This window comes from Prionailurus viverrinus, unplaced genomic scaffold, assembly GCF_022837055.1.
Source record: "Prionailurus viverrinus isolate Anna unplaced genomic scaffold, UM_Priviv_1.0 scaffold_61, whole genome shotgun sequence".
Lineage (NCBI taxonomy): Eukaryota > Metazoa > Chordata > Mammalia > Carnivora > Felidae > Prionailurus > Prionailurus viverrinus.
Genome location: NW_025927623.1, coordinates 780,255 through 923,747, shown reverse-complemented (window position 1 = coordinate 923,747; position 143,493 = coordinate 780,255). Strand labels below are relative to the sequence as shown.

General features: G+C 47.3%; 1 protein-coding gene, 1 long non-coding RNA gene and 1 pseudogene across 3 annotated transcripts; 1 reads left to right on the top strand and 2 right to left on the bottom strand.

Moving 5' to 3' along the window:
* Nucleotides 1-665: 665 nt before the first annotated feature.
* LOC125159785 (ankyrin repeat domain-containing protein 26-like) lies at nt 666-10,718 on the bottom strand. The gene is made up of 4 exons (XM_047848408.1): nt 10,284-10,718; nt 8,809-9,037; nt 2,147-2,192; nt 666-841 (listed from the first exon to the last, which is right to left on the bottom strand). The coding sequence occupies exons 1-4, from the start codon at nt 10,439-10,441 to the stop codon at nt 822-824; spliced, it is 453 nt and encodes a 150-aa protein (XP_047704364.1). The 5' UTR covers nt 10,442-10,718; the 3' UTR covers nt 666-821.
* A 43,189-nt stretch (nt 10,719-53,907) lies between these two features.
* LOC125159767 (IQ motif and SEC7 domain-containing protein 1-like) lies at nt 53,908-80,837 on the top strand (annotated as a pseudogene).
* Nucleotides 80,838-83,918: 3,081 nt separating this feature from the next.
* On the bottom strand, nt 83,919-111,682 carry LOC125159775 (uncharacterized). 2 transcript variants are annotated; one of them, XR_007149908.1, is made up of 3 exons: nt 111,641-111,682; nt 96,634-96,739; nt 83,919-84,136 (listed from the first exon to the last, which is right to left on the bottom strand). It is a non-coding gene; the product is annotated as an uncharacterized LOC125159775 (long non-coding RNA). The 2 variants fall into 2 exon arrangements; XR_007149907.1 differs by lacking the exon at nt 83,919-84,136 and adding an exon at nt 89,389-89,723.
* Nucleotides 111,683-143,493: the final 31,811 nt, after the last annotated feature.

Sequence of the window (143,493 nt, the reverse complement as noted above, 5' to 3'; positions counted from 1 at the left end):
GTTCTTATTGTGAAGGTTGTATGGTAGTTATGTGGAATGTACTGACTTGTAGGATTTAAATGCTACAGGAATCAGGCATCCCATTAGCAATTTACTTGCAAATGGCTCTGGGTGGGGGGGGGGAGTTCTTTTTTTTCTCTCTCTAATTTTTCTTCTCTCTTTGTTTCTAAAAAGCAAATCAAAATAAATAAATAGAAAAGGTGAAAAGCCTTAGGCAAATCTTATTTCTCCATGTGGAAAGAGCTAGGAGTCAGTGTTAACAATTAAAATTGTAGATAGGTTTTATGGCACTATAAAAAAATGTAATATGTACAAACATTGGCAATAGCCATAGCAGGAATACATCAAAATAATGTCTAAATCTTTAGGCCCACATATAGTCATAAAAATTGGAAAATACAAAAAGCCATCCATGAACAGTACTGAAGTATTAATGACAACTTGGTTGTTTGGGTGCTGTTCAAACTGCTGGTAGTGGAGCAGTCTGATGTATGTAAAACCCTCTAGTGCTGGTTTCCACGTACAAAATGTGCTTAAAAGTTAATGAGATGCCAAGAAACATAGTTTAAAATATTATAAAGATTTTCATTACACACATATGATACAGAAACATTTTCCTTTAATCAAGACTTTGCCGTATAGTGTGTTCAATTGGGAAACAATGAAAATGTTTGGTAAGCATCCAGTAAATTTTTTCTATTTATTTTTCAAATCATATAATTTTTGTTCAAAATCTGTACATATTCTCGTGACACTTTCCATACTGGATCTTGATTTAGAATTGAATCATCAGTAGATACTAAAGGCGTTCTACAGGATCCTCATTCAAATTCGGTAGCACCTGAAAAGGAAAAGAAAGAATTATCTTCTTTCTCCAAAATAATTTTCACTACAAGTGATTAAAAAAAAGAAGAAAAGAAAAGAAAAGAAAAGAAAGAAAAAAAAAGAAAGTTGGGGCCTTTATGAGTGTTAAGAAAAATGAAAAATACCTACGTACAACTGCAATATGAAACCCAAGGTTAGTATTAAATATATTTTGCTCAGGGTTGCACACTGAACTAATTGCTATTGTGGATAAATGTCAGAGTTTCTGGTTTCTTCATTACAAGGTGAAATTACAAGATGAGGACACAGTCCACCCTGAACAATCATAAACTATAAACGGAAAAATCAAACAGGCATTTCCAAACAGAGCCAATTATACAGATGTAAGTGACAGGTATAAAACACAGCAATACTGTGTCCTGAAGGACAAGGAAAAAGTATGCTAGGTTGAGGGAAGAAGCACATACAAAGAGCTAGAAGTGAGGAAGAACACTTGTGCAATTATGAGTAGTTTAGTTTGACAAGGTGCTAGAGCAAAGCAGCAGAGTAGGGCAAAGAGTGAGAGACAAGGCTGAATCATCTGGCAAGAAGCAAACTGATTTGCGTGTTTTCATTCCATGCTAAGGAATTTGAAGTTTTACCCAAGGGCAAAAGCAATGACAAAATCAATGAGTGAAGATTGAAACCCGTTACCTGTCAATGGCAGCTATATGACCTCTAATTATTTAACCAAGCATTACTAAGATGACTTTGGCTTTTTGGGTCTTCTATCACTAGCAGAAACAACAATTTGATAAAGCACACCTTTTCTGAGACTTGTGCAGGTTGACAGTTCCATAGAGATGGCACCAGTGAAGGAAGATTGTCGCCAGAAATAATAACAGATATATAGACTTAGGGAGATTGAAAAAACTTCTTTAACGTTTATTTATTTTTGAGAGAGAGACAAACCACAAGCAGGCAGGGGCACAGAGAGAGGGAGACACAGAATCTGAAGCAGGCTCCAGGCTCCGAGCTTTCAGCACAGAGCCCTCTGTGGGGCCTGAACCCACCTGAGCTGAAATCAGTCGCCCAACCGACTGAGCCACCCGCTTGCCCCTAGACTTGTGGGAGATTTTAAAAGAGCTATGACACATGAGGACTAAATGAGGAAGAAGTGTGTTCTTCATTATACTCATGCTTTTACATTTTTTATTAGATATGTACAAAAAAATGTGAATGTAGTATCTATTATCCAAACAATGGAAAGGGATGCCATTTACTATTTATAGTTTATTTCAGAAATCAATGGTATCTAACTTCATACATTTTGGCAACATACCTTCTTCTAGTGCTCTGGTTATTCTTTCCTCCAACTCCCGCTGCATCTGAAATAAGCCAAAAATTATTTAGAATGTGTAAGGTAAACATAAGACATGGTAGGAATTATATATAGCTTAGGACATGTGGTCTTGAAATAATACTTGTAGAGATTAAACCAAAGTTAGGGTTTGCTTAAACAGAAAACCTATCACATGAATAAAATAAATTCCTACCTATTTTATTTATTTTTAGATAACAGAGAACAGATACATATATACATGCACAACACACACACACACACACACACACGTGTATATATATACATTTATACGTGTGTGTATACGTGTATATATGTGTATATTATATATATAATATGTGTATTATATTAATATATATAATATGTGTATATTATATATATAATGCTATTTAAGTGAATCTGATAAAAAGCACAATTAATATTGATCTATTGAATGTGTATAATCTCTGAAAGGTGATGTTTGATCTTTGTGGTACAAAAAAGTTTAAACAAGAATCATATTGCATACTGAATTATTACTTGGAAATGATTAGAAAAACTGCCATTTATGAAAGTTTAATCAGTTTTTTACCTTAATGAATTGTTCCTTAAAATGGGCTTTCCATTTTTTTCACTTTTAGAAAAACAAAATTTGAAGGAATACTTTTGGTATTAATTTTTCAGGACTGACTCTTAAACACATATAAAATGAAGAAAGTGGGACTGTCTTACTGTCATGTGGAAATTCTACTGGCAAAAGATTGATTGAGTAAAAATATTTTGCTATCTGTGTTAGGACTAAAACACTTATTTCTTTTCATATGCACACAAAGATTTCAGAAAATCTCTGAAGAAAGGAAAAATAGAGGGTTACAACAGTTTTCAAACTTAGCTTCTGATTTATAACTTTCTCCATTAGAGATAAGGAAAACAATATACAATTTTCAATTGTAACTTTGTTTCCTTTCTCCAAATTAGGACCAAGTTTTGAAACACTTGACTTATTAAAGTTATGGTTATCCACTTACTTATGAAATGTGTACGAATATTTCCAACTACAGGTGACCCTTGAATAACACAGGGGTGGGGTACAGTCAAAAACCTGTATATAATTTTTCATCCCCCCAAAACTTAATTACTAATAGCCTACTGTTGACCGGAAGCCTTACTGGTAAAATAAACAGTCGATTCATACATGTTTTGTACAGTAGAATAAGCTAGGGCAAAAAATGACATTGAGAAAAACGGAAGGAAGAGGAAATACACTTAGAGTACTGTAGAGTATCCAAAAATAATCCATGTGTAAGTAAAGTAGACCCACACAGTTCAAAACCATGTTGGTCAAAGGTCAACTGTATATTACAACTGTTCCTGTCTAGAATGTACTTATTTAGATCTTTCTTAGACAAGGTAGCCTCTCCCTGAATGCCCCAAACAGGCTCCAAAATAGTGTACAGGACATAATCAACACTGTGGTGATAAGGATTCCAATGTCTTTACAAATTTAGGTGTGAGGACAAATGTTTTGGCTGACATGTTTCCCAATATTTTCAGAGACTGTTTTCCCTAATACCTTTTTTTTAATTGAAGTATAGTTGACATACAATGTTACACTAGTTTTTCAGTATACAAATTCAGATTGGACAATTGTATACACTATGCTATGCTTGCTACCGTACGTGTAATTACCCTCTGTCACCATACAACATTAATACAATATTATTGACGATATTCCATATGCTGTATTCTTCATTCCTGTGACTTATTTACTTTATAACTGGAATTTGTACCTCTTACTCCCCTTCATCTATTTTGCCCATACCTCTCTACCCACTGCCCCTCTAGCAACCACCAATTTGTGCTCTGTAGTTATGATTCTGTTTGTGCACTTGTTTTGTTTTTTTTTATATTCCACATGTAAGTGAAATCAGATGGTATTTATTTGTCTTTCTGCGATTTATTTCACCTCGCATAATACCCTCTACGTCTATCAATGTTGTCACAAATGGCAAGATCTCATTCTTTTTGATAGCTGAGCTATATTTCATTGTATACATATTACACATTGTCTTTATCCATTCATCTCTCCATGGACACTTAGGTTGCTTCCCTATTTTGGTTGTCACAAACAATGTTTCCATAAACATAGGGATGCATATAGCTTTTCAAATTAGTGTTTTCATTTTCTTTGGGTAAATACACAGCAGTGGAATTAATGAATATCTATTTTTAAGTTTTTGAGGAACCATAACACTTTTTTGACAATAGCATTATATTCAGGCCTTATAAAATGAATGGGACAACATGACTATACCAGACTTATAAAACTAATTACTCAATGCCAGATGATGGGGGAAGGCTGTATTCAAACGATTTTATGTTACCATTAATAAATACAATATAAGATATAAACCACGTTTTTTATATGACATGACTTAAGGAGCTACCAAGGTAATGTTGCATCTTTTCCCCAAAAGCTCTTTTCCTAAATATTTACCTCTGTGACCTTTATGTTTATATCTAGGTAAAAACTGTGTTTAGATGGTGAAAATAGCTTTTAAATCCATGAATAAGAACACATGTGTACTTTTATGTATTCCTTTCCATTGATCAGAAATATAAGAGGGTGAGAAAATTATACACAGAAAAACTATATATCAGCAAATTTTAATTCAAAGAACATTTTTAAAGGATTTTTAATTAGAAGGATTTTCTCATTAACTGTTAGCATTCAAATATGGCCCATAGAAATCTAGGGTTCGGTTGGGGACACTGCAGGATTGAGGGACAAGGAAGTCACAGCCATAGTCTCCATCTCTCCTTTAGTTAGACAGCTCTACTTCTCTCTGTTTTACACAATACAGTTTAATGCAAAAAAAAAAAACTACGTTCTATGCTTTGAAAAGTATTATTTTGAAGGTATAAAAGTCACTAATTTAGTCAAAATCCCGAATTTGCCTAATAGACAAAACGGGCTCAGAGAGAGTGTACTTTGCCTGAGGTCATGAAACCAACTAGATGCAGACCAGGAATACACTTGTGGTCTTACCAAGCCTAGAGTTCTATGCCAGTTACTTCCTCATAGTCAGGAAAAATACGTGTATTTTAAGTATAACTCAGAGAAAATGAATACATAAAACTTTGTCATATGGCTCAGTAATGCTTAGGTATGAGGCACACAATAGTAGCTCTCTAACTAAATTACAAATTTTAAAGTCATGAATGAAAATGAAGGAACAGAAATTATGTTAACTCCGTTTAGTAGCAGTCAATTTTTAAGCACAACTTTTTTATTTTTATTTTTTTAAATTTTTAACGTTTATTTATTTTTGAGACAGAGAGAGACAGAGCATGAACGGGGGAGGGTCAGAGAGAGGGAGACACAGAATCTGAAACAAGCTCCAGGCTCTGAGCTGTCAGCACAGAACCCGATGCGGGGCTGGAACTCACGGACTGCGAGATCATGACCTGAGCCGAAGTTGGCCGCTTAACCAACTGAGCCACCCAGGCACCGCAAGCACAATTTTTTTAAACCACAGGACAGACAACTTGAGAGAGAAAATCTTTAGGTGAAACAAGTAAGCTGAAACTGAGGAAATTCTTCCTGAAAGCATTATTTATTCCTTCCAAAGAAAATTTGTTTTATCAAAATCAATCAACAAATGAGTGAACCCATGGTGTGGTTATTTATAGCAAAATTTAAAACCCAACACAGATTTCTCTTTCACTTCTAGAATGCTTCTGCCTAACCTCTCATCATTTGTTGGTATGTACAAAAGACACAATTCACTTTATTTATAATTTAAATCCAGTTGGAAATTATAGGTGAACCTTCACTTCTCACATGTGGACTTATCTCTGACTCCCTCCCAATGGGAAGGGAGACTTACCTAACGGGTGAATTTGGGAGAAGGAGCTAAGCAGTGCTTACGTGTTTCTGAATCTCCTCTTTGAAAAGATGTGCCTGCCCACAGTAACATGAATTTGGGTCTGCTCTCAGCTCTGTGGTAAGCACCCGGCCCCCGGGGTGGGGGTCAAGCATTTGTTTTCTCAATTTACAACTGTGTGGGGAAGTGCCCAATTTGGGAGGAAGCCCAATGTGGCTAACATAACCTAAATCATATCCTCCAATTTGTTAGTGTGTATTAGTAATAAAGCTACTAAGTTTCTCTCCATCTCCTTGTCTCCTGTGTTCTGAATTTAGAAAGAGAAGAGCAGGGTTACTTGCCGCCTACCCAGTGTCACTTGTCACAGCTCCACCAAGAAAAATGACTATACAACACTTACAGAAACATTCTCTTCTTCCTTGACTTCATAATTAATGTACATTGTTCAAAAGCATCGCTCACTCGAAAGAGAGAAAAAGTTTAAAGGAACCATTTTAGGAACAAACATAGAAAGTCAGACAAACTGAGGACACAGAGGAGTACATTCCAAATGAAAGAACATGACAAAACCTAAGAAAAAAAGCTAAGTGAAACAGAGATAAGTAATGTACCTCATAAAGAGTTCAAGGTAACGGTCATAAAGATGCTCAGTGAACTCGGGAGAAGAATGAATGGATCCAGTGATAACATCAACAAAGAGATGGAAAATATAAAAAAGAACCAATCAGAGCTGAAGGATACAATAACAGAAATGACAAATACACTAGAGGGAATCAACAGCAGATAAGAAGATGCAGAAGAACAGATCAACAATTTGCAAGACAGGGTAGTAGAAATCATTCAAGCCAAAAAACAAAAAGAAAAAAGAATTTTAAAAATGAGGCTAGGTTAAGGGACCTGTGGGACAACATTCAGTGTAATAATACTTGCATTCAAGGGGTTCCAGAAAAAGAAAAGACAAAGGGGCAAAGAACTCATTTGAAGAAATAAAAGCTTCATTTTAAAAATTCAAATATTTGCTTGATTTAGCTATTTATAAAACGCTCTACAATCACTCATCAAGATATTTTATAAAAATAGAAACAAAGGTGGTATAAGTCAAAAAAAAGGAAAAAGAAAAAGAGTGCCATAAATAAGAAAGCAATTAAAGATGTATTCTCGTGTAAGAAAATAGCAAAACTTTTAACTTAAAGGAGAAATTAACCTTTTTAGTGTTACAAGTTGATTTAATTCATAAAAAGGACTTACCATGGATTCTTTTTTTTTTAGAGTAGCCTCCATGCTTAGTGTAGAGCCCAATGAGGACTTGAACTCATGACCCTGAGATCAAAACCTGAGCTGAGATCAAGAGTTAGATGATGAACTGACTGAGCCACCCAGGCACCCCCCTGGATTCTTTTAAATAGTAAACATTCATATGTCGTTAAGTGTTCAGAGGACGATCATTCACTGACATACAGGGGTGCAAAAACTGGATTATAGCAAAACTTTCAAATGTTTATGAACCACTGCCAACTGAAAATAAGTCCAAGCATCTAAGTGTTCCTGTGGTTACCAGGCAATAACATTTACTTTCTAAAATCAAATTTAAATGAAAGCTTTCAAGAAATTTAACATGGGTAAGTTTACTTATATTTACAGAATACAGTTAATGCTAGGTGTCTCTTGTGGCACACCTGGGTGGCTCAGTTGTTTTTAGTGTCCAAATCTTGATTTTGACTCAGGTCATGATCTCATGGTTTTGAGACTGAGCCCCACATTTGGCTCTGTGCTGAGCATGCAACCTGCTTGGGATTCCTTTTCTCCCTCTCCTTTTGCCCCTCCCCTGCATGCACTCACTCATTCTCTCGCTAAAATAAAATAAAAATAAGTATCTCTCAGAAATGAGAGATCCATAATTTGGCTATTGTTGAGAGTGCTGCTATGAACATTGGGGTACAAGTGCCCCTATGCATCAGTACTCCTGTATCCCTTGGATAAATTCTTAGCAGTGCTATTGCTGGGTCATAGGGTAGAGCCTAAATGTCCATCAACTGATGAATGGATAAAGAAATTGTGGTTTATATACACAATGGAGTACTACGTGGCAATGAGAAAAAATGAAATATGGCCTTTTGTAGCAATGTGGATAGAACTGGAGAGTGTGATGCTAAGTGAAATAAGCCATACAGAGAAAGACAGATACCATATGGTTTCACTCTTATGTGGATCCTGAGAAACTTAACAGGAACCCATGGGGGAGGGGAAGGAAAAAAAATAGGTTAGAGTGGGAGACAGACAAGCATAAGAGACTGTTAAAAACTGAGAACAAACTGAGGGTTGATGGGGGGTGGGAGGGAGGAAAGGGTGGGTGATGGGTATTGAGGAGGGCACCTTTTGGGATGAGTACTGGGTGTTGTATGGAAACCAATTTGACAATAAATTTCATATATAAAAAAAAATGAGAGATCAAGGGACTAATATATATATTCTATATATTCTATATATTAATATATTAATAATATATAATTAATATTAATATTATATTAAATATTATATATTATATATTATATTATAATATATTATATTTTATTATATTAATATTATATATATAATATTATATATTATATAATATTATATATATATGTATAATTTACCTCAGTTATTTCTTAGCACATATAATGCTGACTTTTACTTCTTATGTGTTAGTTCCTTAAACAACTCAGAATTTCACCAAATTAAAAGCAACAACTATATCCGATATCTGAAACCCAAACTAAAACAGATAATATACCTAACCTCCCACAAGGAAGTCTCCCTGTCGTCATATGATGGCAGTGGGTTTAAGGTAGGAATCACTAAGTTTCCTCTTGGAGTAAGGTTTCCATTGAGCACTAAATTATTTTCAAAATCTCCACAATTAGGTGGTTCCAGGCCTGGACTCATAGTAAGGGTCCTGAGTAAAGTTTGGTGCTGCTGTCTCTCCACAAGAAGTTTTGTATTGCTCTCTGACAGTCTCTCATTAGTCCTGTGAAGAGTAAAAAACACAAATACATTTACTTTTTCCCTAAATCATTCCTAAATGACATACATTTTTTTAAGTGTCCATAATAGTAAATAGCATTTGCCATTGAACAGTGTTTTAACACTGAACACGTGACAGAGCACACCTACTATCTAAAATTATACTTTTAAAATTGTTCTAAAGAAATACTTATGTTTCCAGGGGGATTCCTAACTAACAATTCAAATTAGGGAAGGGACAGAAGTGGCTATCAGTGAGGTACATGGGTTAACAAATAATACTTGCTGTCTTCTGGAATGGCTGTACTGACAGGATCCTTCAAGATGCCATTATATATACATACTTATATTTAGTAAACCTGTTTACAGATGTAAAACTAAACCATCCCTCAAAGACATTTTCAAGCGTTTGCTTTCACCACTCTTGTACATTTCACTTATTATCTCAAAGAAACTGAGCATTTGACACTGAGGAATCATTGAGACCAACAATCTCTAGGGGAGATAGCAGATGACAGACGTGTGATCAGAAAGAACTAAAACAGCTACAGAGGCAATTAGCTCATAACAGTTACCAAGGCACTGGAGGCAGAATCTGCCCTTTCTGTCTTCAGTCTTCCACATGCCTCCCTCCCACCATGGTGCTCTTTTAGCCACTTTGGGAATTATACTACCCTTCAGCCCTGTGTGAGTCTTTCTGTATTTCACCTGGATGCCTTTATGTAAAGTAGAAAAAAGCATAAAGGATAGTTTTTCTCAAGGCCCACTCTAGTAATCATACCAAAGGTCACAATCAAGAGAATAAATGTACCAAGCTGCCAGGATGAGTAGTAGTAGTACTTGATCTTTTCGGTTAAAGATGTAATCTTCCAAAAAGGAACTCACCGACATTTCTATTTAGGGTAATTCTGACAAGCAATTTTATAATAATACGCTTCTAAATGAGAAAGCTTTGAACAATGGACTTAAAGACTAGCAGATCTGATCAATGGAAAATATACGGGGGGGGGGGTGCGGGGGTGGGGTGGGGGGAAGAGGTCCTGTAAAACCGAAAAAAAAGAAGAGGGATGCAAACTGTCCTGGACTAACATTTCAAAGGTAAGTTCACTTAGAAACCTCATTTTCCAAAATAACACGATCTAGTTGGCTTTCACTTCCTACTCATCTCATGATCTTGGCTCCACAGAAATTATGCTTTAGAGGCAAATTAATGAGCTAAATTTCTTGTCTATGATTCTGTTTTGACTTACCTGTTCAGCATATTTCTCAAGGACTTTATAAGTTTTAATTCTTCTAGGTAGAGTTGCCTGTAGGTTTCCAACTCTGTTTTAGTAGAATCTTGAGAAGTCTTCATTGTAGAGACCTGAGATTCCAGATCTTTAATTCTAAGTTCCATTTGATTTCTCATTGAAGCATGGTCATTTTCTCTTAACTGGTCCAAGTTTTGTCGAGCTGCTGCTTGTGCCTAATGAAAAAAAAATTAACACGATAGTTTCAAAATAGGTATAATCTGAATAATTAATTATACCTGTTTCCTTTAGTTCTGAGTCAATGTTTCAGAGAGAAATTTTAAATGAAAAAAAGCTCAAGTGTACAATATCTATCATCAATGTCAACTGAATTAAACATGATTTATAAAATTAAAGTTCAAACATTCCTGTATTAGTATTCACGCAATCTGATAATTCAAATAATAGAATCAATGAGAAAATTTTAAAGGTCAACAATAAACTTAAGCATAATCCAAGTACAGTGCAATTTTGAAATCATAATTTTTCTTTTCCTCTTCATAGTGAGACTAGTTGTTTAAATCATCATTTTTTCTTATCCTCTCGATTTAGTAGGAATAATGATGAAAACTGAAATCTTTAAAGGGAGGAACAAATGCCTCCAGAAATCTACAAATTACCATAAAGCAAGTAGAGGAAACCCCTACAATACATCTATCCAAAATGTAATTTGCAGTAAAATGAATTAAAGCACATTACAGATCAATCAATTAACCTGTTAAAACAGGTTGACTTCATGTAACTTTTCTACTATCTCCAGTCGTGCTCTTTCTTCAATCTCCCGTTTATACTTTCCATGTGACTGTGTTCTACCATATTCATTTCCATAAATTGTTTCAATTTTACTACTTCTTGCTGTAACTTGTTGTTGCTCTCTAGTTTTACACGTTCTTCTTCGAAAGCTTTCATTGATAATAACTCTTGAAGAACTTGATTTTTTGCATCCAGGTGTAGACATTTTGAAGATGTAGTTTCCAGTTCTGTTGTAAGGACATCAGCCTGCATGAATAAAACACTATAGTTTGGAAGGGAGTGAAAAGAGTCTAACTCAAAACTACTATGAAATTCTTTTTTTTTTTTTTTTTCAGATTTTAAGTAATCTCTACACCCAGTGTGAGGCTTGAACTCACAATCTCAAGATCAAGAGTAACTGAGCCAGCCAGGCACTCAAATTTTTAAATAAACTGATTTGCAATAAAATGTTACCTGTCTTAGAATGTGGAACCTTGGGGCGCCTGGGTGGCGCAGTCGGTTAAGCGTCCGACTTCAGCCAGGTCACGATCTCGCGGCCCGTGAGTTCGAGCCCCGCGTCAGGCTCTGGGTTGATGGCTCGGAGCCTGGAGCCTGTTTCCCATTCTGTGTCTCCCTCTCTCTGCCCCTCCCCCGTTCATGCTCTGTCTCTCTCTGTCCCAAAAAATAAATAAACGTTGGAAAAAAAAATTAAAAAAATAAAAAAAAGAATGTGGAACCTTAAACAACTCAGAAAATCAAGAGCCAAGTTATAGTCATCAGGTGTTACTGAAATAGATCTTTGCTATCTTTCTCTTTATTACACAACATTTGCACTTGATTCTATACTTTTATTTTTCTATGATTTTTTCATATCTTTCTTTCATAAAGTAAGTCCCATCTTAGGAGAAAGTCTCTTAGCCCTTCCCCCATCTTAACACTCCATAATTTTTAAAGAAGTTTTAGCAATATCATATTGACTTATGTATGCCCAAGTCAAAAAATATGTCCCAACATAAGACTCTGGAAATAAGACTCTAATTCATGAATCTATAAGTAATGATTCTAATGCCATGGCCTGTTTCTGAACTGCAAATGTTTTATGCTAATTTGAAGTGCATTCCCAGGAGACATAATTCTCCAGGATGTGTTAAGAAATCACATCTCCCAGTATAAAACTTTAATTGGATGATCCACATACTTTTTTGAGGCTAAAAAAAAATTAATTCAATACTGTTATCTTGTAATCCGTTGTTACTTTCTAGAAAATAAGAGATCATATTAAACAAAAACAACAACAACAAAACTGGATGGAGTTTCAGTGATGCTGAGTTGGGAACAACTTCCATCCATTATATATGATTGGTAAGACAAGGTGAGTGGATGTGGTGGTTTTATAAATTCGTTGAAACTTCTGTGAAAATCCCTCCCCTTAAATATATGCTGGCTTCAGTAACTGGTTTCTAGTGAACAGAATATGCAGAACTGCTGTGATTTTTAAGGCCAGCTTAGAAAATGTGATACAGCTCCCATCTGACTTTCTTTCTCTAGGGAAGCTCACCCTTAGAACGCAGCCACCACGTGGTGAGGAATCCCAGGCTACCTAGTGAGTCTTCATGTAGATACTCCAGCTGAGACTAGCCAACGTCCTAGCCAAAGGCCAGCCTCAACAGCCAAACACGTGCATGAACAAGCCTTTAGATGATTCTAGTCTCCAGCTTCCAGTTATGCCAGCTGATGCCAAATGAAAAAGAAATGAGTTGCCCTACTCTGCTGTGCCTAAACTAAAATTGGTGAACAGAGAAATGCTGTTTTTAACTACTAGGTTTTGAGGTGGCTTATTATGCAGCAGTAAATTACTACCACAGATACTGATACTAAAAATGGTGTGCTGCTATTAAAAAATCCCCTAAAACTAAACTTCCTTTGAACCAGGAGGTAGGTGGAACCTGGAAAGATGTAGAAAAGCGTAAGAATGAGACCCAAAAAGGGCCTCCACAAGACTCTTAGTGGAAACCTGATGGCCTGTGAAGTGGCTGACAGCAAGGGTTTCTATGCAAGTGAAGACAATGACACTGGAGGAAAGGGAAGTCATGCTACAAAATACCTGAAAGTAAAACGGATAGGAAAGAGAAACTAAAGAAAGACTATGCAACTGAAAGGAACCAGGACTTACTGGGTTCAAGTATCTGTTTCTCATTTACAGCCTCTCTACATGTTAAACTGTCAAATAATGTTAAAATAAGGAAATGGCTTTTGGGTTCAGAGAAACTCCAGGGTGCTACCAGGAAAACAGAAAGATTTAAGGTATGCCTCCAATTTCTTTAAGGATCTTAAGAGTATAAGTTTTTGGTGTGCCTGGATGGCTCAGTCGGTTAAGCGTCCGACTTCAGCTCAGGTCATGATCTCACGGTCCGTGGGTTTGAGCCCCGCGTCAGGCTCTGTGCTGACATCTCAGAGCTTGGAGCCCATTTCGGATTCTGTGTCTCCCTCTCTCTCTCTGCCCTTCACCTGTTCATGCTCTGTCTCTCTCTGTCTCAAAAATAAATAAACGTTAAAAAAAAAACAGAAAAAAAAGAGTATAAGATTTTTTTAAAGTAGGTTCCACACCCGACATGAGGCTTAAACTCAGCACCCAGAGATCAAGTGTCACATGCTCTACCAACTGAGCCAGCCAGGAGCCCCAAGAGTAGACGAATTTTAAAGGCATTGTCCTATAAGAGCTTCACAGGAAACCTGAAGCGAAAAGTTTATCTCAAAAGGACTTGGGAGGGTCGCTTTGCTAAAACACGGCATGAAATCCAGTAATATTCACAGAAAACTAAAAGAGGTAAGAGATTTATAGTAGCAAACATACTATTTGCTACCTTGGACTAAAAGAGACCAAATAGTGCAAAATGAAAAGAGGCCTTTGGGTCTTACAAGTCCCACAGGGAGGAAGCAGGATGAAAAAACAGCTGCAAATACAGGTCATTCCTTATGAAAAGGAAGGAACCAAGAGCTCAAAGAGTAAAGAAAGGGAAGAGACATGGAGAAAGTATTCCCGTGGTTAGGACTAAGTCCTAACTTAAGAACTGACAGCATGCATCGGGCTATATTTCAAAACTCTTATGGACTAAGGTGCTTCCCATCTTCTTTTTCTGAATGGGTGAGTCTTCAGCAGTTGACTAGAATGTTGCATTTGTGAGTGGTAAATAACTGTCTCTTTTGTTCTCAAGTCCTCATATTGAGAACACTTCCACTCAAGGGGCTATACTTGAGATACCATAACCCAGGCAGCTTATCCCCACTGCACCTGATTAAGATGGTAAGATCTTGGACTCAAGCCCTGAACCTGATGCCATGATAACTGAGACTTGCAGGAGGTATTGGAGGGGGAGGGGAGTGAATGTATTTTTCAGGTGGGAGGAACACAAACATTTGTGGCCAGTGGATAAATTATACTACTTTTTAAAGGTGTCCATAGGTTTTAAATATTAATTCCATTTAAAAAAGGCCATGGAACAACCTTAGTGGCGTGCTCCTAATGAACAGAATATGTGACTATGATCCTGTGTGTATTCCAAGTCTAGGTGACAAAAGGCGATACAGATTCTGCCTTGCTCTGTATCTCAGGCTGCTTACTTGGAATCTAGCTCCCCATCTAGTGAGGAAGCCTAGGCCACAAAGAGGGTCTAGGTGTGTCAGTTTAAGTGTTTCTGCTGCGTCCTGAACTGAAGTCCCAGGAAACAGCCAGCATCAACCACCAGACATTAGTGAACAAATCTTCAAGTGGATCCAGCCCCAAACCTTTCAGTTGCCCCACCTGAAGCTGAGCGGGGCAGAGACTAGCTGTCCTGGCCACACTTTTCCTAACAGATTCGTGAACAAAAGAAATCTAACCTTTGGGGAGTGTGTTAAGAAAAAAACAAAAATGATAAATTGAAATGTGGATTAAAAAAAAAGAGATAAGATACATAAACTTGTATAGGAGAAATTGGTCTCCATTAAAGTAGGATGTAATAAATGTTAAGATTAATTTATTAACAACCAATGGTGCTAATGAGAAGAAGCAGATAACTAGAAGCAAGATCTAAGAAGTTTTTCTCTCAGTTTTTCCCCAGCTAGGATCATATTAACTGCTCATTTTCCATATATGGCCTTTATTATGTTGAGGTATGGTTCCTCTAAGCCTACTTTGTTGAAGTTTATATCATGAATGGATGTTATAGTTTGTCAAATTCTTTTTCTGCATCTATTGCAATGATATGACTTTATGTTTTTTTGAAAATTAATAGGAGGTATCACATTCATTGATTTGCAAATATTGAACCACCCCTGCAAACCAGGGATAAATCCCATTTGGTTATAGTGAATGATTTTTTTTAATGTGGATTTGTTTTTGAGAAAGAGCACAAGCAGGGGAGGGACAGAGAGAGAGGGAAACACAGAATCTGAAATAGGCTCCAGGGTCCAAGCTGTCAACAGAGCCTGACACTGGGCTCAAACCGACGGACCATGAGATTGTAACCTGAGCTGAAGTTGGATGCTTACCTGACTAAGCCACCCAGCTGCCCTTGCCCCCCGTGAATGATTTTTTAATGTATTGTTGGATTAAGTTTGCTTATTTTGTTGAAGATTTTTGCATGTTCATCAGAGATGCTGGCCTGTAATTCTCTTTGTGGAATCTTTATCTGGTTTTGGTATCAGGGTAAAGCTGGCATAGAATGAATTTGGAAGTTTCCCTTTCTTTCATGTTTTTCTGGAACAATTTGAAAAGGATAGGTTAAACTTTCTTTTTTCTTTTCTTTTCTTTTTTTTTTTTTGTATTACCTGTTCTTTCCATGTTAAAATTTACATCTGAAGTCATCCAGTCCTAGACTTGTGTTTGTTGAGAGTTTTTGATTCCTGATTCGGTTTCCTTGCTGGTTATTGATTTTTTTCAAGTTTTCTCTTTATTCTTGTTTTAGTTTGGTAAGTTATATATTTCTAGGAATTTATTCATTTCTTCTCAGTTGTCCAACTTGTTGGCATACATTTTTTCACAATATTCTCTCATAAATGTTTGTATTTCTGTGGTGTTCTTATTTCTACTCTCACATTTGTGGTTTTATTTATTTTGGTCTTTTCTATTTTCTCGTTGATTATTCTGGCTAACACCTTATCAGTTTTATTAATTTTTACAAATAACCAGCTCTAGGTTTCGTTGATCTGTTCCAGTATTATCTGTTTTTTGTTTGTCTATCATTCATTTCTGCTTTAATCTCTTTTTTTTTTAATTTTATTTTGAGAGAGACCACACATGAGTGAGGGATGGGCAGAAAGAGAGAGAGAGAGAGAGAGAGAGAGAGAGAGAGAGAGAGAGAATCCCAGACAGGCTCCATGCTGCCATCAGAGAGCCTAACATGGGGCTCAATCTCAAAACTCTGACATGACCTGAGCCAAAATTGAGAGTCAGACACAACCAGTTAACCCACCCAAGGGCCTCCTGCTCTGATCATTATTATTTGCTTTCTTCTGCTGGCTTCAGGCTTCATTTGTTGTTCTTTTTCTAGCTCCTTTAGGTGTAAGGTTAGGTTGTTTGAAATTTTTCTTGCTCCTTGAAGTAGGCTTATATTGCTATGTACTTCCCTCTTAGGACCACTTTTACATCATCTCAAAGGTTTCAGACCATTATTTTTTCATTTCCATTTGTATACACGTTTTTAAGTTTCTTCTTGTATCTCTTGCTTAAGCCGTTCCAGTGCAGTAGCACGTTATTTAACCTGCATGTATTGTTTTTAATAATTAAGGCCTATTTTTTGTTTGTGATCCATTCTTGAGAATATTCCATGTACACTTGAAAACAACGTGTATTCTGTTTTAAGATGGAACCTTCTGAAAAAAATCTCTTAAGTCCAATCTGGTCTGCAAAGCCACTCTGTCATGCAAAGCCATTGTTTCTTTTTCTTTTTTTAAAAAATATATGAAATTTATTGTCAAATTTGTTTCCATACAACACCCAGTGCTCATCCCAACAGGTGCCCTCCTCAATAACCATCACCCATCCTCCACTCCCTCCCACCCCCCATCAGCCCTCAGTTTGTTCTCAGTTTTTAAGAGTGTCTTATGCTTTGGCTCTCTCCCACTCTAACCTCTTTTTTTTTCCTTCCCCTCTCCCATGGATTCCTGTTAAGTTTCTCAGGATCCACATAAGAGTGAACACATATGATATCTGTCTTTCTCTGTATGGCTCAAAGCCCCTGCTTCTTTGGTGATTTTCTGTTAAGATGTATTTTTTGGTGATTTTTTGTTAAGATCTATTGATGTAAAATGGGTGTTAAAGTACCCTATTACTGTCTTATTATCAATTAGTTCCTTTATGTTGGTTATTGTTTTATGTACTTGAGTGCTCTCATGGTGGGTGCATAAATATTTACAATTGTTAGATCTTCCTATTGGATTGTACCCTTTATTATGATATAGTAGCATTCTTTGGCTCTTGCTACAGTCTTTGTTTTTGGTTGTTTATTTATTTTGAGAGAGACAGAGTTGGGGAGGGACATAGAAAGGGGGAGAGAAAATTTCAAGCAGCCTCCATGCTGTCATCCTGGAGCCCAACATGGGGCTCAAAGCCACCAGCCATAAGATCATGACCTGAGCCAAGACCTAGTCGGTTGTGCAAATGACTGAGGCACCCAGGTGCCCCACAGTCTTTGTTTTAAGGACTGTTTTGTCTAACAAAAGTATCGCTATTTTTTCTTTTAACGTGATAAATTTTTCTCCATCCCCTCGCTTTTCATTTTTTTTCATAGAATTCATTGTCAACTTGGCTAACATACAGTGTGTATAGTGTGCTCTTGGTTTCGGGAGTAGATTCCAGTGGTTCATCAATTGTAGACAACACCCAGGGCTCTTCCCAACAAGTGCCCTCCTCAATGCCCACCACCCACTTTCCCTTCTCACTCACCGCCCCCCATCCACCCTCTATTTGTTCTCTGCATTCAAGAATCTCCTATGGTTTGCCCCTCGCCTTCTCTGTTTGTAACTATTTTTCCCCTTCCCTTCCCCCACGGTCTTCTGTTAAGTTTCTCAAGTTCCACATAGGAGCAAAAACATATGATATCTGTCTTTCTGTGACTTATTTCATGTAGCATAATACCTTCCAGTTCCATCCACATTGCAAGAGATAGCATGATTTCACTCTTTCTCCTTGCCAGGTAGTATTCCAGTGTATATATAAACCACATCTCTTTATCCATTTATCAGTTTATGGGCATTTAGGCTTTTTCCAGAATTTGGCTATTATTGAAAGCACTGCTATAGACACTGGAGTACATGTGCCCCTATGAATCAGCACTCCTGTATCCTTTGCATAAATTTCCAGTAGTGTTATTGAGGGGTCGTAGGGTAGTTCGATTTTCAATTGTTTTAAGGAACGTACGCACTGTTTTCCAGAGGGGCTGCACCAGTTTGCATTACCACCAACAGTGCAAGCATCCCCTCACTTTCAATCTGCAGGTGTCTTTATGTCTAAAATGAGGTTTTTACAGGCAGCATACAGATGGGTCTTGTTTTTTAATCCATCCTGTCACCCTAGGTCTTTTGGTTGGAGTGTTTATTCCATTTATATCCAAAGTAATTATTGACAGGTATGTATTTATTGTCATTTTACTACTTGTTTTGTGGTTGTTTCTGGAGATTTTCTCAAATCCTTTATTCTTTTTCTCCCTTTGATGTCTTTCTAATTTGCTTTCATGATATATTTGGATTTCTTTCTCTTTATTCTTTGCATGGTTATTAGTGGGTTTTGGTATATGATAAGCATTAATTTGTATATCACCTCTTCTGCGTGTAGCAGTCTATATTAAGTTGATGGTCACTTAAGTTAGAGCTCATTTTTTTTCTCCTCCCCATGTTTTGATAAGCTATTATATTGTGTATCGTTTTTTGGGGCATTCCTTGATGATTTTTTTTACAGAAATATACATGTTTACTGCTTTTACATTTCCTGCCTTTATACTGTCACTTTTGATCTCTCCTTTCCACTCAGAGTTGCCGATAATATTTCTTACAGGCTGATTTAGTGGTCACAAACTCCTTCCATTTTTGTTTGTCTGAGAAATTCTTTATCTCTCCTTCTATTATGAATGATAGCCTTACTGGATAGAGTATATTTGGCTGCAGATTTTTCTCATTCAGCACTTTGAATATATCATGCCATTTCCTTCTGTCTTGCAAAGTTTCTGTTGAAAAATCTCCTGCTAGCCTTGTGGGTTTTCCATTGGAAGTGAATGACTTGTTTTGCTGCTTTTAAGATTTGTAGCAGTGGGGCGCCTGCATGGCTTAGTCGGTGAAGCATGACTTAATCTTAGCTCAAGTCGTGACCTCGCAGTTCGTGGGTTTAAGCCCTCCAGTGGGCTCTGCAGCGACAGCACAGAGAGTGCTTGGGATTCTCTCTCTCTTTCTCTCTCTCTCTCTTCCCCTCCCCGGTTGTGTCTGAGTTTTGTCACGGAAATAAAAAAAAAAAAAAAAGCAAAAAACAAAACACTAAAAAAAAAAGATGTTAGCAGTATATGTTGCAAATTTAATTACAACATGTCTTGGATGTTTATTTTAATGGAAATTCTCTGTGCCTCCTGGATCTGGATGTCTGTTTTCTTCTCCACATTACGGAATTTTTCAGTTATTGTGTCTTCAAATCAATCATCTGTCCCCTTCTGTCTGCTTCTTCTGGGACTCCTATCATATGAATGTTTTTACATTTGATGGAGTCACCGAGTGCCTTAAGTCTATTCTTGCATTGGATAATTCTTCTTTGTCTTCTTCAGCTTCACTGTTTTCCATTACCTTGTCTTCTAGGTCATTAATTTGTTCCTCTGCTTCTTCCAGCTTGCTGTTCATTTTTACTGAACTCTTCATCTCTGATTCTTCAGCTCTTTTATGTCTGTGGTAAGGGTCTCTCAGATGTCTTCCATTCTTTTCTCAAGTCCAGTGAATATCCTTATGATCATGGTTTTAAATTCTCCATTAGGCATGTTATTTATATCTGTCCCATTTAGGTCTCTGGCCATGGCCTTATCCTGTCCTTTCATTTGGGATAAATGCTTCTGTCTTTTCATTTTTTCTACGTATCTGCCAGCTTCTGTGTGTTAGAGAAGCCAGTTATGTCACCTGCTCCCGAAAGTAATGGACTTAGGAAAAAGACGTCGTGTAATGCCCAGGGTCTAGCACTTCAGGGAGTGTCTCCAGTGTGTGCTGCATGTGTTCTGCTCTTGTGTTCTGGCTATGCTATCCTTCAGGCCAGTCGTCTGCAGAGGCTCTCCTTGCCTGGTCTGGTGAGTGTTTGGTCCCTGGCCTGAACGTAGCGAGTTTAACTAGATGTGCTCTGGTCTGCTTATGATATAAGACCTGTCACCACCTCTACTGGAACTGAGGCCAAGGGAAACTCTCTGGTTGGGAGATGTGGAGTGGGCAGGCATTTGTCCTGGTCTTCTGGGGGAGGGGTCTGCTGTGCTGGAACTCAAGCAAGAGTGGTTGAGAAAGGTAGTTCCACCAGTGTGCAAGGGGGTGGTGTTTGGTGTAAGCAAGTTAGGTAGCCAGTGTTAGCAATGCACTGCTTCCTGCAGGTGGCTTTATGTTTGTGGTGAGGGGCAGGAGAAGGAGATGGTGCCAGCCAGCAGCTTTGTTCCTACAGACAGGTCTCTCTGAACTTTGCTTCTGAAGAACGTGCTCTGAGAAGAGCAAATTATCTCCCCACTGTGTGCCCCAGGCACTCTTCATACCACTGTACCCATGCTATATGCTCCCACATTGTTTGCCTGCCCTCTGTCCAAGAGCAGTGCAGTACCTCAGGGCTCTAAACCAGCTAAATCGGATGCCCTTGAAAACTCCAGACTTTATGCACTACTGGTTGCAAGAACTCAAGAAATGCAGCCCCTCGTTTTCCAAGCCAGTGGGTATGGGGAAATGTTCTGTTTGTGCATTCCCTTGTGCATTCCTCTCTCTCACCCTTACCCAAATCCTCGACTCCCTCCCCTCTGCAGAAGCCAGAATCTGTTTGTCTTCTAGATGACATTTCTGCATCAAGGACCTTCTTTGATGTGGCCTCTTCTCTCCCTTTTGTTGTGGAGTTTATTCTGCCAGTCCTCAGGTCGATTTCTGGGGTATTTAGGGTGAGCTGATTGTTATCTAGTTGTATTCGTGGGATGAGGCAAGCCTAGAGTCCTCCTACTCCTCTGCCATCTTCCTGTCTCTAAGATCTTTTTCTAAGATTCCCTTCACTTCCAACAATTCTTACAAGTAGGCAGGAATGCCTCTTTAGAATGTCCCCTCAAGTTAAGGTAGAAGCACAGAGACATACGATTTGAAGCACAATAGTTGAAAAACTAGAAAGAGTCAATTTGATAACCAAAATTGGGCCTTTGGTCTGATTTCAATGAAAGGAAATAGGCAGCTTTGAGTATTTTTTAATCCATTGAATACTCAATCTTCATTCTCCTTTCCTCAGTGAGGAAATAAAGAGAATGTCATGGAATCATTTTTCATCTTTTAAGTAGCAAAACAAATGTATTGTCCTTTAGCACTACTTAAATTAACTGCACATTCTCCTTTACCTTATTCCAACCTTCTTTGTGTGGGGAGGTAAGACCATTTCATCTTTGTGTTGTCCCACAATGCTTCTCCATATCATACAAGTTGGCTTCAAAAGTTTGTTGTCATTCAAATTACCAATCTAGTATTTGTCTCTGATAAATCAACTTAATAGTACCTCACTTTGTACAGCTGTATTATTTGAATGATGTAATGTTTATTCCATTAATTATACGCTGAGCTATAAAATATAGCTATGCATATCTTTCTATTTAAGTGAAAGAAGGGGAAACAGGCTACTGTGTTTTCCAAGAATGTAGGATCTGTGCCAAGAACAGGATTAACACTAGTGTTACACACAAGAACCAAGACAGAAGAGGATCTCATTGTGAATTGCAAGATGATGGGTTAGCAAGGTTGTTTAAGAGGAAAGAGGAATAGCCCAGAGTTAATCTTTTCCTTCCTAGATGGTGAAAACTATGGATGAGTCTATGCATTATAAAGAGATAATAAAACATAATGAAGTAAATGGTAGACTGAGTCAAGAGATCCTATGGCCAAGATTTGATGGAAATGAAAGTGGGCAGCACTGACTGAGACACCAAAAGTTTGCACAGGCGGGTAACCTGGGTGGCTCAGTCAGTTGAGCCTCAACCTCTCAGGTCATGATCCCAGGGTCATGGGATCAAGACCCCTGTCAGCCTCCACACTAAGTGTGAAGCCTGCTAAAAATTCTCTCTCCTCTCTCTTCTCTCTCTCTCTCTCTCTCTCTCTCTCTTTCTCTCCCTACACACCCCCTTGTCTTGCTTGTGCACGCACTAATAAATAAATAAATAAATAAATAAATAAATGTCTGAACACACTAAAGAAAGAGCATTTTATCTTTTTGAGCCTGACTTCACATTGAGTCATGGGGTCAGCAAGGCATAGGCTGCGAAAGGGTCCTTCAAGAAGCAAAAATCTCTATAGGAACAAAGTTAAGTTCTACTACATTGACTTTTTATTATTACATAAGTGACTGGTAATTTGCAAGATAACTAGGAAAAAGTTTTCATAAAATTTGATATGGTACTGGCATAAGGACAGACATATAGATCAATGTATTAACATTGAGCATCTAAACATAAACTCTCACATTATAGTGAACTGATTTTCCACAAGGGTGCCAGACAATTAAATGGAATAAGACTAGTCTTTGTAACAAAAGGTACTGGGACAAATGGATATCCACATGCAAAGTAATAAAATCAGACCTCTACCCCATAGCATATATACAAAATTAACTTAATATCTAAGAGCTAAAACGATAAAACTCTTAGAAAAAAGCTTACGTGTATATGTTCGTGACTGGAATTGACAATGATTTCTTAGACATGACACCAAAAGACAAAAGCAGATTAAGTTTACTTCATCAAAATTAAACACTACTATGCTTCAAATATCACCATCAAGAAAGTGAATAGGCAAGTGACTAAATAGGAGAAAAATACCTGAAAATCCTGTATCTGCTAAGTGATTTGTATGTAGGCTATTTAAATAACTCTTCCAATAATGAAAAGACAATCCAATATAAAAATGGAAAAAGAATGGATTAGTTCTTTAAAGACGATACAGAAATGGATAATAATCACGTTAAAAGGGAGATGTTTGGGGTGCGTGTGTGCCTCAGTCAGTTAAGTTTCTGACTTTGGCTCAGGTTACGATCTCACGGTTCGTGAGTTCGAGCCCCTCATCGAGCTCTGTGCTGACAGCTGGGAACCTGGAGCCTGTTTCAGATTCTGTGTCTCCCTCTCTCTCTGCCTCTCCCCTGCTCACACTGTCTCTCTCAAAAGTAAAAGAGACACGTTCAACATTATTAGTTGTAAAAATGCAAACCAAAAACCACATGATGCCATTTCTTAGCCACTAGAATTGCTACCATAAAAGCAACAGATAATGACAAACATTGGCAAGAATCAGGAAAATGGGAACTCTCAAAAACTGCTGATGAAAATGTAATGTTGCTGCCACTTTGGAAACAGTCTGGCAGTTCCTCAAAAGGTTAAACTAGAAAAACAATTGTTTTAAACTTACTTGAGAGAGAGTGCACAAGTAGGGTAGAGGAACAGAGGAGAGGGAGGGAGAGAATCCCAAGCAGGCTCCATGCTCAGAGCAGAGCCCAATGTAGGACTCGATTCCACAACCCTGAGATAATGACCTGAGCTGAAATCAAGAGCCAGCCACTCAACCAGCTGAGCCACCCACGTGCCTGCCCCTCCTCAAAAGGTTGAAAAAACAAAACAAAAACAAACAAAAAAGGTTTATTTAACAGAGTTACCATATGAACTAGCAACTGTATTTATAGGTATATACCCAAGAGAAATCAAAACATGTTCACATAAAAAGGTGTTCATCACACAAACAATAACCTCAAAATGGATGAAAGACCTCAATGGAAGACAGGAAGCCATCAAAATCCTCGAGGAGAAAGCAGGCAAAACCCTCTTTGATCTTGCCCACAGCAACTTCTTATTCAAAACGTCTCCGGAGGCAAGGGAAACAAAGGCAAAAATGAACTAGGGGGACCTCATCAAAATAAAAAGCTTCTGCACAGTGAAGGAAACAATCACCAAAACTAAAAGGCAACCGACAGAATGGGAGAAGGTATTTGCAAATGACAGATCAGATAAAGGGTTAGTATCCAAAATCTACACAGAACTTCTCAAACTCAACACCCGGAACACAAGTAATCCAGTGAAATAATGGGCAAAAGACATGAATAGACACTGCTCCAAAGAAGACATCCAGATGGCCATACAAATCAAAACCACACTGAGATACCACCTTGCGCCTGTCTCTGTTTTCTAAGAAATTAAGGAAACGAAACAAACAAACAAAAAACTATAATCAGTAGTATCTTTTTATACTGGGTCTGATAGTTCTGTTTTTTCTAGAACTATCCCTGTTACTTCTTTTGATTCCTATCTGCCAGAAAAGTGAACTAAGTCCTAGTTAGTTGGAGAAAATTAACTAATTTTTCATATTTGAGAGGAACTTGTATATGGTAGAACATAGTGGCAACCACCAGGATTCTCTTTTTTTTTCCTTCTGAGTAAAATAGGATTGTTGCTTGTTTCACACATTCTGACATCACGATTTCATCTATTCTTTTTAAACCTTTCTTCAAATGGATATATAGGAATGTAGGAATTTTCAAGGCAAATACCAAGAAAAAGATTTTCCAAGAAAGATATTCTGTGACATAGCCTTCTGACTGTAACCATGTGTAACACATCAACCCAAATAATAAAAAATTCATATAACGCCGTTGTGTTAGAGGCATCCCAACAACACCCAGATTTGATTATTGACCAGAAGAGCTCCCAGACCTCAGCATATAGTTGTACTCATGCCTGTGGTTTGGTATGGGGAGAGGATAGAAAGGCCAATCAGCACAGAGAAAAGGTGCATGGGGTGAAGGCCAGAGGAGACCAAGCACAGGCTTCCAGGAATCCTTTCTCTATGGAGTTAGCAGGATGTGCTTAATTCCTCCAACATCAGATTAGGACAGCACAGGTAAAATATTGTCTGCCAGTACGAGGCTTATGGATACTCAGTGCCCGAGTTCTCATCAAATGCTAATCACATAGGCATCTTCTCCTTAGCATGTCCCAAAATTCCAGGTTTTCAGAAGGAAATCAAGTGTACGGCCTTAAGCACATTGATTGTACCAGCACTTAGGCACAGTGAACCACTCTTAAGCAGCTAGGGAATGGTGGGAACCCTCCTTAAATCCAAGATCCCAGGGAACCACCAAGGGCCAGTCATTCAAGTAGGATGTTCTGAGGGTAGCCATCTTTGGCCTGCTGAATGAAACCTGTACTTCATAGGAATTATACCCTTGACATCATTTTTGGTGGTGTCTTCAAGTTTTATTTTACTAGCAAGTAACATGATGGTTACCATGGTACTGGTTTCAGTTTCATCATCCATATGAAGTAGGTATTTGTACAAAAATTACTAAGGCAATATTAGGTCGTTATAATCTTTTTTTATGTGATTAAGTTTTCATTATGATTCTAAGATACAATCAACATAATGATTTTGGATTTAAAATTAGAATAAAATCTCTTAATTATATGGAAAACCCAGGTTTGATTCATATAGTGCTCAATCCCTGTTTATAGTTATAAGATATTTGATCCTATTCACCAATTGTTTTCTTGCCTAAGTATATGAATAACTTTTGTATTTTTGTGTATTGCTTTATGTATTTTCATATACTTTCATATGGGAGAGAGTCTCCATATTGTGTTACTTTGATCTCTATCTTAATTTTTAAGGTGACTGTATCATGTGTTAATATATGCAAAGAGTAGCTTCAACGGACACCCTGTTTTGTTGTTGCTGTTGTTTTATACATTTAATAAGCCTTATTTTTCACAGCACTTTTAAGTTCACAGCAAAATATAATAGAAAGTACAGAGAGTCTCCATATACCATACCATGCTCCCATACATGCCTAGCCTCCCCTGTTGTTGTCAACATCTTGCACGACAGTGGTCCATTTTAGTAGTATATATTTTTTTCAGTTCCTTTGTTTAATGTTGAGCGAGAGAGCATGCATGTGTGTGAGCAGCAAAGGGGCAGAGAGAGAGGGGAGAAAGAATCCTGTGCTGTCAGCACAGAGCCTGATGCAGGACTTGATCCAATGAACAGTGAGATCATGACCTGAGCTCACATCCAGACTTGGACACTGAACCAAATGAGCCACCCAGGCACCCTGAGAACTGTGATACATTTTATATGGACACTAAGTCATCATTTTAAGGCAAAGTCTCTAATTTGCATTAGTGTTCAGCCTTGGTGTTATACATTCTATGAGTTTTCACAAATGTGTAATGATGTGAAACCACCTTTGTGGTATCGTGTGAAAGAGTTTCACTGCCTTAAAAGTCCTCTGTGCTGTGCCCCTTTATCCCTACATTCACCCCAACCCTTACCTCCATAGTCTTGCTCTTTCCAGAGTGTCATATAGTAAGAATCATACAGTGGATATCGTTGAATGTTTAGAAAATTAAAATTCCCCGGCAATTGAATGTAGGCATTCAAGATATTCTTTGCCCTTTGTTTTGTTTAGTTGATCATCAGTAGAGGATCTGATGACCTCTGCTTTCCATGAAAAAAGCATGATTTCTCTAGATGTGTGTCACCTAATGGGGAGGGTTGAGAAAAATGACATCGTGAACCACTACATAGCACTCACATTAGGATCATCCTCCTCTGTGTTGTGCGGTGGGTCTAGTTAGACTCTCTAGCAATGGAAGGAGATAGTCTCAAGAGGTTAGAACTTTATCAAACTGGAATGCCAATGTCTTCTTACTTACCTTGCCATTGGAAATAAGGCCAGGGAGAGTCTGTTTGCTATGGTTTGGCCATGCTGCAAAGTACAATAGCTATGGAGCTCTAGCTCTATAGAGCCCACTTTGTGAGGGGGTGTTTCATCCTAAATCTGAACAGTCTCTACTGAAGGGCTGGGGAAGTTCTGCTGTGTGACTGCAAAGTAAACATACTCTCTTTTAACTCCTCTCATAGTGGAGGTCCAGAAAAATCATGCTAGTTTCAGTTTGACATTGTTAGCTTATGATCATCATTCTCCTAACGATACCAGTTTCCTCCAGTGTCATAGAGTCAGTCAGTGATGGTCATTGTAAACATCATTCACCTGTAGGTGTCAAATTCCGATAAAACCTATTCTTACTTTTGGTCAATATAGAGGAGAAAGTAAGATTTCTTAGTGCTTTAAGCCTCCCAATAGTATAATAACCGTTCAGTGTAGTGTGGTTTCCAGGTGTGGTCCCAAAGCAATACTTTTTGACAAATCATAAGCCATACACTTGTAATTTCCTCTATTTTTCAATTGTTGATTTACCATGTCTTTTGCTTTCTTCTTTAGGAGCAGATAAGAATCCTGAGGAAGACTCTATATCCAGGTAGGATTTTTATGGATTTGTAAAAATGACATTTGTTGGGGCACCTGGGGGCTCAGCCGGTTAAGGGTGTGACTCTTGATTTCAACTCAGGTTTGTGAGTTCAAGACCCACGTCGGGTTTTGCACTGACAGCCTATTTGGGATATCATTCCCTCCTTCTGTGTGCACTCACTCTCAAAGTATAAAGGAATGAAATGAAATGAAACAGAAAATTAAAGGAAAGGAAAGGAAAGGAATGAACTGAAAATTATGTGTTTCCTAAGGGAACACAGAGAACAAAAGCAGTTGGTGAGTGTTCTACCCTGGACTAAACACTATATCCTATACATAACATCTGTTAAGTTATACAGTCATTGCATAGCTTTGCAAAGTATCTATGTTATTGTAGCCTACTTTTTATTACTATCGCAACTGTCGTTCACGGAGGTTGATTACTCGACCATGATTCCATAGTTAATGAGTAACTGAGGGGTTTGCCCGTCAGCTTGTGTAGCTTCCACATCCATTCTCTGGTTCCTCAGCAGCACTAAGATGAAGACACAGATCCTAGGGCAGATCAACTCAGAATGTCAAAGCTAATGATGTCGGAACTCTAATTTAGGGTTTTCTTAAGAACCCAGGTTAGTCCAAGCATTTGGCCTTATATATTTGACCAGTAGTGCTAGCAAAAGTAATCAGTGCAGTGGTAACAAATCCCTTGTTTTTACCACCCGAGATTTTAGGGTGGATGTCAGCTACGGCCATGGTGTCATGGCTTTTACATAATAAGCAAGATCAAGTCAGGCATATCCTTAGATGTTGTAATATCTCCTATTCTTGAGACAAATGAGTTTTCTGTAAGGGAAGGATATCTAGTTGTTACGTTATGTTAATTAAATTCAGCCTCTATTTCGAGGATATTGCTATATGATTCCCTTTGGGCTAGTATGCTTAACCAGTTCTAGGAAGCTTTTTCTTTTTTTGGAGATTTTTTTCCCCATGATTTTTCTACACTGTGTTTTTGCCTTTTTACTTTCTTCTCTGGTTTTCTTGGTATTTTTTTCCATTAATTTTTCCAATTGTGCCAGCTAAGGACTCTCCATTTTTCCAGAGGCCAAATCAAAAGCACTTAGAATCTCAAGATTTAGTGAACCTCAGAGATTAATTCATCACAATACCCTCTGGTACTTCAACCTATGTTTAACCTCCTTGCCCAATGGTTGTACCCATGGAGATTTGAAACTCAAGAGAGATTGAAGTCACCTAGTGGGATATGATAAGTGACAGAAATGAGATTTAAATTTGGGTTCTTTTCTTTTTTTCTTTACTTCCTTTCTTTCTTTGTTTTTTGTGTTCATCTTGTAGGCAAATGTTTTAATAATAGAAAGCTGGGAAGTGGGTATAATGAATACAATGACAGAGGGTAAGAATCGAATTAGCAGAGGAGATCAGGTTTCAATAAGAACAACACTGAGTTGTATAAGAATAAGACTTTTAAAGAAGATGTCAGAATATGGGGGTTTATGCCAAGTGAGATAAAGGTGAATGACAGGAATGAAGGACCTAGGATTAGGGGAGTTGTTTAGAATAGCGTATTCAAATAGAGAGTTCAAGAGTGTCCTGACCAGGTTTCTGCTTTTGTGTGTGTTGGTATCATTGAAGGTGCGAGCATACCTCAGATTTTCTGATGAGACAGATTAAAAATCATTTGAGCTGCTGGGAAGTGTCTGTTTACAGCAAATAGAAATAAGATATCCCCTACTTCCACCCCAACTGAGGGAGGATGGCTTAGATCCTCTGAAGGAATTGGAGGTGGGGGGTGGAGATTCTGAACTACAGAGATGTATGGCCCAAGACAAGCTGTCTCCTCACTCCACCTCTTTTCCTAAATCTGTGATGCCCTTCCCATGTACCTGTAGGGCTGGGCAGGGCTAGGATTGACTTGTCAAATCAGTAAGGGAGCTTCATCTGGATCGGTGATAACATGCCTAGGTTGAGGTGACTGTGTGGATGACTGAGACTCCCAATTCGCTTGTTCTCCAGGAGCAGGACATGGCTCCTACCCTCGGTCATTTGAGCCCATCCTTGTTGTAGGAGTCTGTGCCTTCATAGGCTAAAGATCAAAAGTTTGGGCAATGCCACAGAACCGTGTGGAAGAGTGATGTAGGAGTGGGAGCTCATAGGGAAGAAAATATTCAGGCAGTGTATAAAGAAATAGAGGCACAACTACCAGGACCATTTTGATCGCAGTCTCTGTCCTTGGGTAGCTAAATGCCCCTGAAGGCTTGGAATGTCTTGCTAGTTATTATGGACCTAAATAAGGCAAGACAAGTGTAGGAACTTGTAATCTTTTAATCTCTAGTTAGTACTGCCATTCATAACATAGAAATTTTACTTGGATATATTTACTTAAATGGAGGTCTACCTGACACACAATGTAATATGTGATGCAAGTACTCTGGATGTTCCATCATGCTCGCCATAAGCGTAGCTCCCATCTGTTAATGTATGGTGCTATTACAATACCACTGACCTGATTCCCTATGCTGTACCTTTGAGCCTTGTGATTTATTCATTCTATAACTGGAACCCTGAACTTCCCTCTCCCCTACCCCCGTTTTGTGCATCCCCCCACCTCCCCTCCCTTCTGGCAAGAGTCAAATCTCTGCATTTATGGGTCTGTTTCTGCTTTTTCTCTGTTTGTTCATTTGTTACCCTTTTTAGATTCTACATAGAAATGAAACCATATAGGATTTGTCTTTCTCTGTCTGACTTATTTCACTTAGCCTCCTACCGTCTAGGTATATCCATGATGTTTCAGATGGCACGATCTCATTCTGTTTTATAGCGGCATAATATTCCATTGTGTGTGTGTGTAAGTGTGTGTGTGTGTGTGTGTGTGTGTGTGTGTGTGTGGTCTGTTCATGTATTGGTGGACACTTGGGTTGCTTCCATATCTTGCCGATTGTAAATAATGCTATAATAAATATAGGGTGCATATATCTTTTCAAATTAGTATTCCCATTTCCCTTGGGTAAATAAATACCCAGTAGTGGAATTACTGGATCCTATGGTATTTGTATTTTTAATTTGTTGAGGCCCTTCCTTACTGGCTTTCATTGTGGCGATACCAATTTACATCCCATGACCAGCGCACACAGTTTTTTTTTTCCACACCCTGAGCAACCCTTGTTGTTTCCTGTGTATTGAAACAGCCATTGTGACAGATGTGAGGTGAGAAGTCATTCTGGTAATGTTTATAGATACAATTTTCAACATTTCAGAGAATTCTCTGCCTGTCACACTTGGTTATGGAAACTCAGACTGGGTCTTTTCTGGAGATTTCACAGGTTAGGAGAGGTGGAGGCAAAATAGAGAACTTAAAGTTTTTTTTTCAATATATGAAGTTTGTTGTCATATTGGTTTCCATCCAACACACAGTGATCATCCCAAAAGGTACACTTCTCAATACTCATCACCCACCCTCCCTTCCCTCCCACCCCCATCGACTCTCAGTTTGTTCTCAGTTTTTAAGAGTCTCTTATGATTTGGCTATCTTCCACTCTAACTTCTTTTTTTTTTTCCTTCCTCTCCCCCATGGTTTCTGTTAAGTTTCTCAGGATCCACATAAGAGTGAAACCGTATGTTATCTGTCATTCTCTGTATGGTTATTTCACTTAGCATAACACTCTCCAGTTCCATCCATGTTGCTACAAAGGGCAATATTTCATTCTTTCTCATTTCCACATAGTACTCCATTGTGTATATAAAGCACAATTTCTTTAACAGGTCCAAATGTTGAAAGACCTATACTCTGAAAACCGTAAAACACTTATGAAAGAAATTGCAGGTGACGGAAAGAGAAAGACATACAATGCTCATAGATGGGAAAAATACATAGTTTTAAAGTGTCTACACTACCCAAAGCAATCTACAGGTGTAATGCAAGCCCTGTCAACATACCAACAACATTTGCCAGAGAGGTAGACATACAATCCTAAACGTTGTATAGAACCACAAAAGGCCTTGAATGGCCAAAGCAATATTGAAAAAGAGGAAACATGGTGGTATCACAATCTCAGCTTTCAAGTTTTATTTCAAAGCTGTAGTAATCCAAACAGAATGGTGGGTACTGGCGTACAAAATAGACTCATAGCTCAGTGGACTAGAACCAAAAAGCCAGAATTAAATCCACCACTGTATGGTCAGTTCATCTTCCACAAACAGGAAAGACTATCCAGTGAGGAAAAGGCAGTCTCTTCACCAAATGGTGTTGGGAAACCGGACAAGCCACATGCCAAAGAATGAACCTGGACCAATTTCTTTACCATAACAGAAATAAACTCAAAATGAATTAAATACCTAAGTGTGAGACCTGAAACCATAAAAAATCCTTGAAGAGAGCACAGGCCGTCATTTCTCTGACTGTGGCTGTAGCAACATTTTACTAGTTCTGTCTCCTGAGCCAAGGGAAACAAAGCAAGAACAAACTATGGGGACTACATGAACCCACAAAGCTTTTGCACAGTGATGGAAACCGTCAAAACTAAAAGGCAAGCTCTGGGATAGGAGAACATATTTGAAAATGTTTTGCAAATCCAGCAAAGTGTTAGTATCCACAATATATAAAAAATTTATACAAGTCAACATCCCCCCTCCAAAAAAGCCCAGTTCAAAATGTGCAGAAGACATAACCAGACATTTTTCGAAAGACAACATACAGATGGTCATCAGACACATGAAAAGATGTTCCCCAAAACTACAACGAGATACCATGTCACACCTGTCAGAATGGCTACACTCCAAGACACAAGAAGCAAGGGTTTGCGAGGATGTGGATACAAAGGAAACCTCTTGCACTGTTGGTGGAAATGCAAATGTGTGCGGCCCCTGTGGAAAACAGTATGGAGTTTCCTCACAAAATTAAAAACAGAACTCTCCTATGATCCAGTAATTGCACTACTGGATACTACCCAAAAGAATACAAAAACACGAATGGGTGGGACACACGCACCCCTGTGTTTACTGCAGCATTATTTCCAATAGCCAGCGCAAGTGTCCATTGACAAATGAGTGAACGAAGTTGTCCTGTATATATGTATGTATGTGTGTATGCGTAATCCACACACACACACACACACACACACACTGGAATATTACTCAACCATGAAACAATGAAATCTTGCCATTTGCAATCACCTGGATGGAGCCCGAGAATAGTATGGTAAGCAAATTCAGGGAAAGAGAAATACCATATGATTTTACTCATGTAGCACTTAAGAAACAACAATTGAGCAGAGGGAGAAAAAAAAGGGAGAGACAAACCAAGAAATAGGCTCTTAACTGCAGAGAACAAACAGATGGTTCCCAGAGAGGAGGTGATTGGTGGGAGTGGTGAAAGAGGTGATGGGGATGAAGGAGTTCCCTTGTCATGATGAGCACGGGGTGAGTACGTTTTTGGTGAATCACTATATTAATAAACTAAAATAACCCTGGATGTTACTATTACTGGAATTAAAATAAAAATTAATGAAAAAACCAGTGGCCACCTTTTAATTATACCAAGAAATTTTATTTAATAAACAGCTGAACTTTCACTTAATTTTTGAAATTTTGTTTTTAAATAAATGAACATGTTTTTGTTGTATATTTTTGCTCTAAAGGATTTGCGACACACCTGGTCCTGATGATTCATGGTCTACATCAGCTAGCCAAGACTTAGATTTTGGTACCAAGGTAAAGTACCCTCCTGTGAAACTCACTTTCCTGCTCTGAATAGAGTTTTCTCCCTTATTTACTCTGAAAATTTAAGAGGAGACTGTGTATCGTCATTTTATGTGTGTCATGGAAAGTTAGCAAAAACAAACCACTCTACAGATACATGACATGTTGAATGTTTTGTTTTGTTTTGTTTTGTTTTGTTTTACTTTGGTATCCTAGAGATGGAGGCTGATAAAAGAATGGGCTGGAAAATATATAATGACCGTCAAATTATATTGGGAAAATCTTTCCCATAATGGAGGCAATATGACATTTGGTTAAGGATAAAGATTCTTACTGTGATAGTAACATGACTGATAATACTCATGCCTAAATGAAATCTTATTGGGTCCAAGTATCTATTGTAGGTTGCCCCCGCCCCGGGCAAGTTTTATTTTGGTGAGATACAGGATTTTCCTTTGGCTCTATCCTTTGTTCTACATTTAGACTAAAATCATATTAGAAATGTAGAAAATTAGATGTTTACATTATTTCTCAACATTTACGTTACAAAGGTTTTTCCCTGTAGTTTTGAAATAACTCCACAAAGAGTAAGTTAAAATTGTGCATCTCCCCGAAGAATACGTATTTTGCTGAAAAGAGTAGCTCTATGAGCAGAGGCTCTTCATAGCCAAGTTGTCAAATTTATAATTTCAGAAGTCTTTCATATTCTAGCTTTTAAAAATAACTCCTCCTAGTTCTTGTGTCAGATTCTAAAATTTAAAGTTTCAGACATGTGATATTTATTTAAATATTCATTTCAAAACCCCTAAATCATTATAAGCTCCTGGAGGATTAGGAAACACAATTGTTTGACTCCTGGAGCTGCTAGAATAAAGTCTTGCTTGGAAGAAGCAATGTCATAGTTTTTTAATGTGAATAAATGAGTAGGGAAATGCAATTCCATAGAATGGAGTTTGAAAAGCAACGAAATACGCATGATATATCACAATTAAATATGTGAATTTAGAAAGTCAGGCTTCAGTTTATATTCCGTTTTAGTGTTTAATACGTATAAACGCAAATGAATTCTATTGAGGAAATCAGGAGTTACATACGAAAGAAGGTTACAGTATATTTTTAGTATCCTCCCATTGTGAGCTTAGAATTGCAGAGAAAAAGTCCTCAGCCTTTGTTTGTGTAACCCCAACTGTGTCACATTACATACATCCTTTGAAGGTTCCCATATCTTTCTAGAATTCTCATTCCCAATTCTTTTTCCATAGTGAAAGTTGGTGTGTTAAGAACCTTTCCTTTTTCCATTCTTTTGTTAGTCTAGTAATAGTTTATAGCTTTTCGGAAGGGATAGATGCCAGGAATTGAACATTTGTTTATACTGAAAAAACTTAAATTCTTTATTACAGTATTTGTAAGCAGATAACTGTAGAGTGATAAAAGTCAGTATTATTAGAGACATACTGTGAATCGAAGCCTCTGTTTTGCATATAGTTTTATATATATATCTTTAAAAGGTTTAAAAAAGACTATTGTTCATAGTATATTCCCAATCCTACTTATGTACCCGTTAAAAAGTGTATGTTGTTTCCACTTACCTTATTTTGCTCACATTTCTCCTTTTCTTCCTTGTCTTAAGCTCATGCTTGATTGATTGTTCATGTTTTATTTTTTTTCCTTTTTTCCTCTTCTCCCCCCATGCTTTGTAAGGCATTTTTGATGTTTTTAAAGTTTATTTATTTTGGAGGGAGAGAGAGAGACAGAGTGCAAGCAGGGTAGGGGCAGAGACAGAGGGAGACACAGAATCCAAAGCAGGCTCCAGGCTCCCAGCTGTCAACACAGAGCTCAATATGGGTCTCAAATCCACAAACCGTGAGATCATGACTCATGAGCTGAAGTTGGACGCTGAACTGACTGAGCCACCTACGTGTTCCCCCCACCATGCTTTTTTTTTCATGGTTTACCCCCACAATAAGGTTTCCTTGCAGAAAACATTTCTTTAGTGCCTGTTCTTTTAGTACATCACTTTCTGTCAACTCCGTTTTCAACATATTGGTTATGGAATTCTACTGTCTGTGTGTGGTTTTCATCCATGACTTATTGCCCCACAAGGTTTATTATTTTTTCCTCTTTCTTGGAAGGAGCTGAGCTAAATGTTTTTGTAGTGTTTGTATTTCTCTTGGAAAGGGAGGGAGAGAGAGAGAGAATGAGCAAGTGCTAGTAGGGAGGGGCAGACATAGAGGGAAGGAGGGAATCTCAAGCAGGTTCTGCACTGTCAGCACAGAGCCTGTTGTGTGGCTTGAGCCCCACTAACAGTGAGTTCATGACCTGAGCTGAAATCAAAAGTGGGTCACCTAACTGACTGAGCCACCCAGTGGTCCTGTAAGGAGCTACATTTAAACAGTCATATTTGTCTTTAGTGTTTTGAGGAACAGAAGCCACTTAAACTGTTTGCAATTCCAACTTACCGACATAAGATACCACTGAAGAGTAAGTTTGTATATTTACTCTTACAAGAGGTACTTCATGCCAGTCTAAATCATGCAAACACTTCACAAGATAACATATTTAAATTTCTTAGTGTTAGTTTTTTCAACATGCTTTCAATTACCTAGGGTTCAATGTTTATCTGAGATTATTTTGGTAAAGCATTTACCCGATATTAATCAGTTACAGGTACGGCGAGTAACATTTTGAGACTACCTATGAGATCCCTCACCACATGAAAAAATGGAGACTGGTAATAAATAGTAAATGGCATAACTGAGATGTGAATCTACATTTGAATGATTCCAAAGCCTGTGTTCCTTGTGTAATGGTGCTCATTTGGTAATGGTGAATATTACAATGATTTTATTGAATTGGATTCTTATAATCCTTAAAGCTATTAATTCTATTCTAGAATGTCCCAAAACCACACGTAGCAAAGCTACTGCATTCTTCTTGGCAATTCATTAAAAACGGCAAGCTATTGGAAGACTTGTATTATTCACTAATTCTTGTCCCTTCTTGTGTTATTCACTAATTTGAAGTTACAGATATTTTCATGTCCTCTTTACTTTGTTTTCTACTAAGAGAGCAAAACGTGGCACTGTGAAACCAGAAGGGGGAACCTTATCTGAGGACAACAATCCTGATTCTGAAAATAAAGATATGGCTGAAACCCTTTCCAAACCACCAGTCAGAGTTTACGGCGATCCTCTTCCTGTTTTACCATCATCTAAATCTCTTCTGAAACCTTCTCCAAGACGTTAGCTGTCCTTGGTCTTGCAAAGGTAAGTTGTTTTGTTTTATACTGCCCCACCCCGTACCATCCTCTTGCTCCTTATAATGATGAAAAGGATCTTAGGAAGAAATGGATGTCCTCAAGATCGTAATAGAAATCAGTGTAATGACAACAGAGAGGAAGGTACAGGATTGAAATTTAGAAAGTTTGGTGGGAGTAGACAATTCTCGGGTATGCCTTTATGGAAGCAAAGAAGGAGAAGGCAGCTGGAAAGAATAGCTCGATGCATATGAAGATGAGGAGGGGGGTGAAGGGGAAGAATTCATTTTAGAGGGGCGAGAGGAACTTAAAGTATGAAGAGTTGAGAGAAAGTATCATAAAATCACAGCAGCAATAGTGGGATTAAGGCAGAGCAGATGCTCTTTAAATTATAAAATGTGGGAGAAAATATTAAGTGAAAATTAAGAAAAAAAAGCCAGGTAACAAAAAAAATATATGCTTAGACTCTTCTGAATGACTTACAGCTGATTTCTGTGAAGAACTGGAAGAAATTTTTGCCCTTACGTTTCAGTTTAATAAAGGTGATATCCTAGATTTAGTTTAGCAAAACCTGTTTCTAAGGAATGCAAAGTGAAATCTGTTTTAGGCCATACCAGGTTGATTGCGAATTTTCAATTTTTGGCTATTGTTTTTTTGGGGCTTCTAAGGTAACTTACAGTGTGGTATAATCTTAGTATATTTTAGGTCTTTTTGAGTAGAAAGAGAGGAAATAAACATTTATTCTTTTCATTAAGTAAAATTTCTGGTGATGTAAATAAGGTTCTTTATCCGTGAAATGAAAAACTAAATTTGAAGCTGCAACACTGAATTTGGTTTTTTTTGTTTTTTAGCTTATTTATTTATTTTGAGAGAGAGAGCAAGCAGGGTAGGGACAGGGAGAAAGGGGAGAGACATAGAGAATCCCAGACAGGCTCTTCATTGTCAGCACAGAGCTCGACGCATAGCTCAGACTCACAAACCGGTTTGCGAGATGATGACCTGAGCCCAAATCAAGATGCTTAACTGCCTGAGCCACCCAGGTGCCACTTAAGCTGCCACACTCTGAAAAAATATATATATATAAAATATGTTTTCTGCATTCTGAATTATCTTTTTTAAATTTTAAGTTTTCAACTGTTTATGTATTTTGAGAGAGAGAGAGAGAGAGAGTGAGATTGAGACAGAGGCAGAGAGAGAGAGAGAGTGAGCAGAGGCAGAGAGAGAGAGAGAGAGAGAGAGAGAGACAGAGACAGAGAGAGAGAGAGAGAATCCTAAGCAGGCTCTGTGCTGCTGGTGTCAAACCTGACACAGAGCTTGAATAACCTGAGCCAAAATTAAGTTGGACGCCTAACCAGCTGAGCCACCCAGGTGCCACTCTTTTTTTAATAGTATCTGCATAGAATAGACACATGCACACATACCAAATGAATGAACTCAACATGTATAAATTTTTGTCTAATATGAACTCTTTGTCATGACAGAATCATAAGGCAGGAAAGTTTCCAAGAGAGTATGCAAAATTCTTTGTAGGAGATGATTTTTACTTTTTTGAAGATTTCTGACAATAGATACATTTTTAAAAGAATATTTATTTATTTTTGAGAGAGATGGAGCATGAGCGGGGGAAGGGCAGAGAGAGAGGGAGACACAGAATCTGAAGCAGGCTTCAGGCTGAGCTGTCAGCACACAGCCTGACACGCGGGGCTCGAGCTCAGGAACCATGAGATCAAGACCTGAGCTGAAGTCAGATGCTTAGCCGACTGAGTCCCCCAGGCACCCCAAGATACATTTTATATTATTCAGGGGAAACTTTAGTATTCATAGTTGTTCAATTTAGCATGTAAATTCTTTCATGTCTAAAACTGAGAAAGACTGCTGAGTTGATTTTTTTTTAGTCCCTTTCTTCTTTCCTCCTGGGAATGTTCAGTCCTGCTTGATAATCACACATGTATTTGAAGACTTTAAAATCTTCGAATTGGATGATCATAAACATATTAGTTGCTTAATGCTAGATTCCTTCTCGGGTCCTTAACGACCTTCCAATATGGTGTAGATAGGAAATTAGAGCTCTTCATATGCTGTTCCCAGTGGAATAATAAAACTATATGAAATTTTAAATCGGTTTTTATATTTTTATTAGACTTCATGGTAGTTCTGGAAAATGGCTCAAAATTCTGTAATCCTGTATTTCTCTTCTATACTTTAAATCTTGTGCCTTAAGATTAATATTTTTGTTTGTTTTACTATTTTTTTTAATGTTGATTCTTGAGAGAGAGTGAGGGAGCATATGAATTGCAAGCCAACTCCATGCTTCGTGTGGACCTGGTGCAGGGCTTGATCCCACGGCCTTGGGATCATGACTCGAGCTGAAACTAAAAGTTGGACGCCCAACTGACTGAGACACCCAGGTGTCCCAAGATTAATTTTTAAAAGCAGTATTCATATAAAATCCTGAATTAGTGTTTCACAGTTAAAACATTTTATGACTCTTAATGCCATTCATTACAGAAATGACTATTTGTCTATATTAGTAAAAGCATATTTTACATCCTTAAAACTAATGTTGAAATATAGAGTTGAAATCTTGAATCTCATGGTTTTTTCCCCCCTGCTTTAGGCATTGTATTATTTTTACTCTTTAAAAATATTTTTAGTGTTTGTTTATTTTTGAGAGAGAGAAAGTGAGGGAGAAGGGGAAGGGTAGGGAGAGGGAGACAGAGGATCCCAAGCAGGCTCTGTGCTGACAGCAGAGAGCCTGATGCAGAGCTCGAACTCATGAACCAAGAGCTCATGACGTGAGCCAAATTCGGAGACTTAACTGACTGAGCCACCCAGGCGCCCCTCCCCTGTTTTCATTATTATTCTTTGTTTATTCTTTATTTTTATTATTTTACAATTTAGTGTCCAGTTAGGGAATATATAGTGTGTACAGTGTAGTTTTGGATTCAGGAGTAGATTCCCGTGATTCATCACTTCCGGATAACCCCAGGGCTCATTCCAACATGTGCCCTCCTCAATGCCCACCATCCCTTTTTTCCACCCCTTTAACTCCCCATCCCCATCAACCCTCAGCTTGTTCTCTGTCTTTTAAGAGCATCGTATGGTTTGCCTCCCTCTAGGTATTTGTAACTATTTTTTCTTTCCCTTCCCCTATTGTCTTGTGTGAAGTTTTCAAATTCCACATATGAGTGAAAACATACGATATCTTTCTCTTGACCGACTTATTTCACTTAGCATCGTACCTTCCAGTTGCTTCCACAGTGTTGCAAATGCTAAGATTCCATTCTTATTCATTGCCAAGTGGTATTATTCCATTGTATATAGACCACCACCTCTTCTTTAGCCATTCATGAGTTGATGGACATTTAGGCTCTTTCCATAATGTGGCAATTGTTGATAGAACTGCTATCAACCCTGGGGTACATGTGCCCTTACAAATCAGCACTCCTGTATCCTTTGGATAAATGCCTAATAGTGCTGTTGCTGGGTTGTAGGGTAATTCTATTTTAAATTTTTTGAGGAACCTCCACACTGTTTTCCAGAGTGGCTGCACCAGTTTGCATTGCCACCAACATGGCAAGAGGGTTCCCGTTTCACCACATCCTTGCCAACATCTGTTATTTCCGGAGTTGTGAATGTCACCACCACACTCTGACCGATTGAGGTGGTATCCCAGTGGGGTTTGATTTGTATGTCCTGGATGATGCGTGATGTTGAGCATCTTTGCATGTGTCCGTTGGCCATCTGGATGTCTCCTTTGGGAAAGTGTCTATCCATGTCCTCTTCCCCTTTCTTCGCTTACTTGGTTTTCAGGTGTTGAGTTTGGCAAGTTCCTTATAGACTTTTTTATCCTAACCCTTTATGTGATATGCCATTTGCAAATACATATCTTCTCCCATTCCATCGGTTGCCTTTAAGGTTTGTGGATTGTTGCCTTTGCTATGTGGCAGCTTAGTATCTTGATGAGGTACCAAAAGTTCATTTTTGCTTTTATTTCCCTTGCCTCTGAAAGTAAGTAATTTGAGCCTTTGTCTCAACTAAGTAATTGCTGCAGCAGAAGTCAGAGAGGTTGTTGCCTGTTTTCTCCTCTAGGATTTTGATGGTTTCCTGTCTCACTGTTAGCTTTTTCATGCATTGGAGTTTATGTTTGTGTAAGGTGTAAGAAAGTGGTCCAGGTTCACTCTTGTGCATGTTGCTGTCCAGTTCTCCCAGCACCATTAGCTAAAGAGACTGTCTTTTTTGCATTGGCTACTCTTTCCTGCTTTGTTGGAGCTTAGTTGGCCACACATCGGTGGGCCCATTTCTGGGTTCTCTATTCTATTCCATTGGCCTCTGTGCTTGTTTGGAGCTAATACCGTGCGTTTGAGGAGTCCAGCTTTGTAGTTCAGGCTAAAGTCCGGGATTGTGATGCCTCCCCCACTCTGGTTTTCTTTTTCAATCTTACTTTGGTTGTTCTCGGTCTTTTGTGGTTCTTTCCAAAGTTTAGGATTGTTCTAGTTCTGTGAAGAATGCTGCTGTAATGATTGGGATTGCATTGAATGTACAGATTGCTTTGGGTAGTATTGACATTTTAACAATGATTGTTCTTGCAACCCATGAGCATGGAATATTTTCCAGGTTCTTTGTGTGGTCTTCAGTTTCTTTCATAAGTTGTCTATAGTTTTCAGCATACAGATCTTTTACCTCTTTGGTTAGCTTTAATGCTAGGTATTTTATGGTTTGGTGCAGTGGTAAATGGGATCGATTCCTTGATATCTCTTTCTAATGCTTCATGATTGGTGTGTAGACATGCAACCGATTTGGGTGCATGGATTTTTTATCCTGCAGCTTTGCTATTCAGCAAAGCACGTATCAGTTCTAGCAGTTTTTTGGTGGAGGCTTTCAGGATGTCCACATAGAGTATCGTGTCATCTGCAAACTGTGAAAGTTTGACCTCTTCTTTGCCAACTTGGATGCCTTTTATTCCATTTTGTTGTGTCATGTCTGATTCTAGGACTTCCAACATCATGTTAAACAACAGTGGAGAGAGTAGAAATCCCTTCATGTTCCTGATCTCAGGGGAAAAGCTCTCAGTGTTTCTCCATGGAGGAGGCTATTAGCTGTGGGCCGTTCATATGTGGCTTTTAGGGTTTGAAGGTCTATTCCTTCTATCCGACTTTCTTGAGGGTTGTATTAAGAAAGGGTGCTGTATTTTGTCAAATGCTTTTTCTGCATCTATTGACAGGATCGTATGGTTCTTATCCTTTCTTCTCTTCATGGGATGTGTCATGTTGATTGATTTCTGAATATTGAACCAGCCCTGCCGCCCAGGAATGAATCGCCCTTGATCCTGGTGAATCATTCTCTTAATATACTGTTGCATTATGTTTGCTAGTATCTTGTTGAGAAGAAGAAGAAGGATAAACTCTGCTTTAAATGTCTGGTAGGATTCCCCTGGGAAGCCATCCTGCCCAGGACTCTTATTTGTTGGGAGATTTTTAATAACTGATTGAATGTCTTCACGGGTTATGGGTCTGTTCACGTTTTCTATTTCTTCCCGTTTGGCTTTTGGTAGTGTGTGGGTGTCTAGGAATTTTTCCATGTCTTCCAGGTTGTCCAGGTTGTTGGCGTATACTTTTTCATAGTATCCTCGGATTCTTGTATTTCTGTGGTATTGGTTGTGATCTCTCGTCTTTCATTTGTGATTTTATCTGTTTGGGCCTCTCTTTCTTCCTTTTGAGAAGTGTGGCTAGGGGGTTATCAATTTTGTTTATTTAAAAAAAACACATCTCTTAGATTCATTGATGTGTGCAACCTTGTTTTTGGATTCCATAGGATTTATTTCTACCCGACTCTTTTTTGGTTCTCTTCTTCTCCTGACGTTGGGCTTTCTTTGCTGCTGTGTTTCTAGTTCATTTAGGAGTGAAATTAGTTTCTGTATTTGGGACCATCCTTGCTTCTGGAGATGGGCCTGGATTACAATGTATTTTCCTCTAAGGACTGCCTTTGCTGCATCCCAAAGGGTTTGGTTTGCGTGTTTTCATTTTCATTTGCTTCCATATGGTTTTTAATTTCTTCCTTAATCGCCTGGTGGACCCATTCTTTCTTGAGTAGGAAGTTCTGTAACCTCCATGCATTTGGAGGTTTTCAATTTTTGTTCTTGTGGTTGATTCCAAGTGTCTGAGCGTTGTGATCTGAAAATATGCATGGTATGATCTCAGTCCTTTTATATTTGTGGAGGGCTGTTTTGTGACCCAGGATGTGATCTATATTGGAGAATGTTCTATGTGTACTTAAGAAGAATGTGCATTCTACTGTTGTTGGATGAAAAGATCTCAATATATCGGTGTTGATATCCATGTATATAAATGTATATATTGAGGCCAATATATATCTATGTATATCTGAATACATCTGGTCCAATGACACATTGGATCTGTGTTTCCTTACTGATTTTCTGCCTTGATGATGCGCCTATTGCCATGAGTGGAGTCTTAAAGTCGTCTACAATCATGGTATTTGTATGTATACATTTATTCATGTTTGTGATTAATCGATTCATATATGTGGGCCTCACTTTGGGGACATAACCTTTTGCAACTGTTAGCTCCTCTTGATGGATAGACCCCTTAATTTTGATATAATGCCTTTCTGAATCTGTTACTACAGTCTTTGGTTTAAAATCTGGTCTGTCTGATGGAAGTATGGTGACTTCAGCTTTATTTTGACTTCTAGTAGCATGATAGGTGGTTCCCCATACCTTCACTTTGAATCTGGAGGTGTCCTGGTGTGTAAAATCAGTGTCTTGTTGACAGCATATAGATGGATCTTGTTCTTTGGTTTGGTTTTGTGTTTTATCCATTCTGATTCCCTGTGTCTTTTGATTGGGGCATTGAGTCCATTCACACTCAGAGTGATTAGTTAAAGATATGGATTTAGTGTCATTGTATTATCTGAAGGTTTCATGCTTTTGGTGAGGCCTCTGGTCCTTTGTAGTTTCTGCTGCTTTCCACTCACATACTCGCCCCTTAGGGTCTCCTGCAGGGCTGATTTAGTGTTCATGAACTCCATTAGGTTGTGTTTGTCTTGGAAAGCCTTTCTGTCATTTTTTATTCTAAATGACAGCCTTGCTGGGGAAAGGATTCTTCGCTGCATATGTTCCCATTTATCACATTGAATGTTTCCTACCCCTCCCTTCTGCCCTGCCAAGTTTCATTGGATAGGTCTGCTGCTACCCTTTTGTGTCTTCCCTTGTCGATTAAGACCTGTTTGTCCCTAGATGCTTTCAGAATTCTCTCTTTATCTTTGTATTTTTCCAGTTTCGCTTTGACATGTCGTGGTGTTGACCTGGTTTTGTTGATTTGGAAGGGAATTCTCTGTGCTGCCAGGACTTGGATGCCTGTTTCCTTCCCCAGATGAGGGAAGGTCTCAGCTACTTTGTATCTTTTCCTATAATTGGAACCTCACAATAGATGCCTTTGTGTCTGCCCACACATTCTAAGATGCAACAGATTAATTTCTGTATTTTGTGTTTATTTGAAAGAGAATTTTTCTCATTTGATATTGAAATCCCCGAAGAATTAAATGTTGGATGTGAAAAAATTAGACCCCTTTGGTAAAATCGGTCATTACCTTGGGGGTAGAGGCTCCTGTTCCTTCTGTGACACCATAGCCTGATGCCAGAGAAGATATGGTTGTTGCCCCTTTGGTGAAAACTTAAAGAAGGAAATGCAGAAAGCTGGACAGTGGCACCACATAGGGGAAAAGTGTTACTCACAACCCAACTCCAGAGAAACGTTTCCCAAGCCTCTGTTCCCAAAATACTCCAAAGTCCATGTGTTCCTGGGATGAAGAGCAAACACATGCAGGTCCAAGGGGAGGCGACCTCCATGGGGAGCAGTTGTCAGAGATGTGGGACTTTCCTGGAAGGAATTCAGGCAAATTAAACCCTATGGGGCAGTGCTGATCGCCCTCAGATGGTGGTTTATGGTCTGGGGAGCAGCAGGTCCGTTGACAACATAAGGAAACCAAGCCCCAGGAGATTCACAGTGAGAAATCCTGACCTGAAGGGGAGCAGCTGTTCAGTACCAGGAGAGTTCATGGAGCCCAACTCATCTGGTATCAAGAGAGACCACAGAGCCCTGGTGGTCCCGTACTGGGAGAGCCTACAGTGCCCAGGGTCCTCCCTTTCCCAGCCACCATGTCTGGTCCCAGGCTGATGGCTCAGCTCTGCTCCCCTGAGTTCAGAGGGGCCTCATGGCAGGAGAGTGGGGTGCTCTAGGAGGTGGTATCTGAGTTCCAGAATGCTGAGATACAGGCCTGATGTTATGACAATCGAAATCAAGGGTACTGGGATGCTCACCTAGCTTGTTTTACTAGTGAACCCAGGCTGTGATGTTAGCTTTAGTTTCCACATCTGTGACTGGAGGACATAACTTGGCCTTCTTGATGGGTTGTCTGTTGGATTCTCTGAGAGATGTGGTGGAATCATTGCCTGGTGCCTACAAGACATAAAGAGCCACCTGGCAGGATGCCACATGATCCTCTAGGGCAGGGCACTCCTGAAAGACCCTGCTCAGGTCTCTGCCTGGTTCCCACTCCTGGGAACATTCAGCATTGTCTGAGGAGATGGAGATGATCCCGGATGTCAGCAGGTGCTACACGAAGGAAGGCCAGCCATAGGAGGAAAGCAGTACACAGCCTGTGCCACCTTCTAGGACCCAGGCTGCTACACCCTCTGACCTCAGCCCCCAAAAATTCCCCTGCTATGTGGACTTGACCTCCATCATTCACTTCTTCACTCCCTCTCTCATTCACTCCCTCATTCACTCACTTCTTCCTCATTAAGCAGGTGATCTCTGGTCCCTGCCATGTGCCCAGCACACTGACTCCATCCATGAGCATGACCCCAAGGGGTCACCACATGAGGCATCTTCCTTTGCAGTGTCTGCGCCTTCCTGCACTCTGCCTCCTTTGACGAGGCTCAAGTCTGCTGGGTGACCATGTCCCCCTGACCAGCTCTGTCCCCAGGGCTTGAGATCCTCAGGATATCTGTGCTCCCAGGCTGCCAGGAGAGGATGTGCCTGTGACTGTGGTGAAGGACCGAATCCTCTGGTAGATTTCAGGCTCACAGATGTGACTCTTCTGCAGGGGCAGGTGGACTCTGGGGGCATGAGGTGTCATCAGCAGGACTGCAGTGCTGTCCTAATGCATTGCCAGCTTCAGTTTCCCAAATCCAGGACCAATACCCTAACAGCATCTGCCATACACCCTTGTGCTGTCAAAGTGACAATCCCCATCCTGTGTCCCTGCTTGCAGCCTGCTCTCTTTGCATTTGATCATGTTCTGTCCCGACTTGGGGAGGTGGGGTCCTTCTTCTGTGTGATAAGATTATAAACAAGGAACATGGAGGATCCTGACCTTGTGCAGATTTGGATTCTCAGTGTTTCTCTTGTCTAGAAATAGAGTGGATGCAGAACTGAATAAAAGAGTGGCTACTGTCAGGAAGGAGAAAAGATCCCTGAGTAAGGGTCTTTGCTCTGTATTTTTAGCATCAGAAGGCTTACCAACATGATGGATGTATAGAAAGAATAAAAGGGTGATTATTAACCTATGTGTGTGAGAGAAAGGAGCTTTTTATATTACGTGGTGTTAGGGTTTGGGTCAATATAAAAAAAAAAATCCTGGCATCCAGCAGATGGCTGTTCATGACAGGCATGAGACACATTGTCTGTTTATCTTAATTTGCCTACGGATAAGACAGAGAATGCTACCTCAGAGTTAAGAAGGCAGGTTTCTGTTGCTGGTTAGCTCTGCTCCAGGTGATTTCACCCTGTTGAGGCTGTCTTTATCCCTCTTTACATGTATACCTATTCTGGAGCTTCCATCTTCTGAAAACAGCTTTCTGCTTTTATACTATGCTGGGGGTGCTTTCGCCCTGTTTACTTAATCTTGGATGCTTTCACTCTGTGTCTTCCTATTCCTGTGTCTTTGTTCTATGCTGGGGGTGCTTTCGCCCTGCTTACCTCTTCTGGATGCTTTCATCCTGCGACTTCCTATTCCTCTGTCTTTTTCCATGCTCAGGACACTTTTGCCCTGCTTACCTAAACTTGGATGCTTTCATCCTTAGCCTTGTTAACCCATTGGTACAAGCTCAGGGATTCCTGTACTCAATTCCCACAGTCCCACCTTTTTTTTTCTTGGTTTTCTCCAGTTTTTTGTTCACAGACCGTCATGACAAGTTCCTGGTCCTTCTTTTGTTTTTGGGTGGCTTGGCGGGTGACTCTGCAAAGATATAAAAAGAGACACGGTATAAGTATTCTGCTTCCCAGAGTTATCCAGAATTTCACATGTGTGCTGGCTGTAAGTGAGAAAAGATTTAAGTCATGCCACATTGCCCACGAATCAGGCCATTCATTTCTAATTTGGTCTTCTGTATATTGTAGCTGTTGGCTCAATGTCACAACCAAATTTCCTATAATGTTAGAGGCATAGAAAGGAAAAAAAAAAACACTGTAAAGGTGTGTCTGGAAAGCATCCCAGGCTTGGGAGTGACTATAAGGAATGGCAGTTATGCAAATATGCTGGTCGTTAAGGTCACGGGGCAGTTTAGAGTGGAAGAACAAGGTCTTTTTCCAATAAATTCCACTGCAGCTTCAAAAGCTTCAAGGCAGGCCAAAGCTTGTCTATAAATAGAAATTTGGTTTATTAATTTTTTGGTAGTATTGACCACAAATTTAACGAGGACATGGACTGTTTGATGCAGGCCGATTCCAGTGACACTGGCAGAGGGGATAATGCTTACTGCTGCTAAGGTGCCCATGATTAAACGGCCAACAAATCATTTTTGCCTTAAAGCTGAATACCAGTGTTTAACAAGCTTGGAAAGTGAGCCTCATCCTCATGGATGCATATAGGGATCAGAGCTATTAATAGGAACCCAGGCTGAGACACAATAAGAACTAATAAAGAGGAGAAATTTAATTGGTAGATGTTATATTTATTTACTCAGGACATAAACACACCCATGGTGGTAGAAATGTTATACTTATTTTCTATTGGTTGGGTTTGCAAATTGGAGGTAATAAAGAGAATGTAAGTAGAAGGAATGCAAATAGTAGCCAATGCAAATGGGTCAGGGAGTCCCATGTTTTGTTAATATGTTTATTTATATAAATTCCATCATGGCTAACACTATGCGTCAAGAAGGGAAGGCCTAGGTCTCAAAGATTAACAACCATTTTACATTTTCCTTTATGAGTAGAAATATAGGGCCATACCAACCTCTGTCTTTCCAAAAAAAATATATTATTCTTACTAGGTTGGTCGAAGGATATGGTCTTATTCGAATATTTTGTTACAAGGTGGCCTCTGGGACCCCAGTCAATTAAAGTCCAAGTGACCTAGCGAATATTATGCTCAGTCTCTCCATACCAGGTTGTCCAAGGAATATTATTCCAGCGGTGGTATGAATACTTGAGACTAGAACAAGCTAGAAGTTTAGGAGTGTGAGATAAGTTTGTTTTTGAGGTATATCAAGATTTGTGGCTGAGAAAAATTTTAAATTGTTTGGCCTTGTAGAGGTTTTGGGCTGTACATGTAAATGCCAGTTGATTCTTCATTTGAGACAAGCACATAAGTTACTAAGTTTAGTAACACACCTAAGGAGGTTCTGAAGTAAGCCACAATTGTGGTCTGGTCATATAAAGCCAGTGCTCTTGTTCAGCTTGGAAGGGTGGGTTAAGATTGGCTCCTCCCATGATCTCCATGTCATTATTGCTAATAGGTATATCCCCATCTAGGAGTGTTAAGCTTGTCACATATAGGTGTGTTATGTAGATGAGCATAATATAAATATTGAGCTTGGCCTGGACAAATGAAAGCAAGGAGGAGAATCAGGGTTACCTGTATTGAATTCCTGTCAGTGATTGAGATCATGGCTATCAGATGCGTTTCAGAAGTATATGCAATACCATTGTGTTGTAAGAGGATGCTTGCCTGGTTAGACAGATATCTGAGGCTTCCCAATGTTATATCAGGGACAAAGACTTGCATTTGCGAAGTGGCTTCAGGGTGAAGAGTCACTGAAGAGGGTTCTTCCAAAAAGGGGGGCGTGGATGCCCATTGAGACTCATTCTCTGGAAGTCCTGGTCATTTGGAAGATATCATGGTGGTCTCCACCATGCCAGAGGGAACCCACAGAAGTCCAAGAAAGAACAAAATCCTAAAAGAACACAAGCATATCCTCAACCCAGGTGGAAGTTTAGTGGGCCCAGTCTGTGTGGGCCCCCCTCCAGGGGTTTTGTATAGCACCATAGAATGAGAAGGTTTATATGATTTTGAAGAATGTGGCATAGCTGTGGTTAGTCCTTGAGGATTAAGATTTTAGAAGTTAAGAATAATCACAGCACAAAAAGGAGCTGAGGTTGTTATGCAGACAGCCAAGGTATCCCCCCCCCTTTTCTGACATATATTTGAGCTTATTATGTGCTCATTTTACAATGGCTTCGCCTTATAGATTAAAAGGAATGCATAATTCTGACCAAGCCTTAAGTAAACAACTCAAAAGGTCATGCTATTCTGTTTTTTTAAACCCTATTTGTTAAGATTGTGTTTTTATTTATTTATTTATATCTTTAACAAAAATATGTTTTTATTTTCATATCTACTTTTCCATATCTCTTACTCTTTTATACACAGAATGACTTTCTTTATTTACATTAGCCTAATTACATTTAGCAGAATTTTAAAGCTTAGAGACCTAAGTCTCTAGTGAAAACTTAGTAGTAACATTTGTGAACTCTGCTATATCAGAAATTTTGTAGGTGGCAGACTTATTAAGCACAAGTTATATTTTTAATAGATTTTAGTAACCTTAGTTTTTTTTTTTTTTTGCCATAGAAACCCATAACACAAATCTATATTTACTAAGCAATGCTTCAGCATTCTATTTGTTGTGGAAGAGACGTCAATGTCCAATGGATTTAACTTAATTTATCATTTAAATAAAAACTAAAGTGTAAGGATACCAAAGTCCCTGAAGGGCATTTAAACAATTACCCATGAAAAGTAGAGATAGACAAAGTTAACAATTGCTTTAAGTTATCTTTTTGCTAGCAAATTGGAACACAGATAACATGAGCTAATTTGACCTTCATTAAACCTTAGTAGAATGAATGAATATTTATTATTCAATTCTGATCATTTAAAAGAAATGAGCCCTGCGTGTTGTCTGCAAATCAATTTGTCAATAAATTATATTAAAATAAATAAAATGCATGTCTATCCTAATTTTATTTCATTTGTGTCCTCTTAAAAGTTTACCATTGTCATTTTTTTCCTGTGGAACCAGTGAGGAAATCTGAAGTGGGTGGTGAAAGTCTAAGGGGGAAATTTTTTGCTCTTTGACAATGTGGAGGTAGTAGGTAATGTTGCTTGAGACACTGAAGAGCCAGATATGCAGACCTCACCCCAGGTGGTGCAGAAATTGTAAGAGGGGGAAGGGAAGGCAGAAAAAGTGAGGTGCCACCAAGTAGCCTGGAGGCAGACAAAGGCACAGAGGGTAGAGAAAGAGTTCTCATGGTCCCAAAGCCTGTCAGCTCAGATAGATGAGCAGGTACAGATTTTTGTTTTGTTTTGTTTGGTTTTGCACTAGTGGATTAGGCAGTCCATGTCAGGCCAGAGAAGACAGGGACATTCCGCAAAGCAAAAGGAGTTTCAGCGGCTGCTAGGGAATATTCCTTAAAGTCTCCATCCCGAAGTACACTAATCAGAGACAATTGGCTCTATTCATTATAGTCATTGGCCCAGGAAATGAATGAGAGAGAAGCTCCCACAGAAAGTTAGATATTGGGAGAAACGGGGATAGACAGTTAGAGTCCCCTTCAATAGGGATGGTCTGTGTAGAATATGACACACTATTTTAGTGAATTGTTGTTTGACAATTATTTGAAGCTGGGCTAGCTGCCTTAGTTGGGAATAGTGTCCTTGGCCAGAAAATTGTTCAAAAGACACCAGAATAGCAGCATCAACGTTATGCATGGCATGAGTCACACAAGCAAGCATATAAAACTCTTGGGCATACACAGCATAGATGGCTGGGGTCAAAATGATTTTCATGAGAGCCCCCATCACAGGCAGACATGGAATAAGTGCCACAAATAGGTTCTAAACTGATGATTTTATTTATTTTTTTTAATTTTAATTTTTTTTTTTGCTCTTAGAGACTTTTTTTTTATATATGAAATTTATTGTCAAATTGGTTTCCATACAACACCCAGTGCTCATCCCAAAAGGTGCCCTCCTCAATACCCATCACCCACCCTCTCCTCCCTCCCACCCCCCATCAACCCTCAGTTTGTTCTCAGTTTTTAACAGTCTCTTATGCTTTGGCTGTCTCCCACTCTAACCTCTTTTTTTTTTTCCTTCCCCTCCCCCATGGGTTCCTGTTAAGTTTCTCAGGATCCACATAAGAGTGAAACCATATGGTATCTGTCTTTCTCTGTATGGCTTCTTTCACTTAGCATCACACTCTCCAGTTCCATCCACGTTGCTACAAATAAACTGATGATTTTAAAAGGGCTGTGGAGACCATTCAACTGAACTGATTTCTGCAATTCTTTTTCTATTTGGCAGATCAGGACTTCATGGACATATTGCCCATTTTGCCTGACAGTGTGAAATGGCTGGAAGTCACCGGCCTTATGGGCATCCTTAATGTACTTTTGCATTGGGGTGAGGGCTTTATCAGAACTAGTCGGTGAGGTTTCTGGACGCTCAATATCTTCTAACCCTTTTGAGTTGGGGGAGGAGTATCTTTTGGCTGTAAAGGCACCAAAGGCACAGGCTGACTATAAAAGCTTAGTTTATTTCCCCCCTCTATTGGGTAATTCTACATCTTCATATACATCGTCTGAACTCAAGGGGACAAGGGCAGAATGGACAAGGGACTGAGTGAGGATTACCTCGGGGTTGAGGGCTTTAGCCCCCTCAGAATGTTAAGCTTTTAATGTTTTCTGTACTCGTTCCCAGATATCCAGATCATAAGTTCCTTGTTTGGGGAACCAAGTGCATTGTTGCTTGTTAATCATTTATAACTTAAGGAGTGCTTTCTGATTGAGTACAGTGGTGAACCTATCCCAATGATTGTAAAATATGAATGTTATTATTTCTGCTCTGGGGATAGGAATTCTCCCATAAAAATTCTCTCAAAAGTCCCATGACAGCAAATCCTAATATAGTTTCACTTTTCTCTGACCTCGTCAAGGAAAGATTGAGGTCTGATGCATTTTTTTTGTAGAGACCTTTAGTCATTCTGCAGAGTTCTGCTGTCCTTGAGTTGTGTCAGCTTCTGGCCATGTTCATTTCTAATCACGTTGACTTCTAGTCACGTCAGGGTCACGATCTGTCACAGAATTTGAGTCTGGAGTTCTCTCTTGTCCTAAATTTTCCCTCCTCATTTTTTCTTTCTTTCTTTCTTTTTTTACTTTCTTTATTTATTATGAAGAGAGAGAGAGAGAACCAGTGGGGGTGGGGCAGAGAGAGAGGATGATATAGGACCCTATGTGGGCTCTGTGCTGACAGCAGAGAGCCCAATGAGAAGCTCAAACCTATAAACCACGAGATCATGATCTGAGGTGAAGTCGAATGCCCAATGCACTGAGCGCCCCAGGCAACCCTAAGTTTTCTCTCACTAAATAATCAACATTACTTTAGGATACAATTACTTCTTTTTTTCCTCAAGAAAAAGTGCATCTTCTTTTCTTTTACTGAAAGCAAAGGTTGGGCCCTGCTGATAAAATGACAATTCAACACTTCAGGACATTTTGTTGCTGTGGCCAAGATTGTTTACATTAATAACTCCTTTTTTCTGGAAAACTCAATGGAAGCCACAGGCACAAAATCAGTAATTTGCAGAGACAACAGTGGGAAAGGAAATCAGGAACAAAAAATCAAGCTAACTCTGACTCAGCAGCAAGCCACCTGCTCCCTCTGCCCACTGTGCCTGCACCATAACCCCAGGTGACATGTTTGCTCTTCAAGGTGTCAGGAGAAAGGGACTGGGTTTTCATTTAGCAGTTAATTCTGGGGACCTCAGTCCAAGGACACCTTGTGCCTTGTGCCAGCAGTGCACGGTTGAGTGTGAGGAAGAGACAAGGCTGAAAGCTAAGGTCCTAAATTCATGATGCTCCTCCATGATCCTTCTCCTCATGCATGCTTGGCCGTGGTGGGATTACGGTTCTGAAATCTCAGAACTGTTAGAGCCCTGAGGAAGCCATGGGTTCCCTGGAGCCCTGGTCATAGCCAAATATCTTTCATCCTGAGAATGGAGTCTCCATGCTGGTGGACAGGTCGATAGCTGTCACCACACCCCATCTCCAAATCCTATTTCCTGAGATTTCCTTTGGCCCCTTCACTGACTGCACTGAGGGCAAGGAGTCCAGGTCCTGGTGCTGATGCTGACTGTGCTGTAAATTCCCCAAGGACTGTTCTGGGTGTATTAGGGGGTGCTGTAGGTGGAGGAGTGATGAGGGGTAAAGGACAAACCTGGTTCTAGGCGTGTGCGCCTCTTATTTTGGCTCAGTGCTGCCACAATCCCTTTCTTCTAGAAGAGGACAGCAGGAGCCAGAGGCTACAGTGCACATCTTAGTATGTGAGCAGGCTGCCCCGCCACAGAAACTCCTCACTTACAGCTGCATAGTTGCCTGGTCGCAGACCCACTGAGGCTGCAGAGCCACAGGGCATCCAAGACATTTCTTAAATGATCACTTGGTTGAAGAGATGTAGGAGCAGATATGGGGACAGGGAGGGGAAATTCAACTTGTATAAAAAAAGGCACTGGAGTAGTTAAAATAGGTACCTGTTGATTTAAAGAGGCGAGAAGCCAGTTAACCTACCGTTCCGCCCACTTTTATCCCAAGCTCTTTTTATGCTCAGTGGCTTGTGTTGAGGGAAGCTGAATGCCTGAGGCATGGGGACATGCCTGCTCCTGGGCTGTCTTGTCTGGAGACAGAGACTTCTCCAACCTCATGCTGTGTCTTCAGTATTCTCACAGCCATCCTGGCTGGAAGAACTTCCCTTACAGCCTCCAAATCCACCTGCAAAGCAAAGAGGTTGTGTCCTGTATGGTCACCATCTGCTCCTGCAGAATTTTGGGCAGAAGTAATTCCTGCATCCCCCAAGGCCAGCCACACAGAGGTTCAGGGTGCCCTGGGGGTGACGTACCTGGCAAGCACTTCTGCCCCTGAACCAGTGGCCTAAGTGAGCCATTATGCAGAGCAGTCCATACAGAAGGCTGAAGTCGCTCAGGATGCAGAAGCCGGAGGTTGGGCACAGAGCCCAAAGTGGGACACGAGGATACCAGTGACCACCACACCTCACCTGTTGCCCTAAGGAGCATGGGCTGGTAGGTGCCCATGGGCAGTGCCTACTTGATGTCTGTGTGAGGAACCCGGAGTCTGAAATGTGCCCCATATATGTGGTCCTGGGCCTTTCAGAGCTGTGGCTTTACTCCCCACCCCCTACCATGGTCCTGTCCTGAGGCTCCATCTGCCCCGAGTCTCGTATCCATTTGGATTTAATGCATGGTTTACCCAACAACAAATCAAGCCTACTCTGGGTTCAGGGCCCATTCAGAGGAAAACCAGATTCCCCCTGTGGCCTCCACAGTGCTGTGGGGTCTGGCCCACCCTCCCTGCTGATCTTCTGCCCCTCCCCTCACGACCCCACTCTCAGCCACCCTCAAGCAGCTTCCTGGTCCTCAATTCTACAAAACCCATGGCTGCCTCAGGGCTTTTGCATGCACTGTTGCCTCCACCTAGGAAGCTCCTTAATAACTTAGGTGCCCAATGTCACCTGCTCAGAGAAGTCCTCTGTTTCACCCGCAGGAGACCTTCCCTACACCCTCCTGCCATCATTCTGTCCCTTTGTCCTTGAGACCAAGGGTTAGAGCCTGCCTTTGTGCTAGGCATTCGTTCATGACCAGCCCTGTTCACTGCTTTCATCCTGAGCTGGGCCTAGTGAAAAGTAGACTCTCTGTCCTTAATCTTTGAAGAATCCGCATTCCCATGGCCCCTTGTAAGACTCTCCCTCCAAAGTGCATTCCACTTTCCCTCTGCATTCTGCTCCTCCCCGGGTAGAGGAGCCCCAATCTTGGAAGTCTGACATGCTGTGTGATGTTGGCAGGCTGGGCCTGGATCTGGGCCCCATATTGGGGACTCAGGGGAGGGACCAGGCAGGCCCCAGGGTGGGTGGCTGATGCAGGGTGCCTGAGCGAGGAGGTCCAGGCCAGCTCTCCAGTCATTGCCACACGGGAGCACAGGCCCAGGGGTGCCAGACGGCCTGATTTTTCAAGAGAAGCCAGAAATCTGGATTCTGTGTTGAGCTCTCCCAATTTCTAAATGCTGGCGACTAACTAGAATTCTTTCCGCTAATGTCGCATGAGCTAAAGAAAGCCCATCTGTGGGCTTGCCACGGTGACCCCTTGCCACAGGGCTGGGGTCCTGTAGGGGCTGGCGTGGAGCAGGGCTGTGAGGGAGCATGGCCTGCCCTGACCACAGCATGAGCAGCTGAGTGGCTGGGGAGGCCTGGGACGGGAGCAGTTCTAGGTTGGATACACCAGAGTCATGGGGAGGAATGGGGTATGTGGCAGGGGGTGGAGGTGGGGTCCCACCAGGGGTGGGGGAGCAATGCTACTCTGTCACCACTTCTGTGCTGGGCCCAGCTGGCCAGCAGTTGCTCCCTGCCAAAACTCCTGAAGGTGATGTTAGGGTGTGTGGTCATCCTGGGGTAAAAATAGCAAGGTCACCTTGCAGCAGGAAGTTTGCTTTCGCTGGCAGGTGGAAATACAGTATCTGCTGGACGCTGCTGTCAGCCAGGAGCTGCGTGGTTTACAGGGACAGGTGGACACTGGCTCTCACCTTCCAGGCTCCTGGGGGACAGCAGTACACAGATCTCTACCTGCTGGAGCAAGGGAGGGGGCGGCTCCCAGTTAGCGGGTAGCCCTGCTGACCTCACCCCTGCACGGTGCCAGGTACACCACAGCGGTTCCACAGCTCCTCGGGCCCATCTGAGGCTCGGGGGTTGTCAGAGGACACCTGCTTTCCAAGGGTCACACATGCGGCCCCGTCACACCACCCTGTGAGGTCAGCCAAGCCTGTCCTGGGCCTCCTGCCCAGCCCCTGAGGGGGCTCCCTCCACCACAGCCCACCAGGGCCCCATGGCTCCCAGTGCAGGTGGACACACTCAGCCCTGCAGGGCCAGCCCAGCCCTTCCTGGAAACTCCCTTTGCCCAGGAGGGGTCAATGCTGCACCTTTGCTTCCTCTCCCATAAGTTGGAGCTAGTCACGAGAACCTTCCACGGTGCTTACCGCACAGATCATTCCAGGCACCTGACTCTGTTCAAACTCAGGAAGTCCTTACAAGGGTGGTTGAGGCCCCTGGTGAGGTGACGGGGCTGTCAGGCTCCTAAACAGCCCAGGTTACAAGAGTACCAACCGGCAGGGGGAGTGTGAGAAGTAAGTTAATATGTGTAGGTGCTTGGACATTGGTGCTCAGAGTAAGTGCTCAGCGCCTATTAGAGACTGTTTACTCTCGGTGGGTGGAGGGCAGGCCAGCATATGCTGGGCAGGGGGTTCCAGTCTGCCTGGCTGTGAAGTACAGGCAGTGCAGAGTGGTAGGGGGGGCGGGGAGGGTCCCTGCTCCAGCACCCGTGCCCACACTCCTGCCAGTGGCCCAGTCCCAGCCCACGCCCGGTGCACAGTCTGGGCACTCCCGGGTTCCCCCATATTGCGGGCTCCAGGCGGAACAGGATAGGGCACTTAGGGTACCCAGGGAGGAGAGAGGCAAGCCAGGAGGGGCTGGGACAGCCAGGGCTAAGCCTTTGTCTCGTCCCATCCCCAGGAAGCCTGAGAAGGGTGTCCAGTACCTCATCGAACGTGGCTTTGTGCCTGACACGCCAGTGGGGGTGGCCCACTTCCTGCTGCAGCGCAAGGGCCTCAGCAGGCAGATGATCGGCGAGTTCCTGGGCAACTGACAGAAACAGTTCAACAGAGATGTGCTGGAGTGAGTTCCACGGCTGGGGGGGGCGGGGGCAGGGACCTGCGCCGCACGCAGCGTCAGATTCGCCTGCTTGCTGGAGCATACACCCAATCCTCCCCTTATCTCTTTATTGCTCTGAGACACAGACGGACGCCCCCCGCGGGTTCGTACATCACACCCTACCGCATACGTGCGTGCTTGCACCCTCGGGCACCGTCTGTCACACATGGACCCCACGGGCCCCCTGGCACACACCCTCAGCACCTCCATCCCTCTCCAGCAGAGCCGAGCCACTGCAGGGCTGGGGGGTTGGAGTTCTGGGCTCCCTTCCCCAGCCTGGCTGCCAGCTGTCCCAAAACGCCCTCAGGGCGAGGGGTGGGGAGCTCAGAGAGACCCCCGGTGCCTCCCTCCCCTGCCTCTTTCCTGCCTCTCCTGGCTGGGAGATCTCAGGGTGAGAGTCCAACCATGGCTGATGGCCAGAGCCCTCCCAGCTAAATGGAACTCTGCAGAAAGCCGGGTTTCCAGCTCCCTGGAAACTGCCGACAGTTTGAAAACCTCGGACCCCAAATCTCTCCATTCCTCCTTGAGACTGCCCTGAGTAGACAGGCACCCCGCGCTTGGACCCTTGGGTCTGTTGTAGTGCAGTTACTGTGCACAAGCCCTGTGTCTTCCCCTCACAAGCAGGGGTCGGGGGATGCCGGGTCTCCCTAACTCCCTCTCTCAGAAGAGGAGCCAAAGCTGCAGAATAGCATGGCACAAGGTGGCTCAGGGCCTGGGGGAGCACCTCCAGCCCGTTGAGGATTTTCCTGACCAGGCAGCTGCACAGAGATGTAGGCCAGGAGCAGAAATCAGAGCAGGGTAAAGAGCGGACTGTTAGTAACAAGGGCAGCGCCCTCCATCCGTCCAGCTCTGCCCCATGGGATGAACGAACAAAGCAAGGGGGGCGGGCTCAGGCCTGCTGGGGCAAGGTGCCTCTGCAATAAGGAAGAGCCTGGCCATGCGTGTTCCCGCCATCTCTACACTTCCCTGGGAGGAGGCGGGCATCTGCCTGGGGCCTCTTTTTTGGCTCAGGGAGGGGCTGGCCTCGGTGCTCCCCCCATCCCCACACACACACCCAGACTCACATACACACGTTTGTCCTCATTTGGGCACACGGACACCCACTTGTACACACAGGTAGATGCGCAGGCACACAGGATGCAGTGAGCCAGGCCTTTGGTGGCAGCTGGCTGTGCCTGGCACCGGGCATGCCCACCTGGGCTGCTTTCTCCCTGCTTGGCATTTGTGTTCCCCCATCAGGAAAAGCCTGCTGCATTGTTAGTGTGGCTAGTGCCCCTCTCTCCCTTTAACCCAGCCTCAGGAAACAGTCCAGGGGAAAGCAGATGAGGTCCTTAGAGAATTGGGCCTTAGGCTGTCTTGGGCCAGCCCCCCCCATCCCCTGCCCCCGTTCCTGCGTTCCCCCACACACACCCCAAGCTGGCTGCTGGTGGTAGGAAATCCAGGCATTGTTCTTCCCCATCAGAAAATAGCAGCAGCCTGAAGAAGTAGCAATCCTAACCCCACCCCCCAACCCCCCACCCCCCACCCCCCACACCAGGCGTCCAGCTCAGATGCTAGTCAGCAAAATTACTCCATGTGGCCCCCTCCCCCTACCCCACCTGCTCTGGCCCAGCCTCTGAGGATGCTGCCCCGAGAGCCGTGAGCACTCAGAGAAGTTGGGGGCAGCACAGTTTATGCCCAAGCCCATGGCACCCAACAGAGGGAGGGCGGCCCTGGAAGTGAGGACTAGGCCCCCCATGGCTGAGGCCTCTGCAGCCACACCTGAGGTGGCCATGGCTTTGTTGCAAATGGATACACTAGATACCAGAGCCTGCTGAGTGGGTCCCTGGTGCAGACCCCGCCTTCTCTGTTCAGGAAACGGAGCATGCTGTGCTGGGGGGCAGAGCTGGGATGAGTGGAATGAACCAAAACCCGGTTACCAGTGCCTTCTGTCAGCTCCGCCTCCACTCGGCGGATTGGCAGATGAGGATGGCAGAGGTTCTCCAAGATGCCTCTCGAAAATCCCCGGCAAAACCCAGGCACCTCGCCCCAAACCCTCCACGTGGGAGGACCGGCTCAGGGCAGAGTCACTGCCCGGCGAGTTAGCACCCTGGGCCTCCGCTTCCTCCTGGAGAAGATGGGCGCGTGCTCCTGGCATCCCTCGCAGACAGCCCGAGCAGACCGGAGCAGTAACGTCTCACTTTGTGCCCTGTGGACCAAAGAGCCGATTGTTTGTGCTCCGGCGGCCTTTATCAGGAGCAGCCATAGGCTCTGTCTGGCTCCTCTGTAGAAAATCACACACGTACGAGGTGCCCGGGTGGCGCAGTTGGTTAAGTGTCTGGCCCTTGATTTCATCTCGGGTCATGATCTTGCAGTTGTGTGACTTCAAGCCCCACGTCGGGCTCTGCGCTGGCAGCAGGGAGCCTGCTTGCAATTCTCTCTCTCCGTTGCTCTCTGCCCCTCCCCCACTCACGCTGTCTCTGTCTCTCTCAAATAATTTTTAGAAAAAAGAAAAAATTACACACATAGATATAAGCACTAATGTATTCCCATAGTTTCAGGGGGGTCTGTAGACATCCCAGAAGCATGGGGGTCTTTGGGCTACATAATCTGAAGTGTTTGCTGATTGGAGGAAGCCGGCGGAGGACCCGCCTGGACAAGAGGCGGCTGGCCGTCCCGGCTCCAGGCAGCTCAGCACCTGCCCCTGCACTGACTCCCTTTGCGCTCCGCCCCCAGCAGGAAGTCCGGCAGAGGCCCTGCGGGCAGCAGGCGCTGACGTGGCCTTGGTGTCTCTTTCCAGCTGCGTGGTAGACAAGATGGATTTCTCTGCCATGGAGCTGGACAAAGCTCTCCGGAAGTTCCAGGCACACATCCGGGTCCAAGGGGAGGCTCAGAAGGTGGAGCGGCTCATCGAGGCGTTCAGGTCGCGGGCGAGGCAAGGCGTGGGTGGGTGTGGGCAAGAGGAAAGTTGCTGGTCGTGAGGCCCAGGGCCGGGGCCCAAATCCCCCTTCACCCCCTCCCCTAAGCAGGGTCAGGTGACCTTGCCCTTGCCTGGGGAGATGAGGCAGTGGCCCCTTCTGCATTCCAGGGGCTGTGCTGGTTATTGCCAGAAGCAGACTTTTGGACAGTCCGCCTTCCTCCAGGTCCTCATGAGCGTCACTCACTCGTGAGCCCGTGTCCCCATCGTCTGCCCATTCACAGAGGGCAGCGAGTCTCACACAGTGACCCAGAGCACAAGCTGCAGAGCCACACAGCCTGGCTGTAGCACCCACTCCACCACTTACTAGCTGTGTGACTTTGCCCTAGTGACTTCATCTCTCTGTGCCTCCCGTCCTTGCCTATAGAGTGGGGATAACGAAAGCACCTACCCTGGACAGAGTGGAAGGACTGAACCCCTTTGGACGTGTGGGCACGCTTAGCCCATGCCTAGCATGACAGAGCCCACAGTCAAGGGCAGCTACGACCCTACAGTCATTCATCCTGGGACTGTGTGCACAGTGACTGGGTGGGATCCTCTGTGCCCTTGCTGGGTATGGGACACACGAGTCAGCCACTGACCCAGCCCTCCAGGCTCAGCACCACTGGTGGGGCCAAGGTAGGGAATGAGGACACAATAGGAGGACAACTCTGGGGCCCTGAGCGGGGGGTTGTTCAGGCACTTCCTTCCAGGAGGGCTTCTTGGAGGTGGCGGCACTAATGGAAAAGGCAGGATTGAAGCCCACGTCATCTGAGCTGTGATAGCCACTGCCTTAGTCCTGGCACCCCATGGTTCTTCTTCTCTGATCTGCCCCCCTCACCCAGCTCCCCCTGAAGTCCCCAGTGGATGGGGGCCTCTTGGAGTTTGGGGCAGGGGTGCACATTTGAGGCAATGAGAACAATAAGCAGAATACATTAGTGAGGCTGTTGCTTCAGCTGCTGTAACAAAGATGCTCCAGCAGCCGTGGCTGAAACAAGATGGAAGTGCATCTCCCTCTGAGCTGGCATGAAGGAGGCCCAAGCCGGGCTCCCTTCATCTCAGGGTCCCAGGGAGCAGGGCCAACACCCATCACCACAGGGGAGAGGAGTGGGCTCTGCCTTTTAAGGTACAGCCTCTAAGATGCCCACATCCCATCTGCTCTTATCACATTGGCCAGAACTTAATCACCTTCTGGGCTGCATCCAATCCCGAGGGAGACTGGAGCATGCAGTCCTCGTCCTAAGAAGGCATTGCCAGCCTAAATACAGGTAGGAGATGTAACCAGTGTGAGAAGGAGAGAGTGGATAGAGCGGCACTCTGCCTGGCAGGTGTTATTTACCCCCGTTTACCAGATGCAGAAACTGAGGCTTGTAAGGCAGCACCCGGCCTCAGCCATTAGGTGCCAGGGCCCAAGTGATCGTGGCTGCCGTGCGTGAGGGCTAGACCCACTCCCTGCCCTGACTGAAGTGGTCCTGACCCTGCTCCCTCTCCCGGCCCCCAGCCAGTGGTACTGCATTTGCAACCCTGGGGTGGTTCAGCAGTTCCGGAACCCAGACACATTTTCATCCTGGCCTTTGCCATCATCCTGCTCAGCACAGACATGTACAGCCCCAACGTCAAACCTGAGAAGATGAAGCTGGAGGACTTCGTCAAGAACCTGCGAGGTGAGCGGCCCCGGGACCCTGGCTGTGGCATACAGCCGTCCCACACTCTGCACACACACCCGGCTGGGCATGGGGCCAGGACGTGAGTGCGCTGGGCACAGGGCAGCGCAAGGGAGCTGGGCTCCAGCACACCCAGCCATCGCACACAGGGGCCTTGGGCAAGCACCGGCTCCACAGACAGGGCGCAAGTCATCCTGAAGAGGGCAGACTCCTGTCACGCTCCGTGACACACACTGGGAGCATGGACGGAGTGACCCACACCCGGGTCTTGAGCTGTGATGGTTTTAGCTTGTTTCGCAAAGATGCACAGGGATTTGACAGGTGGGCAAGCTCAGCCCAGCTCAGGAGGGCCAGGCCAGACATGGTCCACAGAGGCGGATGGGGTGATGTGAGGGAGCACAGTCAGGAACAGGGAAGGAGGGGGAAGCCAGGCAGGGGAGGGGCCGGGCAGAGAGTCTGTGCCACCATCCCTGCTGTGCCCTCTCCTACACTCCGTGTTCCTCATGAAACTGACTTGACTTTTTTTTATGTTTATTTTATTTTTGAGAGAGAGAGAGACAGAGTGAGAGCAGGAGAGGGAGAGAGAGAGAGAGAGACACACACACACACACACACAATCTAAAGCAGGCTCCAGGATCCCGAGTTGTCAGCACAGAGCCTGACATGGGGCTCGAACCCACGAATCGTGAGATCATGACCTGAGCCGAAGTTGGACACGACTGACTGAGCCACCCAGGCATTCCCTGACTTGCCTTTTGTGTGTATTTTTTTTTAATTTTTTAACGTTTTTTATTTATTTTTGAGACAGGGAGAGACAGAGCATGAACGCGGGAGAGTCAGAGAGAGAGGGAGACACAGAATCTGAAACAGGCTCCAGGCTCTGAGCTGTCAGCACAGAGCCCAACACGGGGCTCGAACTCATGGGCAGTGAGATCGTGACCTGAGCGGAAGTTGGACGCTTAACCGACTGAGCCACCCAGGCGCCCCTTGTGTGTATTTTTAAGAGGAACCTTATATAAGCACACTGTAAACAGGAAGACCGTATCATTTGCCACACGTAGGCAGCCATTGTAAAAATGAATTCAGTGGACGAGAACACCAGGCCGGGGCGAGTGGCCCATGTTAGACAGGTGCTTACGGTGGGCAGCAGGAAGGAAGGCCTTCCTGGTGTCCTTGCAGAGGAAAGGAATTGAAAAGTAGATGGCTGTCTCCCAAGTGGCACCATGTTAGCTGACAGCATGTCCTCGTTTACCTGGAGTCCCTGCAAGGAGGAGGAGGGATTATGTCCCTTTCCTTGGGAAACACCAAACTGCAGCAGGCTGAGATCCCCTTAGGGTGTCATATTTTTTTTTAAAAAAGGAAAAAAGTTGGTCTGAATCAGGTCCAACTTTGTCAGCTTGTTGAGCTATTTTTTTTTCCTATCCAGTTCTTTAAGTCTTCTGAACTGATGACAAAACTTTAAGTTTTTTGATCTTTGTTGCGCCATTTAAATTTCCTATAAAACCACCGCTCTGTCGTCCCCTTTCCTGGGGCAGGAAGGCCCACCGGGGTTTGAACTGTCCTGGTGCGCCCCCTGGTGGTGGGTACCCTGCAACAGGCCAGCTAATGGGGTGCCCATCCAGAAGAGTGCCAAGCTGCCCGCTTTTCCCAGCTGGGCTCCAGGCCCTGATCAGTCAGGGAAGCCAAGGGGCAGGGCTTGGTTCAGACCAACCAGACGGCCATCCCCTGCCCAGAGCACTCATGGTGTGTGGCCCTCTGCTAGATCTCAGGGGTGCTGTGGACCCCAAGGAGTTCAGGTCTTAGCTACAGTTCCCAGGAAGCTAAGGAGTCTGGGAAATTTCTTAATGGCAATTCAGCACCAGAGCACGAGAGTGCAACCAGCAGATGCTTTGATGGGACAGGGGCTGTCTCTCCTCACAGGGCTGAGCCTGATTCTGGTCTTCACAGGGTCCCCCGTGGCCTTAGCGTGTAGCCCTGTGCTCCCTCGCTGCCCAGAGAGCAGGCTGTGTGCTGCACGCTGTTGGTGACCCCATGCGCTGCAGTTTAAAGGTCTTTGCGATTTGACTCTGATTTTTTTTTCTGCCTTTAGACCTCACCCACATAATTGGGACTCCCCTGTATGGGGAACAACAGGAGCAGCCTGAAATGATTAGCCCAGAGGAGAGAAGTCCCGGGGAGGGAAGGGTTGCTCAGTCAGATTGCCAGTCGGCCACCCTCACATCAGTGGCTTTGTCGTTTGTATCCAGCCTTGCACCCGACCATCCCAGCAGTCTGGGGGAGCTATCATCCCACTTCTCAGGAGATTGAGCTGTCGGCTGTCTCCCAAGCCTGGACCGTTCCCTCCAAATCCCATCTTTTCAAGCCAGGAACTCAGGAGTGTTCTCTTCAGTCTTCCTTGTGTTCAGAAGGGTAGCCAAGACAGAGGGAAGGGATCTGCCCAAGGTCACGTCCACGGGGGCAGGACTCTGGTCTCCCACAGCCTGGCTGGTGCTCCACACCAGGCAGACGTCCAGCTTGGTGTTTGTAGAAGAGACCTTTCCCCCTGCACACACTGGGCACATTTTCTCTGGAATTCCTCACTCTGGTTCCCCCGGGGAGACTCTCAGCAGGAGTGCCTTTGGGGGGTTGGAGGGTAAGCGGGGGAGGAATCGCTCACCAGCATGGCAGCCAGACGAGCAATGATTTTCTTTTATTGATGTTTGTTTTTAAGTTTTCTAGATTGATTTCTTTTTAATGACTATTATCCTCACATAGTTTCAAAAAAAAAAAAAAAAACCACAAAGTAAGACAAGCTAGCAATCAAATTCTTTGGTATTTACCCAAAGGAATTGAAAACCCCGTACATCCACACAAAATCCTGCATAGGATGTTTATAGCAGTTTTATTCATAGTTGCCAAAACTTGGCAGCAGTCAAGAGATGTTGTTCGGTGGGGGAACGGATACATAAACGGTAGTCCATGCAGACAATGGAATATTATTCAGCACTAAAAAGAAAAGAAGCCATGAGAAAACAGGGAGGAACCTTAAAAATGCATACCACCAAGTGAAGGAAGCCAGTCTTAAATGGTTGCATACCATAGGAGGCCAGCTATATGACCTTCTGGAAAAGGCAAAACTATGGAGACATAAGAGATCAGTGGTCACCAGGGGTTGGAGGGAGGAGGGGTGGAGGAGGTAGAGCTCGAGGGAGTTTTCGGGCAGTGAAACTATTCCACCTGACTCCGTGGTGGTGGAGACGTGTCGGTAAACGTTTATTATCGAACGCACAACACCAAGAGTGAATCCCAATGTAAATTATGGATTTCGGGTGATAGTGTGTCAGTGTGAGTTCACTGGTTCTAATAAATATATGACTCCGGTGTGGGAAGTTGGTAGTGGGTGGGGGCCGGTGTTACAGGGAAATCTCTGGGCTTTCCCCTGAATTTTGCTGTGAACTTAATTGCTCTAAAACACAGTTCTAAAAAATAGTCTGGTTTTAAAAAATGTGTGGGGTGCCTGGGTGGCTCAGTCAGTTGAGCGTCCGACTCTTGATTTCAGCTCAGGTCATGATCCCAGGGTCATGGGATTGAGCCCTGTGTTGTGCTCTGCTTAGGATTCTCTCCCTCTCTCTCTGTCCCCCCCTCTTCCCTCTGCCACTCTCCCCGCTCTCACACTCTCTCTGTAAAATTAAAAAAAAAAGTATGAACGGTCAGTAGCAGAGCCCCTCCCACCCCTACCTGTGTGCCCAAGGCCACACCCTCCCCCTTACTGTTCCGTGTCGGTTCCCTGTGGTCGTCCTCATTTTCCTGGAAGCTGTGTGGTATTCCATTGCACCCGTGCAGGGATGACTTAACCAGTCCCCTATTAATGGGTAAATGGGTGAATCCCAGTCTTCTGCTCTTTGGAAACCATGCTGCCATGAGTGCCCTGGTCTGTGCATCATGGCCCATGGGATAAATTTCCCCCGGACTCAACCAGTGGCCCAGAGGGGCTTTGAGTGTATATTTGTGACCCTCCCACCATCAGTGGCTGGGAGGCCCCTTCCCACAGCCTCGCCAACTGCGCAGGTTACCAAACCTCTGGACCTCTGCCAGTCTGTGGTCTGAGGACTGGCGTGGGGTTGCATTTCTCTCTTGAGTGGGGCCGAGTTTTCCTCGCAGCAGTTTTTCAGGGTATAGCGGAAAGGGTGCATGCCTGTCGTCAAAACAACCTGGCTTTAAGGCCAGACCCCAGCTTCTGCGCACGTGATGTGGGACAACAGCTGGTGGCGCTGCTCAGGTGCACAGAGTTCTCACTTTCTGGGAATGCAACACCGCTGCTCTGTCTTCTTCACGAGACCTCCGTGAAGTCACACGTGCTCTTGGTGGCCCACTTCACCGAGGACCCCCAGCGCAGAGACTCGGTCCCACAGCTCGTGAGGGGCAAAGCAAGAACTTAGGCCCACGCCTGTGGGAGCCGAAAGCCACAAACACCAGCTTCACAGCCACCCCCAACCCCGGACCCTTCCCTGAGCCTTGCTTTCCCAGCTGCGGAATGGAGACGGTCACACCCACCCAGCGGGGCCATGGTCAGGATTAGCAAGCTGATGTTTACAAAGCCCTTGGAGCATGGCTGGAAGCTGGCACAGCCCTCTGCGTGCTGATCTGGGTGGCTATGCTGGCCTTGTCCTGGTGGAAGGATCCTAGGGCATTTCATAATTGACTGAAGGTGTTCAGCGGCTGTGGGTCTGGAAGGTCTTTGGTTCTGCTGAGGATTGATGAAAGGGATTGATATTCTGATTGGGTTTAGAAACTTGGTAAATCAGGGGTGAGCCTGGGGCCCCGAAGCTGAGTGGTGCCACAGCCACCCAGACCCTGGCCTGCCCTGATGCCTGGCTACTGTCTCCTGCCCAGGTGTGGACGATGGTGAGGACATTCCCCGGGAGATGCTAATTGGGATCTAGGAGCGCATTCGCAAGCGGGAACTGAAAACCAACGAAGACCACGTGTCCCAGGTGCAGAAGGTGGAAAAGCTCATTGTGGGGAAAAAGCCGGTATGTGGTGGCCCTGCATCCCTGGCTCCCTCACTCCCACCCACCCCCCCTCCATGCGACCCCAGGCCTGCCCCACTGGCATTAGCTTTGGACAGGGGCCCTGATGCCATTTGGAACCTGGCTTCTTCGGCGCATAGTTGGGGGGGGCGGTTCCTTTAGGTTTAGGGTGGCTCCTGCCCAATATTGGGGAATAATAACCATTGGCCCTGGGTTATATTTAAAGAGAGCCTGAGGCTCTTAAGAAACCAGCCCAGGGGTGCCTGGGTGGTGCAGTTGGTTAAGCGTCCGACTTCAGCCAGGTCTGTGTCTCCCTCTCTCTGTGTCTCCTCCCCCGTTCATACTCTGTCTCTCTCTGTCCCAAAAAAAATAAATAAACGTTGAAAAAAAATTAAAAAAAAAAAGAAACCAGCCCAAGTTGCGCAGTGGTCCCTTGGTGGCCTGGGAATGCTCTTATCGGCCTTTCCAAGTTCTGGCAGCGAGGAGGTCTCCTGAGCTGTGTGTGGCATGTCTGGACAAAGGCTATGGGAACGTGCCTCTGGAGGGGTGCTTACCTACTCGGATGTCATCCCATTAGCTCTCTCAGGTCCCAGGTGCATGCTTTGGATCATTAATATCTTTTCTTGTTTGTTTAATGTTTCCCATATAGATTGGATCCCTGCATCACGGGCTTGGCTGTGTGGGTATCCCTCTGCTTTTACATCCTGGCTGATATCCCGCCCCGGGTTGGGGTTGGGGTGGGAGCAGGGAGGTCCACCATGTTCTGTGTTCACCTCCCTGCATCCCCTGGTTCCCAGATCCACAATTCTGGCTGCTTGAGTTCCTTTCCGGAGTGATAAGAAATTTGATTTTCATAGTTCTCCCAGCCTCGAACCTCTGCAGGCCCAGACTGCAGCCACCTGGGGAGGGTTGTGTACCGTCAGGCCAAGGCAGATGGTGTCCCTCCCTCTCACCCGGCCCGGTTGAGCACAGAGGCCAAGGCTTGCCTCCGACCCGAGGCACTGTGCCCAAAACAGATGAGGCTGATGGGCCATTGCAGGCCTGCCCACCCAACCCGCCCTCTGCCGCCCACACTCCACTGTCACCACCTTGAGCAGGTCTGCCTACCTGCTCACCCCAGGAGCAGCAAGGCTAGCCTTGCAGTCACGTGGCACTTTCCTTATGTGTCCGTCTTTACCCTTCACCGGGCACCTGCACTGCAAGAGTCAGCATCACAAACCTGTCTGCTCCCCCCTCTTCCCACCTTGGCCTAAAGACAAACCACTAGATGCTGCCGTGGCCAGCCCTCACCCACCTCTCCAGCCCCGCCTCCCGCCATCCTCTCCCCTTCACGCTTTTATTCCAAACGATGCCCCTCCCTGAGCACGCCAGCCTGGGCCAAGCCCTTCCTCCCATCTTCCTGATGCACTGAGCTCGGGCCTCCCACCACCAGGGCACCCGTTGCAGAGTGAACCCTCCCTGCCATCACATCCCTTTACTAACCCGCTGTGTCCTGCGTGAGCCTGGGTGCTCTCAGAGCCACCACTGGGCCTCCCCAGTGACTTGTCCTCACAGCCCTTAGGCACCATACAGGTTGCACCTGGCCTTGCGAGTGGCTCGGACTTCAGCAGAGTGGGGGCTCACATGAACTCATGGCAGGCGTGCTCCGCGTGGAGGCCCAGGCCAGGCCCCATGGGGTGGTGTGGCTGCCAGCCGAGGAGTTGGGGCAGGGAACCATCAGAAGCGTCAGGATTCTTTAGGAGGGGCCTGGAATCCTCTCTCCTCTCTGCACCTTCCCAGTTGTGTGGCTGAGGCAAGTTGCTCAACCTCTCTGTGCCTCAGTGTCCTCATCTCAAGTAGACACTCTGGAGAAATCCTCGCCGGGACTAACAGGCTTGTGTGTGTGATGGGCACTTTATGGGGACTGAGAAATCACAAATTCCTCACTGTGGGGTCTCCGGTGTGCACGTGATGCTCTAAGACGTCTGGGACCTGCCTGAAGGAAAGGAAAGGAAAGGAGGTGTCGCGAGAGGCAGGGACGCTTTCCATGGCCCTTCAGGAGAGCTCCTGAGGAAGAGCAGGGAAAGTTGCAAGGAGTCCAGACATGTCTGCTGTGTGCGGTTGGTGGGAGAAGGCGTTTTCGAAGGCCAGGCCTACAGGCTGGGTTCCCAGCGCACAGGGACTGCAGCGGAGGGGCTGGGGGCTGACGCAGCGCTTCCTCCCCATACAGGTGCTCTCTCTGCCCCACCAGCGGCTGGTCTGCTACTGCCGGCTCTTCCAGGTTCCAGACCCAAACAAGCCCCAGAAGCTCGGGCTGCACCAGTGAGAAATCTTCCTGTTTAATGACCTCCTGGTGGTATGTAGTTCCCCAGAGCGTGTCATGGCTGGGACCCGTGGCTTGGGGCGGCCTTAAACTGCAGCTCTGGTCTCCCATCTGGCCTTGTGTGCCTGTGCTTGGGGAAAGGCACCCACGTGCGTGGGGTGGAGGTGAAGGGGATGGAGTCAGCCCCACGGTCTTGGGTTACAAGAGGCAGAATCTAACTCACAGTGCGGCTGACGAAAACGGGGCTTCGTCAGCTTATGTAAAAGCCCAGAGGGGGGTGTGGGTCTTCAGCCCCAACTATTTATAGAAGCTTACACAGCGTCAGCGGGACTCCTTTATTAGGCTCTCTGTCTCTCAGCTGCGTGGGCTCCCTTCTCAGGAGCTCTGTCCACAAAGAGAAAGTCAGTCTCGGCAGTTGCAGGCTTAATCCTGCCCCCTCCCTGCATCCCCGGCCACCAGGGGCATTTTCTTGGGAAGAGTCCGGGCAGAGGTCTCACTGGTTCCCATGCCCATGCTTGAGCCGCTCACAGGGGCCAGGCAGGTGCAGTGCTGTCTCATTGGCTAAACCTGGGTCACTGCTCACCCCCAGGAGTGCCAGGTGGCAAAGAGGGGGTTCCCCAAAGGGAAACTGCAGAGGTCTTGCCCAAAAAAAGGTGGCATGGATGCTGGGCTTTATCCCCGGGGATAAAGATGCCCCTGGAGACAACGGGGGGAGACTGTCCCTTGGGTCTTTGTCTCTCCTGCATGCCCCGGGCTTTCTTGCTAGAGGCCCTTGTCCCTGACCCCTACCTGCCTGAGGACCAGCCACTTCTCTCTGACTGCTGAGGTTGGAATCTGGACCTGTGGGCTTCAAGTCTTTGTCAAGGGTCCCTGACCTCAAGCGAGTGACTTCAAATTCCTGAGCCTCCGTTTCCGCCTCCAAAATCTCTCAGGCAGTCACAGAGCTCAGGTGGGGTCCTGGGTGTCCGAGCCCGGCCTGGCGCCCTCGGGGTCATGTGCAGCGTGGCGCCTGCCACCTCTCTGCTGAGGGGCTTCATCGCCAGCCAGGACGACAGCTGGGATTCACGGGAGCGGAAGCCAGCATCCATGTCAGGATGTGCCTGGACACACAGGCCTGCCCTGCCCCAGAGGCCTCCCGACCTCTGCACTCCCGAGAGGGTTTTGACGTTAGTCTCGGTCAGAATCCCGAGCGCCCAGAGTTGCCCCTGAGCGGTGCAGGCGATACGACTCAGCCTCTGTCTCTGGCGGCCCCCAGGTGACCAAGATCTTCCAGAAAAAGAAGAACTCGGTGATGTACAGCTTCCGACAGTCCTTCTCCCTGTACGACATGCAGGTTCAGCTCTTCGAGGACCAGTGTAAGTCCGTGCTGGGGGCCTGCCGTGGCCCAGCCGCGAGTGTGCGTGCTGGAGCACTCGTCCACACGTGGCCGTGTGCCACGTGGCGGAAACGGTGTCACAACTCCCACCTTGTAGTCACGAAGTGCTGTGCTCCCCAAGGATCTCCCCCTGGGGATCTCCCCCAGCTCTCCCACGTGTGTTCCGTATTCCTGCTTCGCCAGCAGAGAGAAGGTTGCAGGCCAGGGGTCTGACGAGCGACAGTACCTGGGGAGAATTTGATAACATTGTACATGGTGGTGATCACCTTTGCTTTTGCCCCTACGTCTTCTTACCGTGTGGTTAAGGTTGTTTTTAGTTCAGGGCGGAGTGGATTTATGCCAATAAAGTGTTGCCCGGAAGACACCAAGTAAATGGCACAGGTGATGTGCAAACACAGGCAAACAAACAGGCGCAGGCAAGGCCTGGGGGGCTGTAGGACAGGAGCCCGGTCCTGAGCAGAGAGCCCGGGTGCAAATGCGTCAGGACCTAGCGGTCCCCGGGCCACATTCCCTTTGTCTGTAAAGTGGGGTGACTTTACCTCAGGGACTTAGGTGAGTCCATACATGAAGTGCTTAGAGCAGGATTTATTCTTAGGTGTTATTGGAGTCTTCTCTGGGTATGAGTGGGCCATGGGGCCTGAGGACTTGGGGGAGGAGCTGACACCCCCACTGACTTTTCTCTGTTGACCTGGTCTTTCTCTGATACCCAAGCCCTTCCCTTTACCTTTCTCCCTCTTTGTCCCGTCCCTGTTGGAGGTCCCTGAGCTGTAGGCTGAGCCAGGCCTCCTGAGATGGGGGGTGAGGGGGAGGTCCTGTTGCCCTGCCCATTTTGCACTGGCCCCAGGGGAGGACCGTTCCAGTTGAGCATCATGATATCTCCAGCAGCAGGGAAGCCCTCATCCTCTCAGACAGGTTGCCAAGCTACCGTCTGATCCGCTTTCAATCTGCAGGTTGAAAAAGAACCAGGGACCTGTGCCTGGGCCATCCCTGCCTTGCCTTGGTTTCTACCAGGGTGGAAGGTGGCCTCAGGGAGCATGGTGCCACCCCACATTGTCCTGACCGGCAGGCCCTCTTTCCAAAGGCGTGGCGGTGGTTGTGATGATCCCAGCAGTGGGCCCGACCAGACTGAATCCGCAGGCAGAGGCTGTGCCCTCCTCGTTTTTACATTCCCAGAGCTCAGCCCTCAGCCCTGAACCCACAGTCCTGGCATAAGCCCAAGAGTCAACACTGACATTTCTATGGGACATGCCTTCGTAGCAGGGATCTCAAAGTGGTAGCTGTGGGTCAGTCACAGCCCAGTTATGTATTTGGTTTACACATTTTAAAAAATTTGTTGAGCTGATACTTAATATCTAAAATTACTAAAATTGGGGGCACCTGGGTGGCTCAGTCCGTTAAGCGTCCAACTTCATCTCAGGTCATAATCTCACAGTTCGTGAGTTTGAGCCCTGCATCCGGCTCTGTGGTGATGGCTCAGAGCCTGGAACCTGCTTTGGATTCTGTCTCCCTCTCTCTCTCTTTGCCCCCTCCCCCCTCGCACTCTGCCTCTCTCTCTCTCTCTGTCTCTCTCAAAAATAAACATTAAAAAAATTAATTAAAAAACAAAATAACTAAAATTTTAGATATTTTTGAGTTTTCTTGAAAACCGAGAAGGTTTTTGCTAGGCCCACATTCCCACGTCATGTGGCTGTCATGGGCTGCACGCCCCTCCCCCCCCCACTCACTCTGTTGCTCAGTCTCATGTGGTTTACTTCCTACATTTATTGGAACACACTAGGCATTTGAGTTCCCAGCCTTGACCTAGGTCTGAGCAAAAGTGGGATTGGTGTTTGGACCAAGAACCTCCAAACATCCAGTAGCTGATGCTTGATTCCCGCTGAGGAGAGAGGCGCTACCAGGGGACCAGAGCCACAGAGACTCTGTGAGCTTGGAGGTGGCACCAGGCAGGTCACAGGCCAGAAAGACCGAGCACTCAGCATAGAGTGCATTGGGTATGGGGTGCCCATGAAGCACCCAAGGGAACTGAGGGTCTGGAGGCCACTTGTGAGAGAACAGAGCTCAGTGTGCACTCAGAATTGCCCAGGGAGACCAGATAAGACTCCCCCCCAGCACAGGACACTGACTGTGACTCCCAGACTCCACCCCTGGCCATTCTCAAGCTTCAGGCAATGACCAAGGACCTTGACTTGAAGGGTCTAGGCTCCATGACCTTCAGGTTGAGGAAGGATGGGGGCCCTGACCTCTGTTCAGATTGGCCAAATCTGCCCCAGACTTCTGCATAGAACAACACAGACCCAAGTCAGGAGATGGGGATTTCCTGGCAGTCTCTCTGGTCTTCCCTGTGGATGCCTTTCCTCCCTGGTTAGACGTGTCTGCTGAGAGCCTGGACCCTTAGACTTAGCATTTCCTTGACCAGCAGAGAGAGTGCAGAGAGCACCCAGGGATCCATGGGTTCTTCTCCTCCCCTTCTCCTTTGTAGACTACCCCAATGGCATCCGGCTCACATCTGCTGTCCCCGGAGCAGACATCAAAGTGTTAATAAACTTTAACGCTCCCAATCCTCAAGACCGGAAGAAGTTCACCGACTACCTGCGGGAGTCCATCATGGAAGTGCAGGAGATGGAGAAGCACAGGATACAGTGTAAGTCCCAGGCCCTCTGGAGAGGAAGAGCCAGCAGCCCCGGCATCTCATGGGACTTGCTGGATGCGGCCGTTGGCTCCCATCTGGTGCCAGGGACTCTGGGGGCCCACAAAAGTGAGGTGCCCTGGTCTCACCTGGCCTTCCCACAGCCCTATGACAGGGCAGCCCCCGTACCCGGGCCGGAGGAGGTGGCGTGGGGAGGGCAGCAGAGGCCTCCACGTGAGAGTGAGGGCTTCTGCGGCCCAGGCCCATCCCGCCTGTGGGACCACCTGGCATGCCCTGAGAGAGCCTGGTTTCCCCGTCGCCCCACGAGACGAGATTTCCCGGAGATCCGGAGCTGATCTCGTTGCCCCTTGGTGTGCTTATTCTTCTTTCGTCTTCCATGTCAGGGAAGTCACCACCAAGCCCATCCTGTGGGTTTCATCAGACCTGATTATCATCTTTTCTCTCCTGGCTCCAAGCCTCACTCCCTGGAGACACACAACTACCCCCACCTTTGGGCCCCACCCACGGCAAGGTTGGGTTACCCCTTGCTCATCCGCAGACCCAGGCCAGCCAGTCTCCTTGCCAGCCCTCAAGCCTGCAAAGTGACAGTCTTTCCTGCAGAGCCCAAGGCCCGTGCCTCTCCAGCCTCCCTTTCAGAGTTTCCTCCTGGCTCCCTTTTGTCAAAGGCAGCGTTCACACCTTCTCTTTCTTTCCCAAGACAGCCGTGGGCCCTGACTTTTCCTCAGGCCAAACAGATGGCAGCTGGGTGCGATGCCAAGCCTACACAGAGGGCCCAGGGCCTCCCCCTCAAGGCTTTGTTTTCTCACTGGTCCCTCGCCCCCTCTGTTTCAGTGGAGCTCGAGAAGCAGAAAGGCGTCGTGTGGCCCAGCATGTCCCAGTGCTCCAGCCTCAAAGCGGAGTCCGGCAAGGGACGCTGAGCCGAGCCTGCCTGGATGACAGCCACGCCAGCGGTGAGGGCCTCAAGCGCAGCGCCCTCAGCAGCTCCTTGCGGGACTGTTCCGACGCGGGTAAGAGCAGGCCAGGACCCCCTTCCTAGCCCAGCACACGCAGGACTCAGACCGGGCAGCTGGGACGCACGTTGCGTGCCGGGAAAGGACCGCGGTGGCGGCTGGTGGCGGCAGGGCTCGGACGGAATGCCGTTGGGTTTCCCGTGACTGTCCCCAGACCGTAGTAGCATCTGACCACACAGAGAGGGCGTCCCAAAAAGGCCAGAGGAAACAGGATCCGGTTGTCAAGGCAGAACAGCCAGGAGGTTAACCCTATTCTCCCTTTCTTCTTCTAGGGGTTTTATTTATTCTTTTATTTATTTTCCAGAAACTGCTCTCACACAGAGTGAGCCAGGCCCCACTGATGGATGTGTCCCTTGCCCTCTGTGCTGCCGCGTCCCTGTGTTTTATGCTGATGAATGAAGTGGAGTGAAGCCCTCGAAACTGTGTTTGGAGAACCCCCTCTCCCACTGTCCCTGGTCTCATTTCCCTCACGGAGGTCTCCCTTCCTGGGAAACCGGGCCCCCATCCGGCCCAGAGGCAGTGGCCGCAGCTGCCCCCTGGATGTCGGGGTGGTGGGGAGACGGGGGGAGCCCTGGCACAACCGTGGTTTTTGTTACTGTTTCTTTGTTTCTGTGTGTGTTTATTTGCTGCCAGCCTCTTAACCCCTAAGCAAGCAGCACCCCTAGAGCCTCCCAGATTTCCCAGGGGAGGAGGTGTGTCTAGAGTGTCAGGGAGCTTTTGGGGGCAGCTCGCCCAGCCGGGTCCCCTGGGCCAGCCGCCCGTGAGTGTTGTTTAGCCTGCTTTGCCTGCAGTGCTGTCAGAGAAGCTGTGGAGGGACAGCCCCTGAAGCCCCCCAGTCACGTCTCAACAGGCAGCTTCTCCTGGGAGGAGGTTCCAGCTACAAAGGAGCAGAGGTTACAGGACGTTGTCCCACAGAGGGCACGCGGCTCCAGGTGTCCCGGCTCTAGGAGCCTGATTGCAGGCCCTGGGTTGTTGGAAAAGACCCTCTCGGGCCAAGATCAGCCGCCTCCTCTCCAGGGGCCCGGCAGCCCCCTCCCCTTCTCGGGGCCTCACCCGCCCCACCCTGCCTTGGACATTACCTTGTGGCCAGCCCTGGGCCCCGCTACTAAAAGAGCCCAATCATGACTCCATCCCACACCTGCCCCACCGGCCGCACTGCCTCCCTCCAGCTTACTCATTTCCCAGAAATTTTTTTTCTTTTTTTTCTTTTTTTGAGTTGGAATTTTTTTGTCCTTATTTTGTCCTGTCATTTTTTTTTTTCATAGTAAAAATCAGAAATCCATTGCCAGCATGAGGGTTTACCCAGGGTTTCTCAACCCCAGCACCATTGACGTTTTGTGCCAGATAATTCCGTGCTGTTGGAGGGTGCTGTCCTGTGCACTGCAGGATATTTACCAGCATCCCGGGCCTCTACTTACGAGATGCCAAGAGTATCCCCACCCCCCAGTCATAACAGACAATAATGTCTCCAGAAATTTCCAGGGGTCCTCTGGGGGGGGCAAAAATCACCCCTAGTTGGCAAAGTGCCACGGGTTGAGAACCACTGGTTTTCCCTATGGCTTGTTAAACCTAGCTAAACGTAATTGGACAGCTCTGGGCCTCTGCAGGCTGGTAGCCAGGACCTCTGTTTGGGTTTGTGCAGTGGCGTTAGGCCTGGCCTCTCTGTTCCCTGATGCAGCACCTGGAGGGCGGATGGGTCCCGCCCAGTCCCTCAGGTAACAGTGGCTCTGTTGAAACCGAGGCTCCCAGCGTGGCCAGCCACACCTAGGACTCCAGCTCCTGGGGGTCAGATAGAGCTGCACCCCCAGGCCTGTGTGAGGGACAGAGAGCTGAGGTTCAGCTGCTTTCCTTCTATCGTCGCCGTTGCCATTGTCGTTTGGACATTCCGAACTAAGGAAAACTCTAGGGATTGAGTCTTCCCAGGAGACCATGTGAAGAATCCCCCGGGAAGGCAGCCCCCTGTCCCCAGGAAGCCTGGAGGGTGTGTTTGAGTCCTGGCAGCTGCCAAGGCCCCAGACTGGGAGCCCTCCACGTGCAGTCTCCAGAGGGAGACCGGCCAATGTCAGCAGCCATCCAGAAAGATGCTGGGCTCAGCACCCAAAGACGTGCCCCGGACTGGGTCGGAGTGAAGCTCTCCGGAGGCAACGTCACTCTCCCCACCGTGGCCCTCACTAAGAGGGCTGCTGGAGAAGAGGCAAGGCCTCGGGGATACTCTCTCCCTTCAGGAAAGCTAGCGCTCAGTTGTTGGCACGTCACTGCTCTGGGGGCGTCTGCCCTGGACCTGCAATCACACGTCATTCCGGGTGACTCTCCACACGGTCTTCCTTCGTCCGGGATCCATGCTCATTTCAGTGGCACCAGAGCCCTGTCGGCCTGTGATCAAGGGCCTGCGTGGACTGGGGACACAGGTGTGACTGCGGCCTTAACCCCTGGCCCAGATCAGTCAAGTCATGATGGACACTATCCCCAAGCCCCCAGGGTCCTCCTGCCCCTCCCAGCGAAGCTGCCCAACATCAGTCTCCAGAGAGAGGATGTCTCCCAGAGGCCATGGGACCTGCTCGCCCCTGTCATTGCTCCGGGGCCTAGCCAGAGACCTGCCATGTTCTGCCCCAGGGAACCCGGGAAGCCCTCTCAGGGGAGATTTGGTGGCTCCTGGTGGCCAGTGTCCAAAGCAGCACCTGCTCAGCCTCCAGCATTATTAAGGACCACAGGGTAGGACCCTGGGTTGAGAGCTCTTGCTGCATTCTGTGCCGATACCAAGAAGCAGGAGAAGGCTGTGAAGAGCCATGCTGGGAACTCCTTCCAGACGTGGTTACTGATCCTGGCCACAGTTGGCCTGGCAGGGCCTGATCAGGTTCTGGGAGAGGCACTGGGCGGGGCAGGGCTCACCTGTGGCTGGTGCAGGACCCCTTCCCCCACCAAGAGAGAGGGAGTGTAGCAGGAGATAGAGTGCAGGTGAGGGATAGTGTGGGTGCATGGGTGAGAGCCACTTTCCCAGCATGCTTCACCTCCATTAGCACATGATGTGCACCTGTGTGCACACACCCGGACACAGGTCTATAGTGAGCAGGTGTCTGTGGGGTGTGCCCATGACTAGGGGCTTGACTGCAGACAGCAGTGAGGTAGGGATACCTCACATCTCATGCTTATTTGTGAAGTTGAAAAGATGGATTCTGAGAAACTTAGCATCACTCAAAGACATCCAAGTTAAAACTGTCCTAAGTCTTGGCCCACTTGGGGGCAGGAGGAGGAGGGTTTTGTTGTACTTCAGGTCAGATACCACACAGAGCCCCTAAACCTAGCTCCAGGCCTGGCCTAAGTCCCCTTGAGAGAAGCACATCAGTCAGAAGACATTGCTGGGCACTGGTGGGGCGGGCTGGCCTTGCTGTGTCCCTGGTTTTCAGTTAGGGGAGCCCTCTAGGCTTCGAGGGGCCAGAGAGCTGATTTTAAAACCGCAGAGACAGCAGAGATCTGACTTCAGCATTTCTGCATGGTGCCACAAGATCCCAAGTATCTGATGCTCACGTCTACCCTACTCAGAGGAAGGCGCGTACCCATTTCACAGATGCAGAAACTGTGCTAAAGAATAAAAGGAGTGCCAGGTGGGGTTACCTCTTCAGCCAAAGAGCCTCGTTCTGCTCTATGTCCCTGGACCACTGTGTTGGGACAAAAAGCAGGAAGGGAAGATGGCCAGCCTCTCTTCTCATACGAGCTGAAAGATGAGGATATGTGATGACCCTCATCTTTCTTCCAGCTGGGAATAAGGGCCAGGTCCTACGTGGTTCTCCCTGGTCCTCAGCAACTGGTGGAAAACACTCTTGCCCTAATCTTCTGTGTGGCCCTGTCCTGAGCGAGCTCTGAAGCCCTCTCACACATGCCAGGGTCAAGCAAAGTTCCCAGCTGGGACTCAGGTTTGGGGGTTGGCAGGCCAAGCAAAGGGACCGAATGTCCCCCGAGTCCACTGTTGTATGCCCAAGATCAAGGCTCCGTCCCAGTACACTCAGATGCCACGGTGAGGCCTGAAGGACCCACAGACCCACTCTCTACCCCACACAGGGTCAGCTTCTTGGCCACAGAGAGGCACGTAGCAGCCTTTCCATCTTTCAGGCTCCTGGGCTCACTCAGCCTGCATTCCGCTCAGAAGGCAGCATGGCCAAGCTTCCCAGCCCCAGAGATGGACAGGCAGACCTGGGTGTGAGTCCTGCTCGCTCACTGTGGAATTGGACAGTCGGTCCATGAGCCTCAGCCTCCACCTCCTCATCCTCCTTGGCACAAAGGGACACCTGTACTGCATTGCTGCGGGGCTTGACCAAGAACAAATGTGTTCGGCTCGTGGCCAGGGCTGCACAGGTGGAAGCCTCCAGAACATCAAGTGAGTGGCCCCTTCTCTGTCCCCTCTTCCTATCTGCTTTCCTGAGGGCTGGACAGAGACCGGACCCCGAAGCTTGGGCACCCACCATTTTTGCCAGCCTCAGTGTCCTGCAGGAATCCATGGAGAGGGCCTCCAAAAGGACCCTGGAGGCCAGGCTGAGCCTTAGGCCTCCAGAACCAAGAAGACACAGCCTTCCTGTAACACAGCCAACATATATTGAGTGCCTACTATATGCCATGTGCTGGGAGGTAGTAGAAAGCCATGGGCAGGCAGCGCTCACAGCTGAGGGAGCACTTGTGGCATCTGGAAGAGCAAGCAGTACCCGCAGAAGGGAAGCAGGACTCTGGGCTCTCCCAGCAGACCCTGACCCTGCCTCCTGCCCCTGGCCAGGGCACTGCACAAACCAAACAGTTGGCTCCAGAGGCACCAGCACATTTGAGCTCCCCAGAAGGAAAAGACAGGACACCAAGTTCAGTTTCCTCCTAACCATCAACCCCACCCTGTCTGCAAGGGGGGAGATGTATATGTATGTGTGAATATGCATATACATATGTATATGAAATCCACACAGTCAGGGCCGCACAGGACCACATCTTGTTTGTTTTGAGCCATTGGAGAAGCTGCCCCTGTCCCATCCCCTGTTGGCAGGTGGCTGGAGCACAGGGCATCTGGCCCCCGCCGTGCACGCGCCCCAGCCCTCCTGGAGGCATCCCCCCCACCCCCCCCCCACCCCTCCCACCAACAGACTGCCAGTCCAGGAGAAGGGGTATCAAGTTGGGGCTGGTTGAAAACAAATTTTTTTCTTTGAACTCCCCCTCCTTTTTTTTTTTTCTTTTGAAAGTCATTACTGCCCTCCCACGGGCTTCCCTACGGAGCCAGTCCTCCGACCCTCCCCCCCGCCTGCGGCAGTGGTGACCCAGGGCCAGGCAGGCGGCGGCCCGGCCTTGTGTCCGTGTCTAACCTCTGGTATTGCATGTTCTGGGCAAGGAGGCGAGGGCGTCGCAGCAGTGCGGGATCACTCGAGAGCAATGTGGAAGTAAGTAGGAAGCGCCTACGTCCAGCTGGCTGTCGTGTGTTGCCTCCCCGATCCTTGGTTTATATCTGTAGTCTTTTTTTTTTCCGTTTTGCTCTTCCTTCCCCCTACTGCACAGAGGCGCAGACACGCCCATGCCTGCCTCAGCCCCAGGGCATGCCAGCTTCCCCCTTCCTAGAATCGCCCATGACTCTCACCGCTTGTTTGGGCTGGACCCATGGGAGGTGGGGGTGGTTCTGGATTCTGTGTTTTAGTTCCCGCTTAACCCCGTCCCCTGTGGCCCCCCAAGCATGGTTAACATCCCGGCTTCCTGGCACTCCCCCACCCCCACCCTGGGGCCCCCGCCTGCGGACACTGCTCCTGGGTGGGAAACACCGCCCGCCAGGCATCTGTGCACCCTCCACCCGCACTGCGGGGGGCAGGAGGGTGGGTTTTCCCCATCTCTTGACTTCCATGCTCCGCCATCCCCATCGCTTCCTTCCTGGAGTTCCGATTGCTGTGTGTCTCCAGTCAGGACATCATGGAATTGCTTAGCTAGCTCGGGGGAGGAAAGCCATGAGAGGAAGAAAAAATTCCGTGTGGATTTCATGAGATTTCATTCATCTGCCAACCATTTCTATATTCCTGTTCACATCGTAACCTCAGCTTGCAGACCTTTTTGTTTCCTTCTTTTTCCTTGTTTGGTTTGCAGTAGGTAGCTGCAGTGAAATGCCTAGGCAGCCCCCCCACCCCTCCAACAAGGACAAGGTTCCCCGAGCCCCCCGCCCGGTCCCTACCACCAGCTTCCCAGAAAGCTCGGGGCCCACACAGGCAGAGCAGATGGCGCAGTTTCAGCAGGAACGGGGTTCTTCTTCATGCACGTCAGCCCAGCCTACTCCACGCAGCACATGGCGCTCACAGGCACCCCCGGGCTGGTTGTTCTGATCCGAAAGCTCAGGCCGCCTTCCATATCAGGACAACAGCAGAAGTCACACTTGTGCTGCTGCTGCTGCTGCTGCTGCTGCTTTGACCAGACAGGAGCGTCCCTCATCCCCTACCCCATCCCCACTCCTCTCAGTGGAAGGCCACCCTGGGTCCCTGTGGCCCCCAGTCACATGAGCGGAGGTGGCACTGACCCAGCCTTACCCAGCCCCACCCTCTGCAGCCAGAGAGTTAACTAAGGCTTAGCAGTCAGTGGGTGAACTTTTTACATCAAAAAAAAAAAAATCATTCTGACATAAGTGCTGTAAGGTCTTTTAATTTTGATTTCTATGAATTTCCTTTTTAGGGGTCCATCATTAGCAGTCCTCACATGCGCCGGAGAGCTACATCAACACGAGAGTGTCCATCTCGCCCACACCAGACTATGCCTAACTCATCCTCCCTCCTGGGCTCCTTATTTGGGAGTAAGAAAGGGAAGCCCCCTCCCCAGGCCCACCCGCCCTCAGGCCCTCCCCAGCCACCCCCCCACCCACTGGGCCTGCCCCACGCGCAGCACTCTGGGGCCAGCCACCACCAGGGGCCTGCTGAAGGCCTGCCGCAGGCCCAGGTGCACGGGCACCACGCCCAGTACTGCCACGTGCAGCAGAATCTGCCCCCCTACCACCACCACCACCACTACCACCCCCCCAGCACATCCAGCACGCACACCAGCACCACCAAGGCCCCCACGGGGGGCACCCACCCTACGTGGCCCACGTGCACAGCCAACCCACCACTGCCCTCGACCCATGACGGCCACCCAGGGCCACACGGGCCACGGCCATGCAGCGCACCACCACGGGCAGCCCCCCGCCCCGCCGCCCCCCACCAGCAGCAAGGCCAAACCCAGCGGCATCAGCACAATTGTGTAGACAGCCTGGGCAGGGTCCCAGACTGCCCCGGAACACCTGCACACCACACAGAGCCATGCCCGAGGGCAGCTGGCCTCAGACCAGACCCAGGGCACCTCTGTTTCCACCTCTCCCCTCTGCTCCCTGAGGCCTGGATGGAGCCCTCTGAGCCCATGGGGCTTGTGTTGCAGGAAACAAAGTTCACAATCTCACTTAGCATTGGTGTCCTGGGTTCCATCTACTTGGACCCAAGGGGTGGGCCTCGGCCACCATCAGCCTTGAAAACGGTGCCACCGGCCATGTAGATGTTGAGCTGTCCCCCACCCCAAAGCAGCCCTCAGCTCTGCTCCCCAACTGTACACACATATGAAAACCCAGCCTAGGAAAAGAAGAAATGAGACACAAAAACCAGAGATAGAACAAAACAAAACAAAACAAAAACAAAAACAAACCAAACTTGCTGCATTTATTGCTCTTTTATTGACAATGGGCAAAAAATTAAGTAGACCTGATATGGTTGATGAAAATACGTAAGTAAACTTTATATAATATAAATATATAAATATATATATAAATATACATATATATATACTGTATAGGTAGTATTTGTGTGTGAAAGCAAATGTCTCAGTCCACAAAATTAGCAATATAGACTTTCCAAGGAGCTCCACTTACCCGCTAGGAAGACAGTATCTTACATGAATGTGAGAGAGTAAACCAAAAACGTAAACGCTAGGAACAAATTCAGATACTTCCATATTTTCATAAAAAAAGAGGAGAAGTCCCTCCAGGGACTGGCTAAAATCTTTACGCAATCATTACTAACTGTGCCAAGTAACATAGCATCTAACTGTTTAAAAAGTCCAATATTGCTTTGTATAAATCCTTATTTTATTAACAGAAAACTATCATAAGTAATCAGTATTATAAACTGCCCTGTTATTTCAGGTAAGCAAATAGATACCAATGCAGGAAACTCTACAATAACAACTCAGGACAACTGGTTAGGAACTGGTTGTCTGAGGATATTGGTTCCACAGATTCTTAGACACTTTAATGGCTGCGATAACTGTGAATTTCCATGATCCGTATTTCTTTTATATGCATATGATTTAATGCACACTCATTCAGAGTCCTCTCAGGGGGGCACCCATCCACGGCAGAAGTGTTCATCTCCAACATGAGGGCGGCCAGCTCCCATACTCGCCTCCCCAACACCATAACTAACTCATCCTGTCTCCAACTGCCACAGGCACCACCTCCACCCCCACCCCCACCCCACCCCAGTGAGTTTCCACCGGGAACCGCTCCAAACCCGAAGGCTGATTCTAGCATGTAGCAACCCAGGGCGGTGTGTGTGTTTCCCATTTTGTTTTCTGAGTGGTAGCCCGCGATCATCGTGATTCCATGTGGCCATGTGCTAGCACAACCCCTGTGTCCTCACCGTGGCCCATCTGACCCCCACCCCCGGCGTACGAGTGCCGGCCCTTGCCAGCGAAGCCCCCGCTGCCTTCTCATGGTCCAGTTAGCTGCCAGGGCATCACATGACTCTCAGCTGTGCTCTTGTCGCTTCTGTGTTGTGGTGACACTATCCGCTCCCCTGAGGCCGGGTGCCGCATGCGTCCGGTTCTGTGACTGAGTCACCCACGGGCAGTACTTTGTAGTTTCAGCCTTTCGAGCCACTGCAGCCGCCAGTGCTGTGCTCCTAAGCAGTGGGAGCAGAGGACTGCCCCGAGGTCCCTGCCCCGGCAGAGAGCCCTTTCAGAAAGGGTGAAGCTAGTGCTGGACTCCGCGGGCCACAGGCTCCGCACGCCATGGGCGGCGTGGTGCGCCCTGGCCAGACGGCAAGATGACCGAGGGGAGCCCACCTGGCTGGCCGGCCGGGGGCCCCGCCCGTTTCCCTCCCCACCCGCCCCTTTGTCATATCATCGAGGCCACCATACCAGCAAATCTGCAAACCAAGCACTTTGTTAATCTCCACAGAGAGCAAATACAGCAATCTAGAGTTTAGCCTTTTTTTTTTTTTTTTTTTTTTTTTTTTTTGGAAGAAGTGTGACTTTAACCTGCCCACCTTTTATCTTCCCATTGTGTCGTGTTTCTCTCCCGGGCACCTTCTCGGAAGGAGGGACGTGTACAAAGCACGGGTGCATCTGATCTGGTCCAGGCCAGGCTGGTGGGAGGCTCCCCGCTTCCACCGGCTCCTAGATTCCTTGGTTTTCCTGCAGAATCAGGCTCCCCAAGGCGTTCTCTGTCTTGCGGTTTAAAGGTTGTTGTTCTGACCAGGAGAAGTCGAATTGTACTGCATGCCATCTGGCGTCAGTCGTGTGAGGCCACACTCTATGTATTGTGTATTTGCAAACTATATCAGTGTTACTGTTGACAAATAGTTGAAGTAAAGTGATAACATATTAAATATGTCGGCCTTTCTTCACCCTCTGTACCGATAGTAGAGTCTACCTGTAAACTCGAGGTTGTTCCAGAAAAGATGCAGGGTGTTTAGCACAAGGTTGCCCTTTCTGAAGGGGTGACCACTGATGAAAAAGGGTGGACAGCAAAGCCTAGGGGGTCGGGTTGGGGGGCGCTGTCTCCATCGCCGTCCTTCGTGCACCACGGGCCACTCAGAACACTTACTTCCAAAACTGCCGTCCGTGTGTCCTGACGCATGGTTTGGTGGCCACACGGCCGAATCTAGCGAAAGGGGGCTTCTCGAACCAATTCCCTTTCTCCCCATGTGTCCAACTTTGTATAGTGTGTTGGGCTCAGGTCAGCGAGGCTTCATCATTCTTTGATTTACACGCTTACCGTGGGAAGCGTCTCCAGGGAGTGTTTCCAAGGAGGCTGGAGCCACACTGCCCGGAATTTCGTTTGGGAAGCAAAAACTGCCGACAGATTGCTTTCCCGTGTCCCACCCCCACCCCCTGGGTGGCGCTCTCGTGGGAATGTTCTTTCTAGACCCCAGCCTGCCACAGGGTCAGCGCTGTGGGGGCCTGCCATCCACCTCCCACCCCGGGGATAGGCAGCAGGACGCCGAGCAGGACGTTTGTGTCCTCCTTCCCCACCATCAGGACACACTTGGGACCTTTATCTCAAGTCGTGCAAATTGTTCCAGTGAAACGGTCATTTCCGACATGAGCAGGAGTAGAGGAAGCGGCAGGTAGCACCACAAAAATCTTTTCTGGGACAACAATTAAATCATGTGTTTGTATTTTTTTTTAAGTTTATGAATGAATTGTACAACAATGTAAAAATAAAGTTCATCCTAATATGATGTGCACATCTTGCTTAAAAATGTCTTTAGTCACCCAGTGTAGAGAGATGTTTCCATTACGCACGCATGCAGAAGAAGCCTCTTGTTTGTCTTTAAAATGAGCTGAAAAGACAGCAGATAGGTAAACACGAACCTAGGTGTTGACTCAGCACTCCCTGCAAAGCTGGGTCTCTACGGGTAAGCATGCATCTTACGGTTTTGTTGTAAAATACCATCACTCTTCCTGCCTGAAAACTGAGGAATTTTGTAAAGTATCTCCAATAACAACAATAATCCTGGGAACAGATTTCGAGATGGATCAGTGCCAAGTGGAGGGTGGTGGAAAGGGACAGGTGGGAGGGGGGGCGTGTGCCTCTTTCTTACCCACAAAGGGGCACACGTTAGCCTAACCGCGGTTGCATCGAGGTCCCGCACAGGACCCGTCTCCTCTTGGGAACTGTCATCCCATGTCGTACTCATGTCAGTGAGAAATCCAGAAATGTTTCTGTGGTCATCTGGAATGTACACACAGCATTTTGTTTTGATGAGAGTGTAAGTTACACCTTGTGCAGCAGTTAGCACATATGCCATTCTATTTTGTAGAACTGTTTTCTGCATTCGAGTTATGTTCATATTTAACACTATAATGGTATGTTGAGAGTCATTTAAGGCCTTAACTGTGTAACAAGTGATGTATGCACAGCCATCCTGTAGACTCTGTTTGGTGCAGTAAGCAATCAGCTAATTAATCAGAGGTACTCTTCTGGAACCGAGAAAAACAGGGGTGACTGGTTAGAGCAAATTACAAACTTAGTGTTTCCTAGTGCTGCCAGTGAGATGCTAGATGTCGGGCGGGAAGCATCCTCAGAGGAGAGTGGGAAGAGGCAGCAGGAATGAGGTTGGTCTTTCTGGTTTGTACCTCAAATGTCTGTGGTGGTCCTTTTGAATGGCCCATTGTAAGAAGGACTTGTTAGTAGAACTTGGGGAAAGAGAATGAAAAAGAAAGTTGCCATCATCATAAGAGGTGTGAACAAGTGTTCCACAGGTTCACAGGAAGAAGAAGGCACATTCGTGTGCTAATGGATTTCCTGCGAAAGGGGGTACAGGTTTCATTGAGATACGGGAGCCTGTGAAAAATGCCCCTGTAACTTGACTGCAGCCCTTTCATTTTGGAGTCAAATCCCCTCTTGTATTTGACTTTCCATCCTTTGAATAAACCAGGTCTTTTGGGTTTCTATGGGGTAGGTTTCTAGTAACTGTCAGATCAGGTTTAGGAGGGACATGTTTGCATGCTTAGAGATTTATGAATTAACCCAGCCTCAAGTGAAGGATGAATAAACCACTAGCCTCTTTGTCTATTGGTAGGTAAATCCATCCCATCTTCCAGTCATTTAAATCATATACCCATGGGGTTATTATTCCCGCAGAATAACAAGCAAGAAGATTGTCCATACCTGTGCTACTGTGACAAAGTTTACCTCCAGTTGTCTAGCTTAGGCAAACAACAAATTTTTAAAGACAATCAAAACTAGGATTTACCATCCCTAACGATGCGTTCTTGAAACATAGTTTGTCTCTGTAAAAACCCTCATTTCCAGAGATGGCCAAATCGAGACTAATTCGCTCGTAGGACAAGTCCAGCTTTAACAACCTTGGCCCAATTGTTTCCATAAGTTCAGCAAGAATAGCGATGGATCATAAGGATCTTTTCAAGTCTGCTCTGCCGGAACCTTTTATCTGGAATCTCCAGACTGAACTTTTTGTAGCCTCTCCAGGCCAGAAGCCAAGCCAGTTACTTCTGTCAGACAGGCCTGCAATATCTGTGGAATTGGGCGAATTCCTCTTCACGAGGTCTTCGAGATATCCTGAGGTTCCTGCACCTGCCAGGAAGTGACATTCTTGACTCACCTGGGGAGGCTACTGGGAACTCTGGAAGCAAGGTATCGGTCAACATTTCCAAGGGGCTGTATGGCTCCATGTTTCCCAAAGTCAACCTTGGTCCCTTGGAGCTACATGCTCACACCTCTGAGTCTGTGCATGGGTCTCAAATAGGACGTCCCAGTCAAAGCCTTGGTAAAAATAACCAGTATTTCCAATGGTGTCCCATTCCAAGGACTTACGCAAATGAGTACGATTGTCACGAGAGAAAGGATACTCACTGGGAGCGTGTGAATGTCAGAGGGTTTAGGTAGAGAGAAAAGATAAACACTTCCGCTCACAAAGGAATGCTTGATGACATTTCCGTAGATCATAGCTATCTTAAGAGGAAGTTTCCTTCACCAGAAAGAGCAAACATCGGAGAACCAGCAGTCTCTGACAAGAGTCCCAAAACTCTGATCTTCCTCAGTTAGTTCAGTCCCACGTTCCCAACTCTTGTTCAGTTTGATTGCAGCTTTTTAATTCTGAATTCTGGACATTCTTACCCGTTTTCATGTTCATCTTAAAGACATCAAATACCCGTGTTTGTCCACAGAGCCCTTTTTCCGAATCAAGAGGTCCTTAAGGATGCAGCTGATGGAAAAAAAAAAATTAAAAAAAAAAAAAAAAGAATCTTAAAAAAGGGGCGCCTGGGTGGCGCAGTCGGTTAAGTGTCCGACTTCAGCCAGGTCACGATCTCACGGTCCGTGAGTTCGAGCCCCGCGTCGGGCTCTGGGCTGATGGCTCAGAGCCTGGAGCCTGTTTCCGATTCTGTGTCTCCCTCTCTCTCTGCCCCTCCCCCGTTCATGCTCTGTCTCTCTCTGTCCCAAAAATAAATAAACGTTGAAAAAAAAAAAATTAAAAAAAAAAAAAAAAAAGGATGCAGCTGATGAAGAAACTCAGTTATTTCTGCGACACGTAACACTTCAATAATCAGAATATCAAGTGAGGACCTTATGCCAAAACACTGAACACTTTAGGAATCGCGTGTAGAGTGGGGGTAGTTGCAACATTTACCCGCGCAGTACAGCCCAAGGTTTACCATCATTTGATAGAGCTTTTCTGAGTAACATAACATACCAAATGAAAAGGCCTACCTGGTCAGAAAGACTTCATTTACAATTGAAATCTTGGGAAAGTCTGCTAAAACCTTAGAAGGTTATGAAGCCTGTCCCAAATAGGATTGCAGGTCATTACAAACCTTACAACTTTATTTATTCAACCAAGGTTGAAGGTGGCAATGAGAGATCCTACAGGCAAACGTGTAGCATCATAGAGCTGTTAGCAAAGCCTAGCTCCTTTACCAAGGACACGTTTTCACTTGAGGTCATCAAAGACCTGATCTTTAGAAAGCTTTAGAAAGCTTTGGTTCTCCTGGCAGACAACTGAGAAAAAGAACCTTGTTTCCAAAGCAGACAAACCTTATGTTTAGGAATCAATGCTTGAGCACTCGGTCCTATTTGGAAAAAAAAAAAAAAAAAAAAAAAAAAAAACCTAGATGTCCAATGAACTTCATCTCCTTTGTCATGCAGACTTGAAAGAAAACTTTAAAGTTTCAGGTTACTGAGGCGCCTGGGTGGCTCAGTGGGTTGAGCATCAGACTTCAGCTCAGGGCATGACCTCCTGGTCCGTGAGTTCGAGCCTCACATCAGGCTCTGTGCTGACAGCTTGGAGCCCGGAGCCTGCTTCGGATTCTGTGTCTCCCTCTCTCTCTAGCCCTCCCCCGTTTGCTCTCTTTCAAAAATGCATAAATGTTAAAAAAAAAAAAACAGCAACAACGAAACCTTAAAGTTTCATGTTACCAAAGACTTTCAAAGCTATCTTAATCTGTGACAACTTTGAACCAGGCACAACTAACCATTATTTTAAGTCATCTTTGTGCTAACAAATTGCAACCGAGATAAAATGAGCTTCTCTGACCTTTGGTAAACCTTGGTAGAAAAAACATTTTCTATTTAATGCTGATAAGTCTAAAGACAGGTCCGCCAAACTTAGGTGAGTTTCAACACTGAATTGTTTCACCTGCATCCACTTAAAAAAAGAAAATCCGTTTGTTCCCCTGGGATGCCAGTGTGGGGGGGGGGGGTGGGGATCTGGGGCGGGTGGTCCCAGGGGTGCTCTGGGCTCCTTGACCTGGAGGGTAGGAGAAGGAGCCAGCAGTGCCCGAGGCACTGAGGATGGGATAGGAACCAGGTACTCAGGCCACACCCAAGGTGGTGCAGAAACAGGAGGAGGGGGAGGGGAAGGCAGAAGAGGTGAGGTGCCAGCAGAAGGCAGACAAGGACAATTTCCTGGTTCCAACCTCATCAGCTCTGTCAGAGGCACAGATGCCGTTTTCTGTTCCCCCAAAGTGGAAATGGGCGATCTGGGTCAGGCCAGAGAAGAGGGGAAACAAATGGAGTTTTAGCAGCTGCTCGGGAATATTCCTTCAAGTCCCCGTCCCAAGGAAGACTAAGCACACGTGGCTCTAATCATAGCTGTGAAGCCGGGAAATAAATGAGGGAGAAGCCCTCACGTCTAGTAGGAGGAGGAACAGAGAGAAAGAGTCCGCGTCCCTTTTGTCAGGGATGGCCTGTGTTTCCTCCCTTAACCTGGGTTCTCTTAGGAGGAAGGAGGCCTGTTGAGACAATTATCATCCGATATATCAGGAGGGAGTTTCCTGACCTGGTTCCTGAGCACGTTCCCCAAGGGGACCCAGGGTCCGGGTAACCATGAAGGCCTGGAGGTGGGTACCTCTGTCTGTTTACTAAGGCCACACAGTGTTACAGGATCAGTCCTTTCTGCATTTTGCAAGCCCAGTTGTTGCCAGTGGGTTACAAAGGCATCCCAAGGGAGAATCTTTGGAGACTGAGGAGAAGCCCCCATGCTCCTCCCAGAGAGAAAAGTCGAAAGAAAAGAGAGAGAGGCTCCGTTGCCGCTGACCATGCCCCCGACTCCTGGGTGGCACCCCATGCACACAGTATGTCAGAGCTTCCTGGTGTCAACGTGCCCCGAGGCGTCCCTCGAATAAAATCTCCATGACCACCAACTGGCCGACTAAGGGCTCCTGAAGGAGGGATGCTAGCGTCCCCCCACTTCCCCATTGCATTCTAGACTGCAGACAGGTGCCTGGCGAATGGACTGAAATACCTTACCCCGAAGGCCATGCCTGAAAAGGGCCCTGATGGTCATGTCCTGATTCCCTGGTCTTTGAAGAGCATGCCACAGAGGCCAGGCTCCAGGTTCTTGAAGAACCTGCCGTTTGTAACCCACGGAAAACACTAGAAAAGTTTCACAAGGGGGAATCAATTGCCCAGTTTTGTAATTTCAGTAGTAGTTAGTAGAGGACATTGACAGAAAGCAGCACAGGTGGAAATCCATCATGGTCCAAGTGACAGTCCCACCCATAGAGTCTTCACAAGCAACTCCCCTAGGGAATGGTCCCCAGTTGGGTTTTAATTCACTCAGTTACTGGTTCCTGCTGTCTCCCAGTGAAGCGGTTGCGGCCAGAGGTGGCTAGTCCAGAGTTGTGGAGGGGATCGCATTAGACCCCTGAAGAGGAAACCTCACTTGGGAGTCTTAGGCTTCGTGGCTTAGGTGGCTGTCCCGTGCCCTACACAAACAACATTGTCTAAGGACAGGAGTGAAGACAGGACATCAAGTTTCTGGATCTCATTACCATCCCGGCCAGGGTACCAACTTGCAGCCAAAGGGCAGGCGCTCTCCTCCCCACAGAGTGGCCGGGGCTAGAGGGTAGCAGCCTGCTCAATCGACAGGAGAGTGTTCCAGTAAGACCACACTCCCCAAAAAGCACCTGAAATGAGAGTAAAGGAGGAAAAGAGAAAAGTAGAAGCTTGCAGGATGATTGCCAGCTTCTATCTTAGGGGACTTGAGATAAAGGAAGCAGACTTCCTCAAGGGAAGGATCCTCGAGGATCCTCGAGGTTGGGATCATGTACAGCTAAGGTTCTCTTTTGTCCCCCACCAAAATGTCATCCTTGGGGCATCTGAGCTCCCACAGGGAGGCCACTCTGCCTGTTTCAAGGACTTGTCAATGGGCTGTAGGCAGTAAAGGGATTTATTTTCCACTGGCCTTACTTTCCACACATCACCATGGCAAGCACTTAAACCCCTTTCCTTTCTTCTTGGGTAGCCAGGACTGTCTGGGGTTATCAAACATATTCCAACCAGGGGGGCAGGAGGGGTGCAGTACCGGCCTGTATTTTGCCCTCAGCCTACCTTATGCTCCCTCATCACAGGGCACACCATCATGGTAAGGCCCTCCTGTTTTGCCGACTCCCACAGCCACAGTCCTTCCCCAAACCAGGAGGTACAACAGGTCAGTGGCAGGACAAAAGACTGCCAGTGAGCCCGCTATACCTGCCGAACTCTTCAAAGAGAAACTGAGGCCCGAAGGGCACCAGGAGACAGAGCACAAGGAAAAAATGCCAGACAGTCTCCCAGCCAGCCTAGAGTCCAGGATCCCCAAAGGGAGCCCAGCCCCCTAGCGGAGCCCTGGAGCCTTCTCCTCCAGCTCCAGTTCAGCCCCGCCCCCCCCCCACTGGAGCTCGAGCACATCATCCGGCAGCAACACCCCCAGCACTAAGCTGAGCCCCAGAGGGAACCAGTGGGGCCCAGCCTCTGTCATGGGGAACAAGGTCCACCGCCAGTAGTGAATACTGGGAGCCATGGACAATGACCCCAGGATCCCGATTTGGCAACACGAGCCAAAAGGGACCGGTACGAAGGTTATTCAGATTCTTAGTAACAGCGTTTTGCTATGTGACACCTAAAAAAGGGAATAAAATCATACCCCTTTGACCTTAATAAATATCATCAAATAACACCATTTGAAACCTACACTGAAGGAAGACAGGAAGCTGCACCGAAGGAAGCAGCTGAGCCACAGTCCATGTCTTTATTTTGTTCTTTCACTTTACCTGGGTTTTATTGTATTTGATTATTCTTTTTATCTGTTTATATTGGTTTAATCCATGCCCATTGTAGTTTACAAAGTGAAAAGACAAGTACGTTTGTATACAATATACAGACACAGCGTCGCACAGTGGGGCCCAGGGGCGGGGCAGAGGAGACCACTTTCCCTGGGAACAGAAGTTCTAATGCCAGGAATGGATCTGGGTAGAAGCCTGGGCAGCCAGCCATGCCAGCCCCTGCTTAGGTCAATTCCTATTTCCTGGGTCTCCCCTCTCCCCCAAACTCCTAAAAAAGAGCCCCAGAGATAACACCAAGGACGGGATCCTGTCCCATTGGGCGAGTGCCCACGTCAAGAGAAGAAATATACACCCCTGAACACATAGCACGTGGGAAGGGATACCGTTTCAAAAAACTTAAATGAATAATTACTTAGAGAGGGACAGTGCGAGTGGGGGAGGGACAGAGGGAGAATCCCAAGTCTACTCTGTGCTATCAGCTCGGAGATCGACGCGGGGCTCCAGCTCACAAAACTGTGAGATAGAGACCTGAGCAAGACCAAGAGTGGGACGCTTGAGCCACTGAGGCCACCCAGGAGCCCCGTCCCTGCGTTTTAAGTGCAGGGAAAGATGCTGAGCTCCAGGAAGCCTGGGGACATGGCACAGGAGATTGGCCAGGGCGACGGGTGGGACCAGATCCAGAACAGCTTCACAGGCTGGAGGAGTGTCAGTGGGATAGTGACCTGCTGGATTTGGAGTTGTAGGAAGCACAAGGTGGAGGGCCACACCATCATGGTGAGGCCCTTCCTTTTTGATGACTCCATGAGCCACAGCCCTTCCCCAATCCAAGTTCCAGCCATCTGGGGCAGGGGGGTCTTCTGGGAGGCACCAGGACAAATACCGAGTGGGGAATGCAACTATGTTCTAGTATTTGCGACCCTCAAATGAGAAAACCTTTGGAGGAAATTGATGAGCGTCCACCCAAGCAAGAGAGCAGAGTTCAAAGCCATTATGAAGGACCGATGGGAAAATATAGGGCAGGAGAAAGGACTCAGTCCTTATGTGGAGCCAGGCCATGACACCGAGGACCCCCCAGCTGCCTCAGGTAATGACAGAGCAGAAGGAAAAATGTCCAGGCAGTCTCCCACCGAGCCTAGAGCCCAGCCCTCTCCTGGAGCCTCATTCCAGCCTTCTGCAGCTCCAGCATATTCTCAAAGCAGAGCCTTTTGACTTCTGTAGGAACCAGCATCATGAGAACCATTAGCAGGGCCAGGTGTGACCCATTCACCACAGACTCAGACACGCACAGCGAACGCTGGAGCCAGGGAGCACGTCCCTAGAGCCAGAAAACCACTGTGTAGAAACTGCATACAGATTGAAAAAAAAGATTTTTCAAAACAATAAAATAAAACCCAAATGAGAGAGCCACGGCTCCATGCCTCCATTTTATTTTGTTTTGTTTTGTTTTGTTTCATTTTCGAAGTTTAAAGCAACTTCAATAAATACTTGTTTTGAAAGAGAGGGACAGTGCAAGTGCTGGAGGGGCAGAGAGAGAACCCAAGCAGCCTCTGTGCTATCAGCTCAGAGCCCGATATGGGGCTCCAACTCACAAAACTGTGAGATCACGACCTGAGCAAAACCACGTGTGGGATGCCGAGGGACTGAGGCCCACCCGGGTTCCCCATCCCTGCATTTTAAGTGCAGCGAAAGATGCTGAGCTCCAGGAAGCCCCGGGACAGGTGCAGGACACTGGCCAGGAATCGGACCCAAACCCACGCAGGTGTGTGTGATGCAACATGGGTGCACCGTGTGGACATGGTGGCCTGGGCAAGCAGATATGGTCCCGTGGACAACGGGAATGTGCACACCCCTCAGAGTTCTCTGCAGTGGATTCCCAACAAGAGGGTATCTCATGTCCGCGGCCTACAAGAGGAGAGGCCACCCTAGCTGCGGGTCTGTCCTTCTGTCCCCAGCTGGGTGAAGCTTTAGAGACTGGGCTGCTTTTCCTGAGGCATCTCTCTCCTCCCCTGCTCTTGTGTTTTTTGTATGGGGTGGAGGGAGGCCGTTATTCCAAATCTTGTAATGAAGTCGATGCCGCAGAAAGGTGTATCACAGATACTCTGTTTGCATCCTCGCCACACAGAATTGGGGCCGTGCATGTCCCGGTCGGAGGAGTGTGGAGTGATGTAGTCCTAGGGAATTCACCAGAACAACTAAATAGAAAAATCACCTAAGGGACTTGTCGTGGGAGTATTGCAGGGCAGAAATGCAGACTGTGGAGGCGCCTGGGTGGCTCAGTCGGTGAGTGGCCGACTTCGGCTCAGGTCACGATCTTGCAGTTCCTGGGTCCGAGTTCCTCATCGGGCCCTGCACTGACGGCTCGGAGCCCGGAGCCTGCTTCAGATACTGTGTCTCCCTCTCTCTCTGCCCCTCCCCAGCTCTCACTCTGTCTCTGTCTCTCTCAAAAATAAAGAAATGTTATAACAAATATTTTTTTTACAGAAATGTAGAGATTGTGGGGCGCCTGGGTGGCTCAGTTGTTTAAGTGTCCCAATTTAGCTCAGGTCGTGACTTTGCAGTTTGTGGGTTCGAGCCCCGTGTCGGGGTCTGTGCTGACAGCTCGGACCCTAGAGCCTGCTTCGGATTCTGTCTCTCCCCCTCTCTCTGTCCCTCCCATGCTCATGCTCTGTCTCTCTCTGTCTCTCAAAAATAAATAAACATTAAAAAATTAAAAAAAAAGAAAGCAATTAGAGATTGTATCCTACCTTCCTACACTAACATTGCCCCACTTTTTCAGAAGGGCCAAGGGGAACATTTAGGTCCTGTGGCCTGTGTTGCTTATGACCAAGAGTTCACAACAGGGTAACAAAGTCCTGAGAACCAGCTTGTGTGGGAGTGGAAATGGCGAGGGGGTTGGCCCCCAAAGTAGCTTAGGGGTCCCAAACGTTGCAGCTGAGTCTCCACTGTAATGCAGGAGTCTAGCTTTTCCATGTCCCGCATGGGGAGGGATCCCCCCCACCACAGGAACCTGGAGGGTTTTCACACCAAAGGAAGCTGTGCACATACAGGACAGAGGTGGGGGAGGCAGGCAGGGGTGGGCGTTTGGGGCAGCACCCTTTATTTCCAGGACCACGCCCACTAGTGCATTTTGCTCTGCATCCCCAAACTTGAATGTCCCCTAGCTCAGGGCCTGGGAAGCAGTCTGCTGGGAGCATGGGATGCTCCACCAATGAGACTTTCTCCTGTGAGCTCAGGGCCCCTGGCTGCCTCTGGTCTCCTTAGTCCAAGTGGGTTCTCGGGGACAGTCTTCATTTTCTAAAGAGTGGGGACCAACGTGACGACTTCTGCGACTCAAGACACCTTTGGCTGCAGGTGCACAGTGGGCTCTGGGTGGGGAGCTTCAGAGATAGTCATCGCATCCCTCAGCGATTTGACACCCCTGGTGGGTTCTCACCTGCTTCCTGAATTATGAAATTACTTCATGCAGCTTGTGTGATGAACAGTCTCACGTAAAACATGAACTCAGGGTAGAGAGTGGTCAGTGCCGAGAGAGGACATTAAAGGAGATGTGGCAGACGTGTCCATGTGGCTCCTGGTGGCATTATCCACTACTCAGAGTAACCAGACACCGGACTTTGAACTGCCCGTGTGGCCGCCCAAGACCCTAGGGTTCCCGGCATCCTCTGCGGCAGGGCCGGTTGAGTGACCAGACTCTCCCCCCTGGATGGGACGGGAAGTGATTTGTCCTTCTGGGATGTCTCCTAGCAGAGAACCAGGCCCTTTGTGTTTCTCTCCCTGTCCTGCTGCTGGGAACGCAAACTCCCACCCTGGCCCCAGGGTGGCTCCTCTGGGATGACAGGGCTTTGGGGAGAGGAGCTTCCTGGGGCCGCCCTGCCAGGCCAGCCCTGGACCGTCTGCCTGTAGACCGAGCCGGAGAGAGATGCAAACTCTTGCGGGGCACCTCCGTGACAGCAGCTGAACCTTGTCGTAACCAGGACAGCAGTCTTGGGGCAGACTTTTCTGTGTGCTTCCTTTGGGCCAGGCTGCTCCCAGAACCACAGCCCTCTGAAATTCTCAGCCCTTCCTTCCATGGGGTGAACAGCCAAGTTCGGCTCTAGTCCTCCCCTCTCCAGGGGCTTCCCTGGAAATGCAAGAGGCTCCATGCTCCCAACGTAAGGAGTCCACCTCGTATCTTCAGGGACTTCATCCTCTTCCCTCCCACACTGTGCATTCCCACGCTCCACCAGAGAGGTAGCTGGCTTTGAAATAGGCTGTGCTGACTCTCGCCCTGCTAATAGCTGCAGATTCTAATTAAATAACTCTGGGAACAGGCCGTATCGTGCACGGTGTAACTTGATTATTGCTCGAAAGATGAGTTTGGAGCTGACAAGTTCCCTGCAAAGCTGACAAGCTTAAAAGCTGAATTTGACAAACCGACCAAACAGCAAGCACGGTAGGAAGGTGGAGCCTGGGACTCGGGGACGACTGGGCCTGAGCTCTCAGTCTGGATAGACAGATACCGAGGACTTCGCAGGTGCCTGGTCTGCTCAGGGTCATTTCCTATACGCCCTCTGCTCTTACGGAACCTGCCATTTTATGGGGGGGAAGGACTTCTAATAACATTAACTTTGCTGAAGATGTCATGACAACGTATACAGTCCCTTTGTTTGTTACTCTTAATTGTCTGCAAAGGGTCTGGTAGTGCTGCTTTAAAATAAAGTGTATCTAGAGAAAATCTGAGGTTCAGTAAGGCCTACAGATCAGGAGTCGATGCCTTTGAGAAGAGTTTGTTCCTCACGGTTCCCAGGAGGAAGGGGCACGCCACACCATGCAGGGCCACGTGAAGAAACCCCAGGAGGAGGGACAATTGTGACAGGCGCCTTACTTGTGGTTTCTGCAGGAGGGAACAAGCAAGGCAGGTGACACACTTAGGATTGGCTAGTGTGGATAATTTCAGGACCGTGGGGCCTGGGTGGGGGCTGTCCCGAATGATCTGGTACCTGGCCCAGGGGTGATTACCCCAGGTAGACAGTGGCCCGGAGTCGGAGAGTCTGGCAGCCTGAAAGGAAGTGGGGGGGGGGTGTGGGCTCTGTGTTGGTCATTTCTATTTGGCGAGTGGGCCCCTAGAAGGAGGATTCTTCCTGGGGGCGGGAGGGGGTGGTGACAAGCCAGAGAGGTCAAGTCAAAGTGACTCAGCATGCGACCTGTCAGGCAGACAGATGCACGCACACCGGCCTCATCTTACGTGTCACCTTCTCCGAGGAACCATCCCCGCCTACCCAACCCCCAGTCACAGCGTCCCCCACCCCTAGTCTCCCTTGCCATTACCAACTTCATCCCTTCGGGGCATTCAGGGCTCCACCCCTGCTCGAGCACCCAGGCACGGCTCCCCCATCTGGAGGAAGAGTCCTCACACACAAGGGCACCAGGTCCTATGCAATCTCTTCTCCCATGATTATTCCCCCACGCCCCAGCCGTGGTTGGCCCCCAGCCTCTTCCAGCCCCACCCTGGCACTTCTGAGCCTCCTGACTCCTGCCTTTCCTCTGCCGTGCATGCCCCTTCTAACACAGTGTGCTCACTGTCTACCCTCCACAGTGTCTTTGCCTCAGGAGCAGGGCACAGAGGTATCTGGGGGTTGTTGTTTGTTTGTTTGTTTGTTTGTTTTGCCTCATTCATTGCTGCCTCTATGCCTAGGTCGGTGCCAGGCACACGTAGGGGGTCAATAAAGGGTGAATAAACAGCCCTCAGCACTACCCAGGACATTCTGGTTTGTGGTCTACAACATTCACTCACCCGGGGCACGTTCACTGAGGCCCTCGCATGCTGGGCTGATTCCAGACACCAGGGCACAGCGGTGGCTCAAGCCAGCAGGGGTCTCCATTCTGATGTAGCCAAAGGTCTAGTGGGAGAGACGGAAAAAAAAAGAAGTGACGTGTACACAAAGTCAGGTGGCGGTGTACAGAGTGGAGAAAAATAAAATCAGGAAGGATGTTGGACGCAGTTCTTAAAGGTGTTTTGGGAACAAGTGATACACTAGGCAGAGTTCCAGGTTGCGAGAAGAATAAGTGCAAAGGCCCTGAGGCCGCAGTGGGATGCCCGTGTCTTAATTATTAGTGTGGAATCTTAGCTTTGCCTCGAGTCTGTATTTTGTGCATTCGGTACTCCTTGGTTTCACCTTTCTAGCTAATTAACCCGAGTCTGCGTTATCAATCTGTTGAACTCAGCCAACCCCCAGGGGGCAGGTACAAGTACGTGTGGGGATACTGAGGACACCCTGGGAGATGTTGCTAGGAATGATGAGCAGTGTCCTGGAGCAGAGGACAGAGCAGGGCTCCCATGCAGCCGGCTCAGGTTAGGTGCGGCAGCGAGAGGGCCATAAGGACAGGTGTGTGGCAGTTATCACACTACAGCCCTCCCACTCAGGGTGCCTCGCATTTCCACCCAGGCCTGGTCTGGCTGCTCCTCCTTGCTCTCTGTTGGATGGGCACCCATTTGTTCATTCGTTCATTCGTTCATTCACTTACTCATTCATCAGGTATTCCCATTGCTTCCCTGTGGCCAGATGATGGCTCATCCTGGGAGACCCTCCTCCTCGAAGCCCTTCTTGATTCCCACTGCCTTCCACAGCCCCCTCTGGCCTCACCGAGACCCCCTCCGGTGCAGGGCTATGATCACCCTGGTTCCTCTCTAGTCCGTGAGCTCTCTAAGGGCTCTGGGCCAGATGCAGAAACGGGCTGAGAAAAATGTGATGATAGATAGAATACTGAATAGACACAGGCCACCTGTGGGTCAAGCCCACCTCCTCCCTCTCTCTAGGACCAGAAGGGCTCCATCATTAATAGGAGCCGAGGGACCTTCTCTTACTCCTGTGCTCATTTACACCATTAACAGTCTGGATTTTTTTTTCCAATTTTAATTTATTTTAAACTTTGAGGACATGTCAGGATGGTACCTCTCAGTAATGAGAAACTAATTATCACTTCAAGGGCGGGAATCCATCTGTTGTGTCTGAGCCAAGACAGGACAGTGTGGAAGCTCAGGACGCTGAGGAGACGGCTAGGGGGCCGGGCCTCGGGGCAGGAGACAGATGGAGACGTGGAGACAGGGCTTCCAGGACGTGGGTGGAGCCTGGAGGAGGGGGGAATCTGGGGGCTTCCACACATGGGGGCGAGTGCGCCCAGCGTCACCTTCTGTCCCACCCCGCTGCTCCTGCCTTAGCATGCGAGCCCTGTCGCCCCCATTGCATCCCACCCCTGGGCCTTTGCACAAGCTGGGTCCTCAGCACCTAGCAAAGCCCCTCCCCCTTCAGGACTCTGCTCTTCTGACCCTGTCTGGCCACTGCCCACCCCCCACCCTGACACACTCACCCCATCCATACTCAAATCACCTGATTGTAACTGCCTGATGACCAGTCTCCTGGGGACATGGTCTGCTTTTTGAGGGGCAGCTTTATAGACTGGCAGACTGAGGTTCTAACCCCTATTAGTGTGCATGACCTCGGGCAAGCCCCTTGTCTCACTGCAAGTAGGCCTGGCCACAGCCACCTCACAGGATGCTGTGCTATACATGAGCCCATGTGCCATACATGAGCTATACATGCCAGAACTGGAGCACTGGGCTGGGCGTCTGCTGCTGTGTGCCCTCAGTGTTGACCTTGGGACCACAGACACCCGCTGGCTGGGGTCTGCAAATGCCTGATGGAGGGCCATATGAGGGACTGTTAGGGTGGATCTTGGGAAGTCAGAAGCCTTGGCATACCTTGGGGACACTTCCCAGAGCCCTTGTTCCCAACTCCTGGCCCACCTCCTCCCCTTCTCAGCTGCCTCTGCAGGGCCGGCCTTGAGGGCTACCTTCTCAGCCCATTGAGACCCCTGGCCAGGGACTGGGGCAGGCTGACATGGCTGTGGCTCATGCCCAGATGAGGAAGTGAAGCTCCATGAGGCAGCAGGGAGGACAGCAAACTCAGATGACTCCAGGGGCCGAGTATGGAGAGGCAGGGGGAGCTTAGGGAGCAGTGGGGACTGTGGAGGTCTGGGGACACAAGCTCTGTCCACAGGATGGCTCCATCTGAGCCCCAGAAGAGAGCGGCCTGGAGGGAATGTCCCCCCAGCGTCTGGATCTTCTTTTTCTGTTTATATTAATTTTTTTGACTTTATATGCAAGTTAGTTAGCATATAGTACAACAATATAAATTCCTTAATGCCCCTTACACATTTAGCCCATCCCACCTCCCACAACCCCTCCAGTAACCCTCTGTTTGTTCTCCAGGTGTAAGAGTCTCTTATGTTTTGTCTCTCTCCCTGTATTTATATTAATTTTGCTTCCCTTCCCTCTGTTTTGTATCTGAAAGTCCTCATAGGAGTGAAGTTATAGGAATTTGTCTTTCTCTGACTGACTAACTTCACTTAGCATGATACCTTCTAGTTCCATCCACGTAGTTGCAAATGGCAAGATTTCATTCTTTTTGATTGCCGAGTAGTACTGCATTGTATGTATATACCACATCTTTATCCATTCATCCAGAGATGGACATTTGGGCTCTTTCCATACTTTGGCTAATGGCGACAGTGCTGCTGTAAACATTGGCGTGCATGTGTCCCTTCAGAACAGCATACCTGTATCCCTTGGATAAATATCTAGTAGTGCAATGGCTGGGTCGTAGGGTAGTTCTATTTTTATTTTTTTGAGGAACCTCCATACTGTTTTCCAGAGTGGCTGCAGCAACTTGCATTGCCACCAACAATGCAAAAGAGATCCTCTTTCTCTGCATCCTCGCCAACATCTGTTGTTGCCTGAGTTGTTAAGGTTAGCCATTCTGACAGGTATGAGGTGTTCTCTCATTGTGGTTTTGATTGGTATTCCCCTGATGATGAGTGACGTTGAGTATTTTATCATGTTTCGGTTGGCCATCTGGATGTCTTCTTTGGAGAAGTGTCTATTCATCTCTTTTGCCCATTTCTTCACTGGATTGTTTGATTTTTGGGTGTTGAGTTGGATAAGTTCTTTATAGCTTTTGGATACTAACCCTTATCTGATATGTCATTTGCAAATATCTTCTCCCATTCTGTTGGTTGCCTTTAAGTCTTGCCGATTGTTTCCTTCGCTGTGCAGAATTTTCCTTTTGATGAGGCCCCAGTAGTTCATTTTTGCTTTTTGTTTCCTTGCCTCCAGAGACGTGCTGAGTACGAAGTTGCTGTGGCCAAGATCAAAGAGATTTTTGCCTGCTTGCTCCTGGAGGATTTTGATGGCTTCCTGTCTTATGTTTAGGTCTTTCATCCACTTTGAGTTTAGTTTTGTGTATGGTGTAAGAATGTGGGCCAGGTTCATTTTTCTGCATGTCGCTGTCCAGTTTTCACAGCACCAATTGCTGAAGGGACCGTCTTTATTCCATTGGGTATTCGTTCCTGCTTTGTCAAAGATTAGTTGACCATACATTTGTGGCTCCATTTCTGGGTTCTCTATTGTGTTCCATTGATCTGAGGGTTTGTTTTTGTGCCAGTACCTACTGTCTTGACGATTACAGCTTTGTAATAAAGTTTGAAGTCTGGGATTGTGATGCCTCCCGCTTTGGTTTTCTTTTTCAAGATTGCTTTGGCTCTTCGGGGTCTTTCGTGGTTCCATACAAATTTTAAGATTCTTTGTTCTAGCTCTAGGAAGAATGCTGGTGTTATTTTGATAGGGATTGCATTGACTATGTAGATTGCTTTGGATAGCATTGACATTTTAGCAATATTTGTTCTTCCTATCCAGGACCATGGAATATTTTTCCATTTCTTTGTGTCTTCTTCAGATTCTTTCACAAGCTTTCTATAGTTTTCAGTGTATAGATTTTTCACCTCCTTGGTTAGATTTATCCCTAGGTGTTTCATGGTTTTTGGTGCAGTTGTAAACGGGATCGATTCCTTGATTTCTCTTTCTGTTGCTTCATTGTTGGTGTATAGGAATGCAACTGATTTCTGTGCATTCATTTTATATCCTGTGACTTTGCTGAACTCATGGGTCAGTTCTAGCAGTTTTTTTTTAAATTTTTTTTTCAACGTTTATTTATTTTTGGGACAGAGAGAGACAGAGCATGAACGGGGGAGGGGCAGAGAGAGAGGGAGACACAGAATCGGAAACAGGCTCCAGGCTCTGAGCCATCAGCCCAGAGCCTGACGCGGGGCTCGAACTCACGGACCGCGAGATCGTGACCTGGCTGAAGTCGGATGCTTAACCGACTGCGCCACCCAGGCGCCCCAGTTCTAGCAGTTTTTTGATGGAATCTTTTGGGTTTTCCATATAGAGTATCATGTCACCTGCAAAGAGTGAAAGTTTGACCTCCTCCTGACTGATTTGGATACATTTTATTTCATTGTGTGGTCTGATTGCTGAGACTAAGACTCTCAATACTATGTTGAATAACAATGGTGAGAGTGCACATCCCTGCTGTGTTCCTGACCTTAGGGGGAAAGCTCTCAGTTTTTCCCCATTGAGGATGATATTAGCATTGGGTCTTTCATATATGGCTTTTATGATCTCAAGGTGTGATCCTTCTATCCCTACTCTCTTGACGGTTTTTATCAAGAAAGGATGCTGTCAAATGCTTTCTCTGCATCTATTGAGAGGTTCATGTGGTTCTTGTCCTTTCTTTTATTGAGGTGATGAATCCTATCTATTGTTTGCAGATATTGAACCAGCCCTGCATCCCAGGTATAAATCCGACTTGGTCATGGCGAATAATTTTTTTAACATATTGTTGGGTCCTGTTGGTAATACCTTGTTGAGGACTTTTGCACCCATGTTCAGCAGGGAAATTGGTCTATAGTTCTCCTTTTTAGTGGGGTCTCTGTCTGGTTTTGGAATCCAGGTAATGCTGGCCTCATAGGAAGGGTTTGGAAGTTTTCCTTCCACTCCTCTATTTTTTTGGAACAGCTTCAAGAGAATAAGTGTTAACTCTTCCTTAAATGTTTGGTAGAATTCCTCTGGAAAGCCATCTGGCCCTGGACTCTTGTTTTGGGGGAGATTTTTGATTAATATTTAGATTTCTTTCCTGGTTGTGGGTCTGTTCAAATTTTCTATTTCTTCCTGTTTCAGATTTGGTATTTATATGTTTCTGGGAATTTGTCCGTTTCTTCAAGAGTGCCCATTTTATTGGCGTATAATTGTTCATAATAATCTCTTCTTGTTTTTATTTCTGCTGTGTTGGTTGTGATCTCTCCCGTTTCATTCCTGATTTTATTTATTTGGGTCCTTTCCTTTTTCTTTTTGGTCAAACTGGCTAGTGGTTTATCAATTGTGTTAATGCTTTCAAAGAACCAGCTTCTGGTTTCATTGATCTGTTCTACTGGGTTTTTGTTTTGTTCTGTTTTGTTTTTTGGTTTCGATAGCATTGATTTCTGCTCTAATCTTTATTATTTCCTGTCTTCTGCTGGTGTTGGGTTTTCCTCTCTGTCCTTTTTCCAGCTCTTTAAGGTGTAAGGTTAGGTTGTGTATCTGAGACCTTTCCTCCTTCTGTCAGAAGGCCTGGATTGCTATATCCTTCCCTCTTATGACCGCCTTTGCTGTGTCCCAGAGGTTTTGGGCTGTGGTGTTATTTTCATTGGCTTCTATGTACTTTTAAATTTACTCTTCAACTTCTTGGTTAGCCCAATCATTCTTTAGTAGGATGTTCTTTAGTCTCCAAGTATTTGTTATCTTTCCACATTTTTTTTTCTTGTGGTTGATTTTGAGTTTCCCAGCATTGTGGTCTGAAACTATCCATGTTATGATCTCGATCTTTTTGTGTTTGTTGAGGATTTATTTGTGTCCCAGTACATGATCTATTCTGGAGCAAATTCTGAGCACGCTGGAGAAGAATGTATATTCTGTTGCTTTAGGATTAAATTTTTTTAACGTTTCTTTATTTTTGAGACAGAGAGGGACAGAGCATGAATGGGGGAGGATTAGAGAGAGAGGGAGACACAGAATCTGAAGCAGGCTCCAGGCTCTGAGGTGTCAGCACAGATCCCGACGTGGGGCTCGAACTCACGGACAACGAGATCATGACCTGAGCCGAAGTCGGACGCATAACTGACTGAGCCACCCAGGCACCCCGTGTTGCTTTAGGATTTAATTTTCTGACTATATCTGTTAAGTCCATCTGGTCCAGTGTGTCATTCAAAGCCATTGTTTACTTCTTGATTTTCTGTTTAGATGATCTGTCCATTGTAAGTGGGGTGTTGAAGTCCCCTACTATGATGGTATTATTATCAATGAGTTTCTTTCTGTTTGTGATAAATTGACTTATATATTTGGGTCCTCCTACATTTGGAGCATAAATATTTACAAGTGTTAGGTCTTCTTGGTGGATAGACCCTTCATTATGATATAATGCTCTTCTTCATCTCTTGTTACAGTCTTTATTTTAAAGTCTAGATGGTCTGATATAAGTATGGCTACTCTGGCTTTCTTTTGTCAGCCATTAGCATGATAGATGGTACTCCATCCCCTTACTGTCAATCTGAAGATATCTTTAGTTCTAAAGTGGATCTCTTGTAAACAGCATATACATGGATCTTGTCTTCTTATCCGTTCTGTTACCCTATGTCTTTTGGTTGGAGCATTTAGTCCATTGACATTTAGAGTGAGTACTGAAAGATATAAATTTATTGCCATTATGTTTCTTGTGGAGTTGGAGTTTCTGGTGGTGTTCTCTTGTCCTTTCTAGTCTTTGTTGCTTTTGGTCTCTCTCTCTCTCTCTCTCTCTCTCTCTGTCTTTTTCATCCTTTCCCCCCTCAGAGAGTCCCCCTTAAACTTCCTTGCAGGACTGGTTTAGTGGTCACAAACTCCTTTAATTTTTGTTTGTCTAAGAAACGTTTAATCTCTCCTTCTATTTTGAACGACGGCCTTGCTGGATAAAGAATTTTTGGCTGCATATTTTTCCAATTCAGCACACTGAATATATTCTGCCACTCCTTTCTGACCTGCCAAGTTTCTGGTGATAGGTCTGCTGAAAACCTGACCTGTCTTCCCTTGTAGGTTAAGGACTTGTTTCCCTTGCTGCTTTCATGATTCTTTCCTCGCCTGAGTATTTTGTGAATTTGACTATGAGATGCCTTGTTGATGGTCAGTTTTTGTTGAATCTAATGGGAGTCCTCTGTACCTCCTGGATTTTGATGTCTGTGTCTTTCTCCAGATTAGGACACTTTTCTTCTGTGATTTGCTCACTTAAACCTTCTACCCCCCCCCCTTCATCTCCTGAGACCCCTATGATTCTGATGTTGTTCCTTTTTAATGAGTCACTGATTTCTCTAATTCTTAAATCGTGCTCTTTTGCCTTGGTTTCCCTCTATTTTTCTGCTTCATTATTCTCCATAAGTTTGTCCTCTGTATCCCTGAATTACTTCTCTGACTCATCCATCCTTGCCACCATGGCATCCTTTCAAGATTGCAGCTCAGTATAGCATTTTTTATTTCATCCTCACTAGATTTAACTTCTGTTATCTGTGCAGAAAGGGGTTCTAATCTATTTTCGACTCCAGGTAGTATTCTTATTATCGTGCTTCTAAATTCTGATTCAGACATCTTGATTGGGTCTGTGTTGGTTAAAGTCCCTGGCTGTCGTTTCTTCCTGCTCTTTCTTTTGGGGTGAATAACTTCGTCTTGTCATTTTCAAGGAAGAAGAAGAATTAATCATGTAAAAAATACAAAATTAAAAATTAAACACACACACACAAAAATCAAATAAATGATGCTAGATCCTAGGTGTGTTTTGTCCTGGTTCTTGAAATGAGATTGATAGATTGGAGGGAAAGAAGGGGGGGAGAAGGAAAACATTTGAAAATTTGAAAAAGATGAATATAGAATGAAAAATGAATATAGAATAAAATGAAATGATGGAAGTAAAATAGAATTTGAAAACTTACAAAAAAGTAAAAAGTATAGTAGATATAAAAATTAAAGAAAAATATTTTTAATAAAAATTGAAAATAAAAATAATTTTTTTCTCTTCCTGTAGTCAAGAAAAAGAAAAGAAACAAAAAAAGAAAAAGAAAATGGAATAGATGGACCAGCCAACAGCCTGAAATATGGTTGAAATTACATCCTTTTTCCCTAGAAGTCAAACTATGAAGCACTTTATAGTCCATAAACTAAGCAAGCAGAGAGACTTGTGGTGTTCCTGAAGAGCGAGGTTGGCCCAGTTGGGTGGGGCTTAGTGTAACAGCTCCATTCTCCACCAGATGGCACTGCTTAGCTTACTGGGGTGGATTGTTGTGGCGCTTATAGGTATGTATGCTCATGCGCAGGAGGGGTGAAAATGGTGACTCCCGGCTACCCAGTCTCTAGTATGGGAACTCTGCTCTCCCCAACCAGCAGTCACACACCTGTCCTTTGTCTCCAGCTTCCATTCACTGCCTGCTTTTACACTGTCCGTGACCAAGCCGTCAGGTTGCCAGGCGGCACCTCCCTCCTGAGTTTTATCTCAGATGCAGCGGTGTTTCCCGACCCCTCACTTCTGAGGGTCTGTGGCTTTGACCCGCTGAGACTTTCCATGGGAGAGTCTCACTGAGCAATGGCCAGGTGCCAACCGCACGCAGGAACGTTCACAGGACCGTGCTGCTGCTGCTGCGCAGAGACTGCGACCGGGTGACAGCCCGCCCCAGAAAAAGTTCACGCAATCATATAACGGCAGCATTTCAGGGATTATGCAAAATCACAACACAATTCTGGCGCCAGGCTTCACCCTTGACAACCTTGTTCTAGCACCGGCGAATATGGTTGTTCTCCGGGGTCTGCTGGTACCTGTGCCTCTGTGGGGGCCGCACCGCCTCTACCAGATGTCCTCCCAGCAGGGGAACCGCCTCTCCCCTGTGGCTCAAAGACCCACTGGACTTCACTCTGCTCCTGGGGATTTGCCCTTCCCACCAGAGCACTGCCAGGTATTGAGCTGCGGACTTCCAGGCTCTGTGTTCCACCTGTTTATAGCATCTTAATGGAATTTAAGCCCTCTCCTTTCTCCTTTCTCCCTTTTTAGTTCAGTCACTGTGGCTGTTTCCACTTTTTCACTTTCTCTCCAAATGCTTTTGGGGGGGGAGTGTTTTTCCCGTACCTCACCCCCCCCGCCCACGTCTCCATCCTCTCTCTACATGCAAAAACAGCTCCCTGCCCTCCGCGGCTTCTCTCTCCCCCAGTTCACCTCTCCGTGTCGTGTACCTGCTGAGTTCTGTGGTTCAGGTTATGCATGTTGTTGTGTTAATACTCAAATCAGTTTTCTAGGTGTGCAGGATGGTTTTGAGTTGATCTGTCTGTATTTCGTGGATGCAAGATGCAAAAACAACTTGCACGCTCTCCCTCCATGTTGGCTCTTACCCAGCTAGATCTTCTCATGTCAGATCACACAGCCACCGCTAAAATCGCCACACCTGGGTTTCCATCTGAACTCTCCCAATGTTGAATGTGAAAATTAATTCTTTTAAAGTCTGGATTTGGCCCCTGAGGCCTAGTTCCTGGCCCTTGGTTAAAGTCGCTTGACTAGAGATGGGCTGAGGGCCAGGAGCCCCGAGACAGGGTCCAGATTCAGGATATGTGCAGCCCCTGTGCCCCCACCTGGTGGCCTCCTTGTGGACATGCAGGGGCACCCCTTCACCACCACCACCACCCCAAAACCAGCCTCCTGGGCAGGGTGCAGTGGCCTGCAGGCCGCTAGGTCTCTGCCTCACTGGCAGAGCCGCCTCACTGCCTGGAGCTGGCTTCGGATTCCATGTCTCCCTCTCTCTCTGGCCATTCCCTCGCTCATGCTCTGTCTCTCTCTCTCTCTCTCTCTCAAAACTAAATAAAAAACGTTAATTAGAAATTTTTTTTAAAAATTAGTTGCTGATTTCAGCACCATGGGGACAGGAGGACTTGGTGACTCACCTGGAGACAGAGCCAGGATTCAAACCCAGCCTGGCACCCTGGAGACATCCCTGTCCTTCCTCCCTTTTATGACTGCCTGGTTGTTGGGCAGGGATGGCTCCAGGGGCTGATAGCTGGTACCTCTCCGAGGGACACTGGCATTTGTCATGATGGCTCCTGGGGAAGTAGAGAGTGTGGGCCTGGGCATCAGGTCTGCATCAGACCCCAGCTCTGCCCCTACCTGCTGTGTGACCTGGAAACTGCCCTGACCTCTCTGTGCCCTGCTTTCCCAACCTGACTCGTAGGGTTGCTGTGCTTGGCATGCAGTTGGCTCTCCATTGAAGGACAGAAGCCAGTGCTTCCAAAGGGACCTTCTCTTACGAGCTGAAAGGTGACACACGTGGGCCATGTGTCACTCAGAGCTGCTCCTTGACAGGCGAGGCTAGCGTGACCCAACAGGTCCTCCTGTCCACACACCCCTCCCACCTGAGGCCTTTCCCTTGTCACTGACAGTGATGAAGAGCAGGTCACAGTGCCCCAGGAAGTCTGAACTGAGTTTGTGTGACCTGGGTGAATCCCCCGTCTCCCATGACTGGGTTTCCTGGTCGTTTGAATAAGGGACAGAGCGCCACTCACTCGGGTCTTAGCTGCAAGGCCCCCAGGGGCACGATTTACTAATTGCCCCACTGCTTGGGGGCCGGGAGGTATGGATTCCAGGGCACATGAGCCTCTGACCAAGGACTTTAGGGGACTCCAGGGGACTCATGCCTCCTAGAACAGGGTTAGCAATCCAAGGCCAAGTGAAACTTGTTGGGAAAACAGTCCTGCCCACTGCTGAAAATGCAACTGTGACACATGGCAGGTCCCAGGTGCCTGAACCCCCGTCACCCAGAAAGCAGAGCTGGAGAGTGCGGACTACCTATGGCTAAGGTTTGTTTTGCATCAGAACAGCAGAGCCGAGGAGTTGTGGCAGACACAAAGGCGGAGTAAAATGCTTTATGGAGAAAGCATTCCGACCCTGCCCTGGAAGACAGGGATCATGACAGCAATGATAGCGTGTCTGGGAGCACACTCAGCCCCAACCAGCTTCCGAGCTAACCCGGTGTTACCTCGCTTAATCCCCCCCACCCCACCCTAAGAGGGAGGGCTTTCAAGAGTCCCAGTTTACAGATAAGAAAACTGAGGCTCATTTTCCTTTTGATGACTAAGTGATGGAGCCAGCTTTGAATGCCGGTGTTCCTATTTCAAAGCCATGTCTCGCCACCTGGTTTGGAGAAGGGGCGGGTCCAGGCGGCTGGGACACTCCATCTTTCACACATACATCCACCCTCCAGGGCCTGCCGTCCCGGAGGCAGCTGGATGAATCCACTTAATCGATTTCTTCTAAATCCACTCAATCCCTGGTGGCAGCTCTCCTGGCGGCCTGACACTTTCCTGGCTGAGGTTTTCTGGGTGAATCCTCAGCGCCGGCCCACCCGCCCTGCTTGGTCAGACAGGCCCCTCCCAGCCTAGTGATTCTAAACCCTCAGCTCAACGTTTTACAGAACTGCATGAAAAGAGGCCTGCTGGCCTGTGTGTGAGGGGGAGTTTATTGGGGTGGCCTCTTAACACTAAAGTCAACACAGGAAGGGAACAGAATTGATGTGCATAATGGGACTCAACTTGAAGCTCAGAAGCTGTGGCCCCAGAAGAAATCAAAGCTGAGGCTGAGGGCTACAAGAGAGCAGGATTGGGGCTTGACTAGTGAGTTCTCAATGTGCCATTTAATTTAAAAAAATCAGCCCCCTGGATGATACCAGCTTGCCCTTTAAGGCCAGAATTGGCTGACCTGGCAACCCGGGCACCTGTCCATCCCAGGATGTGATTTCCTGGAACAGAGGGCCTTCATTAGGGCTGCTGCCCTCTCAGACACGGGCTGGACCGTGAGGGCCTCCCCCACGGTGCACCTGCCCACCTGGGCACCCCCAGACCGTGTGGTCCCTGCAAGAGCAGGGCATTCTTCACACTCGGCTCGGAGGGCCCCAGGGCATAACGGATGGATGACACGTTTATGGGGTCACATGTGTGCCCCTCTGCATGGGTGAGCATGGCACAGAGTAGAGCCCTCCTCCCTCCCCTCCCCATGTCCTCTCCCTTCCCATCCTCTGCACCCCCCTGGTGGAGCGCTGGAGTCAGCAGGAGTTCTGAGCCCCCCTTGGGTTTGTTTAGCCAATAAGCAAACTTCCTGAAGTCCTGAAGTCATACATAGCACGGTGGATGGGGAAAGGCAGAGGCTCTGGGGTCACACCCTACCCCACACCTCACAGCAAGCCCCCACTCACTTGCAGCCTCTGCTGTCTTTTCTGGAGAGTGGGACACAGTCAGCCCCACCCTCAAGCTGGGGGCATCCCGTGTACATGACAACACCAGGCACCGAGTCATTTCAGGCCCCCTGGGGCCTCCAGCTGGAAGCCAGGCTGAGGGCAGGTGGGACCGGTGGGGGCCACAGGGTCACGGATGTGACACAGTAGCTGTCTAAAGGACCAGGCTGAGGGTGTGCGTTCTAATATCCAGAAACAGGTAGCTGCCACTACCAAATGCACGAGTTAAGGTCATTTTTGCTCTCTCTTGTCAATTATAATCATCCGTTTGAATAGAGGCCACCAGAGTTTTATTAGTGACATTATTGGCTGTCACAGAATGGCTCTACTCTGTTCCTAAATTTCCTGTACAAAACTGCAATTTCCCCTCTGCTCCCGCACTCACTCTCATGCTCAGCGTCTCCTAGGAGCTCCCCATAGCCTAAGGCCTGCCCCGCTCCAGGCCTAAACTGGAAAATGAGGGCCTGCCCACCTTTCCCACCTGTGCAGTGTTCCCACGGTAATGAACCAGCAGTAATCCCGAGCACCCAAGCTGTCCCCACACCTCTGCACCTCTGTGCCATTCCTTCTGCTCTCCATCCCCTGTGCTTTGAGCCCTCAGCTCCCTTATCCACTTGTCCCTTAGAGCTGGATGGTGTCAGATGCTCACATAGTAGCCTTTGTCCAGCCCGCCCTGCCTTCTTCCTGTGGATGTTCCACTTGGAGGAATCAGGGTTGGTCCAAGCCAGTCACGGCAACCACTTTTCCTGCAGCTGGTGACTGGCTGGGGAAGGGGTTCGGGACTCAGTTCTGGCCAATGAGGTATTAGAGGAAGTATTTGGGGGCTTCTGTGAGAGATTCTCCTTCCTGAGAAGAGGTGGGCAAGGTTCAAGAAGGTGCCCCCTTGCTTCCGACTTGAGTGCTAACTGTGCAGATGTGACGGCCAGAGTGGAGGCAGCCACACTGCAACCGTGAACCAGTGACACCAATATTCTGTTAAGGGTAGAACGGAGAGGCAGGAGGCACCTGGGTCACTGATGACCTTGTGGGCCACCAGACCACCTCTGGACCTCCCATCTCTCACATCGTCATTAAACATTCAATGTTAGATGCCTTCGTAGTTTAAGCCACTCTTGGTAGGGTTTTCTGTCACTTCAGCCAAACACATCCAACTGATACAGCCTTCTAGTGTCAGTTAAAATTTCTCTGTTCTTAACTAGTTCCCCAACAGACTTGGATCTCTGCCCCTGTCCCTGTACTCTACACCCATGAGCTACGGTGCTCTGTCTGTCTGGTTGGCCCATTCACGTTTGGTCTGTGAACACCTCTGGGACAAGCCTCTGCCTTTTCCTCTCTGGCCAACCTGAGCCTGCACACAGTGGGCCTTTGGGTCACCTCAAGGACCTCACCACACCCTCTCCTCTCCCATCATGGCCAGAGCCTCCAGCCATCATGAAGCCTTCCAGTTCACTTTGGCCCAAGCACTGCTTCCAGACCCCAAGGGCTTCGACAGCCTCTTCAGTGTAAAGCGTGAGGTCTTTTCTAAATAGAGCTTTCCAGCTGTCAGCTCTTGCCTCGTGTGTCCCTTCAAGTGCTAAGCTGTTGATTTCTTGTCAGCTCGGCCTCTCCTGTGGCAGGCACGGGAGGCCACAGTTCACAGAAAGGAGTGCACGAGTGAGACATGGAAAGTGCAGTGATGGATACATCCCATTCCAAACCGAGTGAGACTCTTGCATGTTCTGGAAAAGACCTCGGGTGTGCAAGTCGGGCGTCAGGTTCCCCAAGGCTCCAAGGAAAGAGATGTCCCCAGGCATGGTGGAAGGGTGAAGGCTCTTGGCCTCCCTTGTAGCAGCTCCCAATGCCAGCTGTGAATGGGGGACTGCCCTGTGGTCACATGAGCAGGACTCTGCCAAGGAAAGCAAGGGAAAGAGAGGGATTCTGGTCCTCGGGGAACTGGGAAGGTGTGTTAGTGCTGGGGAAAGGAGGTCCCTGCCTGCCTTCAGTGCACATTGCTTTTTTGAGTCTTGTAACAGGCACGTGACAGTTACCAAGTCTCAGGCACCCACAGAATCCCAGGCGTGGGGCCGGGTGCCCTGACACACGGACAGGCCATACCATGAGGCTTCTCAGGCTGCACACAGCAGAATCCGGGTGTGCAATCTGGGTTCCACACTTCCAAGCTATAGCCCTGTCACCTCCTTTCTCTGAGCCTCCACCACGTCCTCTAAAATGGGGTCATCCGTTGCTACCTTAATAAGGTCGGTCCTATGAGGATTAATTTGGGTAATGTGACTGGCTCAGCCTATGGCAGGCCGCCAACAGATACGGTTTGAATCCATTTGGATCTCCAGGTTAGACTGTGGAGTTTTTCACTGTTATCTCAAAGTACCACTTGAACCTAGCCTAAATCCATACTGTCACAATTCCAGGATGCTCCATGTAGACAACTTCAAGGAGCAATTGGAGTTGTTGTTGTTGTTGTTGTTGTTTGATAACCACTGAGTGACAGAAAAACCAAAGCGGCCTAAACAAGCAATCAAACGAGGCAGGAGAGAATGATTTACGTACCTAAGAAGGCTAAGGGCAGACAGTTTTAGGCAAGGCCGTACCTGGGTGCTTGATGACATCAGTAGCAATCATCTTTCCCAACCCCTTGGCCTTGCTTACTTTCCTCTGTGCTGGTGTCACTCTCAGCTGGGCTTTTCTGTTAGGAAAGCAAGATGGCCCCCAACAGTCACCTTCAGCCTCCCAGCAGAAAAAGAACCCCTCATTCCCTATGATTCCAGCCCTAAGGTCTGGACCCACTGGGACCTGACTGGCACATACCCAGTGCTGAGCCAATCATTGTGGCCAGGGAGGATGGCCAGATTGAGGTCGTGTGACCACCCTCCCTAAGGAAACTCCTCAGCCGTTCAACCTGATTTCCAGGGTGGGAGTGAACCTGAGAGAACAGAGGTTAGTGTCCAGTTGCTGCCCTCCTCTGTGCTTAATATCCTGGGTTGCACCTGCTCTTATCCTCTTCCCGCCACCCCACTGTCTTCGCGGCAGCACTTCTTCCCTTCCCCCACTGCTTTCTTCCGTACCATTTCACCCGTACCAAAAAGGAACACGACTTCCTGTTTGAATTTAGGATCCGGGGCCCAAGCCCAGCTTCAAGATTTGTTTTTTTGCGTGCTGGTATAATCGTTTATTCAGTCAACCAGTGTCCACTGAGTACCTACTATGTGCTCCCGTGAGTTTTCAGGGTCTAATTATTCTGGGTTTCTGGGGGAAAATCCCAGGAGCCTTCCAAGGAAATTAGTTTTGTCGAGCAAGCATCTAGAGGCTAGCTTCCAGTCCCTCGGTGCCACCCACTGTGTGGCCCTGAAGGAAGTCTTTCCCCTCTCTGGACTTGTGCTTTCTTATCTGCAAAATGAGGCACTGGGAAAGTTGAAATCCTGGAGCCCTCTCAGCTCTGACATCCTGTGTGGCTGGGTCTTGGAACAAGCCTCTCCAGCTGAGTCAGCCTGTAAGCAACATGGGCAGTGACCACAACACCCCCTCTACTGCCACGGGCAGCATCGTGGTTGCTGTCCCTGTGGGTGCGCTGAACTGAGTCCACAACCATGCAGTTCTGTGTCTGAACCTTCCACTTCTTGGCTAATGAGAACACCCAGGGTAGAGGAAACACCACGGCTTTCTGTGCCTGTGTGGACCCCAAGGCTCTAAATTCCTGTAAGGTGGCCTAATGCTGCTGCTACAGAAATTCTCTTTTGAGGTGTTTGTGAATCCCAAGCCCTCCCACCACTGAAAGTCAGGTCTGGAACTCTGAAAAGGAAGCATAGGGAGGGAGGCCACAAGGAGGAGAGGAGAGGATTCTATAGAGGTTGCTATATGTCCATGGAGCCCATCCTTCCTCTGCCTCCCTGTTCCTCCTTTCTTCTTCTGTCACCCACTCCCCTTTCTCTGTTACAGCCGAAATTGGTTATAGCCCCGTGGAAGAAGAAAGATGCCTGATGTGTCACTAGGGAGGCGAGGGATCCTTTTGAGGCATGCCCAGTGGGAGGACTTTCTTTTTCTTCCGGTTGAATCTAGTTTCTCTTCACTCTTTGAACACTTGGAGACATGAATTAATTCCCCTGGTCACTGGTCACTCATTTGTCAGCTCACTCGGCTGCTCACCACATCCATGTGTTCCCATCTTTATTTAGCTCAGCCTTTTTTTTCAAGCAAGAAGGGAGATTTCTTAGGAGAACATAGAGAGCCCAAGGACAAGCAGAGAATAGAGTAGCTGGTCCTCTCCAAAGATGGGAGCCAGCAACTCTTTAAGACATGAGAAGCCAAGCCTGCTGTATCTTTTCGCCATTCTGGGGTCACACATTCACTCACCTCTGCTCCTCTTTGTACATCACTAGACCCTTCCATCTTTTAAATCTCTTGGCTTCTCTCCATTTCCACTGCCATGACCCTAGTGTAAAGTACTATTCTTTTTTTTGTGCCTGGGAAACTGAGGCAGCCTCCTGAATTTTCTCCTGAATCCCACCCTTGCCCATTTCCAATCTGTGTCTCTCACTACAGCCAGAGGGATTTTTAGAAATGAACAGTTTATTCAACAGATTTCACTGATCCTAGGAAAGACGTCAAAATCATAAGCAAGGTGTGGAACTGGATTACCACTCCCCCACATTCGGTGCCCTGTATCGAAGTGCCCTGCTCGGTTGGAGGATTATACGTGTCCTCAGGCACGGCAGAGGGGCTGGTGAACAGTGAAAACAGATGTGAGCACACGCGTTAAGAACCAGTGAGTAATTTACCACTTTTCTTTTCCTTTTTCCATGACAATGGCAATATTCCAGATAGAGACAGACTGCTCTGTCAACCTGAGCCCAGAGGGGAGAGAAGACGAAGGGGAGTCACATGTGCATATAGTCTGAGACATAAATAAACTTTATTGTAGGCCACTGAGATTTAGAGAATTGTGTGTTATGCAGCGTAACCCATCCTAACCTAACAGATACGCATAATCCATGAACTCTTGCCCATCGCCCCATTGCTTTGCTGAGGCACTGGCCTTTCGGTCCTTACTCAAGTTGCTCCCTCCCACCTTACAACATTTGTCTGTGACTCTCTCTCTCCTGGGAAAGTTCTTCACTCCCACTGTTGGGCAGTTGACAGTTACTCACCAATGAGGTCTTGGCTTCGCTGTGAAGTACTCAGGAAAGGATTGCCTGGTCTCTGTTCAGAATACCTAGAATTTACCTTCTTTGTCATTAGAGCTCTTTCACTACACTCTAAGTTTGAGGAAAACGGAGCCCAGGGATTTAGATCATGCTTCTTTGAGGCCCTACTCCACCCCCCACCAATGTGCCCAGGCCCATGCTGAGGGGCTGGAGGTAACGGGGGTACATCAGCCCTGTGCCCTGCTCCCACAACCTGCCCCATGACGGGGGAGATAGGTGTGCAAGTAGCAGCATTTGAACCCATTATGATTGTTCTAGCAGGAAATTCGTGTCAAGAGGCCAGCGTGAAGGCAAGGAGACTGCCTGGAAGAGGGGGAGTCAGAGATGGCTTGGAGGAGGATTTGGAGGTGTCCAGGTGGGGGGAGCTTCCTGAGAGAGTGGGCGATGGGGGGATCTGATGGAGGGATTGCAGAGCAAGAAGTGGTGCCCAGAGTTTCCAGGACTTGAAAGAGGATGAACCCAGGAGAAGTTGGAACCAGAAGTAAATATCTGGCGTCTGTGTGTATTCCTGGGAACACAAGTGAGCATTCCTGTTGGAGTGCCATTGCAAGCTCATGGTGTTTGCTTCTTGGGGTCGAGGGATGGTGATAAAGATGACAGTGGGTTCCAAGCCCTTTCACACCGTGGATATCAGTGGCAGACTCTGATCCGAGGGTGTGGTGGGCATGTGTGGGCAGCTGTGTTCCCAGACACAACAGCGGGAGAGACATCTTTGTCTCGACTCTGTTCATTGGACAAGTCTGGATGCCTTAAATTCATGACTTTGTCTTCTAAGAAAACCCACCACGGTTCTTTCTAGTGAATCAAGGCTTCCTGTGTACACATCCCAGTAGTCATTTAAAACGTGTATCAGGTGAACAAAATGAAAGAGAGACGAATCGCCGAAGCATCACGTCCCTGGGTATGATGTCTCTCCACATGATCTTGTTATTAAAAGAATCCGCAGGGACCAGGATGAAACCAGATGCTCCATGATTAGGGGCTGTGGTCACTCAGTAGGCCCCTGCTGTGGGGAAATGAGGTGTTTCCTGGGGTTTGAGGGCCCTGATGGGACATGACAGAAAAGCTTCTCAGCCTCCCAGAAGGTTGGAGGGTGGGTAGTGATGCTGGAAAAGTCACCCCCCTCTGTGGCCCTTGAGTTTCTCGCTGTTGGAATAGGGAGGGAGGTACCATTCCCCAACTGCCAACATCACTGGCTGTGTGGCTTAGGCAGTAGGTTGACAGTTCTCGAAGAAGCCAATTGATTCCAAGGAATTGTGGCTGTTTGATGGTATTATTTTCATGCCGGTTGTGAGGTGGACCCTGCTGGGCTCCCCATACTGGAGGGGACAGACACCCACAGAAACTGGACCAGACCCAGCACACAAGCTCTCCTCGGAAAAGCTGACCTCTATGTGCTGGTTGTCTAGAGGAAGGGACGTCAGCACTTACTGAGGGGGTGGGGGGTGGGAGGTAGATGGAATAGCACAACCAAGGAAGAGTCTTGTGAGCTGGGACCATAAGGGGAGGAAGAGGGGACAGGCGGGGGCAGGAGGGGCAGGTAGGGAGGGGAGCAGAGGAGCAAAGGCCTGCAGGCCCAGGCAGGCCTAGGCGGTGGTGCAAAGAATGCCATCCTCCTGCCTCAGAGAGCTGGTTGAATCTGGCACAACGGGGCCGCTTCCAGGGCTCTCTGGGCTAGAGGGTGATGCTGAGCTCCTGCCTGGCCCTCTGCCAGTCTTGCCGTTTTCAGGTCCAGCAGAGCTCACCCGCAGAGCGTAGACATGAGCCTGCCCACCCGACGGATGGGAGCACGGGCTCTGGTCAGATGATGGGGGGGCAGGGGCTCCCCCGCGGTGGACTGGAGGCCACAGGCGTGAGCAGTGTAGATGCTGAGGCTGCACACTGCCAGGGTCCGGCTAGGGTCAGTTCCAAAGCCAGTCGGCTCCTCCCTAGGGCCCCTGCCTCTCAGACTAGCTAAAGCCTGCTGGTGAGGCTTCAGAACCTTCGAGGCCACAGCTGGAGGGACTCTCTCCGGATCAGCACGTAGGTATCACTTAGTGTGCCCTCTCAGACTGGCATCCCTGGCAGCCTGCAGGGCCCAGCTGCGGAGCCCAACGCTGTGTGTCTGTGCTCCATGTGAAACAGTGCTGCAATCCATGAGTAGTGTCCGCAGCGGGTGAGGAAGGGGAGACCTGGGGTATGCACGCCAGCCATTTGCCACTGCTGGTACACCCCCTTATTTTGCATATGGAGAAACTGAGGCCCAGAGGGAAGAATGCCCTCGTCCAATTTTCTGTCCTTTCACTTCCCGGTCTGGCCTCTCGACGGGACTCTTGGTACCCCCCCGTGACACCACGTGAAAACAGTGAACTATGTGTGTGACAAGGAAATCATACTGGATGTGTCTGGACCCACACCATGTTTCTCTTCTTGTTTTTCTCCTTTGCCTCTGTTCTGTTTTAATACTTCATGTGTTTCGTGCATTATGAAGGATGGTGGGACAATGAACATCCGTGGGCCCGCAGCTCAACTCCAGAACTAGAACATTCCCAGTCACTTCCATCTTCTCCTTGCCTGGAGGTCACCCCTCTCTGCAATTTGGTGTTTGTTTGCCATTCTCTTGCTCACAGGCCGACTGAATAAGCCTAAACATTAGATTGCTTCTTTGTTCTGAAGCTCTAAAAACTTGCTCTCTGTATGTAGATCTCTAAAATTTGCATTTTTGTTCTCAACACTTCCCTCTCTCTCAGCTTGAGCTGTGCTGCTGTGTAGCTGGAGTTTGCTGTCACCAGTGTGGAAAGAAATTGTGTGACTGTGCTACAATTTATTTTTGCATTGCTCTGTCAATGAGTATCTGGGTCATTTCCTTTCTTCCCCTCCTCTTGCTAACACTGCTGCGACGAACTCTTCTTGGGTGTGCCTTGTGTGACTCCTGGGAGTGGATTTGCAGGGTTCTAAGGTATGGGACTGGTCAACCTAACAAGAAAAGGCCAAAGTGGTTTTCAGTGTGGCCAGACCAGGTTTCACACTCATCAACCGTGGGTGCCAGCTGATCTACATCCTCTCAGACCCTCGGTGCTGTCAGATGTCACATGTCTTCCTCACTGTGAGCCTGATGGATGTGAAATCTCTCACGGGGACCTTACCTTGCACTTCCCTGCATCCTCGTGACATCGGGCGGCTTTTCCCGTGTTCATCTGTGCACTCCGTTTCCTCCTCTACGACATGCCAGCTGTGGTCTTTTTTCTCATTGCCTCTCTTCTTCCTGTGGATTTCTAGGACTTCTTTATGTATTCTGCGTACTGATCCTTTGCTAGTTGTACATATGCCAGAGGCCTTCTGCTTTTAGTGATTTGTCTTTTCACCCGTCATTTGGTGAAAGGAAATTTACATTTTACTGCAGTCAAACCTATCGGTTTTTTTTTTTTATGCTTACTGAGCTTTTAACACCTTGTTAAATAAATTGTTCCCAACGCCAAGTTTGGAAAGATATTCCCCCAGAATATCCCCCTCTTCAACTTCTCTCTTTCAAATATAGATTTTTAATGTGTCTGGAATTGGTTCCGATATCTCAGCACCGTTTACTAACTGGGCCGCCTTTCTCCAGTCACATGTCTAGAAGCCTTTTTAAAACTCCTAAGTATTGAGCTCTTCAGATCTCTGATCATTTCTAGCACACTTGCAGTCATTCATGCTGCTATCCGCGTGTTCTCCCCTCTCCCTCTTTTTACCATTGCAATCCCTGGTACGTGCAGGTGCCCCAGGAGGCCCTGTGTAGCCATCTATGGATTCTTTTTTCTATGTTTCTTTCTTTATCATTTTTTGAGAAGGAGAGAGAGAGAGTGGGGAAGGGGCAGAGACAGAGAAAATCCTAAGCAGGCTCCATGCTGTCAGTGCAGAGCCCAATGTGGGGCTCGGTCCCCTGACTGTGAGATCGTGACCTGGGCTGACAGCAAGAGTCAGACGCTTAACCGATGGAGTCACCCAGGCGCCCCATCCATGGATGTTTTTGTGAGGATGAGGAAACAGGAGCACAGAGGAGGGTTGAGTTTGTAACGGCCACACAACGACCGTGTTGGGTGACCCCAACGTGGAGTCTGTCTCCGATTCTCTGAAGGTGGGTTCTGTGTTCCTTCCTCTTGGTCTGGCTGTGCACAGTAGGGCTGGTGGGTTGGGACCCAGGACCCTGGGGCTGTCAGTGGAGGGATCAGATATCACAGCCTGCCTTTCCGTTTCCATCCCATGGGCTCCCCTGAGCTGGTGTGAAAGCCATTTGGGCACATTGTTCCTGGGGGCCTGAAAACCTCCTGCCACCTCTGCTTCTCACCCCTGCCTCATCCCTCCTGCTGTCCTTTTGATGATGAAGCAGCTGAGGTTTAACTCTTGCCTCTCACTCCCCACCGGCTCCTTGCCCGGTAAGGGGAGGGAGAGCCCTGGGAGCAGTACCCCAGCACCCTCAAACTGGAACAGAGTCGAATCCTTGCCGGGAAGGCTCCACCCTTGCTCTGAGTGATGCAGTCATGGCCTCTGATGATGTGGATGACAACTCACTTCTGCAGCATTTGTGATGTGCCGGGGCCCGGTCTGAGCATTCCGTGGGGTCCTCGCCACCCTGTGAGGAGACACTGTTTTTACACTCATCTTATAGATGCGGAAGCGGAGGCTCAGAGCCCTTATGAGGCTTGCCTGGGGTCACTCAGCAGGTCAGTGATGGAGTGAGCTGCGATTTGATCCCAGACGGTCTGGCTCTAGACTCCACGCTCTTTTCTAAGAGACTGCATGGTCCCTTTGGACCCCGACCAGGCCCTAGCTCTCCCTCCTGGTGACTGGTCCAGGACCCGGGGATGGGTCTGCCATGGGGCCCCTCACGGAGTGCAGAAGAGCTTTGTCACTGAACCCTGGATCCATGGTGGGTCTGGGCCTGCCCTGGGCCTCCTTGGCCCTGGAGGGTGCCCTCCCCAGCTTCCAAGGCTGAGCCAGGCCAGCTGGTGTTGCTCCTGTTTGTGGCCGGGGAGTCCCAGCTCCAGTTATAGACTTCTCTCTTTTGTAGGCTCTAGAAACTCTGAGAAGGGCCCTAAATGGTGGGCCCTCAATTAAGGGGTTCCAGAAGGCAGGAGCCCCAGGGACGCCTTGCTTTGTGAAGCCTCTTGTGTTCCAGGGAACTGCTCTCTGTGGCCACCTCAAGACGAGGTGTTTTTGACAAACATGTGTCACCTGCATGACACTTGTAAGCAGTTACGCCATGGCCATAAATCTGGGCTTGTGCTGCTGAGTGTGATACCGGCTCCTACATGTGGCTGAAGCACTGCCAACAGTGTCTCTGATGGTTTGTCTGGCAGTGGGGGGTGCCAGGGTGCTTCAGAACACATCAGCTCCCAGTCAGTGGCTGTGTGCTATGAAGGTCCCAACACCGACATCTTTCTCAGCATCCCACCCTCCCTTCCTAACCTTTGCTGGCTCCCGCTGGATGTCTCACAATGTGGACACTTTTGCACCCAGTCATGCTAATTGCTCTGAAAAGAAATAAAGTGGGAGGAGTGTGCAGGGAGTGACACAGGCCATTTGGTAAGAATGATCTGTGATCTCCGGTTTGTTTAACAAAGCCTACTGGGTCAGAGCCTGAAGGAAATGGGGGGGAGCCGTGCGGGTATCCGGGAATAGCATGCTAGTCAGGAGAGCTGCACATGCAAAGGCCCGGAGGTCAGGTTGGGTCTTAGGGGTTGGAGGCAGGTGTGTCTGGAGTGCAGTGAGAGGCGCAAAGCTGGGAGCAGGGTGGGAGTAGGGAGCATCGTGTGGGATGGTGAGGCATTTGGGTTTCACCTGGAGTGTCATGGAAAGCTGCTGGAAGGCCCTGGGTAGGTCCAGGAAACCGTAGAGGAGGCCCGATGGCTTAGGCACAGCCACTGCCGGGCCAACTATACCTTGGTCGTAACTGACTGTACTGACCGTACTGACCGTTCTGACTGTAGATCCTAGCTGTAGAGCAGAGCCCAGGTAACAGCAAACATGAGGGCCAGGTGAAGGTCCTGAGGCCAGCCAGTCCATCTGTCTGCAGCCAGGCCCCTGCCTATAAATCCTGCAGCTTGTGCATCCTGCCCAGAATGCTGGGATGCCTGGATCAGTTAGTTTCTGCTGCAGATTAACCACCCCAAAATGTAGCAGCTTGCACCAACTGTTGACTTAGCTGAGCAGCTAGCTGGTCGGGCAGGTCTTCTGGGCTCCCTCAAGCATGTGTGGTCAATGGCAGGGATCGGTTCATTGCTGGCTGGCTGTTGGCCGGGGCGACTAGGGGTGGTGGTGAGTGGGCTACATGTGTCCCATTCTTCCAGGAAGCCGTCTGGGCTTCTGCACATGGTGGTGCCAGGGTCCCGAGAGGGTGGGCACGCAAGGCCATGAGGCTCTTTGAGGCCTATGCCTGAAATTGGCACGGCATCATTTCCACCACATTCTGTCGGCCAGAGCAAGTCACGGAGCCAGCGCAGATTCAAAGCAGGGGGATCTAGACCCCACCTCTGATGGGAAGAGCTGCCCCATCATAGTGCAAAGGGTACGGAGACAGGGGGGTGGAGGAACAGAGCTGTTTAGGGGTCAACCGCAGTGTCCCATCTTCGTGAGAGAGGAGCAAGGCAGGAGCCAGGGCCCCAGAATAGTCAGTCATGGCTGTGTCTCTGTCACCTTGAAGAAACCAGACCCCCAACAATCCAGGACTAGGCAGAGGAAGCTCAGACCATTTGTTACTTTGTCACCAAATGCCACCTAGCCAGTAGCGATAGACTCAACAGTCCCCATGGAGGTGTCTTTCTCTGGGATGCTTACACCCAAGGACTGCACAGATCATATGGAACATCACACACCTTTGGCACCACCTCTTCCAGAAAGCCCTCCAGGCTTCTTCTGGGCTCTCCCAGGCTCACCCCCCCCCACCCCTGTCACAGAAGACAGTGTACTTGTGTCCCTCATTGGTGCACGTGTGTCAGCCTCCTGATTCAGAAAAGCCAAGGCCTGAGGATGGGGCTGTGTCTCACTCACCCCGAATCCCTACTCCTAGCTGGGAGTGTGCACTGAGGATGAGGCTGGCAAGGTATGGGTATGCTGGGGACATGCATTCAGTGCTGACTCACAGTTGATGTCTGCAAGGGAAGGGGAGGGTCACTGTACCTGGTAGCAGGCCCCAGATGAGCTTGGCCTGGAGCCGGGACGGGGGGTGCTGGTAATGGATGCTGGATGCAGGCGGCAGCCAGAGCTCAGCGGAGCAAGGGCAGAGACCACCGTCCTCTTGCAGACAGAAATGGGTCTCAAGCTCTGGGCACCAGCACCAAAGCAGGAAGGCAGCCCACAGGAGAGCATGCAGAGAAGCCACTCCGGGTGTTCAAGGCCAGCACCGGGCAGATGGAAAGGCAGGCAGGGCCTGCCAATCCTGAGGAAAAAAGAAACATCAGCCACGTTTGGCTATGGTCAGCTTTTGTTTACTGGAGTTTCCCTTCCCTGAGATCCACTGTACCCAAAATCAATATTATTAGCATTAAAAAAGAGAAACAAGCCAACTAGGATGTAGCAACCCCGAATGCACTGTGGTTTCGGTGCCATCACAGTGCAGGAGAAAAATCTTCATCACCTTCTCATGCATACCAGAGACAAGGGAGGGAAGAATGGAGGCTGGTTGGGGGGCGGTCTTCACGAGGCCTCCAGGAGTGCCTCCCTGGGGCTCATAATGAGTTAAGCCAGCCAGGCCTGCTGGTGTGCCAGCTCGTCCTGCCCACCTGGCATCAGCACCATTGCCCCGGGCTGGGCCGGGCAGTCTCCCTTGGGGAGAGAGCTTCAAGCTTTTGCAGTTTGTAGTGGTCTGTTGTATTTAGAAACCCGAGCATCCCAGAGTCATAAATTACCTTGAACTAGTTTGCTAACCCTTGTGACTCGGTACAGCGCCTTCTCAGAAGCGGCCAGTTATGTAACTGACTGCGTGAGGCATGGCCCAGTCCCCTCAGTGAAGCAGTGTGTGCCAGGCCTGGTGTGGATGGTAGCCACCCAGGACCACGGGGACAATGCAGGGAGGTGCTGCCGGTCTGGGCATGGCATTTCTGTGGAAATGCACTCCAGAAGGGAGAAGGGTCTGTGAGTCCATGAAGTGGGATTCTCACTCCCAGCACGTGGTCGTGAGATCTGTACCACATGGAAGAGGCAGAGCGCACCGTGTAGTTCAGCATCTCCTGTTACATCCCTGCTAGAGGATCAGCTCCTGCTTGCACCTTCCCAGGGATGGGGGCTCATCGCTGCCTGAGACATTTCACACTGACAGGAAGTTAGCTTCCTGCAAATTCCAGCTCCATCATCTGGGTACATGTTCTGAATCCATGCTTGCAACAGCCTGGACAGAGTGGGAGGCCGTTGCAAGGCTGCTGGCCAGCTAGGATGGCTCTCCCAGCCTTTGCTCCATTGCCACAGCCCTCTGGTCACAACAGGTGCTAAAGGGCCCATCTGGTTAGACATTCCAAGTGTTATCCCTGCACTGCAAGTTCATTGGCCACGGCAATGTTGACATCGAGAGAAACACGTGTCATTTTCTTATCTCTAAAAAGAGCTCCAACCCCCTCCCCGTTTTTGTATTCAGAAAGCAGAGGGGTGACCCACACTTTCTGGGGTCATGGGGAGGAGATTCAGGTGTGAAGGGAGCATCTGCTTGTAATGTGGGATCCAGTTCCAGGATCCCCTGGCGTTCCTTGAAATTTGCTGGAGAAACAAAACCCATTTGATGTTCAAACCCAGGCTTCCAACAGAATGGGACAGCTGAAACACCCCACAAATGGACAAACCGCATGAAACAGGTTTTGAAGGCCGCAGCCTTTCTGGCAGTCTGAGCCTCCCGGAGCAGCAGGGGACGGGTTTTGCCGGGAGACGCCCGTTTGCGATGGCGCGCGCTACTTTTCCCCCAGGCGAGACAGGTGCAAACTCAGATGTATTCATTTTCCACAAACGAAACAACTCGGTTTTGACCATGTTGCGGACCTAGGACTTGGCTCCCTTGTTCCCGGGGGGCGTGTGTCTGGTTTTCACTCCAATCCGAAGGAGCCTGTGGAGGCTCCCAACTTTCAACCTTCTAATGATATAGATTTACTGGTTTCAGGGGGTTCGGGGTGGGGGTGGCGGGGGGAGGTGGGACAATAAGAGTGATGCAGAGTGTGGAGTCTGAAGGAATGATTAGCTGCATGGAGGGCCCGGGGCCAGTGCTGATGCTGTAGTTAAGGCACAAGGACTTTCCGCAGCACCAAAGCATCACCTTTTGCTTCTCATTGACCCCTTGAAACGAACTCAGTCATGTTCACTGATAGGAATCAGTGCCACGTGATGAGTGTTCGCCATGGGTCGGGGCCTCACCGCACCTGTGCAACCAACCCCACCCTTTCAAGAGGGTTATGGTGTGCCCCACGGCTTTCAAATGCAGATCTGAGACTTCCCACCCAAAGCCTTTCCAGGTCCTGTCCTTCGTGCCTGTGGAAGGTACAGACTTCCAAGCCCTGTCCTTGACATGTATGACTCAGTAGGGTCGGGGGGCAGGGCCCGAGACTCTGAATTTTGCCCCCTTCCCGCGTGATCCCAGCAGGCAGCCTGGACACCTAGCCTCTGTCCAAGCAGGCCGGTGTCCAGTATTGGGCTGTGCCCAGCTCACCGGTGTGAGCTCAGAAACACCGAACAAGCAGTTCCCGTAGGTCCCCCCACCCCCCACCCCTGGCAGAAGAATCCTAAAACCCTGACTGGCATTTTCCAAAGGTCCCAGCAAGCTTCTCGGGACACTGAGCAGCCAGCCAGTGAAACCTGAGGACTGCTTGTTTGGGGAGCGTGGGGACTGCTTCTGGAGAAGGTGGGCTTGGTTACAAGTGTTGTCTTAATTGGCACAAGGACGTGGAAGTGAAAGCAATGAGTCCAAATTAATCCGTTTTCCTGTGAACATCTCCCACCACTCTGCGCCAAGGCGAGGCAGCCTTTGTAATTAACTGGGCCTTTTCTCCCCCCAAACCCAAAATGGGAGCGTGCAATTTGTTTTGTGTGCGAGGTGGTATGAAAATTGCCAAAGTTGGCAGATGAGGCTGGGATGTTGGTGGAGCTGGGTAAACAGGGCTGAGCTGTCTGTCACCTCCAGGTCGGAATGGGGAGCTGGCTCCAAAGCAGGGATGGGGGCTGGGGCCACGGAGGTGCTGTGCCGAGCGAGGGCTGAGCAGGTGGCCTTGGGAGGAGAGCAGAAACTTCTTAGCACTGTGGATGGGAGTAGAGGCACTACAGTTCTGAAATCAAACCCTTCTCCTCGTCCTACCCTGTGTCACCACGGACAAGACACTTAACTCTCCAAGCGTCAGAGTCCACGTGGGTTCAGCGGTCTTTACTGAGTGCCTGCCATATGTAGTGAACCCAAGTTCATCTGCCTGATGTGCATAAAGACCATCACTGAGACATGGAGTATAAAGCAAAGCAAGAGTTTATTCCAGAGGCAGGAGGGCGAGCCTCACATCCACCTCCCTAGAGGAGGAGAGCCAGGGGTACTTAGTGGCAAAGGAAAAAGGTCTGGGTACAAAGTTGTGGCTGCTAACCCTTTGGTTACCCTTTTCAGTCCCCAGGGTCTTTTGATCCGTCCTCATTCTTGTGGGTATTGGGACCACGACCAGCCGCGGCCGTTACTTCCTGCTGAGGTGGGGTGAAGACTGGGGTTAGACAAGTGGAAACTTTGGGGTGGAAAGGAATGTTCTGCATTACCGGGATTTTTGTACTTTGGTCAATAGTTCCTGTACCATGTTGTGTCTAGGGTTTTAGGGGTACTAGAGAACAACAGGTAGCATGTTGTACTCATGGCTTGATTCCCTTGGACCAGTTCCCCCGAGTCGGAGGTTCAGGTCCGGCAGAGGCTCACTGGTCTGAGCCAGGTCCCTTTCGACCTCCTCCCTGTTGACAGGGTGTAGGGAACCTATGGATTCTTGTCATTCAAGTGTGAATCCACGGCTCAATTCCCTGTAGTTTTGGAGGAGTGGGGGGTCAACAGCACCGCAGAGGGTCTGACCTGTCCAGTGAGGCTGGAGCTGGTCCTCTGGGCTCCCGCTCTTCAGGTCTTTAGTGATATCTTTAGTGACACCTTTTGATGTCACTAAGGGATTCAGGCAGCGTGAAGACACATCTGTGAGGTACATCAGCCTGCCGGAAGCAAATTCAGGCCCTGGATGTACCTGATACTATCCAAATCGCTGGTGGGAGCCCCACCAGCAACTCCTAGGTCATGAAAAGAACATAGAAAGTCTTCCATATAACATTCCACAGGGGCTTAAACCAAGCCCTCTTCTAGGGACCACTCTTTCCCAAAGCAGGGCAGATGGCACGGGTTGTTCCCAAGTGAAGTGGGTTTCTTGGCAGAGCTTTGCCAAAGTTCATTTTTTTCCCTTTTCCCACTCTCTCGGTGTCTCCAGGAAGCGTGTGATTTCCACTGAATGCCCAAGGCCTTGGACGCTGTGCTTGTCACTCCATTGTCACTCTGAATTATTAGTGGCAGTCAAAACCTAGAAATGATCTCACTTAAAAGCATTTTGACAACTCCTGAGGCCTTCTCTGAACAGCAGGGAGGAACCTCAACCCTGTTGATAAAGGTGTCTACAGATACAAGCAAACCCCGAGAATTACCCATTGTTCTTTGCATTCCGGGAAAGGCTGCCTGCCGGTCTTCCCCAGGTTTGGGGCCTCTCAGTTGTATACCCTTGAGAACTTGTGGGCACCCAGTCTTAGGATTGTTTGTAGCACAAGCGTTGCCTTTTGTAGCATTTCGCTGAAAATCGGAGCCTGCAGTATACTTCTGGATCCACTGGAGAGTGGCATCTTTCCCATAAAGGGTGCTTCGAAGAATGTGGCTAATTATTTCTTTCATCAGATGCTCTAGGGTAAGGATTCATTCTATTTCCAGCCGATGTCAATGCCAGCATGGTGTCCAAACCCCCACTCCTTACTTAACTCCTCTTTGGTCCTCCAAGGGACGTTGGGGTTGATATGTAGTTAAGTCTATCTTTGGCACTAAAGCTCTTCCAGAGGGTCTTGGAGTCTTCGACGGGCTGCTAGCATGGTTCCCTTGGGCAGTCGGTCCACTTTGTGGTGTCTTCCGCAGTGGACGATAGCTGATGGGTCACCACTGCACCCAGCTCTTCCTTGTCTTTGACCCGTGAAACTGTCCCCATCCGTGAACACGTCCACGTCTGGATGCTCCGATGGCAGCTTGTCCAGTCGGGAAAGCTGTGATCAGCTTGTTCAGCTATCCGTGTGTCTCTGGTGATCTTTCTGAGTGGCCCTTAGATCACCGGGCCACTTTTCTCTCACGTGTACCTCGGGTGGCCTGGCTTCGGTTTGCGGGGCTTCAGGGAAAAGCAGTTTTCGTTCTCAGTGCTTCCAGTCAACACAGTGGGAGAAAACTGGAAACCTTAGTTTGGAGAGTCAGGGTCAGACATTCAAGGAGACCAGAAGAATTCAGGACCCAGCCCAGGTGTATAGACAACCAACGAACACTCAAAGACGGTTCATCGGAACTATGATCTTACATTTTCACAGGTGTGTTACTGGAAAAATCTCCCTCTCTGAAACCACCCTCATTTCCACCAAAGATAGCCAAATTAGGACACATTTGTTTGTAAAATTGTCCAGTTGAAGCTGGGCCTGTTTACACAAGTGCCATCACAATGGTGATTGGTCATATAGGTGTTTGTTTTTTTCAATCTGCTTCGCTGGAACTTTTCGTAAGGAATGTCAGATTGAACTTTTAACAGCCTTGTCAAGCTAAAGAAGCCAAGCCAAATACTGGCCATCAGCCTTTGCCTGCCATACCTATAGATTTGGGTGGCTCCCTCTCTTCTCGAGATCCCCCAAATACCCTGAGGTTCCTGCACCTGCCAGGAAGTGACAACCTTCCTTATTCACCTGGTAGGGCTGCTGGGAACTTTGTAAGCAAGGTACCAGGCAAGTTTTCCAAGGGGCTTCATTGGCTCGGCAAAGCCAACCTTAATTAGTTCCTTAAAGCTCTCTGATTGTAGCTGAGTCTAGGCATATCTCCCTCAACTATGACATTCCAGTCAAAGCCTTGGCAACATGACCAATGTTTCCAGTGGCGTCCTGTTGCAAGGAGAACGGATTCGTATCGAAATTCTGCAAATAAATACACTGCCGTGAAAATACAAGAATACTCCCTGAGAGTTTTGAATTCTGGTGGTACCAGGTAGGGAGAAAGGGATAAATGTTTCCTATCTGTTTATGAAGAAATTATTTACCAAACATCTACCAAATGTCATAGGCAGACTTAAATTCAGAAGAGCAAACATTAGAGGACCAGCAATGTTTACACAAGTGTCTGTTTGAAAGCAGTTTCCCCATTAGTTCTGGGAATTCTTACTAAGCTTAGCTTTATGATCCTGAAGGGATCAGAGAGCTGTATTTGTCAATGCAGTGCAGCTGGCAAAGAGATTCTGTGACACATGATACTTCAGTAGTTAGTATTACAAGCGATGACATTATACCAGGACATATCAAAACCTTAGGAATCTTATAAAATCTCTAGGACACTTAGAGCAATCACCCATACAACAAAGCCTAAGAAGGTTCCTCATCACTTATTTGATGATGCCTCCCATGTCATTTGACACACCAGGGAATAAGCCTAATTCGTCAAAAAGACTTCCATTCACAAGCTGGGTTTTTGGAAGTTGGTGAAATACCAGCAGGTTTCAAAACAGGTGCCTAAATAGGATTACAGATCATTACAAAACAGGATACTTATTTAGCCAGGATGGCAAGAAGAGATTCTCAAGGTAAATGCAGACAGCAAGGTAAATGGAGCTGTGAGCAAACCTTAGCTCTCTTAACACTGAACAGATTCAACTTTCTTAAGTAAGCAAAGACCTAACAAAGACAAGACATAGAAACTTTGTTTTTCTAGGCAGATTAAAGATAAAGAAAAACCTCTGTTGATAATTTAGACCCATCATCTAAGAAGCCTCTGTCACATTAACAGTGAGAAAACCCAAATTCCAGTCTTATAGCACTATACTTTGGATATTAAAACTCATTCGTTGCAACAAGATGAATTTTTAAAAAGATATGCAGTCCCTTCTTTCTTCCTTCGTGTCACCGCCCACGTTGATACATACTTATTTGGACAAGGACATCCAGGACGCTGCATGGGTCTGAGTTCTTGTGACGGGTGTTGGGATGTGCTGACCAGAATCTCCGGCAGGAACCAAGGTCTCCCAGCCATAGCAATGCTGCCTACAGCCTTCGACGCTCAGACGTCATCAGGGATCGCCTTGACTGTAGACAGCGGCCTTGCCAAGGAATTGCCCACTGCCCAGGTGGTCACATCCAAAGACGCTTACGAAAAGCCAGCCCCTTTCTTTAAAATTTTTTTTTTCAACGTTTATTTATTTTTGGGACAGAGAGAGACAGAGCATGAACGGGGGAGGGGCAGAGAGAGAGGGAGACACAGAATCGGAAACAGGCTCCAGGCTCCGAGCCATCAGCCCAGAGCCCGACGCGGGGCTCGAACTCACGGACCGCGAGATCGTGACCTGGCTGAAGTCGGACGCTTAACCGACTGCGCCACCCAGGCGCCCCGCCAGCCCCTTTCACCTAAGTTTGGATGCTTCCAAAGGGCAGTCCAACTTTCGGGACTGCTCAGAGAGTCAGCTAAGGCTTCTGTTGAAGTGTCACTGCTCAACTTCTGCCTGGCATCTTTCTCTGCCTCCCCCTTCTCTTCCCCGGGTGTCAATCCCTGCCCTCATAAACTTGTTTCTTACATGCGAAACTCCAGAATCTTGTTCCTGACCATGCATAGCATTTCTTTTGAAAGATTCCCTTCTCGCAAACCTTCTGCAATTTTCCCTTTTGCATTCCTTCAGATTTTGTCCTACGTTTTCCCCTCTTTATTTTTTTTTTAATTTTGTTTGAGAGAGAGAGAGCACAAGTGGGAGAGGGGGATAGAGAGAGACACACAGAGAGAGAATCTCAAGCAGGCTCCACTTGGAGCCTGACACGGGGCTCAATCCCACAACTCTGGGATTATGACTTGCGCAGAGGTCAGGAGTGGGATGCTCAACAGACTGAGCCACCCAGGTACCCCAAGTTTTCCCTCTTTGAATAACCGGTCACACTTTCATTAAATACAGAATTTTTCCCTTATTTTTTCAAGTAGCCTTAATTACATTTATTAAAATTATTTACATCTGTCTGTCTGTCCTTCGCTTGCCCATAAAGCTTCAGAAGCCATTGGACAGGGCTCTAACGTCGTTTTCTTTTCCATCACATTTTGTGACAGTCACAACGCCAACAGCTGGTTTGACTTATAGTAAACACAAGCAGAGTGAAACTACCATATTTAATGTTGGCAATTCTAAAGACTTATGTCCATTTTAACTAAACAAACAACGTTACATTAGCTTTCATACCAAATATTTTCCAAGATCACTTGAACTTGAAAGACACCTGGGGTTAGTTTCTATCTTTCTGAGTTTTAGAATTCCCAGTTCTTTTTTTTTCTTTTAAATTTTTTAATGTTTATTTACTTTTGAGAGAGAGACAGACAGAGAGAGACAGAGCATGAATGGGGGAGGATTACAGAGAGAGGGAGACACAGAATCTCAAGCAGGCTCCAGGCTCTGAGGCCTCAGCACAGAGCCCTACGTGGGGCACGAACCCACAGACCACAAGAGCATGACCTGAGCTGAAGTCAGACGCTTAACCGACCGAGCCACCCAGGCGCCCCTAGAACACCCAGTTCTTACAAGCACTTGCCTTCAAACCAGCTAAGTAGAGCACTTGTACAAATTAATTTTCACAAACACCACCCAGAGGTAGAGAAACTATCTCACATTTACAACATACATAGACACACATACCATTACACAAACAGGGTGCAAGCAAAACCTTAAGGGCCCAGTTTCCTAATATCCCCCTTTTACAAAACACAGCTAAGTGCAAGATGGTCTTACCATTTATGGATCCCTTCATTGGTTGTCTTTCTCAGGAGTCTGATGAATATTGTGGTGGAGCAGAGTTGCCAAAAAAAAAAAAAAAAAAAAAAGATGGCCTCGTTTGGGAGACTCCAGCCCATAGGGCTGGATGTGCAGATAGATTGTCCTTGCCCAGTGTCCAACGAGGACACGGCTTATTGTATTCAAAGATGCCCAAAGCAGTCAAAGCAGCTGACAGACCAATTGAAGCCCAGGTTACCTCCGTGAATTTTCCCCTCCCCACCCCACCCCCTGCCCCGCTTCAGCTGTGTCCAGTCTGCAGTGTGGCCCATCCGTTGTGGACGGAGGCTCTCAGAAGAGGTCCATAGATGTTCAGCCTGATTCTGGAGACACTACTGGTCCTCTCTTTCCACAGACAAGAGAAAGGTCTCTTTTGTCACTGAGAAAATAACTAATCTGGCTGGATATTTTAGAAAACTCCTCTGGTGACTGTCTGGAAGGTGGCCCAGAGATATTTAGGGTGCATCAAAGCAATGCCAGCCTGATAGAATTAGTTAGGAAGTGTCCTTTCTTCTGAATTTTTTGGAAGAGTTTGAGAAGATTGGTGTCAATTCTTCCAATGTTTGGTAGAATTCACCAGTGAGGCTGTCAGATCCGGGGCTTATTTTTGTCAAGTGGTCTTTGATTACAGCCTCAATCTCTTCCCTAGTTGTGTACGAATCTCTTCCGATTTTCTCTTTCTTTGTGATTTAGTCTTGGTAGGTTTTCTAGGTCTAGAAATTTGTCCATTGTATCTGGATTCTCCAATTAGTTGGAATACATTTGTTGATAGCACTCTAACCCTTTCTACGTCTGTAAGGAGTCAGTGGCAATGCAGTCATTGAGTCTTCTCTGCCTCCACCGGCAATCTGGCTAGCAGTTTGGTGTTTTCAAAGGACCAGCTCTTGGGTCCACTGATTTTCTCTTTCGTTTTTCTAGCCTCTGTTCCATTTATCTCTGCTCTAATCTTTATTATTTCCTTCCCTTTGCTACCTTTGGCTTTTTCTAGTTTCTTAAGTTGCACGTCTATGGTGTTGATTTAAGATCTGTCTTGATGTTTACTGTGAGCGTTTACAGCTATAAATTTCCCCCTCACCACTGCTTTGTTGTTTTCCAGGAGTTTTGATGTGTATTGTTTCATTTCCCTTCACCTCTACGTATTTTCGCATTCCACTGTGATTTCTTCTTCAACACATTGGTTCTTTGAGAGTGTGTTTTCAGTTTTCACAGATTTTTAAATTTTCTACTCTTCCTTCTGTTACCGATTTCTGACTTCATCTTCTTGTGATTGGAAAAGATACTTTGTATGATATCTATCTTGTAAAATCTACTGAGACTTAACTCGTGACCTAATGCAAAGACTGTCTCAGAGAAGGTCCCGCGTGCCGTTATTGTTGGGTGGGGTCCCATGCCCGTCTGTTAGATCTGGTTGGGTTATCGTGTTCTTCAAATCATCTGTGTCCTTACTTACCTTCTGTCTGGTTGTTCTGTCCATTATTGACAGTGGGATATTGAAGGCTACAACGATTATTATAGAACTATTTTTCCGTTCAGTTCTGTCAATAATGGCCTCTCATTATGTGTGTAAATGTTTATCATTTTTTCTTCTTGCTGTACTGAACCTCTTAATTCATATAAAATGTCCTTCTTTGTCTCTTGTAACATTTTCTGATTTAACGTCTGTTTTGTCTGGTATTATTACAGCCACTCCACCCTTTCTTTTGGTTACTATTTGCATGGATTATCTTTTTCCTTCCTTTCATGTTCAACTTTTTTGTGTCTTTGGATCTGAGTCCCTTGTAGGTAACAGATAGTTGGATCCTATGTTTTTATCCATTTCACTAATCTGTTTAATCTGCTTACATTTAAAGTCATTACTGATAAGGAAGGAATTCCTTCTGTGGTTTGCTCTTTGTTTTCTATATGCCTTAATTGCTTTCTGTCTCAAATTTTCTGCATGACTATCTTCTTTTGCATTTAGTTGATTTTTTTGTAGTGAAACATTTTAATTCCCTTCTCATTTCCTTTTGTGTATGTTCTGTGGCGTGTGTGTGTGTGTGTGTGTGTGTGTGTGGTTGTGTGTGGTTACCATGGGATTGCTTTTAACATCCTAAAGTTACATCATTGTAATGTCAATTTATACCAGCTTAACCTCAATAACACATGAAAACTCAGCTACTTTACAGCCCTGACCCCACCTTCTTTCAGTTGTTAATGTCACAAAATTACATCTTTATGCATCTTGTGTCCAAAAGCATAGATGAATAATTAGATTTTTAAATATATCAGTCTCTTAACATAGAGAACAAAAAGTAGAGCTACAGACCAAAGTCATAACAGTACTAGCGTTCATAATTGTCTATTTACTTTTACCAGAGACTATTTCTTCAGAAGGCTTCAAGTTACTTGTTCAGTGCCCTTTCATTTCAACCTGAAGGGCCCCCTTCACTGCAGGGCCAGTCTAGTCATCAGGGCAAGGCTTTCAGCTTTGGTTGATCTGGGAATGTCTTCATTTCTTCCTCATTTTTGAAGGACAGTTTTCCCAAATGTAGGATTCTTGGTTGACAGCTTTTTTCCTTCAATGCTTTAAACACATCAACCCATGCCTTCTAGCCTCCAAGGTTTCTGATGGGAAATCTCCTCACAACCTTATCAGTGAAAATATGATGAAAAGCAATCTTCCTCTGAGCTTTATAGATGTTAATAATGAGCCTTATCGTATTTTACACAACACAACATTTCCTTATACGTTGTAGCACCATTTTGAGACCAGGAACTGAGTATTTTAAGTGTAGACATTACGAGGGCTATACAAGCCGAAATTACAGTTTTCTAAACTTGAAGTGAAAAGGCCACTGAACCATCTTATAGATTTTGATTTCTAACAAAGTAAATATCAATCTTGAAAAGCCCACACAAACAAACAAAAAGCCCATTGGGGGTCTTTTTTTTTTTTTTAATTGAGTAAAGGGGTTTTGGGAATAAAAAGTGAGGAAACCACTGTGGTCTCAGACATCCCCAGCCATGATTGCATAATTGGCCCATTTCTTGCTGTGCCCTCACAAAGCCCCATTGTGAAGTCATGGCAAGACCTGTCTATATAAGACCCTGGCTCAGCTGGATGTTTGGTCGTTACAGCCCAGGAAGCTTTGGTGACCTGTCGGCCTTTGACCCTAGCTAGTTTGTTTTCGACTTCTCTTTTTTTCATTTTGTTTATTTATTTTTTTATTTTCATTTTTCTTTTTTCTCTACTCCTTTTCTCTCCCAATTTTTTTTGCCTTTTTCTGTTTTTACTTTTTTCTTTTTTTCTCCTTTTTTAGTTTTTCTTTTTCTCAATTTTTCTTCCATTTCCTCCCTTCATTTTCTTTGTGTGTGTGTGTGTGTGTGTGCACGTGTGTGTATTTTTCATTTGTTTCTTTTGTGTTAGCGTTTTAGTACAGTTAGTATAGTTCATATTGTTAGTATAGTTCATATTGTTAATACAGTTCATATTGTTAGTGTAGTTCATATTGTTAGTATAGTTCATAAGCATAGTATTGTTAGTAGTGGCAAATTTTGTAGGTTGGTATTGTTGGTTAGCATAGTCCGTGTAGTTAGCATTATTTAGCGTTAGTATAGTTAGTAGGTCACCATGCTTCAGGGGCGTAAGGCCATTACCGCTGGTGAGGAAGACATCTGTATTTATGAGATCCCTGAGGCCACCAGTGAGGGCAGCGTCCCCACGATGAAGCTGGCCCCGCACATCCTAACCAGGAAGCAGTCTGATGTGAAGTTCATCAGGAAAACCCAGAAGGACCCCACTGGCCTCCAGGGACTTTGTCGTGAAGCCCAGAATATGAAGACCTCAAGTCACCCAAATATTGTCAAGTCACTCGAGGTGATCAACACCAAGGAAATGTTAGTCCTCCTTTCAGAATATGTAAGCAGAGACAACCTGTGTGACGATTTTACGTACCGTGGCCAAGTGACGGAGGAGGTTCCAGACAAATTCTGCCAGCTGTTATCAGTTGTGGAGTACTGCCACCAACAAGGTATTCTCGGCAGGTATCAGAAGCTAGAGACACTGCTTTTTGACAAGGAGCTGAATGTAAAACGCACGGGTGTTGGACTGAGCATCCAGTTTGCTGGCTACGAACTCAACACTTTCTGGGACAGCCCCCCTTATTCTGCCCCACGACTCTTCCTGCAGCAAAGGGAGGACACCCCTTCTGCAAAAGCTTGGAGCCTGGGGGTGGTTTGGTACTGCTTGGCCACCGGGTTGGAGCCGTTTGAGGGAGATGTCTTCTGGGACACGGAACGAAATATCGAAAACAGGGAACACAGTGCTTTGGTTTTCATGTCCCTGGAGAGTGAAAACATGTGGTACACGTTGACAACTATCCAGCCCACAATCAGCACACCAAGCACAGTCCGCTCCTGGAGCTCCATCGCAACCTGTTCCAGCACAGGCCTGTCCTCAAAGCGGAGTAGTCTGACCCCCGAAGGGACCCGCATAGTGACCACGATTAGCGGGCCCAGATGCAACTCGCCAGCCACAAACTCCGACACCAGCAGTGAATACAGGCAGCCAGGGAGGATGTCCCTAGAGCCAAAAAATCAGGTTCTCAAACATCTTGATAAATTAAAAAATGTATTTAAAAATAATAATAAAATACAACCCCAAAAAAATGCAAATAAATGAGAGCCATAAGCGAGCCACGTGTCCGTGCCTTTATTTTATTTTGTTTTTTAACTTTAAAGGAACTTAAATGTTTGTTTTGAAAGAGAAGGGACAGTGCGAGTGGGGGAGGGACAGAGAGAGAATCCCAAGTCTACTCTGTGCTATCAGCTCAGAGCCCGACGCGAGGCTCCAGCTCACAAAACTGAGATGGCGACCTGAGCAAGACCAAGAGTGGGACGTTTGGGCCACTGAGGCCCACCCAGGAGCCCCGTCCCTGCGTTTTAAGTGCAGGGAACGATGCTGAGCTCCAGGAAGCCCGGGGACATGGCACAGGAGATTGGCCAGGGCGACGGGTGGGACCAGATCCAGAACAGCTTCACAGGCTGGAGGAGTGTCGGTGGGATAGTGACCTGCTGGATTTGGAGTTGTAGGAAGCACAAGGTGGAGGTGGTGAAGTTTTGGAGTGATGGGGGGTTCGTGGGTCTGGAGCCGATGGCCAAGGAAGAATTCGTGAAGAAGTCTTTGGTGCAAAAAGGTGATGTTATTAAAGCACGGGGACAGGTCCATGGGCAGGGAGAGCTGCACTGGTGTCGTGACGGGTAGCTCATTATATACCCTCAGGTTGGGAGGGGGTTAGGGGGAGAGACAGAATTCCTTGGAGATTTACTCTAGGACTCAAGGTTCCAGGACCTTGAGGGGCTAGCTGTTGCCAGGAAAACGCCATTTCTTGCTGTTTAATGAAACCTCAGCCATGAGACCCTTTAGATGGATCTGGGCAGGCCATAAGCATGGAGGATGATTGCCAGCATATATGTTGCGGGGGTTGAGATGAAGTAGATTGGTCATTATTTGTCATAATGGCATGTGGGCAACGGGAGCCCGGGGGGTGGGTCACAATGGGGTGTGGGCAGTGGGAGCCCCGGGGGTGGGTCACAATGGGGTATGGGCAGCAGGAGCCCGGGGGGTGGGTCACAATGGGGTGTGTGCAGCGGGAGCCCCGGGGGTGGGTCACAATGGGGTATGGGCAGCAGGAGCCCGGGGGGTGGGTCACAATGGGGTGTGTGCAGCGGGAGCCCCAGGGGTGGGTCACAATGGGGTGTGGGCAGCGGGAGCCCTGGGTGGGTCACAATGGGGTATGGGCAGCAGGAGCCTGGGGGGTGGGTCACAATGGGGTCTGGGCAGCGGGGTCCCTGGGGGGTGGGTCACAATGGGGTATGGGCAGCGGGAGCCCCAGGTCCCCTTCCAGGGACTGCCCACCTGGTGGGGACGGAATGAGCTGGGTGGAAACACTCTGGATATCACCCTCTCTTTCCTGTGCAGCCACTGGGGACCAGACCTCAGCCAGTGGATGCCCCAGCTCTCCCTACCCCACCCTCCCCCCATCCTCCCTTCTGCCCTGGCTCCAGACTCACCCGCTCTCACTGGCCACAGGTGCAGGGTCCATCATGGCCCCCTTCCCTTCATGTCTCACTTTGGCCACCTCCAGAAGGTGACTTGGATGACCACGCATAGCAGGCCCTTTTTGCCCAGATGGTGGGTCAACAGTAATCCACTTATCTCACTGGAAAGTCTTACGACACCACATAAAACCAAATCATGGCTCTGTGCCCTCTGTATAGATGACAGAGAACCCCGATATAACAGATTGGTGAGGAAGGAGGTGGGGTGAGATCAGAGGGTCCCTAGTAATGGCCCCCGAGTTGTAACTACTGAGAGGCTTGTCACCTCTGGGTCCCCCAGGAGATTCACTCCTCTCTCCCCTTCATCCCTGACCAGAAACACTCCAGATTTGTGCCAGCAGACTGGTTGACTGTACTGTGTTTTAAAGGACAAGGAGTACATAATTCACTCATTTATTCACTCAACAAACACGTTTACATGATGGTATATATGGTGGAGGTTCCATGGGGCACAGGACCCAGTTCCTGCCCTTCAGAGCTGAGGCCACCGGGAATAGGTAAGGGAGCGTGGAGTGCAGTTCCAGAGTCAGGTTCAGATCGCAGCTCTACCACTTACTCACCGTGTGACCTTGGGGAAGTCACTTAACCTCTTGGGGCCTCAGTCTTCCCACCTATAAAATGCATACACTAGTGATGCCCGCCTCGAGGACAGCTGTGAAATTGAAATAAGGTCATTTAGAGAAGCTCTGGGAACACTGCCCAGGGCAAAGTGCGGCAAGTATTTACTGCTCATTTAGCGGCCATTACTGAGCACCTACTATGTGCCAGGCACCAGGGATGCAGCAGTACGCCCCGGAGGGGTAGATAGGTGAGCAGTGCGGAATACCCAGGCGACCCCAGGTGTGGGAAAGCAGAGGCTCCTGGGGCACACACTCCCTCCACCTTTCCCTGCCCTGAACCTACAGCTGCTGGCCCCTCCTGCTCACCTGCCAGCCAGACCCCATTGTCCTGTGGCATCTGGGGAGCGCTTTGCCAATTGCCTGCCTCAAAGGTGCACTTGTCCTAGCTCTTGCCAGCTGGGGGACCTCAGGACACTGCCTTGGCCTCTCATCGCCTGCTTTCTTTCTGTGAGGGAGGACCCAGCCCCTTCCACGGGGGTTCAGCGAGGAGCAGGGGACAGAGTGGATGGCATCCAGCCAGCAGGGTCAGCTCCTGCGGTGACCGGGAAGCAGCTGGTCAGCTTTAAACACACCTGCAGCTCCCCTGTGGCTCATGGAGCCTCGTGGTCTGCGGTCTGCAGAGGCGGCCCAGGGCGGGTGATCTATCTGTGCCCCAGGTGTGGTGGAGGGGGGTTAATTAAAAAGGTGGCTGGGAGATGAATTTCTGGAAACACAAATTGGAAACCAGTGGAAGCTATCGATCTGCCTAATGGGAAGCCGATGGTATCTGAGCGTGCAGACAGCTCCGGCTCAGGCAGGTGGCAGGAATCGATGTGGCCCCTTCCCTGAGCTCATCGGCCCCAGGTGCACTGGGAACATTGGTCGGGGAGGGGCCGAGGAGTTGCCCAGAGCCTCCCAGTGGGGCCCTGGGGTACTGACTCTGGCTCAGAGCTGGGGAGCCCGCTGCGTTTCTGCTTGGGGTCCTCATGAGAGGAGCTCCTATCCTGCGTCAGTTTCCTCATCTGGAAACTCCTGACCCCTGGTATTATTGTCAGGTTAAGTGGGTTGTGACAAATACCGGCCTCAGTGCTGGGTACACGGTAGTAAATACCCTGGCCCACGTCTCAGCCCCTCCTGGAGCTCACACTCTAGTGGGTGTGACACACAAGGAGCAGATGCAGTTTCAGGGAGAACTGCCTGTGCAAAGGCCTTGTGGGGGGAGGACCCGGTGGCCTGCAGTTGGCCACAGTAGCCTGTGATGTGAATAGACATCACCGTGGCAATCCACAAATACCCCCCAAATTTCAGATCCCCGCACCTCCAGGGGACTGCGGCACCATTGCAGAGAACCAGTGATGTGGATCTGCTCGTTTCCTTTTCACGGAGTCCCTGCAGCATACACGTAATTTTATGCGCATTACACAGATAAACAAAGTAAAGCTCAGAGACGCTTGGCCAGGGCTGAAGACCACACAGCTAGGAAACCGAGCCTCCAGTGCAGTGCTTTGCCACAGCTCACGGAGCGGGCGTGGCTGTATTCCTTTGGTGTCCCCGCACTATCACAGCAGGGCTGGGCCCAGGGCCTGGCTCACCAGCCCCGGCCCATCTTGGGCTGCGCTGCTCTAGAATGTAGGCAGGTGACTGTTCACACTGCCCCTGGTGAGTGGATGCCATTGAGGCGTGGGCAGACTTTATCAAGCTCTGGCTGGTGCCTGGGCTCCTGTCTCACCGCTACCCTCCTTCCCTCCCTAGACCAGAGTCATTTTGAAAGCACTTACTTGTGAAGTGCTCTCTCAGGATTTGGGTGGGGAAGATGGCCAGTGTTAGTCTGCTTTAGTCTGCTTATTGATCGCTGGACTTTATAAGGGTTTATCTCTGAAACAATAAAACTGAAAGATGGCCTCTAAATTTATCTCTCCAGCCTATATCTCCACCGCCTCCCCCCCCCCCCAATTCCAGGCTTTTTAGCACCAGTGGCCCTTCAGGCATCACACTGCCCATCCACCCAAGGGCCTCCTGGGTCTCATTTCCTTTCTACTGTCTCAGCAGGGGGAGCTTTTATAAGCACAAACCACATCATGTTGCTGGTTTGGAACACCCGATGCTTCGCACTTTGCCCAAAATCTAGACTCCCCATCACACCTGCCCTGCCTCCCCCTCTACCTCCTCTGAAGGGGCACTCCCCTTCAGACACTCTTCAAGTGTCAGCTCACAGGTCACCTCCTTGGGAAACACTCCCGGACCATCCCCACACACCTTCGCAGTGCGTAATGCCCTCTCCAAGTATTGAGTGTGCACCTGTGCACAAGCTTCCCGTCTATCCCTACCCCCATGGTAGCAGGAGCTGTCTTTCCTACTTACCGCCCAATCCCCAGGGCCTAGGCCGGGGTTCGGTAAGCATTTGTACAATTAATCAATGAACAGAGTGTGAGGTTCTGCAAAAATTCAGCCAGAGGCACAACCTGACTTGGCCCGGAATTCTGGGCTTTGCTGGAGTTACCCGCACTTGGTGGCATTGTGCTGGGTCTGCCCGCCACCCCCTCCACTGGTCCCAAACCACTGACCTGAGGGTAGGTAACCCTGTGGTGTCCTCAGCCCCTGGCTCCGTCCCTGCTCGGAAGGCGGGCCTCAAGGGGATGTCCTGGAGGCCGGTCTGCACGGAAAGTCCAAGCCCTCTGTGTGTGTTGAGAGGAAATGCCTCACCCTGGGCTGCCAACCCCAGCAGAGGAAACCACCCCAGCACCCAAGGGGTTAGGACCTGAGGATGAAGTTTCACCAGGCAGATGAGGAGAGAGGGAAGAGTGTCCTGGGCAGAGGGAACAGTGTGTGCAAAGGCCCGGATGTAGGAAGAGCCTGGAAGAGCCAGCCAAACCTCATTTTGGAAGGAGGACTGTGGTCTCCATCTGCCTCATTGGATCTCCCCCACCACTCTATGCTAAGGAGGAGTCGGTGGAGCTTCCCTCAAGGTCACGGGGAAGTCTTCTCCCATAGCCCCTTGTACCAGCCTCCTCCCTGCCCTCCCTGTTCCTGCCCTTGCCACCCTGCTATCTGTTCTCAGCACAAAGCCAGAGGGGCCCTCCCAAGGCTCCCACCTTAAAGGCCAAGGCCATCCAAAGCCTGCACCAGCCAGTCCTCTGACCACCCCTCCTCAACTGTCCCCATCACTCCCTCTGCACCAGCACAGCGGCCTCCTCGCTGATCCTGGAACACACCAGGCACACTCCTACCTCACTCAGGGCCTTTGCACGTGCTGGGCCCTCAGCCCAGAACCACCTCCTTCATTGCTGGTTCTGCTTTTATAGGGAGACAAGGTGAGCTGGGCACGAACAGGGAGCACGTTGAGGTTGAGGGGACTTTCCTGGTATCTAAAGCTGCCCCAAGGGAGACCTTTTGGGGAACACTGATGGCTATTTTCCTAAAACTTAGGGCCAAGAAGCCCTCCCAGAGCTGGAGCCCCAGGGTGATCTGGGAGAAGTCCCATTTACCTTGGCCTGCTTCATTCCTGTAAGTACTGACTTTGGCTTCCCAAAAGATCGAGCTCTGCCAGTGATGTGACTTAAGCAGGGCCTCTAAGGGCTACGGATGCCTGGACCAGCACTCAGGCACAGAATGGCCACTACCCGTAAGCCCTACCTGGTGCCGCCTCCGCTCTTTCTGAACAGAGGACAGTAGTGACCTCCATGACCACCCGAGGGACCTGAGCCTGAAAAGCATTTGTCCCACTAGCTCTGAGAGGATGCAAGTCTTAGTGGTTTTAAAGCATCAGATTCTCATGAAATGCCATCCAGCACACCTGAAGTGGCATCCCCTCCCACCCCACCGAGTACTTGCCAGCACCCCCAGGCCGGAGTCTGACACGCCCATGTGCCCAACTCTGGCATCAACTTCCCCAGGTGGCAGACACAGGCAGCCTAGTCCAGCTGCACCCATTCCTGGACCTGAAACTCCACTCAGGTCTCTGCTCAAGTGTCCCCTCCTAACCCCTCTCCCCATCTTATCCCAGTTCCTTCTCCTTCAGGGCACTGTTGGCTACCTGACATGTGACATAGTCATTATGCAACAGCTTCGTCGGTAGGTAATTTACATACTAGAAAGCTCACCCTCTTAAAGCATGCAAGGCAACGGTTTTAGCATATTCAGAGTTGTGCAACCATCACCACTGTCTAATTTTGTGATGTTTGCATCACCCATAAACCTATACCCATTAATAGTCATTCCCCGTTATTACTCCCATCTTCCAAGCCCCTGGCAACCACTTACCCATTTCCTGTCTCTGTGGACTCGCCTGTCCTGGATATTCCTATAAGGGGGACCATGCGCTCTGTGGTCTTTTGTGACCGACTTCGTTCATGGAGCAAAGTGTTATTTCTAATCATCCATTTCCCCCTACCTCAGGGCCTTTGCACTGCTGCTCCCTTTGCCGTGAATGTTCTTCCTCAGATACCCCTGCGGCTCCTTCCTTCACTCCCCTCCTCAGCAAGGGCTTCCCCAACCCCTATTTAAATGGGTAATTCTCGCCCTCTTCCTGGCCCTTCCAACCTTACCAGCTTTGCTTTTCTTCAGAGATCTTAGCTTCCCCCCCCTCCCCGACATTGCTGCACTTCCCTAAGATTCTGTTATCAGCCTCCCCAAAAGTCAGGGACCTTGTCTCACTGCTCAGTGCCCCCCGAAAATGGCTGCATGTAATAGCTGCTCTGTGTTGGTTGAATGAAGAAATTCCAGGGTCTTCCGGGATCCTTTTAACCTTATTCAGAGCCAGCCTCGGGTCTGGTGAGGCCATGAGCCACCTGGGGGCAGGCACGCATCAGGAGCTCTATCACCCTGGGATGCTCAGTTTCGGCCTCTAGATGCCGCCGCAGTGCTCAGGGTTCTAGGGGCCGAGCTCAGCAAGGGCCTTAAGTGTCCGGGGCCTTCGGTGCTCACGAAGGGCAGCTGGGCATCTCCCACAGTGCCATGGAGCTGGCCATGAGGACAAGGTCTGCAAGCAGGGTTCAGGCCTCAGCCTTCCCCAGTGACAAATGGCTGATAATTAATGTTGGACCCGCACGTTATTAATCAATTTAAAGTCGAGTGCACAGCCAGAAGCGATTCCGAGGAAAAAAATGTTCAGCCCCGCATCCTCCTCATTCTTACTCGTCAATCACCAATTTTGCAGGCAGCTTATTAAAATGTAGAGAAAAGCGTGACTGGAGAAATAAGGAGCCCTTAAAGGCCCAGAGATGGTTTATCAGGGTTTTGCAGATGCGGAGGCAAAGGGTGGGGAGAGGGGTGTCAGGAATGGCAGAGCTGAGGGGCCAGGCCCCATTTCACAGAGGGAGGGGCTGAGGCCAGATCCTCAAAGGTGAAGGGCGATGGTGTGAAATCCAGAAGGGTTCATGCCAGCCCAGAAGCATGGCCAGAGGCTCGAGCCCCCAGGCCCAGGAGCGGTGGGGGGGGGGAGCGGGGGGGGGAGCTTGCATAAGGTGCCAGCAGACAGAACGAAGATCCCATGTGGAGGACTTAGTGACCAGAGGCAGTGGATCTAGGTCCAAGTGCAGGGCAGGAGAAGACCATTGCTTTGGAGTTAGGCAGATCTGGATTCAAATCCCAGCTCTTCTCCCCACCAGTGGTATTAGCGGGTAAGTCGCTTTCTGTCTTGGAGCCTCAACTTCCTCCTGAGCCAGGAGAAAACCAGACCACTCTCAAAGGTTTGCAAGCATGGAAGGAGGCCACGTATACGAAGGCCTGGGAGACTAGGCAGAGAATAGATGCTCAGTAAATGAGAACTATCTCTGAAGGCCCAGAACTGGTCACAGACCACGGCTGGTGTTTCTTCTGTGTCTCCGGAGGGCATGAGGATGTATTTTGAGTCTAGAGCCAAGCAGGTTTGCCCTCTGCTAGGACAGTCTTTCCAAGTACGAGAAGCCTGCTATGTTTTTGCTTGTCCTGTTTCTTTTCTGGGAGTGTGCTTTCTTGTCTCCTTCCCCTAGGGAACTCTTACACATCCTTCAAAACCTAGCTCATACAGCAACCCCTCTGTGCTGCCTTGCCAGTACTGTCAGTTGCTTGACTTCTGTGTTCCAAACATACTGGATTCTTGCTAGATTGTGAATCCCTTGTGGGAAGGGCCTTGCTTTGTGCCGCCTCATAGGCAGTGACATAATACCTTTAATTGGATGAATAACTAAAGGGATGAGTAAATAAATGAATGGCCATTTACCCCTTCCCTGATGTCACTTAGAGGCCTGTCCCTCGCCATCCTTTGCCTCCATGACTGTGAACTTCTCAAGAGCCAGAGCCTGGTTTAGGGGTCTTGGCTTTGTCTGTCTCCCACTGGCCAGGTCCGTTCTTGATACATACTAGCTACTCAAAAGGTGTCAGAATGACCGAGAGGGAAAAGGGGAGACGGGAAAGCTGAGCCCATGCTTAGTGAGCACCTACTAAGAGGCAAGGGTGGTGCTGAGCGTTTTTACCTGTATGACCCCTTTCTTAGCGTCATACCAAGCTCATAGTGCAGATGTGGGTACTGCGGCAGAAGGACCCAGATATGTGC

Coding starts and splice junctions, on each gene's coding strand:
- LOC125159785 (XM_047848408.1), bottom strand. CDS start 10,441: ATGAGAAATCAAATGGAACTTAGAATTAAAGATCTGGAATCTCAGGTC. Junction 9,038..10,283: donor TTGAGAAATATGCTGAACAG/GTAAGTCAAAAC, acceptor TACTCTTCACAG/GACTAATGAGAGACTGTCAG. Junction 842..2,146: donor AACCAGAGCACTAGAAGAAG/GTATGTTGCCAA, acceptor TTTCCTTTTCAG/GTGCTACCGAATTTGAATGA.